This window comes from Lissotriton vulgaris, chromosome 8, assembly GCF_964263255.1.
Source record: "Lissotriton vulgaris chromosome 8, aLisVul1.2, whole genome shotgun sequence".
Lineage (NCBI taxonomy): Eukaryota > Metazoa > Chordata > Amphibia > Caudata > Salamandridae > Lissotriton > Lissotriton vulgaris.
The window spans coordinates 1,554,458,791-1,554,602,969 of record NC_141696.1 but is presented as its reverse complement, the minus strand read 5'-3'; the positions used below and the strand labels follow the sequence as shown (position 1 = coordinate 1,554,602,969).

The following is a 144,179-nucleotide window of genomic DNA, read 5'->3' as shown; positions in this document are numbered from 1 at the left end:
GAGTGTGGAGGGCTGAGCTTTGGTGCAAATGTTGCTCGGGTATGGGGCTTCTCGTACACCGATGCACAACTTCGAGTTACCTCAGGAGTCGATGCAGTTAGCAAAATGCAGGATGTCCGGGAGTCCGGTCCCACGTATCTCGTGTCCGCCACGGGTCTCAGCTTCGCTGGAGGTGTGGGTTGGGGTCTGAGAAGTCTGGAAGTCCAGTCCTGAGTAGCTGAGTCAGTGGGTTCCGGCAGGAGCGTCGACAAAGCAAACCGGCAAGTTACTGGTGGTGCCTGTTTGCACAGGGTGGTCACTCCTTGACCACAAGGGAGATGTCATCAGTCTTCTAGTTGAAATAGAACGTCGAAGGTCCAAGAGTTCTGTATCAGAGTATCGTTCCAGGGGATTGGTGTCAGTACAACGCGATGTATTACACACGTTCCGTTACAACGCAGATTTTACAACGCGGGATACATTACAACGGATGTCATTACAATGCATGGCATTACATCGCAAATGCTATTACAACGCATGGCATTACATCGTAAGTATAGGTAAGTATAGCTTTTTTAAAAAATGTTATTTAGTTTATTGTAATTAATTTATTTAAAATAATTTAAGTAAAAGACATTTTAAAATTTTCATTAAATTAATTTAATTAAATAATATCTATTTAATAAACAATATCTATTTAATAAATGTAATTTTATTAAAAATAGTAATTAATTTAATTTAATAAAAAAAGGTAATTAGTTTAAAGTACATATTTATGATAATGAAATTAAATTAAATTAATAATAATTATTTATTTAATTTAATTAATTTAATTAAAAAATGTAATTAGTGTAAAATAATTAATTTAATTTATTAAATATATTTTAATCAATTTTAAAATAGTAAATATAATTTAATTATCCCTAAACCCAAACCCTGCCCTAAAACCTAAAAACACCCCTGTACCCCAAAACCCAAACCCTGCCCTAAAACCTAAAAACACCCCTGTACCCCAAAACCCAAACCCTGCCCTAAAACCTAAAAACACCCCTGTACCCCAAAACCCAAACCCTGCCCTAAAACCTAAAAACACCCCTGTACCCCAAAACCCAAACACTGCCCTAAAACCTAAAAACACCCCTGTACCCCAAAACCCAAACCCTGCCCTAAAACCTAAAAAGGCCCCTGTACCCCAAAACCCAAACACTGCCCTAAAACCTAAAAACACCCCTGTACCCCAAAACCCAAACCCTGCCCTAAAACCTAAAAACACCCCTGTACCCCAAAACCCAAACCCTGCCCTAAAACCTAAAAACACCCCTGTACCCCAAAACCCAAACCCTGCCCTAAAACCTAAAAACACCCCTGTACCCCAAAACCCAAACCCTGCCCTAAAACCTAAAAACACCCCTGTACCCCAAAACCCAAACCCTGCCCTAAAACCTAAAAATACCCCTGTACCCCAAAACCCAAACCCTACCCTAAAACCTAAAAACACCCCTGTACCCCAAAACCCAAACCCTGCCCTAAAACCTAAAAACACCCCTGTACCCCAAAACCCAAACCCTGCCCTAAAACCTAAAAACACCCCTGTACCCCAAAACCCAAACACTGCCCTAAAACCTGAAAACACCCCTGTACCCCAAAACCCAAACCCTGCCCTAAAACCTAAAAACACCCCTGTACCCCAAAACCCAAACACTGCCCTAAAACCTAAAAACACCCCTGTACCCCAAAACCCAAACCCTGCCCTAAAACCTAAAAACACCCCTGTACCCCAAAACCCAAACCCTGCCCTAAAACCTAAAAACACCCCTGTACCCCAAAACCCAAACCCTACCCTAAAACCTAAAAACACCCCTGTACCCCAAAACCCAAACCCTGCCCTAAAACCTAAAAACACCCCTGTACCCCAAAACCCAAACCCTGCCCTAAAACCTAAAAACACCCCTGTACCCCAAAACCCAAACACTGCCCTAAAACCTAAAAATACCCAAACACCCCAAAACATATACATCAGTACCCCAAAACATATACTCCTAAACTCATACTTATTTTAAAAAATACTTAAATTAATATATTTAATTTATAATATTTAAAAACGAAATAAATATTTTTTATAATTAATAATAATTAAATCAATTATAAAATATTAAATAAAATAAAAAAAAAATTAAATACTTACCAATACTTACGATGTAATGGTATGCGTTGTAATAGCATCTGCTATGTAATGCCATACGTTGTAATGGCATGCATTGTAATGGTATTTGCGATGTAATAGCTGCGTTGTAACAGCATTACGTTGTAAAAGATGCGTTGTAGCAGTAACACACCGTTCCAGGATAATCTAAAGTCCTGGGGACACAGCTCCTATACTTATACTAAGAAAAGGGGCTGGATTACCTGCTAGGTCCCTCTTATGGGTGGACCTGGGAAGGGGGTGGTTACACCCCTTTCCCTTTGTCCAGTTTCACGCCAGAGCAGGGCTGGAGTGCCCCAGCAACTGGTTTGAACCGGGCTATGCATGGAGCCCCTTGTGTGCCCCAGGCAGTGTCTGGAAAAGCATCTTTCTATTCAACCCACCCTGCCCCAATACACTACAGGCTGTCTGGGGAGATGCTGGCACCTTCCTCGACAGGAAACCTATTGTCCAGGCCTCCCTTGCTGGAGTTTTCCCTAGCAACAGGAGGTCAGACTCGTGTCTGTGGCAGCAGCATCCATTTTGTGATGCTGGGGCTCTGTTTAACTTTAACCGGGTAAAGCAGTAATTACATGTCTTCTCCCTCTAGAAGGGTGGAATGCTACCCCCGCTGAACTTGCGGGCGGGGGGGGTAGTATTCCAAAGTGTTTGACACCTTACACAACATGTTTTAATAAAGCCAAACCAAAGTTTGCATTAACCGTGAGGATTATAATGCACCTAAGAGTATATGGTATGGCTACATCATAGAACAGCTATAAGGAGACGGTTCCGAAAGCTGCAGAGGGGCTCAGCTCATGCTAGGGCACCCTCTTACATAAAACCAAGCACTCTGCCTTTAGGATTGTCAAGGCCTACCATAGGAGTGACTTATAGGTTACTATGTGTCTATATATAAGGTAGATATAGATATACTATATCTAGGTAAGGGTTGATTACACCACCTTACCCAAGCTGAGTGATCAGCCTGTGGTGTCAGTTTAGATGTGCAGCCAGGGGTGGCATAATATATGCTTCAGCCCCTGGTAGGCCTTGGATGGACCTATGCCCTCGATACCTATGGTACACTATACAGGGGCTCACAAAGGTGACCCAATATCCAATTTGGTATGTACCTAAAGTACATGTAGTCCATTTTATAGAGAGAGCAGATAGCCTGGGGCCCTATATAGCAGGATCCCAGGCCAACTAAGTAAAAAAACAGCAAAAAACTAGGCAAAAAGTTGGGGGTAACCATATAGTCAGATATCCACCTTCCTGCAGGCTCGGGGTGCCAGAATGTTTCTTGGCGGTGGTTAAGCTGTTGTATACACTGCCCATGGCCCGCATCCGACTTAATGGGACACTGACTGAGGAGATTAGGCTTACACGAGGTACGCGGCAGGGGTGTCCACTGTCCCCATTGTTGTTCGTTATTGTCCTTGACCCGTTAGTGCAGCACTTACAGGACAAGCATAATCAGCGTGAGCTGCAATTTAATAGAGGACCCCTGCTCTTAACACTTTACGCTGACAATCTCATCCTATACGTTAGACACCTGGAGGATAACGTTTCACCGGCGGACGCGCTATCTGGTGAGGCGCTAGCTGCTTTATTTCCACGCTCCTTGTCTGCTAATTTGCACAAGTCACTGAATCAAACTTTTAAAATTCAATCAAAGCACGAACTGGCATCCGCACAATTGCTATTTGTTTTAATCTATCTGAGCTCTCATTTTAAAATCACTCCGAGCCTTCGTTTTTAAAATCGTTTCTGTGTAGTGTGCTGTTCATTTAAACTTACCTTTCACTCCCCTCTTTTGGTCATTAGCCCCGGTTCACCACGGCTTGTGCTGCTTGAGTGGAGGGCTCTCTGACCAATAGCCTGGTCTCCCCTCGGAGTAACGCACTTCCGGGGACGGAGCAGGCGGGCCTTCCTGTGTCACTCCTACATGAGGGAATGCCGAATGCCGGTGCTGACGCGCAGCGGACGCGCGCAGCGGGCTCGCCACGGGCGCGCCAAAGGCGAGCCCGTCTGCGCCAGGCCGGGCCAAGGGCCAGTACCCCTGGTCTTCCCTGGGTCTATGATGAGCAGGACCTGTTGGATTTGAAGTCTGTAGCCTGTCCACTATCCAACAGAGTGGTATCTAAACTTAAGCGGGAGGGGTTGTTGAGCTTCCCGGTAACCTCGAGGACTGTACCCAGGGCCCTCTCACCGGCCAGTTCTTTACAGCAGAGGGATGGCCAAGGGTGCAGATTCACATTACCTAATAACAGCTCGCTGCAGAGACACTGCCTCGAGGTCTTCTCGCTGTTACAAGAGGACAAGACGGACCTGTTGTGTGTCACGGAATCCTGGTTTAATGACTCGTCTATGCCGGATTTGGTGGCAGCTCTGCCCCCTAAATATTCTGCTATCTATGCTAATCGGCCTGATAACATGAGGGTTGGTGGTGTTGCCTTCCTTTTCAAAGACTCTTTGAAGACTGAGACACTCTGCTCTGAATGTATAGAAGGTGCGGATGTACTGGGAGTTAAGTTCTGTTCCCCTACAAACTGTGTGGTCTTCCTCTTAGTCTACCGCCCACCTAATACCACAATTGGGTTCATAGAGCCTTTTTTAAAACTGGTTCATGACCTTCGCTCCCGTTATGAAGTGTTGGTGGGAAATCTCCCCGAAGGATGGGCAGACAAAACATCTTGAAGATGTCGTAACATCTCTGGGACTTAGTCAGATGGTGGGGGGGGGCACACATGAGTAGGGCCATACCCAGGATCTGGTTTGGTCTACCTGCCAACTCATCGCTCCACTGATGGTCTCCCCTTGTTCTTGGTCAGACCACCACCTAATTGAAGGCCAATATCCACTCTTTACAAGAAGAGCTAAAGTTGAACCAGGTTGGAAAATGCTGCGTAGTTGGACACAGGTTAAGGGGACTGTCTTAACAGCTATCCTGCTACACTCTGATCACTTCCTAACCGGGAAGGATGATCTGGAGACCGAAAGTGGTTCCTTACTATCCACAATTAAGGATGCCATCGAAGTAGTAGCACCGGCTCCTAGAGTTAGACTGATAGACAAGGGCAAGGGGGCACCCTGGTTCGATAATACTCTCAGGGAACAAAAACAAGTCCTTCGCCAATGCGATAGGGCCTGGCGTAAGTCCCGCAAGCCCAGTGCTTTGGCTGCTTATACGCGAAAGTTTACGGCGTATAAAAAAGCCATCCGTCTGAGGAAGGCTGAATTCTATGAGGCAATAATCTCTGAGGCTGCGAACCCGCAGAAAGAAGTGTTTAAGGTTTTAAACAACTTGTGGACGGTTAGGACGCCCAGCCCGACATTTAGTCAAAATGACTGCAAAGATTTCCAAACTTTCTTCGCGGATAAGATAAGGGACTTGATGTTAGACATCAGTCGTACCACAATTTTACATTGTTCAATTGAACCTCCATCTACTCTCCCTAGACGGACAATGGACGTTTTGACTAGGCTGCCGGCTCTCACTAAGGAGTCCCTGTCCACTTTAATGGGCCGGGTGAAGTCAGGATCTCCAGCGGACCACTGCCCGCCCAAAATTTTTAAGCTGGGATGGTCTGGGATGGAGGATAAAGTACTTGCCCTCCTGAACCGCTCCCTGGAGATGGAATTGTCCCTTCTAATTTTAAGGAGGCACGGGTGGTCCCTCTTTTAAAGAAACCAGGTGCAGATCCAAAGAATCTTAAGAATTTCAGGCCAATCTCTCAGTTGCCTTTCCTGGCTAAAATTTTAGAGCAGCATGTCTTACAATCCCTCACCCAGTTTCTGGAAAGTAACCATCTCCTCGAACCTAATCAGGCGGGCTTCAGAGCTCATCACAGCACGGAATTGGTGATGCTCTCCGTGCTGGATGATCTGAGACTCAGGGCGGATAGGAAAGCTCTGTGTGCCCTGATCTTATTGGACTTATCCGCGGCGTTTGACACCGTGAATCATGACCGATTAGTGGCACGGATAAAGGACCAAGGGATACAGGGCACGGTTCGGGCCTGGCTGACCTCCTTTTTGACCGAACGCTCGCAGCGAGTGCAACTAGCAGATCTGGTGTCTGAGCCAACCAAGTTGATCTGTGGTTTGCCCCAGGGTTCGGCTCTATCACCTCTGCTCTTTAACATCTACCTGCAGCCTTTGATAGCAGCACTAAACCGGATGGACTGTAGGGTTTATAATTACGCAGACGACACTCAAATTCTGATCCAGATCGACCGTTCATCGACGGCTTACCTGAGAATGCAAGACATTCTCAAGTTTACCACAACTGGATGTCGGCTAACTCATTAAAAATAAACCCGGATAAAACTGAAGTTCTGGCAGTCACCACAGCCTCAAATCCATGGAGTGACCTGTTCTGGCCGGCCGAATTAGGGCCGTTTCCAGAACCTGCAGTGGCAGTAAAAAGCTTAGGCATCAAAATTGATGCTCGGCTATCTATGACACAGCAGGTGTCGGCCGTGGTGGGCACATGTGTTGGCCTACTGCGCCAGCTTCGGAAACTATCTTCCTTGCTGTCCTTCTCCACCCTGAGACTGGCGGTACCCGCCTTGATCCTGGCACGTCTTGACTACGGTAATTCCTTGTATTTTGGGCTACCGAAAAATCTTCTGGGAAGGCTCCAGGTTGTGATGAACGATGCGGCCAGATTAATTTTTAAAAAACCTAGGCAGACCCGAGCAACGCCTCTGCTGCAGGACTTGCATTGGCTTCCAATTGCTCAGAGAATCAAATTAAAAAGCCTTTGTATAGCACATAAAGCCATATATGGCTCTGCCCCTAGTTACATCAAAGACCGCCTGGTCAATTACATGCCAAGCAGGGCCCTTCGGTCAGCTGGGGCTTGTAATTTAGTCTGTCCTAAGTTCAACCTTGTGTCTTTGGGCGGTAGAGCCTTTTCTAGTACCATTCCCCGATCGTGGAACCGCCTACCCGCTGAGCTTCGGAAGGAAGCTAATCTCCTTCCTTTTAGGAAGTAACTAAAGACGGTGCTTTTCTTAGAGGCATGGGGGCCTCTGTGAGTCGGTGGCTCCGTGCTCTGCTGATGGTGTATGTCCGCTGATAGCGCTTAGATACCCCTGGGTGATAACGCGCTCTACAAGTGCATAATAACATAACATAACCTGACACCGTTGTTATATGAAGTGACTAGATTTGGTGCCCTGTCAGGGTTACATAATAATTGGGAAAAATAAGAGGCCTTTCCCCTAACAGTGGCACCTTGTGACAGATCAACAGAATATCCGCTAACCTGGTGTGAGGAGCCGGTGAAGTTCCTTGGGGTTCACATTCATAGGGAAAAGGATCGTAACTTGCAACTCAACTATGGCCCGTTTATGGAACAATCGGGGCGTAACATAGAACGTTGCTTATCCTTACCTTTATCGATAGCTGGAAGAATAGCCATAATAAAGATGGTGGTTCTTCCATGATTCCTTTACCTTTTTCATAATATCCCTATACCATTGTATAATTGTTTCTTTATAGAGATTCGTACTTTGTTGATACGACTGGTGTGGGGGGGGGGCATCCTCGCTTTTGCCGGGACATGCTAATGCTCCCTTATGAGAAAGGTGGGTTTGGTGTCCCGAACTTCAGGGTTTATTATTTAGTTGTGCAACCTAGCTTTGCCTGTCACTGGCATCATATGGACATCAGGATCCCATATTATAGGCAGGAGGCATACCTGGCGCTGCCAGCGCCCCTTAACACTCTATTGCCAGTTGGTTTTCCACGAGACGCACACAGCATTGAAATATTATCCACGACTAGTTGGGCATGGATTCAGCTGAAAACATTGACTGGATTTCGTTTTTTGTACTACCCTGCATTGCCATTAGCTGGATACCTATACTACGAGAAGGCTTGGTCAAGCGTACACTGGCCAAGTTCCACTTGGTGACATTTGGCGGAATTTTTCCCAAGGGTCACGGTTTTTCAAGCACAGAAGATCCCCGTTTCCGTGACGCCGCGGTAATGGATCATTTCATGCTACTAAGATTGCAGAAGGCACTACGAGCAAACCTTCTCTGCTATACCTTCGAACCGACAGATTTCATATTATTGACAGGGGTTATAAAAGATGGATATGGTAGCCATCTCACGGCACGAATGTACAAGGCAGTGATCTCTATGCATCCTAGTCGGGACGCCAGTGTGAGCGCGGCTTGAGAACGAGACCTTGAGCACCCGATCATGGGTACGCCGGTGCTGTATTCAGATTTCGCCTTGTATCCCCCAACCATCGGCACAAGTTGCTGCATTTTCAATTTTTGTGGAGGGCATATATGACAACCAGTAAAATGCATCGCATAGATCCCTCTCGTCCTAACACATGTTTGAGATGTGGTTGCCCGGATGCCGATTTCGCACATATTATGTGGACTTCTACCAAGATAGTGGCAGACAGTTTTTGTGGAACTTTCACATATGGTCATGGCTCTACTGGGGTACATATATAACCTTCCGAAATGTAAACAACGCTTTGTCACAATAGCGCTCCTGATTGCGAAGCATGAAATCGCCCTTGGATTGGGTAGTAAGCAGGCCCCCACACTTCAGGATTGGTTACGTAGTATGACATACTGTAACACCACCAGCGATATGTATGCACAGCTGCAGCCACCCGCTGCACGTCTTGTTGATATATGGCAGCTGTTCCAAAATTACATATTGACGGCGAGGGAGGGGACAGAGACCGCAACACAATCCCAACATAACAGTGCGGGGGCGTGACGATATGGGGGCACTGGGCACTGCCATATCCCCACACAGTCCATAGATCCTGCAGCTACTTTTAGCATAATTAAGACTAGACGTTTGTATAAATAGACCTGGAAATGTGCCTTATTTTCATGCTGTAAATTGTGACATGCAATGTTCTTTTGTACTAAATTGCCATGTAAAGTGTAATTTTTTTATATCTTTCTCATCCTTCACAATAAAAACTTTACAAAATCATTTTTTTTAAACAGTGCCCCTCAAGTCTCCATAACCACACTCTCTCTCAGATTAATTTAATTTGATTTACAGCCCACTCATACCAGTGTAGTGTGTCTGAGCACTTTACATCACACACATTACACAGAGACAATCAATTATACAGGTGTAAATCACTGGATAGGAAATGTTACATAAGACAAAGGACTACAAGGTGTAGGATGCACATGACAACCATACTAGTAAGCAGTACAGTTTCATAGTGTCTGGAGAAACACAAACTCAGAATGTAAAATGTAATACCATGTTTGGGGATTCTCTTTAAAAATCAGAATTGATTTCTATCCAAATGAACACTTTTTGCAATAATAGGATAATCAAAGACTGGGGGGGCATAATGCTCTAATTTATACCTTACAGTTTGCATGCAGCTCTTAGATGACAGTTAATAGCTCACTGTTCTATGTTAGGATTTTAACTTATAAACTGCAAGTAACAAAAGGATCTCTCTGACCAAGGCAGTAACCCACTGACCTATCTACATTTTGTGATCTGCATGGTATATGTTCTTTGCAGCAGGCACATTAACTCTCTTTGATACCTTTCCATGAGTCAAAAATTTCCCTAGACAAAACTTAGATCTCTCTCCAGGGAGAACATTAATCACAGGAGTGATCATAAAATTTTTATTGTTGCCAGAAAATTGCTGGAGACCAGGAAGTAGGCAAGCACTTTTGAAACCATAATATTCTTGCAAACAGAACGCCCCCACCCAAAGTCAGGGTCCGGTGCGGTCACATTGGTCGCACTGCCCCAAAGCAGGACCTCGTCAAAGGTCTTGTGACCTCAGTGAGAGACTCTGTTGCGGTAGGGTGTGCTGCTTCATAGGCCTGCCAGCAAGACTGGAGGTGTACTTAATAGATTGTGGCGGACAAGCCTTCAAGGTTAACCCCCACTTGCCACTGCTACGGTCCACCTCCTGGTGTTAAGACACCAGGGATTCTAAGGACTTGCCGGGCCTTCTAAGGCCTAGAAGAGTGGTCTGGTGGACTGGTCATAAAGGCTGAACTTGGTTACCCAGTTCCAAATTTGGCTACTCTGACCATCGTTCCACATCCTCTCCACAACTGAACACCATACTGTCCCACTGAAAGAAACTTGCACTGCCTTCAACTACAACTCAAATGTGCCCCGCTATAAACACCTGGATGCGCCTCATTTCAAATTATGCACTAGACAAGAGCAATATGCTGCCTAAAAAGCAAAAAAAACAAAAAGTGCCATGGAAAAAGCAAATGCTCATAGAGAATGCAATATAAGTAAAGCATGTGAAATGTAAGCAGATACAACATGGCTACCTTAACACTTTTACCCTCACTTTTCAGAAATCAGTGAGTGCTATTGCCTGAAAAGTTAAGGACATTACTACAGGGCCCAGAAGGGACCCATTTCAATGTCCATTGCTTTTTTCCTTACAAAAAGTAAGCAGTATAGTTTATTGACGACATCCGTGAACACAGAGCAGAGAAACACATTTTGTTTTCCAATTCAACCATCAATTAGGCATGGCAGTACCTCCCGGATTGGTGCACTTCCATACCCGGGGAAAACAATGCTGTTCAAAGAAAGTCAAGAACATAAAAAGTAGCAATTCACTGGCAAACTCTGTAAAGTGACACAAATGTGTTTGGGTGTGAATAAAATCAATCTGGCCACTCTGCGACCACCCTGCCTTGCGTTATTTATTTTTAACCTTTTATTCCAAAGACTGCACTTTGGAATAGAAAAAAGTCAGAAAAAGACAAGAGTTCCAGCAAAAGAGTTAGACTTTTTTGGATCCATTTCACTGGGGAACAATCAACGAATGGAGGAAAGAGAGGACCGTTTCTTGAAGTCTTAGTTTTCAGTAAGTGAGGAGTAGCTAAACAGAGAAGAAGAAAGAGAGAAGGGGGGCAGCTGCTAGCGGTAGACCAGAAGCAGACACTGCCCTTGTCTTCTCCAGACAGGAAGGAAAAAACAGAGTCCTTATCTTTCTATGCTCACCTGCCCGTCCCCGAACTGCCACGAACACCAACCCTTATATGTAGGCCTTGGCTATTTCTGTTATCCTGGGAAGCATGTCAAAATAAAAAACGTAGGGGGACGGAATCTATTGAATTAAAGAAGTAGGGGCACGCCGTGCCCTGCCGATCCCACCCACTTCGAACTCCGGTTGCCATGTCTGATCAATGGCCTAGATCATGCCCGTGGGCCTGCAGGGCCACCATAATTATACCCAGATGTTGTGTTTTTTCACTGTTCAGGTCTGTCCCCAGATAGGGGTTGAATTTGGAAAGTGTCCCCGGTGTGATCTTGCATGGGCTTAGCGTATACTGGACCAATCCAACAAAAGGCGGCCAATTTACCCAAACAAATTGCTCCCCTGTGACACCTGGCAACGCAGACACTCCCTCAATCGATGATGAGGCACACACAGCAGCGTGACAGCCATTAACAAACCCATCCACGTTCATTGTAAATATGCACCGCAAAACTAGATGCAATCTGCCTCTTATTCTTGAAGCCTCCATTGCCTAAAATAAACACTGCGCTTCCAACCAAGCGCAGAAAAACTCAAGGAGTGGCAGCCAGCATTCATTAACCCGCTGACGCCGCCCCCCTTCCCTTACCCTGCCAGGAGCGAACCCCGACTCAACCAGTGCACACATGATGCCCCAAAAAGGCCACAAAAGCCATTCCAGCGACAGCAGCAGCAAGCTGGACCCCATTAATACCCATTAACACCGCCTACTCCACAACCTGTGCACCCACGAGCCTCTACCCACTCCTCCCCGGAATGCCAAAGCCTCTATATACATTGTTACTGCATGTGCCTTTTCCCAGGTGAGGCATCTTTATTTTAGTAGGAGGCACACCCTAGGCACAAAGCCGGTAAGAGAAGCAGTAAGTGCACCCCTGGGCCAGGCCTGGCCAACCATTGCTGCCGCTGCATTTGTAATCCTGGCGCTTACATTATGAAACTTTGGTTTCCAATGTTGGGGCCCTGATTAATCCCCCCCTATGGCCCCAAATCCCAGCTTATGCCACTGTAGAGTGCTTCAGGTATAGGTATTGCTGTGTCGGGCGTATAGAACAGAAAGAGAAATGCTCCTTCAAATCTTTGATGGTCATCTTGGATTGGTGCTTCCTCTTCTTCTTTTAGAAACAGAAGCGGTATGCACACATGATTCAATGCTGATTCTCCCCTGTACCTTTCTAGCCTTGTCGGGTATCTACCCACTCCTATTGATTTTATTCTCACTGACTTCCAGAATTTGCGCAACCCCTCTTATTTTACCTCTTTGCGCCATCACTACCCTAGTGGCCCCCCTTTTTCTGTCCACCACACCACGTCTTCACCTCATCTCCGTATCATGGCTTCCAGTCGAATTAAGTCTGGAATCAACTGCTTCAAAGTAATCTTTCCCCCTCATATGTCCAAAGCAGGAGCTAAACGGTTCAAACATAACATCATTGAACAAATTCCAGATTCCCTCTTTGTTGACCAATTCCATAATGGGCGCCTAGGGAAGATTAAAAATTACTTCCTTTTCTTCACTAATAACATCCCTTTCTGGTCCTCCAGCTTCTCCAATTCCCTCAACGTATCCTCCTCCTCTTCTTTGCCGCATGGGAAGCGGTTAATAATGTCTCCCTCCGCTCGCTTTAATTGTTTTCTCACCATTGCACTTTATAACAATGGCACTGTCATGATCCAAGCTTCTGACTCCTGTCTCTCTCTCTTTGACCACATCTTCCACTCATTTTGTCCCACCCCTGCGACTACTGTCTCTCTAGATTCTTCCTCTTCTTCTTCCTCTAGCTTGTCTTCTTTCTCCCTTTCTCCCCCCTTGACCCCCACACATTCCTTCAGACCACTCTCCCGGGAGTCACAGGTCGATCCCTTTATCCCCCCTTTTCTCATTCCCTCCCCTCCCATTCTGCCACCTTCCCAACTGGACCTCCCCCTTACCTCATCTGCTTTACACCTGACTTCACCTCTACATCCTGCATCTCCCCACTATTTCACTGCCTTCTCCCACCCCCTAACTACCCTATTCCTTCCCATGTCCCCCTTTTTAATCCACCTTTCTTACAATCTGAACTACCGATCAACTAGCCTTACCCTCCCCCCTCCCTCCACTCTGCTTCTCACCCCTCTCCGCTCTTCCCCTTTCCTCGTACCCTCAATTCTGTTCTTACATCTCCCATCTCTCTACAACCTTCACTCCCCCCTCCCATGCCTCACATCTCTGTCTCCCCTATTGGTGATCCCATCATCTTCCCTCCCACTGATCTCACACCCACCATCTCTCCTCATCTTACATTCCCCCCTATGCTTCACAACCCTGTTTCCCCTCTTGTTAATTCCTCCCTCTTCCCTTCCTTTGACTGCTCAGCCCCTCACTCCTCCCACAACTTGCATTTTGCTAGACCCCCCCCCCACTCAGCCTGGTGCCTTTACCCCTACATTCACCTTTCATTACCCATGGTACCTGGCCTGCACCCTCTCTCTTCTCCCCACTCGTGTGGCCTCCCTTTGACCTCCCTCCCTCCCCTACCTGTTCAGCCCCTTCTCCTCTCATCTCACCGTATCCATGGCCTTCCCATAACCCCACTCCCTCCCCCTCCTCCTCCAGCCATCCATTTCTACTACTCAACTTTCTCCTCCTAGGTATGATCTCTATTCTTCACCTCTGCTCAACACCAGTAAAAATATCACAGTAACTCCATCCACTCCTTTCTATCACCTTCTTTCCCGCCCTCAGACCCTTACATCACATCTCTATCCCCAATCCCCCACAGCCCACTGCCCTCCTTTGCCTACTTCACTTCCGCCCCCACCTTTGACCCTCACACCCGAACACTCTCCCCGGTCCCCTACTTCCTCCTGTCCTCCTTCGCCTAGGCCACTCTCTCCCTTAACCATCGAGCCGCCCTTCAGTCCGTGCTCAGCACACCTCTCTCTGGAAACTAAACTTGATTCTCTCATCTCTTCCATTTCCCAGCTTGAAGCGTCCATTTCACTCTTATGTGCTAAGATATCCCTCCCTCCTAATAACCTCCGGAGGAGTTCCTTGCTCCCGCGCCCCAATAAAGCCAACCACAATCTGTCCCCCACAGACATCACCAACTTACTGGCTACCGACAAGACCATCAATGTCAATTCCCCTCCACTCGCCTTTCCTAAAAACTCTACTCAATTTGCCATTCAGACCATCTCTTCCATCAGAACTTGCCAGCCTCCCTCTCAAGGGGCACCCTCATTCAAGAATCTAATCCCTATCCCCCTCATTAGTCCAGACACTCACATCACCAAAAAAGTTGCGTCAGAGCTACAATGTATGATCCATAACTGCAGATCTGCAAATACACACAAACTGGAAATCTCTAACACCATCACTCACCACAATATCGACATGCTCTTTCTCACTGAGACCTGGATTAATGACTCCTCTCACACTTCATTTGATCTTTTGTTACCTACTGACTAATCTATCCTCAGAAACGACAGAACAGGCAAGATCGGGGGAGGTGTTGCGATTATCTTAAGAAACACCCTCCAAATCAAAGCCTTTCCCACCATGCTCTTTCGCACCTTTGAATGCCTTTCCCTAGAACTCTAAGTTCATCATGGCTCACCCTTCAGGTTCCATACCATCTACCACCCGCCTGGTAATTGCTCTTCCATCATGGAGGAATTCATCGTCTTCATTAGTGACCAATAATCACATAGTGACAAGCAGATCTTCCTAGGTGATTTCAATCTCCACTGGGGTTCCGTAGAAGAATCCGCTGCCAACAAGCTTGCAACTTTTCTCTCAGCTAACGATCTTGCCTAACACTGCTTGGAAATTACACACACCAAGGGCTCAATTCTGGACCTTGTGATATGCAAATCAGACCAGCTTACCACTGCTCCACCCATCCGTGTTGACTGGTCTGACCATTTCCTCATTCCCTTCTGTTTTCACCTCTCTCACATTTTAACTCGTGGCCAACCTAAAAGAGTCTCTACGTGGTTCCGCAACACAAAAATCATTAATCTTGAGACTCTATGTGATTCTGCTATGCAGTAACTTCCTAGTCTAGACCCTAAAACTGATGTCAACAATCTCACTCCCCTTTGCCTCTCAATCCTCTCAGTTGAAATCGACAAGGTTGCTTCACTCCAAAGCAAAAGGAAAAGACCCACCCCATCAGCTCCTTGGTTCAACAAAGCTCTCTATGACGAAAGGAAAAAGCTTAGAATCTTGGAGAAGCACTGGCGACAATCTCTATCCACCTCCAACCTCTCCCTTTTACGCTCAGCAAGATCTAAATACCACAAGCACATCTTCCAGCAAAAATATCACATTTCAGATCCCTCCTCGATTCAGCTAATAACAGACCCAAAAAACTTTTCGACCTCATCAAAAACCCAAATTGTTCTCCCCAAACCATCATGCCTGAGGATGCTTCAAAGAAAGCAACTGAGTTTGCTGTATTCTTCGATCAAAAGGTAAAATCTCTTGTGGAACAGGTCACCAACCCCACCCCCATCAAGGAGAGAAAATCCTTAGTCACTTGGCAGAACTTTGCCGCCATCTCAGAGGTTGATCTCCTCAGATGCATCCGCGAAACCAAACCCTCCAACCATTCCTCTGACCCCATACCCAGTGGCATCGCCATTGATTTCTATACTAACACTCTCTCCTACTGGACCAGGCTAGTCAATCTCTTCCTCAACCCTCTGCAGATGCAAATTACCTAAATAACTTCCGCCCCATCACCAATCGCTCTTTTCTTACAAAGATCACAGAAAAATGTGTTGCAAAACAACTTTCCCAACAATAATCTCCTCGACATGTTCGAGTCGGGCTTTATTCAAAACTGCAGAACTGAAACAAACCTGCTGCAAGTCATTGATGATGCACTGCATATTCTCGATTCGGGGGAATCGTGCCTTCTTATTCTTCTTGACCTCTCTGCAGCTTTTGACACTGTTAATCACAACACCCTCCTTAACATTCTTCAACAGAGAATGGGCGTGGAAGGCACAATAGTCAAATGATTTGCCTCTTTCCTCTCAGACAGATCCCAAATGATCAAGATTGCGAACAGTCTCTTGTCTCCACTGGTGGTTGGTCAAGGCGTCCCTCAAGGTTCTATCCTTGCTCCCACTCTGTTTAATCTCTATCTGGAACCATTAGGGAACCTTCTAAGCAAATCTGGAATCCTCTACCATCTCTATGCGGATGACACCCAAATCTACCTCAAGGTGTCTTCCCCTCATGATCTCTCACTACTCAGCTCTAATCTCAACGCTATTCACAACTGGATGTTAGTTCACAAACTCATTCTCAATCCCTCCAAAATGGAATTCCTCCTCTTATCTAGCTCTCTCTCCCCGACTCCTATTCAATCCTGGATGGATCGATCGAATCTACTCAACAGTAAACCCATCATTGTGCAGTGTACTAAATCCTTAGGAGTCATACTTGACAAAAGACTCAACCTAATCTCACACATCAACATGGCCAAGAGCCCACGTTATCAGCTGCTCCTTTTATGGGGGATTCGTCGGTTCTTCCCTAGGAATGACCTAAAAACATTGGTCCAATCGCTAGTTCTTTCTTGACTGTATTATTGTAATTCTCTTCTGACTGGCCTTCCCAAATCTCACCTCTCCCCCCTCAAATCCCTCCTCCATTCAGCAGCTCGCTTCATTTCAGGGTCCACACAAAGTGACCACTTCACTCGTATCCTGTCTTCTCTCCGATGGCTTCCCATTGAGGCTAGAGCTATCTACAAAACAGAGTGCATCACCCACAAAGCTTTTCACTCTTCCTCCCCTTGCTATCTGGTGAATAAACTGAAATTGTCTGGAGGCTCAATACCTTCTCGGAATGCGGAAAAGTTAAATCTTGAACCCCCTTCCTTCAAAAGGGAAAAATTGTTGGCACAATCGTCCTCAGGTAATGCAGTGAGAATCCGGAACTCGCTTCCTCCTTCGCTCCGTGCCATCATGTCCATCCAGATCTTCAAAGCGTACCTCAAATCTCTTTTATTCCAAAGACACTTTCAGAACTAATTTCCTCCTTCTCAGACTCCGCCAGAAAGTTCTTTAGTCATTGTAAATTTGTCACATATATTTATGCTTGCTGTGTTTGATATTGTGTTCCTTTTGCCTGCGTTGTTTTGATTCTATGGCCTGCTATTTTTTGCCAGGAAGTTCTTTAGTCATTGTAAAATTTGTCATATATATTCATATTTTTGTTTGTACATTCTGTGCTTGCTGTGCTTGAGATTGTGTGCCTATTGCCAGCATCGCTTTGATTCTATGGCATGCTATTTTTGTTTGTTCCATTCCTGTAACAGTTCTCTCATGTAACTTAACTGGTTCTATTGTACAGTGCTCTGACACATTCGGGTAAAGTACACGCTTTATAAAAATGCATTAAATAAATAAACATAAGGTTTGCCGTAATCTTCACGATGTGGTGGCCGTTTTGGATTGGTCAGGCTGGTGTCCAGCGTCATCTTGATGCAACAGTCATTTTGGTTTGGTCACCCTGATGTCCAGCTTCATCTCGACGTGGCGGCCATTATGACTTGGTCAGGCTGAAATCCAGTGTTATTCCGACTCACCAGGCATTTTAGATTGGTCTTCTACGTCAGATTTTCTGCAGCCATTTTGCTTTGAACTCAAAATGTATTTGGTGGCAGACATCTTGGATTGGGGAAGATTTTCAAGTTTACCTGGAAACCACATTTTCTTTTTAATCTTGATCTAACTTGCATTTAAAAATAAAACATTTATACTTACGTTAAGGGGAAACCCCTGCTTTGTGAAACATGTTTAATTTTCAACAATTCATGCAGGTTCATCCTTTCCTTCAGAATTCTGGCAAACCTACTCAACATTGGGACAAATGGCACAACTCTTTTGAAAAAGTTATCGTTGCAATTGATGCTGATAAATTCAATGCAAAAAGAAAAAAAGGTTATTTTGTATAGTAATCTGGGCATTAAGGGACAACAGGTTTTCAATAGTATTCCTCTAATTACTTCAGCAGGATAAGGTGAATGAATACTTACAAGCTATAATTAGACTAAAGTACAAATTCACAGAAAAACCAAGTGTATTATTAGAAAGATTTAATTTCAACGAAAGAAAGCAATTAACGGATGAGTCAGTGGAAGAATACATTTAGGATTTCAGCAACAAAATGCAATTTATCTGTTGAAATTTTGATCAGACATCAGTTCGTATTTGGGTGAAACTCAAAAAAGATACAAGAAGGTTATCTTTCTTTCAGGTATCCAAATCTTACGGAAGTGATTGACATGGCAAACGTAACTGAATGTTCCATTCTCTCCACTAAATGTATTTCTTATGATATTGTGTGTCAACCTGTTAGCACCGTTCAATGTCCTGACTCTATTAACGCTTTATCTTTCAGGTCTAAAGGTAACATGTTATGGGCAAAAAGAGTACTTTTTGTTACAGGTGTGGGTCTACGACTCACCTGAGCAATAACCCTCTTTGTCCTGCCACTGGTAAGAAATGCACCAAAGGTCATAAGATGGGTCATTTTTCTGGGGTATGCAGGAGTGCTGGGAATGTTACCAGGGTTGGCTCTATTGATATTTCCGCCATCACTGAGGATTGTTCACAGGGTTTGTCCAGACTGGTACTCACCCTTGAAGTTGACACAATTGAGTCGACCACAATTAAGGGTCCCATATGTGATGCTTACATTGGTGACATAAAACTTGATATGATGGCAGACTCAGGTGCTCCCATCACTATAATTTCAGATACCCTGTAAGATCAAGTTTGGTTGGCTTCTAAACCTTTGAATATACCAGATGTTGTAGTGTAGATCCTATATTCCCAATAGGCTCTGCGCATTGGAATAATATATTCTATAGTTTAGACGTAGGACATGGGACTGAGGTTGACTAGGTCTCTATTGAATATATTAAACTTAATTGTGAGTGCCAGCTAGCTCAGAGGTCACTAGAAACTTTCTCGAATTCACAAGAATGGATTAGTATCTGACAACCGCATAAACATGACAGCTTTGTTTCCCCAGGATAGGAAAAGTATCTCTAGAGTCGTGGAAACAATAGAAAACTATTTTACTCAGTCAATCATGCATGCTTTTTTTCACCAGAGGTGCAGAGAAATAGAGAGACGGGCGTTTTCAATAAAAGTATTTATTGAACAGTCTTCTTTCTCATGCAGAGGAAATTAAGTGCTACAATCGTAATACTGGTTGCAAAGTACAATGCGTACAGTATGAAGAGTATTATAAAATAATACTGTAAAAGCATGGTATGGTTTCTTAGCCATATAAAATAACATAAAATACAAACATTAATAAATAATGACTAAAAGTACTCAACTGGTGCTACTTAAAATACGCCTACCCAGGTATACCTAACCTAAGTCTAGTACAAGGGAAGAAGTAAGTGAGGTGTAGCTTTAAGTTTAGTATTCTTTGCCAAGAATCTCTCCAAGAATTCTCTAAGGGTCTAATCAGCTCTGTACCTTGGTTTAGAATGAAGGAGGTCTTGTATCTCTCTCTCAGGACTCGATTTCCGCACAACCCGCAAGGGTAGCCTGGAAACACTGGAGCTGGATTTCTCTGCAAGAACGAAGACAGCGTCTCTCTCAGTGCGTCAGATGGAGGGTCGGCTTCCTTCAGCACTTGCAAATGTGAGCATATTTATACCTTGAAGAGGCAGAGTTTGACGTACGGTTGGACATAATAACGTCATCAAAGACTCAGTTCTTTGAAAACTCCATAATTTCTTGGATAAATTAATATTCAAGTGAGGAGAAGTCCCTGACTGCTAAAGGCGGGTTTTCCCAAGAAATCGTTGTGGATTTTCGGAACTACTGGAAGTAGCCCTGCTGTATTTGGACTGCATAGGCTAAGCCTAAATATGGTTATGATTTCTATGCCTATATATGGACAGGATGATTTATGCCTATATATGGGCATTAATCAGGAAAATTATGCTAGGGTCCTAAATTCATATACAACAATGTCTTTCCAAAAGCTTATGGTGATAAAGACATTCATACAGTTGGCTTCTTTATGGAGAAAGTAAACAGTTTAGGCAGAGGAGCCTATACTAAGATCTATGTGGCTAAGAAAGGCAAATTAATTTTAGGGTGGTGAGATTCAGCAAAGTTAGGTTTGATGTTAGTTCCTCGATCACCTAATTATGTTAGGTTGTGTGATATCAACCTAACAACTACACAAGATTCTGGGGCCGTACCGTTCTAAAACTATAGAGGTGTGTGCCGCAGGGCTCATGCCGAAGTCCCACCTTATTTAATATTTATGTCGCCCCTTTGGCCGGCCTTCGGAGGTCGTCAGGATTTACTCCTATGTCATACGCTGACGACACTCAGCTCACCTTCTCATTCACCAAATCATCCCTCTCTGCTCAAGCCATTTTTGCCGTAGGCATGACAGCAATCTCCAACTGGATGCGGAGCAACTTTCTCCAACTTAATGTCTGTAAGACAGAAATTATGCTCTTTGGAGAAGCTACACTATTGTGGTCTCCGGATTGGTGGCCTGAGAATCCCGGGTCCCCCCCAGCACCTAAGATTGTAGTCAAGAATCAGGCATTGACTATTAAGGAACATGTGACCTACACTGCTAGCTCCTGTTTTTACGTGCTCAGTCTACTTAGAAGTGTTTTTCCTTTCCTTCCGGATTTTGCTCAGAAAACTTTAATCCTGGCTCTGGTTCTAAGCAGACTGGATTATTGCAACGCTCTGCTGCTATCTGCAAATGAATCTTTTCTGAATCGCTTGCAGGTTGTTCAAAACACTGCAGCCCGGCTGACGTTAAACACCCCTTGTAGAACGGCATCTCTTCCACTTTTAAATCAGCTACATTGGCTTCCGGTGCACAAGCGCATTAGGTTTAAAATCTGCTGCACCATTTATATGGCTGTCTTCGGGAACGGTCCCGCTTACCTTGCAAAAGAATTTACCTTGTATACTCCAACCAGAGTTCTGCGCTCAGGGACTCATTCCTTGCTTACGGTCCCTCTGGTGAGGAAAGCCAGGATGGGCCGGCCGGCCTTATCTCATCTCGCCCCTCGCTACTGGAATCAGCTCCCTCTACCATTAAGGCAGTGCTCAGACCACCGTCAGTTTAGAAAACTCCTCAAAACTACTCTATTCTAGGTCACATTGTGTCAGCTCATGTCGCAGCTCCGCAGTATAGTACCATTAAAATAGAGGCTTTTGACTGTTCATGGGCCAGTGAGAAATTCAAGACATACCTCTGGGGAATGAATGTTACTCTGTTTACTGACCAAAAACCACTTATTCATCTCCTCAATGGAGATGGATCAGGTAAAGTTTCCTTTGGACTGGTTAGGTTATTGTCTTGTTTGCACGTGTACAACTTTAAGATTGAGTTTATTCCAGGAAGAATTCCAGAGCTGACTTCTTGCCAAGAATGCCTGTCCAAGATGATTGCACAGGTGAAGAACACATAGTTGGGTGTCTCGTGCTTAATGGATGTTGTAGATTATAATACTTTGTCTCAAGTCATGAAATTTGTTACTCAATGTTACCTTAAAGAAAGGGGTACTCCTGCCCTAATTAGAACTTTTTCACAAGTCTCCAGTGAACTGACTATCGTGAATGGTTTACTTTTTCGCAATGACTTAGTTGTTCCCCCGTTGTCAGTCAGGTCTAAATTATTACTAGCAGCTCACTATGGTCATTTGGGAGTGGGAGCTACTTCCAAGAATTTTAAACAATATTTTTGGTGACCCTCAATGGATTCCCAAGTCGCTTCTTAGATATCATCTTGCAGTGCATGTTTGTTGCCTGACTAACATTGGCTCACTCCCAATACCCCATTACATGTAGTACCCTTACCAGAAGAAACCTGGTCCTAAGCTGTTCTTGACTTTTCTGGCCCGTTCCATTTATTATCATCCGACAAAAGTTTGTAGTTGTTTTGATCGATTATTTTTCCAAATGTATTTTTTTATTTTGTTCTTAATACAAACACTGCGCCAGTAATGAAATTTTTTAGCAGCATATTTGATTGTTAAGGTCTTGCAAGGGAGCACATAACAGACAACGGCACACACTTTGCTTCAACACAAATGAAGGATCTTGTTGCAAAACATCACATTAAGCATCTCAAGGTAGCATTATATTCCCCCAACATCAAATGGTCTCTTTTACAGGGTGAATACATTTTTGAAAGAGGGAGTGCAAACGGCTTTGGCGAATGGGGCCCCAGTGGGTGTTTTCCTGAAAGAAAAGGTTTGGAATTATCACCTTACTCCACACTCCACTACAGTTGTGTCTCCATTTTTTATTATTGAGGAAGAGGAATCCCATGTCGGATCTTAAAGGACACTGTACCTAAAGACAATCATTGCTATTGTGCCATTTCTCAGTTAGTCAGAGAAAGAGGCTCAAACAAAACAGAAGTGACAGTATGACGCCTCCCATGCCACAAAATTTGTTGATTTACAAAAGAATGATTGGGTTCTGGATAGACAACCACACAAAGTTAAGAAGGGAGAACCCATGTCCTCATATCCAATTTGAATACAAAAGGTTTCCAAAGGTGCTGTGTATTTAGAAGGCAAGGGGTGGTGGGGTAAAAGAGACCTGGTTAATCTGCCTCATGTGCAAGCTCGTGACATTTGTAAGCACAAAAAAATGGAATCTGAAAGCTGGTTTGTTATGGAAGGAGATGTTTCATACACATGCGTCAGCCTCTGTTTCCAGCAAACGTATCCAACAGTGATCTTGCAAGAAAAGATGTTATGGATGCTGTTCACGATGAGGTTTCTTTTCATGGTCGTGGCTCGGTGTCTGACATCAGAGGACACATTGAACCCAGCTCTGTGCACACTGCCAGGCGCTGAGGTCAAACCTCATCCTAAGGGCACGTTTACGGCGAGTCCGTTCTCTATTTCAGTCATTCTCTGGCCGGAAGTCAGGTGATTTGCTTTTCCGGTCGTCGAGGGCAGAGACAGCACCAGCAGTGAAAGCAGTCACTTCCGGCCTCTTCCTCGGCTCCAGCAGCTGTAAGGGTGGAAGGATCCTCGGTCTGTGCGGTGACCTTCACCCTCTGACCCCGGACGTCACCCCCGGCCTCGGATTGTCATCTTCACCGTCCCAGGCCGAGGGGGAGAGGCCTCTGAGCAGGTGTCTGCGCAGGTAGAGTCTACAGACCCCCCCCCCCCCCCGCTTCAGACAACCTGAACTCTGCAGTCCACCCTCCCCCTTTCAAGCCATGCCCCCCCCCCCCCTCCAGGCTGCGGCCCCTTCACCCCCTCCCTTCAAGACTTGCCCCTCCCCCCCCCCCCAGGCTGCGGCCCCTTCACCTGTCCTGTGCAGCCTCTCCCTTGTGCAGCCTCTACTCTCCCACCTCTCCTGTGCAGCCTCTCCCCTCCCCCACCTCTCTTGTCCAGCCTTTCCCCTCCCTCCTCTCCTGTGCAGCCTCTCCCCCTCCCACCTCTCCTGTGAAGCCTCTCCCCCTACCCAAGCTTTGGCTCTCACCGCCTGATGATGTTTACTCATGTTGTCAATATGTGCTAGTAGCTCAGGAGCACTTTCCTTGCGCAGAAGTAGCTCGCACTCCAGAAAAGGTTGGAGACTCCTGCTTTAGAGCACACAGAGAGTCTGTGGCAGACACGTTTTCCTTAATTTATATTCTAGAATGAGACGCAAAAAAATCCCAGGATTTAACTTATTTCACACAGAAAATGAATGGTAATTATGTCTTATTTACCTTGATTGATGTTTGGCAATTTCCAGCTCCATGCAGGTAAAAGCCCAGCTGCAGTTCCCCATGGAATATACTGCTCAAATGCCCTGCACTAACCCTAGCCTTGACTATCTAGTGAAATTTGAAACTGCAGCAGTCATTAGGCATAAATGGACTTTAGCGCTGACTGCTTGAGCAGCCAATGCAGTCTAGGTGTTACAACCAGACAGAAACAAGGTCAAAATATTATATAATTATTTTGTTGGTCTAATGCAAAATACCACACAACTAAATGAAAGATGATAAATCATACATGTTAAAGAAATTAATGGAAAATTCATTCTTTAAAGTTACTGTTTATAAACCATCAGTTGGTTAATAGAATCACTGCAGAGATTTTGTGTGTAACCAGAATTGAGTACTGGTTGGCGCAGTGGGGTATAGTGAATTCTGTATTATAGTGCTGCATGGTCGTAGCCTGTGCACGATAAGTATGTTCATTGTTTTAAAATTGTATTAAAATATAAGCTACCACAATGCGTCCATAAATTTAGTGTTCTAAAGCAAGCTCTAAGCTTCTATTTCCAGGGTTTTGCAGCAGTTTCAATATAGTTTTAGAGCTTTTTCATTCTTCCAAAGGGTGTAATTTTTGATATGTATCTGTTTCCATGAACTTCATTACTTGGTTTAACTCACAAGAAAGTGTCACTCTCACACATTGGCAGTTGAGTGTCACTCAAAAGTGCCCTGAAACCATGGAAATGTCACACATAAGCAATCTGAAAACTTGGCAGCTATGCTACGGTGTCCTGTGAAAGTGTACTTTGAGACTCACTTCTGTGGTACATTGTTTATACTGCCAGGCCGCATGCAAGCACATGTTGGACACAAGCATGACTTCTACGGGAGACACACTGTGACGTGTGGCACTGGATCAATTCGGTAGTACGCTGCTTGGAGGAGACTTAAATACACATACAGCAAGTGCTGGATCCAACCTCTCATGGATCCTGGCACCTTTTGTATTTTTTTGGCTCCCTGAAACGAGTGTTGTAGGCGCTTAAACACTGTGCTGCCATTAGACATACCCCCCACACTCCTGTGTCCCATGAGACTGGATCCAGAAGGTGCATTATACATGTGCAGCACAGGTAAGGTCATCCGCAGGGCTGAATTCAAGTGAGAAGATGCGCTCATGCCTGCAGGTGGATACCTACCAGCTTTGGCTTGGTCTCTGTTGGATGTGAGCACAGGGAGGGTGCAGACATGAGATGATACCACTCTTGGGGCCGGAACAAGCTTTTGTTATCTACAGCATGGGTGCTCATAAACAGTTTTACATGAGTGGCAGCTTCTGCATTTGGGTGCTGGGACACCGCCCTTCTGATTTTGAGGTCTGAATTTTTTTCCATTTGTTCTTACAGGTTATACACCCATCCATCAGAGCATCTTCGGGCAGCCAGGTAATTATGGGACGGCCATTGTGCTTGTATGGGATTCTTTCTGATAGTTCTTGCCTGTTTCCTTTCCTGATTGTCAAGGGAGAGGTGTTGCAGGAGTGGTCCCATCATGCTGATACAATTCAGTGATTTCTTTAGCATGAGGCAGTCTGACCCTGTGTAACTCGGGCAGTGAGCAGCATCCGTTTTGCAGCAGTCCCTCTTCAATGTTTAACAGAAGATAGACTGCCCGCTATGACTTTGTTGTGGCGCAACATTCAGGGATATCAGAAACCTCCACTAAATGCTTCAGGCGTCTTAAGAAAACACATCAGTGAGCATTTTTGACATTAAATGATGCCAGTAGAACTTTCAGTGACTGGATTGATATAATGCAGGTGTTCTGAAGTAGTGTAATGAAACAGCGCCACCTTCTGGAAAGCTGCAACTGGTTTAATGTTATAATGAAATTAGTGCAACTCATTGTGAAACTGTTGTTATGGCATAAGATGAAATGTACTGTTTCCATTGTATTACAGGCCTAGTTTGAGAATACACTAAGAAGACCTTTGCAGTGCATGTATTGCTTGCTTAATTCTTATCCTGGATGGATATAGACTCCTTTTTGCATACATGGTCTCACAATGGAATTTTCGTGGCAGAATTCGCCCCCCAGCTAACCCTTCTTCCAGGAGTTGGAGGTTGCATGTTTTGTTTGCTTACTCACTGCATTTCACCTTGGTTTTTTCTGACCCCCGCCATTGTCAGATTTCTCCCGCTACCACTTGTCTGCAGTATGATTCAGAGCTACAGTGACATGTGGGTGTAACATTGCTTTTTAGGTCGCACATTCGAGACCTCTTGTACATACTTTAGTATATACTCATTATATTCTTATATGTGTATGTACTTTGTGGGCTCTGGTGAACAGCCCTAGAACTTGTCTGCTTCCGCTTATGGACCTTTTTTCTGTTCAAATGCCTCTATTTAACTGTCTTGATAGAAAACGACCAGCAGAGGTCAATAACATACCAGAATCACTTTAGCATTTTCTAGATTTGAATCCATAGAAAGTGTCTTCCACAAGCACTCGTAGACAATAATAGTTTTTTCAAATCTTGTATTTTCAGTGATATGATCACTGAAGGCCCTGATTTTATATTAAAAACAGAGCTTTGGGCTATACCATTTCCCACTGAAAGGCTATATTTCTCTTCATGTGTTCCCATACCTGGCGTGTCATGCAGTTTGGTGTTACTTTCCCTCCATGTTAAGGAACAGTCAATGTTTCAGCACCTAGGCTAATGTGCTGTATAGTTAAATACATATAACGTCCCAAAGGCGAGACCAGTTGCATTGCAAATGCTTGTTCTTTTCTGCCTTTGCTCGTGTCTGTCTCCTGTATGTATAGGAGGTCACATGCCTTTCTGCTTGCAGAGAGAAAGAAAATAATACACAATACCCTTATAGCTGAGCACTTGCTTTTCACTCCAACCAAGATTCTAGGTTTGCCTAGTTTGTTCACACTTCAGAGATTAAATAAAATTGCACCAAAATGTAACAAGCAATGATGATTGGAGACCGCAGGTGGGAAAACAAAACAGTAGGAGGCTGCTGGTGCAAGCAGCAACCACAACAAAGAAGCAACAACGGTTGTGAGCAAGGATTTAAAAAAATACCTGAATCCGAGCCTGAGCAATTATTCTGTTGTTTGTCCATGGTCCATCGAAGGGAGACACAAGAGATGTGGTATTGCACTCTTGTATTTAATAGTTTTTGTGTGTGTTATATTGTCTTAATTACTGTCGTTGGTGCAAAAGGTCGGTACCCTACTGAGCAGTTTAGGGTATGCGTAAACAATATTGACATGTGTGTTCTGCGTTCACAGGACCCACTCCTTCCTTGTACTCCTTTTGATTTTCGTACAAATTTTACTCCATGCGTGTAAATATCAGTTTGTAAATTTTATTCATTTCAAACTTAATTTTGTAGCGAGTCTTTCATTCATATAGCTTATATTTCATTCATTGACTTTAACATGCTTGTAATTATTCCCAATGCATTTCAAGCATTACGCTCTTCATCAGGGGATTATACATCTGAAATCATAATACATATAATTAAGTACTGAGGTCTATTCTTACCCAACAATCTGAAACTGAATTTAGTACATGTATGCATTGTCGCAATATACACGTTGTTTGTGGCTCGTGTACTCATGTGCTTTTTACACCTTATAACCCGTGGTTACCTATTAATTTAAATCACATTATTTTGAAATATCTCACTTGGTGTTTTGACCTTGTAAACCCGCTTGTTCTTATTGACCGGAACGAACGTGCATTAGTTGCACTTTATAACCCATAACCACATTGTTTCATAAATCTCACTGACCTTAGAGCTTTCTCCTAGCGTTTCAACACTGAAAATCAAAAAACGATAGAGCGTAAGTTTCTCAATATTTTTAAATGTGTGCGTTACGCGCTGGCTTGTTCTATATTCTGAACCCGTGCTCTTACCCGGTGTGTGGTTCTGCTCGTCTCCCCTCGCTACTCTGGCGTGCGTCGCTCTAGCGTTACCTCGGCTTACAACTCTATGTTCTTGTTCCGATCACGTGACCAAGTCTACGTCCATGTTTACAATGCAATTTAAAGTGGCATCCTCACGAAAAAGAATTATACACAACGTGTAAGGCGATGGTACTATACCTCGATTACTGTGTGATCATTTCTTAATTGACAGATGGATCCTGCATATCAAAATAAATATATACCTATCAAAAAAAATTTTTTTTATTTTTTTTTATTATACATATCAAAGAATGCGGATCTCAAAGTCTTAATGTCGATTATAGGAAGCAATTAAGGTCCATCCTTTCATTGAGGCCCTTTGGCTGTGTGGTGCATAGAAAGTTTATCCAGAAGACTTCTCTCCTTAGTAACTGGTTATTGTTGTCTCTTCCTGGGATACTTTTCACAATCTCCAAAATGCAAAATTTGAGCTGACTTACGTTGTGGTTGGCTTGGTTAAAGTGAGCAGCTACCGTCGATTTCAAGTTCTTCAATCGTATATTGCTCTTGTGCTCTATTACACGCGTTTTATTTTTCTTTGCGTTTTTCCTACAATCCACATGGGCAACGTAGCAAGTATATTACATTTTCTGAGTCACATGTTCCAGATACCTTCAAATTGATAGGGGTGCCTTTAGTTGGATGGTTAATGACATTACCCTTGATAGTGGCTGAACAATTTCCACAATTGTGACATGGTAGTGTACCACTATATTTAGTAGATTTTTGCATTTTTGATTGTTTTAGCAGTTCTTTCAGATTTCGAGTTCTTTCATACGCAAAGATTGGAGGTTTGGAAAAGATTCCTTTGAAGTCTTCCTCTAGTGCAAGTAGAGGGCAGTGATTGCGGATAATCTTTTTTATCTTACCACTTCTTGTGGAATTTTTTTACACGAATACACTTCTCTTTTCATCCTGTTTTGTGGTAGATCTTAGTAGATGTTGACGTTGTAGTTTATCTGCTCTGTTAGCTGCTGATTCCAAAATGGGATCTGGATAACCCCTCATTTTAAACTTCTGTAGTGTCTCCTGTTTGTGTTTTATGTATAGTTCATCCGTCGATGCTATCCTTTTTATGCGCAGAATTTGCGAAAATGGTAGATGGTGTTTCAGTGAAGTTTGGTGAAAACTATTATAGTGTAACAAGTTATTTCTGTCCGTGTTTTTGGTGTATACACTTGTTATGATTTTACCTTCAGTGTTAGTTAACAATACGTCCAAGAATGACAATTCTTTGTTACTCATGGTACTTGTAAACTGTATTCTCTCATTTTTTACGTTTAGTTCCTGTATGGCTGCTTTCAACGTGGTTTAATTTCCTTTCCAAAGAACAAAAAGGTCGTCAATGTATCTTTTGTATACAATTAGATTCTTCTTCCATGTTTCATTCTCTAGTATATGCTCCACCTCAAATTTATGCATAAAGATGTTCGCATAAGTCGGTGCGGCACAATTGCCCATGGAAGTTCCAGAGGCTTGTATGTAGAATTTTTCTTCCCATTTGAAATAGCTGTGAAACAGCGTAAAGTGTAACAACTCCATTATAAATATTTTTAAGTCTTCTGTTTTGTCTTCCTGTATTAGCAAGCTTTCCACTGCTGATATACCTTGGTCATGCGGAATTGATATATATAGAGACTTTACGTCTATGCTTGCCATAATCATCTCTTTAGTAAACTTATCTTTTTCTTCTTCCAAAGTATTTAAAAAGTGTGTTGTGTCCTTCAAATAGGTGCTTGTGTTCTGAACAATGTTCTGTAGATGTTTCTCAATATACTTTCCAATGGGTTCGTGTATCGATCCGATTGTGGATACAATTGGTCTTAGGGGAGGATGATACAGATCTTTATGAATTTTCGGAGTCATGTATATGTAAGGGACCGTAGGATTCTCTTTGATAAGATATTCTTTTTGACCAATGGTTCCTTTGCTGATTGCATTCTCAATTATGTTCTTCAAGACTTTCATAAATTCTTTGGTTGGGTCCGTAGTCATGATGGTATAGGTGTTTGGATCTTGGACGTGTTCTTCCACCTTAGAAAGATAATAACTGGTATCCATAATAACTAGCGCTCCACCCTTATCTGCTTGCCTGATTGTGATTGATGAGTTATTCGCTAGTTTTTGCAAGATATTCTTCTCTTGAGTAGTCCTATTTGAGTGTTTAGTCTTGGGTGATTTAAATGTTTCTTCAATTTCTGTGACTACCACATTTTCAAATGCGTCTAATACTTTATGGCTCACTGGAGCCATGTATTTGCTTTTGCTTCTCAAACCTAACAATGTATTCTCTTTAGTGGGAGTGGTCATAGGTTCAATTACATTGTCAAAAAAATGCCTTAGTCTCAAAGATCTTAAAAACTTGTATAGGCTAACTTTAGTTTCCAGAAAGTTCGAATGGTACGTTGGAACATACGAAGATCCTTTTTGTAATCTTTTGACTTCTTGTTCTGTTAATGGTTGACTGGATATGTTTATAACTAGATTTTCAGAACTTGGCTCCTGGTGTTTTGAGCCACTGTATCTCGATTTATTTGTTTTTTTGCTCCTCCTGGTTCTGGTTGTGGTTCTTGGCCCACCTCTAAAAAATCTTTTTGTTGTGCTTGGCCTGATGTACTTGCACTTGATTGTTTTTCTACGTTTTGAATGTTTGATTCCGTCGATGGACCTGGTCTAGGTCTTCTTTCATATGTAGATCGTTTGTGTTGAGAATCATCAGATGATGTGTCATCTGTTGACGCATTTGGTTTTTGTTGTCGCCTTTTTGCATATATATTTACAACAAGGGGTGGTGAGGGACAGAGTCTCTGAATTAAGCAGAAAGCTCTCACCCAGTCAAGAGATCAGGGCTAGATCCAACACCGTTTTTTAGCTCACTGCACCATCCCAGTTTCAGAACCTGGCTGTATGCAAATTAGTCTGTTCCTGTCCCAGTGCATGATGGGAACAGGGCAAACCAAACTACAAAAGCCAATTCTTACACTGGGAAGGAAACAAGCTCCCGGGGACCGGTTTCTGGCATTACAGCCGTCTTCGGCCCGGTTTGCTTGAATCCTGATGGTGCAATGAGCAAGGGTCTCACATCTGAGAATACCCTTCCACGCTTAGGATGGACAAAAATATTTACAACAAGGGGTGGTGAGGGACAGAGTCTCTGAATTAAGCAGAAAGCTCTCACCCAGTCAAGAGATCAGGGCTAGATCCAACACCGTTTTTTAGCTCACTGCACCATCCCAGTTTCAGAACCTGGCTGTATGCAAATTAGTCTGTTCCTGTCCCAGTGCATGATGGGAACAGGGCAAACCAAACTACAAAAGCCAATTCTTACACTGGGAAGGAAACAAGCTCCCGGGGACCGGTTTCTGGCATTACAGCCGTCTTCGGCCCGGTTTGCTTGAATCCTGATGGTGCAATGAGCAAGGGTCTCACATCTGAGAATACCCTTCCACGCTTAGGGTGGACAAAAATATTTACAACAAGGGGTGGTGAGGGACAGAGTCTCTGAATTAAGCAGAAAGCTCTCACCCAGTCAAGAGATCAGGGCTAGATCCAACACCGTTTTTTAGCTCACTGCACCATCCCAGTTTCAGAACCTGGCTGTATGCAAATTAGTCTGTTCCTGTCCCAGTGCATGATGGGAACAGGGCAAACCAAACTACAAAAGCCAATTCTTACACTGGGAAGGAAACAAGCTCCCGGGGACCGGTTTCTGGCATTACAGCCGTCTTCGGCCCGGTTTGCTTGAATCCTGATGGTGCAATGAGCAAGGGTCTCACATCTGAGAATACCCTTCCACGCTTAGGGTGGACAAAAATATTTACAACAAGGGGTGGTGAGGGACAGAGTCTCTGAATTAAGCAGAAAGCTCTCACCCAGTCAAGAGATCAGTGCTAGATCCAACACCGTTTTTTAGCTCACTGCACCATCCCAGTTTCAGAACCTGGCTGTATGCAAATTAGTCTGTTCCTGTCCCAGTGCATGATGGGAACAGGGCAAACCAAACTACAAAAGCCAATTCTTACACTGGGAAGGAAACAAGCTCCTGGGGACCGGTTTCTGGCATTACAGCCGTCTTCGGCCCGGTTTGCTTGAATCCTGATGGTGCAATGAGCAAGGGTCTCACATCTGAGAATACCCTTCCACGCTTAGGGTGGACAAAAATATTTACAACAAGGGGTGGTGAGGGACAGAGTCTCTGAATTAAGCAGAAAGCTCTCACCCAGTCAAGAGATCAGGGCTAGATCCAACACCGTTTTTTAGCTCACTGCACCATCCCAGTTTCAGAACCTGGCTGTATGCAAATTAGTCTGTTCCTGTCCCAGTGCATGATGGGACAGGAACAGACAGGATTCAAGCAAGCCGGGCCGAAGACGGCTGAAATGCCAGAAACCGGTCCCCGGTAGCTTGTCTCCTTTCTGGTGAAGAATTGGCTTGGTAGTTTAGTCTGCCCTGTTCCCATGATGCACTGGGTCAGGGACAGACTGATTTGCATATAGCCAGGTTCTGAGCTGGGATGGTGCAGTGAGATAAATAACGGTGATGGATCAAGCCCTGATCTTTGGACTGGGTAAGAGTGGTCTGCTTAATTCAGACACTCTGTTCATCACCACCCCCTTTTCTGAATCATTTTTGGCCACTATAGGTGTGGCAGGGTATACTCAGACATGAGTCCCTTTCTCACTGCTCCATCAGGATTCAAGAAAGCCGGGCCGAAGAAGGCTGAAATGCCAGAAACCGGTCCCCGGTAGCTTGTCTCCTTTCTGGTGAAGAATTGGCTTGGTAGTTTAGTCTGCCCTGTTCCCATGATGCACTGGGCCAGGGACAGACTGATTTGCATATAGCCAGGTTCTGAGCTGGGATGGGGCAGTGAGATAAATAACGGTGATGGATCAAGCCCTGATCTTTGGACTGGGTAAGAGTGGTCTGTTTAACTCAGAAACTCTGTTCATCACCACCCCCTTTTCTAAATCGTTTTTGCATATATGTCAGCCCAAGAGTAAACTTCTCCCAGTCGATAATCTGTTGTGTCCCTCTTGAACTTCCTTAATTTTCTATCATTGATTTCCTTTGTATATTCTTCCAATTTTTTGTTAGTTTCATCTAGGATTTTATCCCATTCATCTTTTGTTGTTATTTTGACTAATTCATCTTTGACTTGATTGATTTCCTTTGTTAGATCTTCTATTAACTTTGCCAATTCCTCAACAATGAGTAGTATCAGGTCTAATGAGCATTTATTAAGAATTGCTTGCCAACGTTCGGTGAATCTTGCATTATTTTTACATAATGTTGATTTGAGGGCAATCCTTAGACCACGTGGAATACGTTGCGCTTTGTGATATTTAATCAGAGTGCTTGCGTGCAATTTTTGATTGATGATCCGTTTTGATATGTATAATAGTTGTTTTAGGGTAGCTTCTTTTGATACAGTACTTGGAATTGGTTCTTCAGATTCCTCTGTGAGAGAGTAGATGCGGCTCGTATCATCCTCTGTGAACACTAATGTCTCTGCTCTGTGTTCCGTTGTGTGTGCAATCTCTGCAAATTGCATGTTAGTTGAAGTTGAGTTAATTTCCTTGTTGGTGCAAATACCGTGTTGCTCAGTTTACAATAATGACACAAGAGATGTGGTATTGCACTCTTGTATTTAATAGTTTTTGTGTGTGTTATATTGTCTTAATTACTGTCGTTGGTGCAAAAGGTCGGTACCCTACTGAGCAGTTTAGGGTATGCGTAAACAATATTGACATGTGTGTTCTGCATTCACAGGACCCACTCCTTCCTTGTACTCCTTTTGATTTTCGTACAAATTTTACTCCATGCGTGTAAATATCCGTTTGTAAATGTTATTAATTTCAAACTTAATTTTGTAGCGAGTCTTTCATTCATATAGCTTATATTTCATTCATTGACTTTAACATGCTTGTAATTATTCCCAATGCATTTCAAGCATTACGCTCTTCATCAGGGGATTATACATCTGAAATCATAATACATATAATTAAGTACTGAGGTCTATTCTTACCCAACAATCTGAAACTGAAGGTAACGCTAGAGCGACGCACGCCAGAGTAGCGAGGGGAGACGAGCAGAACCACACACCGGGTAAGAGCACGGGTTCAGAATATAGAACAAGCCAGCGCGTAACGCACACGTTTAAAAATATTGAGAAACTTACGCTCTATCGTTTTTTGATTTTCAGTGTTGAAACGCTATGAGAAAGCTCTAAGGTCAGTGAGATTTATGAAACAATGTGGTTATGGGTTATAAAGTGCAACTAATGCACGTTCGTTCCGGTCAATAAGAACAAGCAGGTTTACAAGGTCAAAACACCAAGTGAGATATTTCAAAATAATGTGATTTAAATTAATAGATAACCACGGGTTATAAGGTGTAAAAAGCACATGAGTACACGAGCCACAAACAACGTGTATATTGCGACAATGCATACATGTACTAAATTCAGTTTCAGATTGTTGGGTAAGAATAGACCTCAGTACTTAATTATATGTATTATGATTTCAGATGTATAATCCCCTGATGAAGAGCGTAATGCTTGAAATGCATTGGGAGTAATTACAAGCATGTTAAAGTCAATCATTGAAATATAAGCTATATGAATGAAAGACTCGCTACAAAATTAAGTTTGAAATGAATAAAATTTACAAACTGATATTTACAAGCATGGAGTAAAATTTGTACGAAAATCAAAAGGAGTGCAAGGAAGGAGTGGGTCCTGTGAACGCAGAACACACATGTCAATATTTATTACCATCGAAGGGAGAAACACATGAGGAAGAAAGTGAAACTTACAGGCATTGACCCATGAGATGCAAGAAAAGAAACAAACCAAAGACCTCTCAAGGAAATCTTGGGTGAAACCTAAAAATGACATATGGGAGCAGATTGAGACGTGATGCAGATGCACACTGATAGATGTAGGCTGCAAACACCCCTTCATCAAAAAGGTCAAACACTAATACTTGCCTCAAGTGCAAAGCCTAGAGTGCTCTTTTCATAACAGCCCCAGGGGTCTGAGATAGGTACAGAGACAGACAAAGCCAGATGCACAGACACAGAGAAACAAAGGCACTCCTAAACACATTCACACTTACTGTAAAAACACTCTGACTGTTCACAGAACAGAGGATATTTGGACAAAAGAGTCAAGTCAAGTCAAGTCAGAGGATTTATACAGCGCACTACATACCCAGGGGGTCTCAAGGCGCTTAAGAATGGGTGGGGAGTTACTTGTCAAATATCCACGTTTTAAGTTGCTTTCTGAATGCTAGGTGGTTCTAGGTAAGGCAAAGGTAAGGGGGAAGAGAGTTCCAGGTTTTAGCTGCCAGGTAGGAGAAGGATCTACCTCCCATGGTGGTCTTGTTGATGCGAGGTACAGTGGCAAGGGCTTGGTTGGAAGATCGAAGCTGGCGGGAGGGGGTGTAGAAGGACAGTCGTGTGTTGAGGCATTCTGGTCCGATTTCGTAGAGTGCTTTGTGTGCGTGGGTTAGGAGCCGGAAAGTGATCCTCTTATTGACGGGAAGCCAGTGGAGGTTTTTCTGGTGACCAGAGATATGTTCTTTACGCGGGATGTCTAATATGAGCCTGGCAGAGGCGTTTTGGATTCGTTGGAGTTTTTTCTGGAGTTTAGCGGTGGTCCCGGCGTATAGGGTGTTTCCGTAGTCCAGGCGGCTCGTGACCAGTGCGTGGGTGACCGTTTTCCTAGTTTCGGTGGGGATCCAACGAAATTTTTTTTGAGCATGCGAAGAATGTTGAAGCAGGATGAGGAGACGGCGTTGACTTGTCTGTTCATTGAAAGTGAGGAATCCAGGATGACGCCCAGGTTCCGTGCGTGGTCTGTCGGGATGGGTGCTTTTCCAAGGGCTTCTGGCCACCAAGAGTCGTCCCATGCGGAGGGGGAGGAACCTAAGATGAGGACTTCTGTTTTATCAGAGTTCAGTTTCAGACGGCTGTGTTTCATCCATTCGGCTACTTCTTTCATTCCTTCATGTAGGTTGGTTTTGGCGGTGCTAGGGTCATTGGTGAGTGATAGGATCAGTTGAGTGTCATCCGCGTAGGAGATGATGTTTAGGTTGTGTTGGCGGGCGATGGCCGCGAGGGGGCTCATGTATACGTTGAAAAGGGTGGGGCTGAGTGAAGATCCTTGTGGTACGCCGCAGATGACTTCAGTGGCCACTGACTTGAATGGTGGGAGGCGGACTTTCTGGGTTCTTCCAGTGAGGAACGAGGTGATCCATTCCAGTGCTTTTCCTTGGATTCCGATGTTTCTGAGTCGCTGTAGAAGGGTGCTATGGCAGACTGTGTCAAAGGCTGCGGAGAGGTCGAGGAGGATGAGGGCGACTGTGTCTCCATTGTCCAGTAGGGTTCGAATGTCGTCTGTTGCTGCGATGAGGGCGGTCTCAGTGCTGTGTTTTGCTCGGAAGCCGGACTGTGAGGAGTCGAGGGATTTGTTGGCTTCGAGGAAGGCGGCGAGCTGGTTGTTGACAGCTTTCTCGATGACTTTGGCCGGGAATGGAAGGAGCGAGATAGGGTGGTAGTTTTTGAGTTCGGTGGGGTCAGCTGTGGGTTTCTTCAGGAGGGCGCAGAGTTCAGCGTGTTTCCAGCTTTCCGGGAAGGTGGCAGATTTGAAGGAGCAGTTGATGACGTCTCGGAGGTGCGGTGCTATGATGGAGTCTGCTTTGTTGAAGATGTGGTGAGGGCATGGGTCTGTGGGGGAACCTGAGTGGATGGAGTTCATCAGGCGGATGGTATCCTCAGTGGAGATTGTGTTCCAGTCATTAAGGATGTTTGAGGGGGGTGAAGGTCCAGCAGAAGGTTGGGTGGGTTGGTCTCCGGGTTGGTTGTCGAAGCTGTTGTGGATGTCTGCAATTTTGTTGTGGAAGAATGAGGCTAGGGAGTCGCAGAGGGCTTGAGAGGGGGTGATGTCGTTAGAGTTGGCCGAGGGATTGGTAAATTCCTTAACGATGTTGAAGAGTTCCTTGCTGTTGTGGGCGTTGTTATCTAGTCGTTCCTTGAAGGCGGTTTTCTTGGCCTTTCGGATCAGTTGATGGTGTATGCGGGTGGCGTTTTTGAAGGCGTCCTTGGTGCTGGTGGTTGGGTCTTTTTTCCAGGCCTTCTCAAGGGAGCAGCAGAGTTTCTTGGATTTCTTAAGATCATCGTTGAACCATGAGGCCTTCTTGCTGCCAAGTTTGCTTTGTCGTTTTTTCAGTGGTGCTAGGATGTCGGCGCTGTTGGATAGCCAAAGGGTGAGGTTGGTGGCGGCTTGGTCGGGGTTTGATGAATGGGCTGGGGGGTTTAGCAGAAGCGATGAGGAGATCTGGTCGATGGTGATTTTGTTCCAGTTTCTTTGTAGAGTTGGTTGGGGGTGTTTGTTGGGTTTGGGCTTGTTGTAGGTGAAGTGGACGCAGCTGTGGTCAGTCCAAAGGAGCTTTGTGGTGTGGCTGAAGGAGACATGATTGCTGGAGGTGAAGATAGGGTCGAGGGTGTGACCTGCGATGTGGGTGGGGGAAGTGGCCAGTTGTTTAAGTCCGAGGTTGGCGAGGTTGTCAAGCAGGGTGGTGGAGTTGCGGTCGTTGTTCTTTTCAAGGTGAAAGTTGAGGTCTCCTAGAAGGATGTAATCTTTGGAGGGGAGCGCGTGTGGAGTGATGAAGTCCGTGATGTCCTCACTAAATTGTGCGCGGGGTCCTGGAGGCCTGTAAAGGAGGGTGCCTCTGAGTGTGGTCTTGGGGTCGATGTGGATCTGGAAGTGAAGGTGTTCAGAGTTGGCGAGGTTGACGTCAGAGCTGGTTGAGATATGGATGGATTTCTTATGGACGATAGCGATTCCTCCTCCTGTGTGGCCGGTACGGTCCTTGCGTATGATCTTATAATCTTCTGGGACGGCAATGGTGATGTCTGGGGCGGAGGAGGCGTTCATCCATGTTTCAGTAAGGAAGGCGACGTCCGGAGAGATGGTGTCTAGTAGATTCCATAGGTCAATGGCGTGCCTATGGACCGATCAGGTGTTGAGCAAGATGCATTGTAGGTGGTTGGTGTCGGGAATCTGAGGTGTGATCGTAGCGGAGTGGTTGATGTTGCAGAGGAATTTGCAGGAGTAGCATGAGAAAGGTCCATGGGTGTGTCCAGGAGCGGCTTGGTCGCAGTTTGGGGAACGGCCGGGGTTAAGGGCTAGGAGGGTGGTGGCATCGTAGGTAATGCGGGAGGGCTGGGAAATGCGAGGGCCAGGGGGTCTGGCGCTGGGCGCGGTCCAGGCGCGGACGGGCGTAGACGGGCTTATCTTTGGCGCACCTTCGGCGCGAATTGGGCGCGGTCGCTGCGCGTGAAGGCTGCGCGCGGGAGTAACTGTCATATATGGATGGTGGAGGGGGAGGGGCGAGGGCGGCTCAGCTGGGAGGCGGGGCGGGCTACAGATGACCACAACAACAACAAAATGGAGGCGGAGGGGGGAGCACAGCGGAGCGCTAGGGCAAACGCGCAAATACAGTGAAAGCGGCAAATTTAAATTCAAAAGTGCAAATAAATCAGAGCGGCAACCAGGTACACAGCAGGCAGCAATAATTAGGCAGATTAAGCAAAGCAATGCAGCACAACGATACCGAGTGTCACAGAGGGACACTGGGGAGCGACCACTCAGCTCGAGGGAGAGGAGCGAGTCACGGCGCTTTCCGGTAGGGGAGCGCTGTTCTGGTCAGTGGGAGGGCGGCTCAGCTGGGAGGCGGGGCGGGCTACAGATGACCACAACAACAACAAAATGGAGGCGGAGGGGGGAGCACAGCGGAGCGCTAGGGCAAACGCGCAAATACAGTGAAAGCGGCAAATTTAAATTCAAAAGTGCAAATAAATCAGAGCGGCAACCAGGCACACAGCAGGCAGCAATAATTAGGCAGATTAAGCAAAGCAATGCAGCACAACGATACCGAGTGTCACAGAGGGACACTGGGGAGCGACCACTCAGCTCGAGGGAGAGGAGCGAGTCACGGCGCTTTCCAGTAGGGGAGCGCTGTTCTGGTCAGTGGGAGGGCGGCTCAGCTGGGAGGCGGGCGGGCTACAGATGACCACAACAACAACAAAATGGAGGCGGAGGGGGGAGCACAGCGGAGCGCTAGGGCAAACGCGCAAATACAGTGAAAGCGGCAAATTTAAATTCAAAAGTGCAAATAAATCAGAGCGGCAACCAGGCACACAGCAGGCAGCAATAATTAGGCAGATTAAGCAAAGCAATGCAGCACAACGATACCGAGTGTCACAGTGGGACACTGGGGAGCGACCACTCAGCTCGAGGGAGAGGAGCGAGTCACGAGTCGAGGGTGTGGAATGTGGTTTATGTTATAATGATTTGTATAGCGCACTAATCACCTGAGATGGTATGCAGGCGATTGGGGAGGTGTGCAGATTTGTGATCTCCAAGGTACTTTGACAAAGAGCCAGGTTTTCTGCTTCTTGTAGAACTCAATAAGTGAAGAGGAAGTTCTGATGTGTCGAGACAGGTCGTTCCAAGTTTTGCATACGATGTAGGTGAATGAGCGATCTCCATTTTTACTTTTGCAGGATCGGCAAATATGTGCAGTGGAGCTAGGGGAGCGTAGGTGTCTAGGTGGTTGCTGAAAGTGTATGCAGCTGTTCAGGTATTCTGGTCCTGTGTTGTGTAGGGCTTTGTTTGTGTGCGTGAGAAGTTTGAATTGGCTACGGTTGTGAATGGGGAGCCAAGGAAGTTTTCTGTGGTGTGATGTGATGTGGGTGTGGCGAGGGAGGTCAAATATGAGTCTTGCAGCAGTGTTTTGGATGGTCTGGAGTCTTTGTAGGAGTTGCTTGGAGATTCTGGCATAGAGAGTGTTGATGAAGTCCAGCCTGCTGGTGATGAATGCTTGTGTGATGGTTTGTCTGGTTTTGAGAGGCAACCATTTGAAGATTTTTTTGCAGCAAGTGTAGGATGTGGAAGCAGGAGGTGCACACTGCATTGACTTGAGCCGTGGTGTTGAGCTTGCCATCTAAGGTAATCCCTAAGTTACTTGCATGGTCTGTGGGTTGAGTGTTTGTCCTATCTCCGACAGCCACCTGGTGGAATCCATTGGGGAGGCCTTGTGGCCGAAGACCAGTGCTTCCGTCTTGTCAGAGTGGAGCTGCATGCTGTTGGTTTGCATCCAGTCTGCTACCATGGTCATGCAGTTGGAGAAGTTGGTTCTGCAGGTGGTTGTTTTGTCATTCTTTGAGTGGATGAGCGGGTAGTGATCGGAATAGAGGAGGACGTTGATGATGTTGGTGAGTGGTGTAATGTGTATGTTGACAAGGGTGGAGCTGAGGGTTGAACCCTGTGGGACTCTGCATTTTAATTTCTCAGTCTCTGTTATGTTTGTTGTTGTTTAGTAGCACAGGCCAACTACAAGGCTCTCTGAGTAATTAAATGTTTTTTTTGTTTTCCATTTACCGTATATGCTCAAATTCTTTAGTAGGTCTGTAAAGATCTCAAAGGATTGTTTCTAATTATTTCATTAGGCTTAAACCCTGCAGACTCCTTCTTAGCGCAGGAGACTGACTGGGGCTCCACGTCCAGGGTCCTCGGATTAAAGGGAGAGAATGTGGCCTGATGGCTATGTTCGTCGACTTCGGAGCTGGGGAACCGGGTTCGAGTCTCGGCAGGGACGCTCAGCATTCTGTAATTCTGGGCAAATCACTTAATCTTCCTGCCTAACAAAAATGAATGTGTACCCCTGTAACATAACTGGTGCTCATGTAAAGCGCTCTGATATCTTCGGGTCTAGTTTGCGCTATATAAAACTCCACACACAAAAAAGGAAAAGGTAACACACAGGTAAAATGTAAAATATAAAAATCTCAAATTATTGTATAGCCGATTCCTCTCAACTTCTCATCTTTTGCTGTTCTTCCCAACTATATATTTTCCAGCTATGTTCTGCTTTCTATAGTACACTTCTATTTCTTTCTCATGTCTGTTTTATCATTTCCTTTGTTTTGTTTCTTATTCCTTCCCACTTTCTTTTCCTCGCCCCTCCATCACAAGGGCAAGGCCCTTAGTTTGGCCATCATGACTTTCTTGTCAAAGAAAAGAACCCCAGGTGATTTCAGGATTATATGCATGATTGCCATCTTTTCATCCCGGTTGCCCTCCAAGGGCTCCATGCCAGCCTCAATGTCTGTACTTCTTCCGACCTGTTCCTTTGCAAACTACCCCTGTCACGCACCTGGTTAGCCCCGGTCCTCCAATGAACCATTGCGGGTCCACCGCGTTACCAGTTGGAGTACAGGTTTCCATCTCTGTCATTTGTCTGTATCTTGAGTTCTGCTTCCTGGCTATGTGTCCGTCCTTCCTCCAACATCAGCTCCTTGGTCTTGATTCCTCCTGGCTGTCATCCGTGCTGCAGCTGCTCATCATGTTCCCTATGCTGCAGGGTATCCTCCTCCATGATTCAACTCCTCATTGGTGGTCTCCTGCTTCCCAAGTCTTGGAGTAAAAGATTGTCAGCATTAAAAAATCTTTTATAGTCATTTGTTGGTTTTCCCTCTCCAAGTCTGTATTGCTCTTCCTGTTGCCAGTCTTTCTTCTATTTCTACATTTTCCTCTCTTCTTCCTTTGCAGGTCTTCGTCCACTCTCAGTATCCTGAGGGTGCCGTTGGTACTCCTCCACCTTAGGTAAGTACTACCATCCACAGCTGGTAAGGCAATAACTTATATTTTCCTAATATCCACAACTGCTAAATCATACATTGTTCTGGTATCTCTCTGTAACCAAAAATGCAAAACTTTATTTCACTTTCCACCCTACTAGCAAGATGTAATTAAACCCACATGTTGAAACCTAATACACCTTCAACCCACCAGCTGGAGGTTAGTTTTGCGCTTGTTTTACTCTCGACACGCAAAAAACATGAAACCAAATATAGGCATTTTCATGAACATCGAGACTGATGGCTGCATATTCTACACTTACAACACATACAGTTATGGGGGACCCTAGGGCTAATTTAGTGACCAGCTCTGAGTACATGCCCTATCAAATATTCACCACAAAAAGGGTATCAGAGGGTCAAAATTTCTACAAGTGATTATTGGGGATAACGGTTGTGAGTTGTTACCACTAGCCATACAACAGATCTTCTTTGTGAAAATAACAAGAGCCGGGTCAGTGTCTGGTCTCTAACACCCATCAGTCACCACTCGGTACCGCCCTTCATCATTTGGGGTTCCGAGGACCAACACAGCACCTGGTCTTATCTCTATCAGGAAGGGGCTGACCTTCCTGTAGGCAGGGCGGGGTTGCTTTCAGTTGGATAGAGTCTAATTATGTCTGAGTGATGTAACTGACGGGGTGAAAAGTGCAGTGCAGAAAACAATGTGATACCAAAGGGTAAAGATAAAGTGAGTAAAATTGGTTTAGGAAGCAAAAAAAAATTTAATTGGATATAGCTCCCAACGCCAATATTAAAAATAGCCAAGACAGGGAAAAATTTATAAACTGTCTAGTGGTGGAACGTGGTCAACATGTTTCAGCAAATAATGGCCAAGTGGCCTTGCTTTCTTCAGGACCTTGTAATGACGCTACTGCAAACTAAAAAACCCCAAAGTGTAAAGAAGTGTTTTTTAAAAAATTGGAACAACTTAGATACTGATATATATGTCACCTGGACCTCCTAGGTGTACTGTTCCGTATCTTCTCACAATTTCAGTTGTTCACTGAAAGAAGTCAAAGAAATATATTTATAGCATGAGTACATCACGCACAACTTATCACCAAATAACATTGTTTGTCTCACCATGGGTAAATCTCAACATTAGTGAAGCCTATACATAAAACTGAGGCCAAATGCACTGTATATACTAATGCCTTCCAGTCTTCTTAGAACTTGAAAACTTTTCAAATTTCACGTGCTACATCTTACCTGATTTGTAAGAAGTAGAGACCTCACCCCACCTGGCTGCGGCTCAGGACATAGGTGAAGCACCGCTCTGTTGAGGTGAATAAATTCAAAAAATTGAGTCGTCCACCATAGGCGTGTTAACACACAACAAAGGTATAGTTATTGCTGAGAATTTCTGTTAAAGATGTTAAAAAAGTACTTCATTTAGTATCATGATATAATGATAGTAGGTATGAGGATATCGTGATCTCCCCACTTCTAATGTGCTAGCATGGTAAGTAGAGCGATATTGGTGTCATTATATCAGCTCTTCACAGCATGTTGCCTAAACCCGTTAAGCTGATGTGCCCAGAAGGATCTATAGGAATATGGCGTGATAGGGATCCCGCCTCTCGAACCCGGCAGCGGAGAGTATGTGCCCAAGAAAGTTTCGCGCTATTGCCAGATAAAATAAAATAAAATAAAACGTCACCGGGGACCCTACCTCTCCGTCGGTACTCCAACGCGGCATCTGTGCCGTCTGGGGAGGTACCGGCGGTCTGTTCACTTGGAGTTTATGACATGTTGCTCAGGATAGGCTGAGGCCGTCATGTGATGCGCGAGCAAGCCTCGTCATGCGGTGATAGTGTAACTAGTGCTCTGATTGGTCGAGCCCTGAGGGGATTTGACCAATCGCGCTCACACCGCTCGTAGTCATGGCAATAATTGTAAACACACGGCGGCATTAAAAACCTTTGTGGAAATGGCGCTGCAGTGTAAAGCTCTATATTCAATAGATCAAATGTAGCCATAAGTGAATTAAATACTCAGCAAGAGGCCAACTCGGTCATAGGGCGATAGAGGCCTGAAAGATGATGGTAAACCAACCTCAATGAGACTGATAATAACAACCTCAATGCGACTGATCATAACATACTCGTGGGTTGTATTGCATACTGAAGTGACACCACATTCACAAGAGAGCAGAGCAGAATGTCATTCCAATGGGTTTGTATTGAACTGGAATGGTCCCATTGGTCATGTTATGTTATGTTATCTGTTTTGTAAAGCGCAAACAGCTGCCCCAGCAACGGGGCGTCCCGGCGCTAGAACCATAACACAACCAACTGAAACGACAGACGGGACCTACAGGGAGGGAAAGAGATGGGTTTTGGTCGCTCTGCGGAAAGCTAGAATATTGTCGATGCATCGGTTGTGGAGAGGAAGGGAATTCCATAACTTGGCCCCCAGTAGTTCGAAGGAACGCCCTCCGATGCGGCATAACTTTGTGTGGGGTACCATGGCTAGGTGTTGTCCCATGGACCGGAGATTCCGTTTGGGATTATAGGGGGTCAACAACGAACGGAGGAGCTCTGGACCTTCGTTCTTCAGGATTTTAAAGGCAAATATGAGGGCCTTGAACTGGATGCGGGCTTCCATGGGTAGCCAATGTAGTCTGTGAATGGTCGCTCTCGCCGAGCACCTTCTTGGAAGACCTACTATAGCCCTTGCAGCCGAATTCTGGATCCGTTGGAATCTCTTTATTTCAGTTTTGTTTGCTCCTAACAGCAGGACACTCGCGTAGTCCAACCTGGACAGGATGGTAGATTGTACGATAAGTTGTCGTGTTTTGGAGTCAAAGTAGCCTAAGATGGGGTTGAGACTTCTCAGTAAGCCAATGCAAGTTGCGGCAACTTTTTTGGTGTGCGACTGGAAGCTAAGAGTAGAGTCCAGCCACACTCCTAGATTTTTTGCTAAAGTCTTTGGGGGGGGGGTGCTGGGCCCAGTGATTGGGGCCACCAGAGGTCATTCCAGTTGTTACTATTTTTCCCCATTATCAGTACCCCGGTTTTGCCACCGTTGAGTTGGAGGCAGTTTGCTGTCATCCATTTAGCGACGGCAGTCAGTCCATCCCTGAATCTAGTGGCATCGGGAGAGGGGGCCTCATTGAGGCTGATGACCAACTGAGTGTCGTCGGCGTACGACACCATTGTGAGGCCCCATTTCTTGGCAACCTCCGCCAAGGGTTGCATATATAGGTTAAACAAGGAGGGACTGAGGGCAGAGCCCTGTGGAACTCCTTGTCCTATATCTTGGGGTTGGGAGATGAACGGAGGGGCAGATACCCTGAATGATCTGTTGGTTAGAAATGATCGGAACCATTGAAGCGCCGAATCTACTATCCCTATGTTTTCAAGGCGTTTTAGTAGGATGGCATGGGAGACCGTATCAAAGGCCGCGCTGAGATCGAGCAGTATCAGCGCGGCACTTTTGCCGGTGTCCATAATTTCCCGTAGGCTTTCCGTGGAGGTGAGGAGCGCGGATTCCGTGCTATGGCCCGGCCTGAACCCGTGCTGAGAGGGGTCCAGGATGTTGTTTTTCGCCATGTGATCACTGAGAATTTTGTTCGCGTGAGCTTCCGCTAGTTTCGCGACCCATGGGAGCAGTGAAATGGGCCGGTAGTTCTCCGGTTTAGAGGGGTCTAGGGAGGGTTTTTTTATAATCGGTGTTACCCAGGCCTGTTTCCAGGCTGTGGCAAATGAGATATTAAGGAGTGAGGTCAAAGATGAGAGGAAGAATTCCAAGGCTCCCAGAAAGTGAATTGGCCTCATCGGATCTGTGGGTGCACCAGATTTCACCTTCCTACAAAGTTTGGTAAGTTCTTCACCGGAGATAGCGGGTAGGCATGTGAGCTTGGAGTCTCCGAAGGTGGCGTTGGGAGGGCTGATGTCCTCTGGACTATCCTGGGTGAAGGCGTTGTAAATTTTCTTCACTTTTTCCGTGAAGAAGGTGGCTAGGTCTTCACATTGCTGCGTGGAGGTGATGTGAGAAGCCGGCTTGTCTCCGTTTTGCAATTTTTGCACGATTTGGAAGATAGTTTTCGTGGGGTTTGGGCTAGCTTTTATCTCAGTAGCGTAAAAGGCAGCGCGGGCTACCCGGATTGCCTTGTGGTATGTTCTGAGAGTGGCCAAGTATGCGTTTTTGTCCTCTTGCTTGTATTCCTTCCTCCATTGACGTTCCGTTTTTTTACAGGCTTTCCTCATCGTTTTGAGGTTCTCATCGTACCAGGGGTTGGAAGGGGTGATTCGCCCTTTTGTCCACTTGGCTGGTATAATGGCGTCCAGTCCACTGGTGATCCAGTCCTGGAAGGACGCATATGATTTTTCAATGTCGTTTATATCCTCCAGGTTAGGTCCCCCTAGGCTGGCCGCTAGGTCACATTGTTGGAGTTTGTGCCAAGGTCGTTTTAGGCAAGATGTGGGTGATTTTTTTACGGGAGGGGAGTTGTTCGGGATTGAGAAGGTAACTAGCGAGTGGTCCGTCCAGGCCATGGGTTTAGGGTCGTCAGCTCTGGCCTCGGGAATGTTAGTAAATACCTGGGCCAAGCAAATGGCCCGCGACATGTGTGGGGGTTTGGACGAGCTGGATTAGCTGCAGAGCAGCTAGGTCTGCTGCAAAGTTGCTGATTTTAGCATCCGACGAATTGTCTAGGTGGAGATTGAGATCTCCTAAGATCGTGAAGTTGGCCGAGCCAGTGATCATAGCGTGTGTTACCTCAATGAGCTCTTCAATGAATTTCGTAGAAGGCCCCGGGGGTCTGTAGATAAAAAGGCCAGAGAAAGTGCAATGGGGACTTGTGGAGATTTTGAAGCGAGCGCATTCACAGTCCGCAATACTCTCCTTTTGAAAGGAGCAGGTAAAGGAGGATCTATGGATGGCGGCGATGCCACCTCCTCTTGAGTCTCTATTGATGCAAGTCATAGAGAACCCGTCCGGTATTGCTAGATTGGGGATGCTGGTTAGGTCGTCTTTAAGCCAGGTTTCACTCAGAAACATTATGTCTGGGTTTTCATCCATTAGAAGCGTTCTTACCTCCGCATGGTGTTTGACCAGGGATCTGACGTTCAGCTGCATGATGGTAAGTGACGTTTCCTTCCTTTTGTTCTCTTTATGGCTGATAAGGCGTGGTTCAGGTATGACCAGATTACAGCTTTTACAGTGAAGGGCGGTTCGACCAATGCAACCCTCTATATTGTTGCATCTAGGGCCAGGGTTGAGTGACCACAGTATATTACTGTCATATACGTATGAATTTTGGGCAGAGGATCTGGCAAGAGGCGAGGACTTGGCGAGGACGGGCGAAGACGGCCTTGCCTTAGGCGCGCCTTCGGCGCGCTGACGGCGCGCCCGCTGCGCCCGTCCGCTGCGCGTCCGGTGATTGCACATCCTTAAAGGTGGGAGAGGGGGTGGGTGGGCGTGGCCTGAAGGTAGGCGTGGCCTCTATTCCTCGCCGTGAATGGCGGCAAAACAGTTTGTTTTTGTTAGGATCGGTGCAGCGAAGGGGTCGCTGTTTAGGCGTATCTCGAGCCCGCTAAGGAGGTGCCAGACGGGTGAGGCGCTTTTAAAATACAAATTTTATCAAAAGGTGACACAAAGAAATACAATTTTAAAAATTTCCGTCGTCTCCCGGCTTCCGCCTCAGGAGATTGCAGAGTTCTGACTTGGTAGCGCTGTCGGCAGCGTTTTATACTGTGGCGGGTGGGCGTGGCCTGAAGGTAGGCGTGGCCTCTATTCCTCGCCGTGAATGGCGGCAAAACAGTTTGTTTTTGTTAGGATCGGTGCAGCGAAGGGGTCGCTGTTTAGGCGTATCTCGAGCCCGCTAAGGAGGTGCCAGACGGGTGAGGCGCTTTTAAAATACAAATTTTATCAAAAGGTGACACAAAGAAATACAATTTTTAAAATTTCCGTCGTCTCCCGGCTTCCGCCTCAGGAGATTGCAGAGTTCATCAGTGTGTTGTTGGTCATCAAGATAGACATTGGTCAGGTGGTGATTTTAAAGCGAGGACCAGGGTATGTCATCATTTAGCCCTCTCTGGTCAGTACCAAGTTTCAAAACCCAGTTCTGTTCTTTCACTAGCAAAAAATGTCCCACATTCGTGACGTGTGATGGAATGAACGGTTTCTCTAGGACCGTCCATTTAAATGAAGTGGGTGAGTGATTTAAGGTAATGAAGTGGGTAGTGAGTCTAGTAGCCTGCCGTTTACAGTTGATGGTACTTCTGTGTTCAGACAGCCTCACCTTGATCTTTCGAGTAGTCATTCCCACGTATCTGAGTCCGCAGGGGCAGGTGATCAAATAAATCAGTTTGTCGCTGTTGCAGTTGGTGAATCTCACTTGTCTCCAGGGCCTGGACGTGCCAATATCGATTTCTGTGGTTTTTGACGTCTGTGCACATGATTGGTATGTGCCACATGGATGGTGGCCGGATACTGGAGGCAAGTCCCATAGGGTGCCCACTGCTCTAGGTGTTTCCTCTTGTGGTCTGGTGTGGACCATTCTATCTCTCAGGTTGGGTCCTCTCTTGAAGGAGAACAGCGGCTGTTGGATAGAATGGGGTCCTGAATTCAAAATGGACCAACGTTTTTTCACAGCTTTCTTGATGCTGTTGGATAATGTACCAAAAGTATGTACAAAAGTAAGCCTTTCCAGAGGTTCTTTCGGTGTTGGTGGTTCCAATAATGCTGCTCGATTGTTGTTACTTGCCCGCTTCATAGCACGATGTACCAGATGGGGAGGATATTTCCTTTTGACAAGCTGAGTCTTAAGAGCGGCTGAGTGTATTTCAAAAGCTGGGCCAGTAGAGCAATTTCTTTGTACCCGTAAAAATTGCCAGAAAGGCAGATTATCCCGTAACGATTTGGGATGATGGCTGTCGTACATCAGGAGGGAATTTCTGGACATAGGCTTCCTATACAGTTCTGACTGTAATCCAGTAGTTGTAGCCTTGATCATAAGGTCGAGGAAAGCCAAACTGTTGCTGCCAATTTCTATGGTGAAGCGCAAAAAAGCATTTCTGCACTACAAACTCTGGTATGGTGGCGTTCCAACCAGGGCAAAAGGTGTGGGTATCGGAGCCTGTGGCACCTAGGACCCTCCAGGCCAAGCAGGATGTGGCGTCCAGAGTGGGAAGCTTGAAGGCTCTGCCGCCTTTGTTATGCAACCTCAGGCCTATCCAGATAGTGGAGATGGCCACCCCCCCTGTCCTGCTCCCATTTTTGTCAGCTAGACTGGTGAGAAAATTAGTAAGATAAGGAGGTTTACGCACTTCAAGCCAGCACCACCCCTCAGGTGTTCTCTGGATGTATGTTTGGGTTAAGTATTTCCTCCTCGGGGTCCCTTTTATCATATATTTTGCTTCTAACACGGCCAACATTTAGCAAGATGCGGTTTGTTTTCCGCAGGTCGAGATGGGTATCCTCAGTTTTGAGGGAAGGTGAATTTGAGCCGTGGCTGGAATGTTTAGGCCTGATATTCCCTTCTTTGAAAGATTTGCCTCCACTTGGGTGGGTGGAGGGGGGGGTCGGGCACTTTTAGGGCATAAGTGCCATGGGGTGCTGTGTCATTCCACCCTGGCTAATGTGGAGATACAAGGTAAGTAATGCAGGCAATTCCCCCTTCGGGTGGTAGCACAGGGTGTGTGGCAAGGGGAGGGGCCTATTGGATCACTGCAGGAGGGGTTCACACTTGGATATGTGCAGTTGTTTAATGGCTCATGGGATCAGAAATGGAAATGTAGCAAACATTGTAAATCCAGTAAGATCCGTGCAGAAGTGGATAGGTGATGAACGAGTAGCATTGCTTAATGATGCAAAATGCACGTTGGCACTTTAGAACCAGAATGCTGCTATGTAGAAGGCAATGGGGAGGTGCAATAGTGAGGCAAAGTGCTTTGCACTGTTTATAGAAACATGCCTGTTTTTGTTATGCATCGCACTTGAAGACTTGGCACTCTACATATAAGGCTTGTATTTTTTTATTTTAAGCACAGTGCAATTTCATACGTGTGGGCTTTATCCAGGTGCAGTGAAGTAGATTAGGCACTATATACAGAATAATGCAATAGGGATGTGAAATGAATCGAAATTATGTAATGTATCTGAACTGTTTGAGAATAAGCATATATATATATATACTTGCACTGCGCTTTCGGTTACGGCAGAGATGTGAGCACCTTGCCATTCTTAGCATGCTTTTTTCATTTTAAGCACCGCACACCTACTTATTTGTGGATTTCTCTGTGGTACACTGAAATGCACCCTGGGCACTTTGCATTCAGTAGAGTGCAATTGGGAAGTGAAATATATTGATATTTCTGTTTGGAATGTACTTGGATATTTTATGCAGTGCATTTTAGTTTATGGCATAGTATATCTTCAGTTATACTTCCTTCAGCACTGCATTTTAGGTTGAAATGCCTTAATATGTTGAAACCCATGACTTAGATGAGGGTATTTAAATATCTCCTGAGAATTGTCTCATTTAATGCCAATGGGCTTAATAATAAGCGTATGGCACGGGCAATTGAAGATTGGATGAAAGGACAGTCCCCAGATGTAGGGCTTATTCAAGAGAGACACTTTCGCGATAAAAGGGAGTCAAAGTACAAGTTGTAGCAGTGGGCAGGGCATCAGTGTATCTCCGGGAGTATTAGCCAGGTCCAGTGGCTTAGTGGACTAGTGCGTCCAGTCTGGGGGCTGTGTTTGACCTCATTCTCACAGATTCAAATCCTGGTAAGTCCACTCAGCCTTTCATTCTTCTGAAGTCGATAAAATGAATACCATTGAGTTGGGTAACAATAAACATCTGTTAATCAGCGCCAAGATACACTTAGTTGATCGTGCTTGTTACAAATATTTATGTTCTGTTATCTTGAGCGCAAGTGCTGGCCATAGGGGGTTTGCAATTTATATAAATAAATATTTCTCGTTCTATGTTAGCTTCTTCCCAACAGATAAAGATGGGAGGTGTGCTCTCGTAAGCGGATTACTTACTAATATTAGCGTAACAATAGCCACAGTCTACGCTCTGATCTTAGACGATCCAGCCCCCTGGTAGAGCACTGTCAGATATTGTTGACCATCCAGGGAAATTGATTAGAGTGAGATTTCAATAATTTTCTTATGAATTTGGAGCTAGACGCTACATCTCATACTCCTAAGCAGAATAAGCCGCGAATGTCCAGAGTAATGTCAAGCTATATTAAGAGTCTGAAGTTGTTGGATCTATGGCAAGAAAGGTACCCGGATAAGTATGAATTATTTTATATTTCAAAAAGGCATCAATCTGCAGAAAAGCGAGACTATTTTCTTTCATCACACGAGTGGGCTCTAATTAGCTATACACATGTTGTAAATTCTTTTTCAGATCACCCTTTGACAGATACTTTTCACTCTTTCTATAGAACTGTTAGCTCTACCTGTTCGGACCGATTCAAGTATAAAACTGCCAATAAGTGGTAAGTGGGATAACTAACATCAGGCAATACACCAACGATAGAGCTCTATTTTTAAACCCAGATTTAGAGAGTCAAAAGTGGGCTTTTTAATTTTTCCAAGACTATCAAGCACTTGCTGAATATAAGATTAACATGCTGAAAACAGAGATTTTATTATGTAACTGTGCACGTGACACTTTACTTAAAGAATTCCATTCTCTTGTTAATTCCAGGCTTAAGTGTTATTTAGGAATATATGTAACGGAGAACATAAAGGATCTATATGCACTGAATTACTCCCTTCCGACTAGTCAAATAAAGGTCATATTCACAAGATTGGCCAACCTACCCTTATCGACAATGGGCTGTGTTGCTTTAATTTGGATGTCGGTTTTACCCATGTGCAATTTCCTGTTTGCTGCAATACCCTGCACTCTTCAGATGAAGTTTTTTTTTAAGAGGTAATGTTCTCAGCCTTCATATGGCCAATAAAAAGCCCAGATTGACCCCTGGGGAGACCCCAGATTTTGGCTGTGTGTCAGCAGCAAGGCGCTCAGGGAGAAGCCTATCTGTTCATGCCGGGTGACTTCCCTCCTTGCTTGTGGATTCCTGGCCGATCATTGGTGTTACTTGTTTTTCCTGGAAGATCTCTTACTCTCATTTGCTTTTCACGCACTTGACTACGTTTTAAAATTTGTAGGATCAGAGAAAGAAAGGGAGGATTCCCTTCTGTGGAGTGGGCTGGAGAAACAAAGATAGGACTTTCCTGTGCTACTCATGGTGCGGCCATCTTAGAATAGCCTGGCTGCAACAAGATACTATGTTCTCCAATTGGCAGGATTAAAGAAAGAAGGTAGGACTTCCACTCTGCTCTACCTGGGGAGCGGCCATCTTTAAAGTCCTTAACGTTTCTGCTACAGCAAGTAACTATGCTAAGCTTTACCTAGGTGTCCTGTAATTCACAAGACACAGATGTTCTTCTGTTCAATGAATAGTTTATCCTTTAGCTTCACCCTGTCTCATTTGGATTATTAAATGGAATATTACACACTTAAAATGTGGTTATCTTCAAATCGATTTTGATGAACTCAAACATTTAGCCCCCACCCCCATTTCTCGCTTTCTTGTTCATTGCTCTACCTTCTATGAGCGCATCGGACCATTTGACCTTGGTAGGCCTAAATGCGTTTAAGATTGTCTATCCCCTCAACCTCTCGAAGCTAAGTTCTTTTAACACAATTTACTCAAACATTTCCCTGAAACGCTTATCTCTGATATCTATTACTGCTCGTCAAAGGGTTTAGTGGTTACAGACCTTAAGTTCTACACATCCAGAAGAGCCCTAACTGCTACGCTTCGTTCCAAACCCTTGGGCAAAACCCAGCATGGCTTCCGAATAGTCTTATTACCCTCTCCAGTACTCCATGCTGATCTGACCATATCTCTCTATAATAATGGCAACGTCCTTTATTCAAGCCTCCGACCTAAATCTTAATCGCTTTGACATTATCTTTATGAAGATTAAAATCTCACTTAATAACTCTATCTAATTTACATCCTATGAATTTGCCCTCTACTGCGGAAGCCTTTGTTCCCTCCCGCCCTGCTTCCTCCCTGCCACCCCCCCTTCATTCTCTATGGCCCGGTCTGATTCTTTCCCAGACATGATGGATGAGGGTAATACTTTCAAACCCCACCCTGTCAGCCTGGAATATCAAATTCAAAGCACCTGTAACAACAACCTTCGTGCTCCCACTACTCGGCACCCCATTCCCTCCCTCCTCCCCAATGACATACCCAGGTGCGGTTGACGAATATATTACTCACAAACCCGACCCTTATTATGCTTCTTTAAGCGTCCATAACACCAATCTTAGTGCTTCGCCTTCTCTATACTCAATGTCTTACCCCAATACATCTCATACCAACCCTTACCTTCCTATATCCTCTCATATTTCTCCCCCTTCTCTCAGTCGAAATTTTCCTTACCAGTCACTTATACGTCTCCAGGATGCTCCCTTCAACCTCCCGCACCAAGCCCGGAAGACATCTATGCTATTCCTCCCCACCCCCCTTGAGGTTAATATGACGGAACTCTTTCGGACTACAGTATCCATCTGCAATCTGTGTGATGAGTGTTTATCTTACAACTCCACTCTACCTAAAGGATTCCATAATTGTTATTGCTCCAGGCCAGTCACTGATTATGTTAGTCTCCCTTACTTTGAGGAGAAAATGGCTGACCTCATGCACAATCTCCTTACTGTCAGAAATAACCTGCAGTCCCTCCTACACTTCTCCTTGAAGATTGAGAATTTTTGCAAACTCTATCCCTCCTGCGGGTTTGATCGACCTACTCTTCCAACCAATGTTAAACACTTAAGGGAGGTTAGGTCCTCTCTCACTATCCCACATTGGATCACTAGCACTCTTCCTAACCACTCCTCCAGGCCCCTAGGGTCTTACCTCAGCTGTCGTTTGATGACACGCACGGTCTTCTTCTTTCGTACAGTGGCTCCAGGCGAGGCTCTTTCTGACTCCCCAGTCAACATACCAACTATCTGTGCAGATCATGGTAGATAATCTAGTGTTAACCTTAGAGACGTGAATAGTGATAACCTGCTTCAGATCACCACGTCTCGCACAGAAGCGGTCCCTACCACTTCTCATATCAAATCAATGCTGCTCAACTGCAGATCAGCTTTGAAGCACACTACTAATATCTCTGAACTCATCATCTCTCAACAGTTGGACCACATGAGCCTTACCAAAATTTGGCTCAATGACTCTCCCCACCCCCCAATACTCAACATCTTAATCCCTCCTCCTTATCAGAAGCGATAGACTGGATAAAACATGAGGGGGGATTGTCTGCATCCATCGCTCCAGTCTCACATTGAAACGGGCCCCAAAGGTGCTGATGTCCTCGTGTGAGCACCTAGTCACAGAAATCTGGAACAATGGCAAGATTGTTTCTGTGCTCCACACGATATATTATCCACCTGGTGACAATCTGCTCTTCATAGAGCAAAGTATGGAGTCCATTTCCTCTTGCGCTGACCTTTACACTAGACATACCTTCCTCAGGGATTTCAACGTTCACTGGAACGGCACAAATGATCCCCATGTATGTTCTTTTAAGGCTTTCCTCTTCAAACTCAACCAAGCCTGCTATGGTCCCACCCACAATAAAGGCACCACCCTGGACCTTATCATAGCTAGAGACATTATTCGTCTTGATGACATTATCTTGTGATTGTTCGGATCATCACCAAATCTCCTCTCACATTTTGGAAACGGTCCTGCTCAGACAAGGTCAACTGCTTACAACCAAACAGCTGGTTCGCAATCTGAGAGACATCAACATCAATAATCTAACTACCATTAGCAAGAATTTGCTTCAGCCACCCCCTTACATGTCTAACTTGGACGACCTAACCGATCCCTTAATCAATTGTATGTCAAGTATTGTTGACTCTGTCGCTCCCTGGCAACTCAAAAGGATTCCGAGCAAACAATCAAAACCCTGGTTTAATGAATCCCTAAATGAGGAACGTCGCAAACTTAGGCTTTCTGAGAGACTGTGGAGAAACTCTCCCTCCACTGCAAGCCTCAATCAGTTAAGGAGGATGAGAAGCGCATACAACAAACACATTTGTAGTGCGAAATCAGATCACTTCAGGGCCCTGCTGGACAGCGCTAAATGCAGACCCAAGAAACTGTTTGAAATCATCAAACAACAAGCCACTCATACCACAAACCATATATATCGGCCCTCGTGACCTCCTACCCCAGTGAGGAGGATTTCTCAGCTTAGTTCTCGGAGAAGGCAAGGAAAATTGAACTTGAACTGCAATGTGCCGCACCTAACCAGCGATCCTTGAGTTCTCTTGCGTTGGCTGTGCCTAAGGCAGAGATTGCTTATTCGCATCCTATAGTTGGCTGTCCTAAGAACAATGCGTCTTGGAATTCTTTCCAGCTCCTGGATGACATTGAGCTGGCTAGCTCCCTGGCGTCTCTAAAACCCTCAAACCACTTCAACAATCCTCTTCCCGCTAAGCTTCTCAAAGAACTCAATTCAGCCATTCTTCCACTCTGGTCCAGGATCATTCCAGAATCTCTTGTACAGGGGAGGATTCCTGACTCAACTCCTCCCAATCAGGCTTCAGGAAGAACTACGGCAATGAAACCACTCTCCTCGCGGCAACAGACGACATCAACTCCATACTCGACAGAGGAGAGACGGTAGCCCTCATCCTCCTGGACGTCTGTGCTGCCTTCGACACTATCTCCCACTGCACCCTAGCCTGCAGACTCCGCGAAGCAGGTACCCGGAACAAGGCGCTCAACTGGATCATCTCTTTTCTATTCAGGCAGGACCCAACGTGTCAGACTCCCTCCTTTTCACTCAGAAACCACTCCAACCACCTGCAGAGTCCCTTAAGGTTCCCCCATCAGCCAGATCCTGTTCAACATCTGCATGGCCGCGCTCGCATCAATCGTCAGAACAAACAGACTTAATATCACATCATACGCAGACGACACCCAAATCATCCCTTCCCTCTCCAACCAACCCAACCTCACCAGACGCAACTTTCAAGTGGGTAGGAAAGCTGTTGTCAGATGGAGGATGAACTCAACGTGGACAAACCCGAAGTGCTCATCATGGGTCCACACCCTGATGCCTGGAACGACACCTGGTGGCCCCCTCGTCCTCTGGGGCCCCCTCTCTCAGACCATGCATCCTGGACTCCAAACTCAAAATAAACGGCCAGGTCAACGCCAGCACCTCCTCCTGCTACCACACCCTCCGCCTACTAAGAAAGACCTTCAACTGGATCCCCCGCGAACACAGGAAAACCGTCACACATGCCCTCATCAGTAGCACTACGGCAATGCACTCCGGGATCAAGAAGAACCTCACCCTCAAACTCCAGAATGTTCAGAACGCCACCGCCAGACTAATCCTCAACCTACTGTGCCACTGCCACATCAGCCAACACCTAAGGACCCTACACTGGCTCCACGTAGAGAAGAGAATCACCTTCAAGCTTCTCACCCACTCACACAAGGCCCGCCACAACACCGGACCTGCCAACTTACACCACCGCCTCAAGTTCCACGCCTCCAATGTTCTCTCCACTCGGCTCTGCTCGCCCATGCGACGATACCTCGGACCAAGAAGACCAGAGCAGGAGGACGCTCCTTCTCTCTCCTCACGGCCAAGGCAGGGAACTCCATTCCTCTCCACCTCCGACAGACCACATCTCTCCCTTAGTTCCTAAAAGACCTCAAGACCTGACTCTTCAATGGGACTCAGTGACCACCCTCTAAACGGGCTTGCCCCCCGCGCCTTGAGACCCGTTCCGGGAGAGAAGTATGCGCTCTACAAGCCCATGATTGATTGACTGCCTCAAGATGGGGCAAGTCACTCCCAACCTGAAGGAGCCTAATGCTGACTTAGCGGATCCCACTAAATTGCGTATGATCTCTAGCATCATGACTTCAGCAAAATTACTCGAAATGCGTCCACACACAGGTCTGCAATCACATCGATAAATCTCAGCTCCTTAACCTTTACCAGTCTGGTTTCAGAGCAGGGCACAGTACTGAAACAGCACAAACCCACATCGTTAATGATGCCTTGAGATCCCTTGATCAAAATGTCCCTTGTCTTCTGATCCTTCTTGAGTTGTCCTCCGCTTTTGACACTATTAAACATGAAAAGTTGATTGCCATTCTTCAACATAGGATGGGGTTATCGGGCCCTGTCTTAAATTGGTTTGCTTCTTTCTCGCACAACCGTACCCAAAGAATCAAAGTCAACCAATCACTTGCTGCAAGTACCCCGGTCACTATTGGAGTACCTCAAGGTTCTGCACTGTTTCCCACTCTCTTCACCCTTTTCATGGAACCTCTTTCCAATATTCTGAACGGCTCTAACATTCAATACCATATGTATGTTGACGACACGCAACTATATTTGAAGAGCTCCTCTCCTGAGGACATAAAAATGCTAAATGATGCACTTTGGAAAACGCAATAGTGGCTAACACAGAACATAGATCCATTAACTGCTGGGTCACTATCTTGAGACAAAAACAGGATAATGAGGTATTCTTGAAGGCTCGGGATAAGAGGCAGTCCCAGGACGGCCTACAGATGTCAGTAGAAACCTGGAATAATATCAATTTGTTAATTTGTTTTTCTTTAATGAATGGGACGAATTTCCATTGAATGCAATTTTATGCAAAATGGTTGCTCTTTAGAACTCCAGTTTTTTTGCACAAAATTAACCCCCAGATATCAGAATGTTTTATGCACCCAATAGCGGGGGGAATCGGAAGGGGGGGTACTGCGCACATGTTATCTGGAGCTATCCAAATATAAATCAGTTTTGGGTTGAGATTCAGGAGTATTACCACCATACATTAGAGACTGAACATCCAATGTATGCCCAGACATCGGTTATGGGGTATTCCCACGACGTAAAAATAGAACCGCTGCAGAAGAAACAAATATGTATAATTGCCTTAATAGCAAGGTGAATCATTCTTCAATATTGACGGGCAGAAGTGATTCCTACTCTTCAACCCCCTGTGCATCCCCACTGTCTCATCAGGGGCTCCGCTGCACAGATTGTCCTCAGAAGGAACGGAGGGCCTAATGGGACGCTCCCACCCGCCATATTGTCTCCGGGCATGGTGGAGGCCTTACATCCAGAGAAGTCCCGGGCCTTGTGGCGGGGCCTGCTGCCGGGGAGTGGGGAATTCGTAGGGGTACGCCTAGACGCCCCCGTACCTGACTGCGTGCCTCCCAGGAGGCCCCTCCTTTGACGGGCAAGGCCGGCAGAAGCCCACGCGGTGGGCAGCGTCAAGCCTTGGGTCGAGCGCAAACTCCAAGCTAAGGCGGCTCTCGCCGGTAGATCGTCATCGGAGGCCCGGAAGTGAGGTAGATGAAGGGGTGGAGGAGCGACATGGGCCCTGCTGGCCGGTGTTGATGTGGAGACCGACTATGGAGGTGCGGTCTCCAGGGGAGGAGTGAAGTCGACTCTGCACCCCGCAGGACATTGACGCCAGTGCTTAATTTGTAAAAAAAGAAGTGCCGGGGCACTCATCAGGAGGCAGCTTGCACCAACCCATTTCTCTTGTTAGTGCGGCCTAAAACAAAACCATCTACTAACCATGAAGGTGGGGGGAGGACATGGTGTAAAGGACAGAGCTGGCGACTTTGGAGCACGGGAACCAGGTTCGAGTCTTGGCTGCGGCTCAACATCCTGTGATTCTGGGGAAATCACTCAATCTCCCCCTGTATGTGAATGTCTCCTGAAAAGTGCTGGTGCTGAGCACTGGAAAACACCGGCTCAAATTAGTCACTGTTTATAAGGTGCAGATTAGAGTGAGATGCAGTTTTCACTTATTTGTATGCCATTGTAACTGAGAATAAATATAGCCAATAACACGTTTAGTGCCACCGCTGCGCTAACAGACATGTATCACTACAGGGCAAAGGTCAAATTCGAGTTTTTACCACAGAAAGTTGACAGGATGAAAACATTTGTTTAATTCGTCACACCCTGGCTGTAACAATTACTTTACACAGGTAAACAACTGTCCTAATACTCATGTATCTCTTCAGTGCAATCTTACACCATTACATCTGGTTTTTAGTTAAATACCACCTTCCATATTCGTCTGTCACTTCCAGCTTCAATAAATCCGACAAACTGGCTTCACTTTTTTTCAGACATCATAAACTAGGGCCCCACTGAATCTGTAGAATTATCAAAGGAGAATTTCCTAAACGTGAGGGCCTGGGGCACCACTACATCCTGTCACCTTTTGCCCACTCTGTAACCCAACCCAAGCTCGAAGAGACCCTGGGCTAATCATAAAAATGGACTTCTTGTGAGCAGCCCCCGTGAGGAACTGGTGGCGCTGAGTGCCTTGCGAGCCAAGGTGCTTGTGCATGTGTGCCAGAGGGGTCGAAGGCTGCTGAACAGATTCCGGGAATTCAGTTGCTGGCAGAGTGATAATCTCTCTGTTATGTATGCACGATGGTGCTAACAGAGAAAGTGCGGTGTCAAAACGGTGCGGTGAAAACTATGAAACCTCAACGTAGTCTGCCCAGGAGAAGGCTGAATGAAGATCAGCAGGAGCGGATTCAGGGCCTTTAAAGTTTAAACCCATTACCCCAGACTTAATCACCGAGCTGGAGATAGCCTACCACGCAGGTGACCTTCGCAGATAGTGTCACGCCACCCAACACATTCCCCACCAAAAAAAGCAGTATTGCTACTCACAGTTACTGCTGCTGGTGGTGGTGGGCAGCTGGGAACTGGCTGGCACGCCGGCCTACCAGCCTGTATTCAATTGGCAGTCTAGGCCTGCTGCTGCCTGCACTCAACGTCAGGGAAGTTGATGACTCTTGGCAGGACGGTGCGTGCGGGTGCGCTGGGGCTTTGAAAAAAAATCTACGCACGCTGCCTGCCTCATAGCACAGCCCTTCCCTCACAGACCCAAATCCAGCCCCCTGCCCAATCAGTGTCTCCCGGACGGGCCTGCCCATCGCAGCAACACGGAAGGGCTGCAGCCCCCCACCAACCGCCTCTACCGCAACTTTGAAATGCGCATCCATCGTCATTAGAATAAATAAATAAAACGAGTTGGAGAGTCTGCGCGCGCCTAGTTTGAGCCTGCCTGAGGTAATTTAATTTTATATACTGACTACTGTAGTAATCTCCTGTCTACCCACATTCACATTGCCTGACAGATGACATGCACAGATAGAGTTGCAGTGGCGTGGTGTTATCTGGACCCGGCCCTGATAAATAAGTGCCGGTGCTAAGCACCGGCACAAATTAAGCACTGATTGGCACGCACCCGGGCCCTGAGACGTTCCTGGGTGCCGGTGCCGGTGCCAGGACCCTTCTGCCGCTCATCCAGCTTCCCCCCTGGACTGCGGTGCCTTAGTAGAGGAAGCTCAGGTGCCTGTCCGAGCGGGACTTCGCCGAGCCAGGGGACTTGGTGGGTTCCTACACCCCTTCCTGAGCCCGAAGGATTGAAAGGCTCAGGACTTCAATTAGGCTGTTTTCCCGCACTGGGACCAGGGTCGGGGGATATCGCCCCCAGCATTGTCGGTGCTGAGGCTCCGCACCCCCCCATTACCCCCCCCCCCCCCCCCGAGGACTGCCTCGTTGGAGTGAATATTGTTGGTGGCAGTGTAGTCCCCGGGGGTAGAGCACGGCGGCCATCGTGTCCCATGGGGCAGAGGCGCGCCCCTGTGGCCTGGAAATTCCTGCAGGCTCCCTCACTGGGTCCACTCTGTTGCCTTTCCCACTCCCTCCTGGACTGATGGAGTTTGGTGGGGGGTGGTGCCTCTGCAGCATTCAGTACGGAGCTTCACCACACCTGAGCACAGCAGGACACAGTACACCCGCCTGAGCCTGAAGCTCCCACTTGCCAGGACCTTCATTAGAACCGCCTCCGCCGGTACGCCTGGCCCAGAAAATTATTTATTTTATTTATTTATTTATTTATTTAGGAGTTTTATATAGCGCTAGCTGGACCCGAGGGTATCAGAGCACTTTACATGTACATTTTAGAGTAAAAAGCAGTACAGATAATTGAAATAACATGAGGGTTGTGGCTGGGTAACGAACGCACATAGAAGGGAAGGGGGGAGGGGGTAGAACAAATCGAACGAGTCTCTGAGCGGATTCACTGTTCAGAAGGGTTTCTTGGTTCGGGACGTAGTCATCTGACCGTTCGAGGAAGAAGGCTTTGAGTAAGATCTTGAATTTTGGAAACGAGGGGGTCGGCCTGATGTGGGGGGGAATGGAGTTCCAGATTTTAGGGGCGTTTCCAGCAAATGTTTTGGCTGCATATTTTTTCCTACGTGTTTTCAGCTTGATGAGTAGCATAGTGTTGGAGCTCCTGAGGCTTCTGGAGCTTCTGGACTGGCCGGCGCTTTTGAGTTTGGCAGCTAAGTATTCAGGTTTGCCTGTGTGCAGGGCTTTGTGTGTGAGGCAGGCTGTTCTGAAGCTGGCTCGCAGCTCAATTGGGAACCATTTAAGTTCTCTGATGGCGGGAGTGATGTGTTTGAATTTCCTGGTTCCAGTGACCATCCTCACTGCTGCGTTGAAGGTTGTCTCCAGGGGGGCGAGGTGTGATACTGCTGTCCCGGTTAGGGTTGCAATCCCATAGTCAATTCTAGAGAGTATCAGAGCTTGGGTGGCTTGTTGAAGGTCCTTGGGGGGGGAAGGAAGGGTTTGATTTTGTAAAATAGTTTCAGGTTGAGAAAGGCACTTTTGGCCGATCTTGAAATATGATGTTTCATGTCCCGTTTCGGGTCTAGGGTGATGCCAAACGATTTTACTGAATCCGCCAGGGCGAGCTTGCCATTGAGGGCGTCAATGGTTTTGAGCCATTCTTCAATTTGGGGGTTGTCGTTTTTGTTGGAGATGAGGAGCACTTCCGTTTTCTCTTGGTTGAGTTTCAGGTGATTGTGAGCCAAAGTTGCACCTCCTTGAGCGTATTGTTAAGTCTTTGGATGTCATCAATGGAAGTGGTTTCCAGATAAAGTTGCGTATCATCAGCATATGAGTGAAAAGGGACGTTGGTTTTCCTGAGTAGAGAGGTGAGGGGCTCCATTTAAATGTTGAAAAGCTGCTGGGAAAGTACAGATCCTTGGGGACACCTCTGATGACGGGGGGGGGGAGGTCGGACTCAAAGTTTTTTATTTTGATTTTTTTGTGAATGGTTATGGAGAAAGGAAGAGAACCAGTGTAGGACCATCTCCTGAAGGCCAGCTCTTTCTTGCAGAGCCTTGATGAGCAATTTGTGGTCAACTGTATCGAACGCGGACAATAGGTCTAAAAGGATGAGAAGGCAGCAGTGATCCGAGTCCAGTGATTTGAGGATGTCATCTATGACCTTGAGGATTGCGGCTTCGGTGCTATAGCCTTTTCTGAAGCCGGATTGATGAGGGTCAAGGAGATTGATATTGTCAAGGTGTTGGGTCAGCTGAGGGAGTACACATCTTTCCAGGATTTTGGAAAGGAGGGGTAGATTCGAGACCGGTCTGAAGTTGTTCAGGTCCTCAGTGTCAAGCCCCTGCTTTTTCAACAGAGGAGTGACTTGGCCTACTTTGAGGCAGTCTGTAACGCTTCCAGAGCTCAGAGAGCTGTTAATGATCTTGCACCATACTGGGGCTAGGACAAGCTTCAGGTCTTTGACCAGGTGCGTGGGAAGCTGATCGAGGACATGTGATGAGGATTTAGCATTGGAGATTAATTTAACTATCTCTTCCTCCTGGTTGGGGATGAAGGAGCACCAGTATTTTGTGGGCATCAAGGCTTCACTCTCATGATTATTGGACGCTAAGTTCACGGTGGAGGGGGAGAGCTTTAAGCCAAATGAGAGATCTATCCTGCCAATTTTTTCATTGAAAAAGTTGGCGAAGTTGTCGCAGCGTTCTTTGGATGCTAGTATTGAGTATGTCATAGGTTTTGAGGTTTGATTACTGATGATATTGAAGAGCAGTTTGAGTCGATTTTTCGCATTGTCTAGAGCCGAGCGGAAGGAAGCTGTCTTTTTATTTTTAATGTGTATTTTGTTAGACCTGCGGTTCTGGGAGTTGATCCCGGTGGAGGGATTGTACCTCCAGGTTCTTTATGCAGTTCTTAGAAGTCTTCTTTCTTCATTGATGTCGGAAGTGAACCAGGATCTGGAAGGAGTAACCCTAGTTTTTAGGTCTCGCCTGTCGATGCGCATGCGCATCGAGCAAGGCGAGAGTATTGCGAGTTATCCACACTTTATCTGCACTGCAAGGAATCGTGGCGATTCCTTGCAGTGCCCGTGACTTTTAAGGTCAATGCGCATGCGCATTAAGCTTATGCGCATGCGCATTGACCTTAAAAGTCACGGGCGCGTGCATGTCCCCTCTCCGCCCCCTCACCCGTTCCGCCCCCTCCCCTGTTCCGCCCCCTCCCCTTCCCGCCGTGTCGCATTTCTCCTCCCCCCTCCCCTCTCTTCCCTCCGGCTTGTTTGTTGATTTGACCCGCTCCGCCCCCTCCCCTTCCCGCCGTGTCGCATTTCTCCTCCCCCCTCCCCTCTCTTCCCTCCGGCTTGTTGGAGCTGTGTACACACTCATTTTACCCTTTTCCCATCTCTACCCGGTCGGAATCTCTTCCTCCTCTTCTCTCCTTCTGGAAGGGCCTCTCTCCGATGCCTTTCTCTTCTCTCTGTCTCGCCTCTTACCTACCCCGCTCGTCTCTACCGTTCTCGCCTGTGTCTCACACTCTCTCTCTCACACACACACACACGCACACACACACAGACTCTCCCTCTCTCTCGCTGCCTGTTTGCATGAACAATCCTTATTCCCCGAGCATGCTCCGTCTATTTATAGCGGGCTCCTCCCCCGGTTCTATTTCAGTCTTGCTGGGCCTTGCAGGCTGGTTGTTTGGCAGTAGCAGGGAGAGCCCTGGATGCCGGCCTCTACGTGCTTGTCTGGCGGTGAAGCCCCTGTTCGGTGGGGGCCCTCGCAGTGCCGCCTAAGGATGGCTCTTTGATATCCCCCCCCCCTCCCGCCCCGCCATCATGCCACACACACATCCCAGGCCTTCGCCAGTGGGAGGGACGATGCCCATCTAGATCCACCCACGGTGTCGCAGGATCTTGCCGTGGCAGTGACTTAGTGTCTGTCTGCACACAGCTGGACTACGCACCAGGGCAGCGCAGTCATGTCCCACCTTGTCTCTATCTCTTACTCGTGCTTCATGTGTCTTCCCCTCTTTTCTGTGTCTCCTACCTTTTCCTTTCCATTGTCTTTCTCTGTTTGCCGCCTTCTTAGCCTCTTTCTCGTCATTGTTCTCTTTGTCCTTTATTCCTGTTCTCTGTGTCGTGGTGCGTGCAGACGTGATCCCCGAGTGGATAGGAAGGTAAGACGAAACACACCCCCTGACTGATACAACGTGCAGGCATTGCGTGAAATACACTGACATCCTGATGTTTCGTTCTAACTTTGTATTGTGGCCTGCAAGACGCGCTCGTGTGGGATCCTTTGCTGTGACTACACTGAAGCGCGTGTCCTTTTCATCTCTCATCCTCCTATGCTCACCTCACATGCCCCCCTCTGCTGCCCTCTGTGGTTCACTCTTGTGTCCTTCTCCCCATGCTTACTGTTCTGTCATGAGCTTTTCTCCCCTACACCGTGCTGCTATCACTCCTCACACTCTGCCTTCTTCCTTTCATCATGTGCTTCTCTTGCCGCCCCTGTGTTGCCCCCCACCCCTGTGTTAGTCTACCTTGTGCACTGATTTCATCACCAGCTCTCCCCTCTCGGCCCCCTCCCCTGCCCGCCGAGTCGCAATTCTCCTCCCCCTCCCCGCTGCTTGGGCCTCCACCTCGGTTGGGAGCTTGACATCCCCCACTCCCAGCACGTCGTGCTTGTACTTGCTCACAAACTGCTCCATTTGCTTCACCTCGCCGGGGGACAACTCGTGGCATTTCGAGGGGTCCTAGTCGTGAGCTGGCAGCTGCTTCGCCAACTGTTTCTTCCTGTACTGCACGCCACCCGAGCAGGCCACCGGCAAGAGGGTGAAGGTGGAAAGTGCTCACAAGCCAGCGATGTTAAATGAATTACGTCAATTGTATTACATTACTGCAGTATAGTGCTTTCCAATCCTTTGAACGGCCAAAGTGTGTAATAAGCCAGCAGACTGCAACAAAGTGTGTTCTAGTACAAAATAACAAACAGCCACTGAAATTCAAGAGGTCTACGACTTGAGCGTGTTTCTATTAACGGAAATACAGAAATGTCATTCCCACACTCCAAATGCAGAAAGAGTACAGCAGAGTGACCTAACCGCACCTCAACATTAAAAACACAAATTCATTCATTCTCGCTCTCTCTCTCTCTCATATATTCACTCTCATTCTCTCTCTCCCTCCCTCTCTCCTTAAAGCTCTAGCCCGACCTAATACTTCGGGGACAACACTGTTATCCTGGGCTATCAGTTTAACTCCAGAAGGTTAAATTTGCTCGGTAGACCTGCAAAAAAACTGTGTGCTTACAAACAGGACACATCTCAGTATTTAGAAGGCTGCTGATTTTATTTTAAGCCAGCATTTAAGGTGTATTCAGAGCATGGGGAAAAATTCAAAGCCAAATCCACGCAACGCCACTCACTCACCCATGCAACGCCACTCACTCACCCACGCAACGCCACTCACTCACCCACGCAACGCCACTCACTCACCCACGCAACGCCACTCACCCACGCAACGCCACTCACCCACGCAACGCCACTCACCCACGCAACGCCACTCACCCACGCAACGCCACTCACCCACGCAACGCCACTCACCCACGCAACGCCACTCACCCACGCAACCCCACTCACCCACGCAACCCCACTCACCCACGCAACCCCACTCACCCACGCAACCCCACTCACCCACGCAACCCCACTCACCCACGCAACCCCACTCATCCACGCAACCCCACTCATCCACGCAACCCCACTCATCCACGCAACCCCACTCATCCACGCAACGCCACTCATCCACGCAACGCCACTCATCCACGCAACGCCACTCATCCACGCAACGCCACTCATCCACGCAACGCCACTCATCCACGCAACGCCACTCATCCACGCAAGCCGCCACTCACCCACGCAAGCCGCCACTCACCCACGCAAGCCGCCACTCACCCACGCAAGCCGCCACTCACCCACGCAAGCCGCCACTCACCCACACTGTGCAGTGCACAATAGGTCTCAACACCTCACCATCACTAACACTCAACACCTCACCCTCACTAACTCTCAATACCACAATCACCCTTCCCCTCACTCACCCTCAATACCTCGCCCACACTAACACTAAAACACTCAATCGCCCTCACTCTTACTCTCACTCACACTCTACACCTCAGCCTCACGCTCAATAACGCACCCTCAACACCTCACCCTAACACCCTCAACACATCACCCCCTCAACATCACTCGCCATCACCCTTAAACACTCACCCTCAACACCTCACACCCTCACCCTCAAATCCTCACCCTCAACACCTCAACTTCACTCACTCTCAACACCTCACCCTCACTCACTCACCCTCAACACCTCACCCTCACTCACTCACACTCAATCACCCTCAACACCTCACCCTCAACACCTCACCCTCAACACCTCACCCTCAACACCTCACCCTCAACACCTCACCCTCAACGCCTCACCCTCAACACCTCATCCACCCTCACCCTCAGTTACCCTAAACATCAATCACCCTCAACTCCTCACTCACCCTCAGCACCTCACTCACCCTCAACACCTGACTCACCATCACTCACACTCAGTCACCCTCACTCACCCTCACTCACCCTCACTCACCCTCACTCACCCTCACTCACCCTCACTCACCCTCACTCACCCTCACTCACCCTCACTCACACTCACTCACCCTCACTCATCCTCACTCATCCTCAACACCTCACCCTCACCCTCATCCACCCTCAACACCTCACCCTAACTCACAATAACACTCTCTCACCCTCACCCTCACTCACTCTCACTCAAACTCACCCTCAACACCTCACTCACCCTCAACACCTCACTCACACTCAACTTCTCACTCACCCCCACCCTCACTCACCCTCAACACCTCACCCTCACACAGTGCAATAGGTCTCGCAGGATTTTTAGTTAAAGCTTTTACATTTGCTTTTTGCTTTTTTGATTTGTAAATCTTTTGCATTGCCTACAAAAAAATAAAATGCTAAAGATTTACAACAAAAAATATATAAACAATTCTAAAAGCACTAACTCTAATGCTGCGAGACCTATTGCATTTCTAATGCTTGTTTTTAGTTTCAATGGTGCAAGCTGGTCCGGGGTGAGTGACAGATTGGAGTGATAAAGAGAGGTGAGTTCAGTGGTTGATAGGTGATCGGTGAAATAGGGAGGAGTGAGCTGATTTGTTCTTCAAGGTCAGCTCGGGGAATCGGCTGTGTTTCTGATCCATTTGGGGGGGGGTCACGCTTGAGGTGTTGCATTTGACCCACTTGGTTGATATGAAATAGAACTAGGTGGTGATCGGACCAATCTATGGGGAGGATGTGTTCAACGAAGATAGCATTGGTTTCGGCGATAATTGCGTTGAGGATTGCTCCCCTCTGGTGAGTTTCTTCTAGGCAATGTTGGGTCAGATTGTTTTGAATGAATTAATGAAATTAGTTTTGTATAGCGCAGAGGCATCAAGGCGCATAGGATGGAAAGGCTGGGGGCAGTGCACAGATTAGAAGGGGGAAAACTACTGGTAAGCTTTGGTCAAAAGCCAGGTCTTTAAGTCTTTGCGAAATTGATCAGGTGGTGCAAGGCCCTTGAGCTTATCAGGGAGAAGGTTCCAGAGCTTTGGGGCAAGAGCAGAGAAAACCTTCCCTCCCCATCTGGTCTTCTTTGTCCGGGGAGTGGACAGAAGGTTCTTGTTGGCAGAGCGCAAGACCCTGCCAGGGGTATAGAAGGATACCAGGGACCTGATGTCCTCTGCGCCGGATTCATGAAGGGCACCGTGTGTTAGACATAAAACCTTAAAATCTATCCTGGACAGCATCGGAAGCCAGTGAAGATGTTTTCTTATGGCCGAGCCAGAGAACCGTCTAGGGGCGGTGACAACAAACCTGGCTGCAGCGTTCTGCACAACCTGCAGGCGTTGAACCAGACTCTTGTTTATGCCCAGATAAAGTGCAGTGCAATAATCTAGGCGTGAGGAGATCAGGGCCACAGCCAGTTGTTTTCTGGAATCCAAGAAAAGATAGTTGGAGCGTTTGCGGAGGATCCTTAGAACCCCACAGTAGGTAGAGACGGTTCTATTCACTTGTCTATCGAGGGAAAGTGTGGTGTCAAGAATAACTCCTAAATTACAAGCTGCAAGGGTGGGTGTGGGGCATACTCCGAGGGCCGATGGCCACCAGTCAGCCGACCAGATCTCATGTTTGCCTCCGAAGACCAAGACCTCTGTCTGTTCCCCATTAAGTTTTAGGAAATTTTTGGTCATCCATCCTGCTACTGCTTCCATACAGTTCCTGAAGTTGGATGCCTCGGTCTCCACAGATTGATTGAGGGAGACCATAATCTGGGTGTCGTCGGCATATGATAATACTTCCAAACCAAATGATCTTACAAGCCTGGCAATCTGTTAGTAGATTGTTTAGGGACTGTATGAGCGGGTTTTGAGTTTTGTTCCATCTAAGATTGAGGTCACCCTGGATTATGTTGTTCGAGTTACCTAGAGCGCAGTGGGCAATTAAGTCGGAAAGGTGCATCCCAAATTTCAAGGAGTTGCCTGGGGGGTGGTACAGAAGATGGGCCATGGTGGGCCTGGCATCGAGGGTTTTAATGATGACTGAGAGACATTCAAAGGAGCTGGAAGAGCATGACGTTGTTTCCGAGATAGTGATGTTGCTCTTGTGGATGATTGCTATACCCCACCCCTGTTCCCTATTCTGTCTTTATTAATCAATGAGAATCCAGGAGGCACCAGCAGGTCGAAGCTGGGGTAAGAGAGATTGTTGAGCCAGGTCCCTGTGATGAAGGCAATGTCAATATCATGGGAGAGGAAGGTTTCTGCCAGTTCAGTTGCAGTTTTATGGCAGATCTGCAGTTGATGGGGGGGCCCTTCTTTGATCCTATTCTCCATGAGATGTGCTCTTGAAAAGCTGGCTAGGTGCGCTGGGGGTCTGGGTATTCTCAGTGGAGGGTGATTATTTCTAAATCCCGTGATTACTTCTATCTTGGATTTGGGGGAGGAATTCGCATGGGGGTTGTAGGATGTGACTAGGTGTGTCAATTCTTGAGCGGAAAGTGGGGATGTTCCTCTGGGTCTTTCGGAGTGCTTGTTGATCACCTTCGTGGTGGACCGAGGTTCTGGGAACTGGGATCTGGGAGGGATGAGAGGTTCGAAGGTGGATGGTGCCTTTTCGTGAATGGAATGTGAGGGGGGAAATTGGGCATCGGGGGTCAGGGAGGGCTTTTGCGTCCTGGCCAGGATTGATAAGGTTTTGTGTTGTCCAGGGAGGGGTGGGCTAGTATCTGGGGCAGCATTACCCTTGGGGGAGGGGCGCGAGTCCCAGAGGGGAGGGAGGAAGTTAGGGGCAGCATTGCTCTTGGGGGATGAGGAAGGGGCTGGGGCAGCGTTGCCCATTGGGTCAGGGGGGTTCCCCGTCGTGACCGTTGTTGGGGGAGGGGAGGGGGACCCGGTCCTGATGTTTAATGTGGGAGGAGCTGTCTGTAATGAGAGAGGGAGGGCTCGTGGGCCGGCGCGGTGACTGCTCCAGTCGGGCAATGTCTCTCATGTGGTGGGGGAGTGGCGCCTGGTTGGGTTGAGGCTGTGCTTGCGGAAAGTGTTCTGACCCGGATTTCAGGGAGGGAGTGGGGTGGGGTGGGCGGGGTGCGTTGATCCCCTGAGTGAGTATGAACGTTGTTCAATGTTGGAGAAGTGCAATGGGTGTCGCTGGATGGTGAAGAGAGGGGAATTGAAGCGGAGAAGAGTGGGGACCCGAGCCTCCTCTGTCTAGGAATGCTCATAGGAGGGAGGGGTGGAGTCTCTCCAGTTGGTGTGGAGCTCATGGGGGCATTTTGTAGGTAGAGGAAGAGGAGTCGAAGATCTCAAGGTTGACACTCTTGGCTTGAATCAGGACAGTGCCATTGGCGTAGGTGGTTATGGCTATGTTACTGCTCCTCATCACTAGGTTCGAGAGAGAGGTCGTCAATTTGCAACTATGGGGGGTGAGATGGAGAGATGTGTGTTTAGGATGCTGAACCAGTTGTCAGGTCTATCGTGTGGAAGATGAGGTCCATTTCTATCTGTTCTTTAGAAGAGCATTGGTAAGTGTCTGCGTAGAGTGTCTCCTGGTGTTGTCTAATCAGTCTGTGTTTGAATTTTATAGGCCCCTACCTTCCCGCTCCGCCCCCTGTGTGGGGTGAGTTGTGTTGTGACCAGCAGCTCTCTACAGCGATTGTCTCCTTGTTTACCCTAAGGAAGGCTAAAGAGCTGAAGTGAGAGACTATAGAGGGTCCTCCTTGGTGAATGTGCCGGGGTTGGATCTGGGGCCTGACAGGCGAGGGAGCACGAACTGACTCATTACGGAGGCAAGGAGACTGGCTGTGCAGTTGGCCGGCACCTGGGCACTGCCTCGCTTCCCCATAGCCTGATGCCTGATGGTGGCGCATTCCCCTGACTGGAGGAGGATTCATGCCATCACGTCTCAGGCCACCTAAGCTGGTGAGCCCGTACTCCAGAGGGCTCCTTTTACGCCATGAGCGCCCCCTCCCCGAGGGTCACCTCCACTCTCTCTCCGCCTTATCTACTATTCGTCCTGAATGCGGTTGGCCCTGGCTGGCAGCCTCCCTTCCTCGTGTATGGTTACAGTCCAGAGGGGGACTTAAGTGCTGGACATTAGCGGAATCCTCCACGGGCTGGCTGTACCCTCTGACTAAGTCATGCCCCTCAACAAACCGGGGAAAGCCACTGTACATCCAGCCTCCAAGGGCGCATCAGTGGCAGGCTTGTGGGCTAAAACTACCTCGGCGGCTACCCAAAAGGGCTACAAAATGGCAATCCCTCTGGAAGCCGCTGAATCCAGCCCTATCACCCAAGCCTTTATGTCCAACTTCCTTCAAGAAGAAATAAAGACTGAAATTAACTCTCTTAAAACAGGGGTCAAAACCTGTCTAAAAGACATCCGGCGAGATGTAGCCAAAATTGGTACAAGAGTGAACGATCTCGAAAGAACCGAGAACGGAGGATCAGGAGGAACTCTGGCGTGGCGTAACAGCGGTTGAAGAGCAACATGTGTAACTCCAAATCAAACAGGAAGATTTGGAAAATAGAAGCCGCCGGAACAATCTCCGGATCCAGGGAGATCCACGGGAGTGGAGGGTAAGGACATCACGACCTATGTCGCAGATCTCCTACAAATGATCCAGGGTGGTGATGATGATGCCGTGATGATGATGCCGATGCCGCCTCGCCCACTAGGTTGGGCAGAGCGCACCTGGTTGCTCCTCCGAGCTGGTCCCTGACATCCTGACCCGGGTGCACTTCTTCACGGAAAAGAAGGCAATCCTTCGAGCGTCTCGGAGCAATGACGATCTGACATATGAGGGTCATCCAAATCTTTCAAGATCTCTCCCTCAATCACTTTTGATGCCGCAGGGACTTCAAGCAAGTCACCGACAAACTCAAAGAATTGAACATCAAGTACCAGTGGTGCCATCCTTTTGCCCTGATCTTCCAGTGGGAGGGCAAGCTCATATGATTGAGATGACTCAGGAAGGCTTCTTAGTTGATTCATCTCTCTCCTGTCCCTCAGCCTTACCCTCCTTCTTCTGCGGACACTGAATCCAGGACCCCCCTACGCCCAGAATGGTCAAGGGTCGCTCCCCCTAGCACCAGAGCCTCTAGGGCCAGCGAGAGGTCACACTGAGCTAAACAGGACATCATCACTCATCTCAAATCCTTGGAGGCCTCTCAATCTTCAGAAGGAAGGGACTCCCTGTCGGGGGCCCCCTCCCCCTCTGGCTCCGGAAACAGGGTGGTGGCCCCCTGACATGGTTTAGACCTTTCGTGGCTGGAGGGGGGCCACTCTTCATCCTGCAGAGGGGTATGGTGGCTTGCACAATTGCCCATGCTCTATTCTGTCTGTAGTCGATAATGACACAACTTAAATGTATATCCCTCAATGTAAAAGGCCTCAAAGTCCCCAATAAGAGAAGGCAGGTATGGCGCTACCTCTTTATTCATGACCCAGCTGTCATTGTCCTCCAGGAAACTCATCTCTTACGTATGGACACGCATCGCATGGCCTACCCTAGGTTTCCCAAGCAGGTCTGGGAGTCAGCGCAGACTAAAACAGTAGGGATGGCTATTCTTTTTAAGGCAGGAAGCCCTGTACATGTTTCTCAGGTGCTGCACGGCAAGGAGGGGTGTTATTTAAAATTTACACTACTCATTCATGGTAAGGCACACACGATGATCAATGTTTATGCACGTAATCATGCAAAAGGCACTCCTCTCCCGACCTTGCTTAAGGACTTGCTGTCTCGGGTGTCTGACCCCATCCTCCTTGGGGGTGACATTAACCTAGTGTGGGACCCCAGCTTGGATTGCACCACTTCTTTCCTCTAGGGAACTGCAGCAATGTCTGCGGCACTCAAGCAAGACTTTGAAGCCTTGGGCCTCATCGACGTGTGGCGATATAAAAAACCTGGGACTAAGGATTACACCTTTTACTCCCATGTTCACCACTCTTACTCTCCAATTGACTACTTCTTTCTGTCCCAGTCTCTCATTCACTCCTTGGAATCAGCAGCGATCTCGGATATATTGATTTTGGACCATGCCTACCTGGAGGTTACCTTGACTGGTATTGCCAGGCACCCCTGCACTGCTCCTCTGTGGCGACTTCCCCCACACACCTTACGGGACCAGGTCGATGTGGTCAAAATACGTCAGGCGATACAGGCATATTTTGTAAATAATGACATCCCGGACATTAATGGGCATGTCTTATCGGATGCATTCAAGGCCACTATGCGAGGCGTCATTATCTCCATCGCCCACATGTGGGAATCCCACCTGGTTGCAACCAATCTAGCTTGCGACATCAAACTGCTGGAAAAACAGGGACATTGTGCTCCCTCAGACCCAGAAGCAGCTGGCCTCGCTTCGGGGCCAACTTAAGGCCCTAAGGGTCAACAAAGCGGAGCACTCCCTCCTAGCTCTGACGCAGAAATCGGGACCACTGGAGAGTGTGTGGGGGCCAGAGTGACAGCGAGCTTCATTGACGGTGCTGGGTTGGGCGCTGTACCGGGAGGAGAGCCCCGCACCCGTCCTGGTGCTGATACACTGGGGTGGCTCCCTGCCCTGCCAACATCCCTGCACACAGTGTCCTGAAGATCACCAGGTGGGGGTTCGGATGTCATGGTCGGGCGTAAACCCCCACCAACAGACCAGCGTGGGAGGCAGTGGGGCGGGTGGCTCTGCACTGGGAGGAGGAAGCCCACGTCCACCAGTATCCTCCGAGCCTCATCACGTCGACAAGCCCCCTGGCCCGCCAACACCCGCACCTGAAGGGCAGGGGGATCCCCGAGAAAGAGTTTGGCTGTCGTGATTGGACAGCAGGGGGTACCGTATTGCCAGACCCCCGCATCACCCATGTTGCCCACGTGACCCTCCTTCGACAGGACCTCCATAACCCGACGAGCCGCATCACAGAAACTCAGTTGTGCATTTCCACAGTCAAGGACGAAGTCGCCCAGTGGGGCCTCTGCCCCAACGAGGAATCCTCCAACCGCCTAGGGCAGCGGCATCTGTGATCGGGGCCAGGGGAGGCACACGCCACGCATGAGAGGTAGGCCCGACTGGCTCCCGGCTTAATGTAGTGTCACCACACGGGAGTGGTTGAGGGTGGTGGTTCGACCATGAGATTGCGTGGCGGGCAGTGCTCCCTCACCCTGTTGCACTTCCAGAGTACTGGTCCGTGCCGCAGAGCAGTCATTTGGGGTGAGATGCCGCTCAGCACCACCCACAGTTGGACCTGCCGTCCCGGGCCTGGCGGGTTCCTGTCACCAGTACCCTCAGACGAGAAGCCCAGCGGTGGGACCTTCGGCCGCCCTCCACCTCCCACCACTGCTCAGCACCTACGGCATCAAGTGACCTTGGCTTGCAGCTTGCACTAGCTGCTAACCCCCCTCCCCCCTGCTGAACAGAACCAGGTCTCCACCACAGGCGGCATCCTTCTCTGACTCCTATGGCACCCTGCTTTCCCGTACTTGCTGGGACTTGCCACTCGTGGCGGCGTCACACCACAGCTGACCCGTGCCCTGCATGATAAGACCTGTGCCGCACCTAGAAATGCCCGCGTTCGAGGTCACCCACATCATCGGCTCCATCAACGCTGACCAAAATGGACCTGTACACAACTAACGATCCCGGGTCCGCGATCGGACCTGTCGAGAAGTCCGCCACGCCTGTCACTGACCTCAGCACCATACTCCAGGCGATCAGTGCCTCGCAGGCCTCAGTTGAGGGCAAGATTGGCGAGGTCCAGGTGGACGTGACCCTCCTTTGACAGGACCTCCATAGCGCGACGAGCCGCATCACAGAAACTCAGTTGTGCATTTCCACAGTCAAGGACGAAGTCGCCCAGTTGAAAGAACAAGTGGCTCGCCTGCAGACACACACAAAAGACCTGCGCAGGCGGGCAGAAGATGCCGAAAACAGGTCGCGGCGCAACAACCTCTGCCTGGTGGGGTTCCTAGAGGGTGCAGAGAATGAATGAATGAATGAATATAAAATGTGTAAAGCACAAACTTAGCCCAGGGGCATCAAAGCGTTGCGGAACGAGATCAAAGTCAGAGATGTCCATAGTTTTCAGGGCTTAGAGGTTAGGATAGGTGAAGAGCCAGGTCTTCAAGTCCTTACGAAATAAGGAGTGAGTTTCCAGCGAGGAAATTGGGGAAGGAAGGGAGTTGCATAAATTAGCTCCGATAAGCGAAAAGGCCCCCTCCTGGCTTTTCTAACCCTAGGCACTCTTACCCGGTTCTTGCTCGCAGTCTCAAATCCTTGCCGGGGAGGTACCTTTGAAACATTTTATTGACGCCTTCTGACCCCATGTTGTGGACTGCTTTGTGAGCCAGGCATAGGGCTTTGAACACAATTCTCCTCCCCAACGGGAGCCAGTGCAGGCTTCTGATGGTGGCTGAAACTGAGTGGAATTTGGGGAGGCCCATCATCCGCCTAGCAGCGGCATTCTGCACCAGTTGAAGTCGGTGTAGGAGTCCCTTGTTTATCCCTACATAAAGGGCATTGCAGTAGTCTAATCTAGACACCACAAGGGCCACCACAGAGCAGGGGCAAATGGGGGACTTTATTGAACGATGAATCAGATCCTGGATACCCAAAGTCTCCCTGTCCTCCTGGTTCGCCGTAGAGCATACCCACTGCTCATTAGCTCCCAGGCCTCCACCTGGCGCACCACACAGACCTGTCATTGTTAAAATCCTTAATTTCAAGGACAGGACTGAGTGAGGACAGTAGCCACAAGACTCTAACCTTCCAAGGGCATCCCATACTGATCTTCCCGGATTACACACGGGAGGTACAATCCCAGAGGTGCTCATTCACCGAAGTGAAGCAAAAACTGCAGGCTCTGAATCTCCAATATAGGCTACTTTTCCCGGCTTGTCTCCGCATGATGTTTCAGAACAAAACCCACTTCTTCGTTTCCCCTGAGACGGATGGGACTTGGCTGACTGAGGAGCGGCCCCTCAAGTTGCTCAATTCAGATCCCCGTCCAGAGGCTAAGGAGGCAACACCCACAAGGAAACATCCAACCCACACGGAAGGTGCACACAGTCTTGCAGGAGGTGCGGAGCTCGCCGGACCAGGTCTGGCTCACCCCAAAAATCCGAGCCACGCACTAAAGTTCGTGAACCCTTGTCCACCTCTTGCTCCCCACCGCGGTCCAGCTCCACGAGCCGTATCGATCTGCGTAACACTTCACCAGAAAGCCTCTGCATGCCTCTGTGGACTCCGAACTGCCCTGCTGCCCGGTCCTCCTGAAGTGACGGCTCGGACCAGCGCCGCGTCTTTGACTGTCCATCTTCAGCAGCCTCACGGCTAGGTTTCACTTATGACCATCTGATCACTCTGCTGAGACAATATGTATCCTTATTTAAGGAGGGGTCCTCCATGCAACCCAATCCATAAGTTTTACATTAGTTACTAACTTTGCCTATTCGGGACGACAGATGCTTCTGTTTCTGAAGCGTAGGTTGGGGGGATGGTGGAGGGAGGGGGTTGGGACTGTTGTCCCGATGTTCATGTTTTTGTTTTTATTGCACTAGCATTCCTCTCCAGCAGCGAGGCGAGCGCGCACATGACCAGCACTATAGGGATGTACCCACTACATCATGAAGGTGCCACGATTCTCCCACACCCGACACCCACACTGGGTGTCTTATCCTACACTCACACCCCCCAGGTCTGATAACCGCACCGGGAGGGCATTGCTCCATATAATGTCCTGGAATGTTAATGGCCTGTTTGACGGCGTAAAGTGCACATCAGTCCTGCGATATGCACAACATCACACTGTAGACATATTGCTGCTCCAAGAAACCCACTTGGTAGGCAATAACTGCCCCTTACTGGCGAGATACGGCTATGGCGGAGTTTGGCACTCCGGTTTTAATCGGGGATCGAGATGGGTGGCTGTCCTCGTGCTCCACGCCCTCCCATTCATTTTGCGAAAGGTTACTCATGACCCTCAGCGTTGCTTTGTTGCCTTGGAAGGGAACATAGGAGACCGGACCCTGAGCCTGTTATCCGTATGCTCCCCACCTTCCCTGATGACCCCCACACTTAGGTGAGTTTCGACACTGGTTGCTGCCCTAACCCCGTGGATGACCATCATTGGGGGAGATTTCAACGCAGTTATGAACCCTGACCTTGACACCGCCAGGGCCCCCTCAGCCTCTAGGATCACCCATTCTAATCTTTAATCGAATTGGGCCAACACCCTGGGGCTAGGGTACGCTTGGAGACTTTGGCACCCAACGGCCTGACATACCCAAACATCGGTATCCCATCACACACATGCACGACTTGACTGTTTTCATGCCGACCCTGGATTGTCGGGCAATTCAGGATATCACCATTCTCCCCAGAGGAATATCTGACCACTCCCCTGTGGCGATGCAGATGGGTGACCTCCCCGAATCTTTGCGCCCGATATGGTGGTTAAACGCCTGGTTTCTCAAGAATAAAGATTTTAGGGACTCAGTGGACGAAGAGCTCCACCACTACTTTATCACTAACCAGGGCTCGGTCCCCTCCCTTGGCACCCTGTGGGAAGCTGGGCCAACTCAAACTCAACCGAATGGCGCAGGACTCCCAGCTTATGCTCCTAGAAGCTCAAGCTATCCTAATTGAAGGTCAATCCCCAGGAAGAGAGGACTAAAGCCCAGAATAGATGACTAGCATTTCTGAGGGACGAAATTAAGCAGACCTCCCTGGAGGCCGCCAAGCTGCTGTGGAGGTCCTCTGTGGCATGAGTTTATGGATGGGGAGACAACAAATGGGAAGCTCCTTCACCGACTAGCCACTTGCCCAATGGCCAACCGCATCATTCCTGAGGTGATAGCCCCTGCTTGAGCGTTCCAATGATCCCCGGCGGCAGTGGCCCAATGCTTCGCCGCATACTGCGCTAACCTTTACTCTACCCAGCCTCCCAATCTCTCACTCTCTGAGCTACTTCAGCGAGAACAGTTCCCTCTTCTGCGATTCAGCGAACCTGAGGTGGAGGCACTGGACCTCCAGATCACCCCAGAGGAGGTCAACACAGCCATATCTCGTATGGCTTCTGTATAGACACCGGGGCCAGACAGACTCCCACAGTAGTTTTATGCGACCTACAGTGGCACGCTGGTTCCCCACCTATGAAAGATGTATCAAGAGGCAACTGATAAAGGGCTCGTTCCACTCCGAAACTGATAAGGCCACCATCGTGTTGATCCCCAAGTCTCAGCCTCCCTCAAAGCATTGTTCCAACTATCGCCCCATCTCTCTCATCAATTCCGAGCTCAAAGTATTTTGGTCCGTCTTAGCCAACGGCGTGTGACCGTACCTGGCCAAACTGGTCCACCCTGACCAGTGCACTTTCATGCCCTCTCGGTGCACCAGACACTGCCTTAGATGTCCCCACCTTGCTCTACCGAACCACCAATAACTGACCCCATATTTGTCCCTTGTTCTCGTGGATTTCGAGCATTTGATCCAGTGGACTTGCGGAACCTGGAAGCAGTGTTGACGGAAATGGGATTTGGAGCCTCCTTCTGTAAACTGGTCAAGACGCTATATTGTGAGCCGTGGACCCGAGTACTGGTTAATGGAGCCCTGTTGCAGCCCTTTCCCATCCGTAAGGGCACGAGGCAGGGATGCCCCCTCTCACCCTCCTCTTCGTTTTGGCGATGGAACCCTTCGCCTGCCTTATCCGGTCCAACGAGCAAATCATGGAATGGAACTGGCTTGGACTGGAGGAGGACAAAATCGATCTTTACGCAGATGACGTTCTGCTATTTTTAACGGACCCAGCACATTCAAGACCCCGGTGTCTCCAGGCGTTGAGTCTCTTCGAGCAAAACTCCAGCCTCCAATTGAACTCTGCCAAGGCCGTCGTGGACCCCTCCATCTCTCTCTCTCGAGTGCTTTGATTGGCAGTCATCGATACCTCTTCGACGGGAGTCCTTCAAATATCTTGGGATCTGGGTTGCCCTCCTCCCAGACCTTGCCTGGTCGCTCAATGTAACCCCGCTAGTGAAAAAGGCCTCAAATGGCAGACCCTGCCGCTGAATCCTATGGGCAAAATAGCTTTATTTAAAATGATGATTTTGCCCAGGTTCCTCTACATGCTTCATAATACGCCCTTTGCATTCGCGCGGTCACGGGAAATGAACAGCTTGACCACCGGGGTCCTGTGGGGGGGTCAGAGGTCCCGGTTGGCCCTCGCCCAGTGCCGGATCCCGCCCTTCGATGGCAGCCTGGGGATGACAAATCTATAATTTTACTATTTAGCTACTCGGCTCCTTTCATTGCACAACTTGTTCAATGGTGGCTGGTCAGATCCAGCATATGGACTAGAACTGCACACCCTAGGCTTGCATAACATCCAGGGGGTGCTGTACGGGAACATCATTCCCAGAACCCTGCCCGAGGTCACATGTGGGATGCTTTTGCCCTGGCGGGCTTCCCTACTCCACACCCGGAGTAACTGGCTCAATATACCCCACTTTGGCAGGGCACTTGGCTCCGGGAGGTCGCCAATCTATCAGGCTTTAGAGCATGGGACCTCATTGGGATTTCACAATTGGGGGACGTCTGGTGTGGGGACTATTGATGCACCTTTCAGGACTTGCAAAACCGGTATTCCCTCCACAATTCCCAGTTTTATCGCTATCTGCAGCTGCGCCATGCCCTTCGCTCTCATATCCCGGGCACCTCCTTACCCGAATACAACCTGCTCAAAGCCCAGGGGGGCGTTAGAGGGCGCGCTTGCGGAATGGCTGCCTAGACCTGCAGCTCCCGCTCCTTGGACACTGATCCTACCTTAATCCTTCGCCACGGGGTGCCGCGTTGCCCCCAGGAGACCGGATCCCGCATCCGGGGGGTGCTCTCTACACTCGTCCCAAGTCTGGAGTGGCTGCGATCCCCAGAGCCGAAGATACGGGCTCCTGAACACTGCCCGGCACTTGCTCTGGAGCTGCATGAGGCGGGCGCTCGGCCGCTGCAACCACGCGACCCCGGGGCCTGCCACGAGGCGCCCAGGCCGCACTGAGACCTCGCCTTCCTGCTCCTACTGGGACGGCGTGCGGAGAAGACTGTGCAGGTAGGCGACTGCTGCATACTCGCCTTGGGTCTCCCCCCAGCCGTCACCTCGCTGGCACAGAGGGAGGGCTGCTCCTGCCGCGACGCCTGCTACCACGGCCTTACTAGGTCGCCATACCTGTCGTCCATTGCGCCGCAGGCCCGAACTTGCGCGGCGCTATCCGCCGGACTCATCGACCGGGGGCCGGGGCTGCCCCATTGTGCGGAATCCCCCTGTCGCTTCCCGCACTGCTGGCCTGAGGACTGCTGCACGACTTTGAGCGCCGGGTGCGCTAGGGGCTACACTCGAAGAACTCGGCTGCCATACTAAGAGGCGCCGTCCGGCGAGTCGCGTTACACCTGACAGTGACTGGTGTGGCCTGCTTCCCTGGATTTGACCCTGCAGCCCATCGGGGTGGCCGATGCCTTGGCCTTTACATTACCTGGCTTCCGCGCAGCAAGTGCCTGATATTGCGGCCTGAGTGCCCAAGACTGGACGAGCAATCACTACCATTGGGCGGTCGGTGACCACATAGCGCTACTGGTGGCTCCGACCATACTGCGGTATATTGCAACGCCCCGAGCCCGAGACCCTTCTGCCTGCTACTGGCTGTTTTTCACCCGCAGTGCTCTTCCATCCTGCCTTATTCTTTTTGACATCACACTTACCTCCGGTCACTACCATGGGACGACCTGAGACTCGCCAGCCTAAACTGAGCTTCGACAACTCTCGCAAAGGCACTACATCGACACAGATGAATCCGGGACCCAGCGTGCCGCCTCCGCAGCCTGCCCCACCTATCGCTCCTGCTGCAGACATTGCCAACCTGATACAGGAGATGCGGCAAGGGTTCGCCACCGTGGTGGAGAAAGTAGACGGCGTCACGGCCCGACTGGACGCCCTGGTCCATAAGGTGGATCGCCATGAGGAACGCCTCACAACTGTGGAACAAAGAATCTCCGACAACACTGACGCCGCCACGTCCCACACGACACAGCTGGCAAGAATGGATAACCTCCTCCGCATCATAGCGGCAAAGAACGAGGACTTGGAAGCACGAAGCCGCCGGAACAACATTCGCATTACGAACGTGCCGGAGTCCACTGCCACGGGCAGAATGGAGCTCTATGTGGATAAATTGCTCAAGGGCTCAATCGGAGAGGAAGCTTTCTCGTCCCAGTTCATCGTGGAGAGGGCCCACCGCTCCCTGGCGCCCATGCCCCAACCTGGCCTGCCACCGAGACCTATAATTGCTCGTCTTTTGAATTATCGTGATCGCGACACGGCTCTCCGGGCTGCCCGGACACAAAGATCACTGAGGTTCGAGGGCATCACATTCTCCATCTATCCTGACTTCACGCCGATGGTTCAGGATGAGCGGCGCAAATTCCTTTCAGTGAAGAAAAAACTGCGGGAGGCTCAAATAGACTATGCCCTCTTGTACCCTGCGAAGCTTAGAGTTACCCTCCAGGGCAAGCAACGCTTTTTCACCAACCCGCAGAAAGCTGAAGACTTCCTTAAGACGATCCGGAGGGCGCGCAGGGACGACCATGTACCTGCGGACGAACAAGAGAATGGTGACCTAACTCCAGAGCACCATGAAGACTAATGGCCCTTACATACTTCGACCTATGTCTGCATTGTACCTAATCACTGGCTAGCGTCGCTTCATCATTTGAGAGCTGGGGAGATACATGAGCGGCGACCTTTCTGGACATTGCACCCCAGTGGTAACGTATACCAAGGACCACTCTCTCGGCCCTAGACTCCACCGAGGGCGGTATAGACTGGAGCGATGGGCCGGATAGTGGCAGCGCGTACTTTCTGATGTACCCCTGTCGGGTGTTCCCCACTGACTTATTGTTTGTTTGGCTGTTTGCCTCTCTGAAGTTGGGGGGGAGGGTAAAGGGGGGGGGTCGCGTTGGGGGGATTCATGGCTGCTGGCATGTTTGGGATGCTGGGGTGGGTGGGGGGAGGTTGGATTTCGTGAGGTTACCATTGCATAGACTGTGTATATATTTACTGGCCTGGTGTATGACTTGGTTCTTCGGGGGCGGATGTGGGTTCATGGTTTGGCCCTCTTGGGCACTTTCGCCTTTACTGTCGCTATGTCCATGGCTGCTGTGAACACGACTGCGCGAATGACATGTCTATCATGGAATGTCCGGGGGTTGAATGATGCTAGAAAATGCAGGAATGTTATTGCCTACTTGAATAGACATCATGTACAAGTTGCCATGCTGCAAGAGACACATATGCCCATACGTAGGGACACCCCCTTTGGACTGAAGTGGGCGGGTACCCGCGCCTTTTCCTCCTATTCGTCTTATGCAAGGGGTGTGGCGATCCTTATTGCCCGTGGTGTGCCTTTCCACCGCTTTGGAGAGGAGGTGGACAGGGAGGGGCGGTATGTTTTATTGTGTGGTAGGGTGGGACATGACACCTATTTATTTGTCTCAATGTATGCACCGAATATTGACTCACCTGTCTTTTTTTCCACACTGTGGGGTAAAATTGTTTCCATTGGGGCACGACATGTCATCTGGGGTGGTGATTTTAATCTGGCGCTGGCGCCCCCCCTGGACAGGGCGGATGGTGTTAGTTCCTACAAGCCCCGAGCCAGAGAGGTTTTGGAGGGAGTGGTGGAGGAGGGTGGTTTGTTCGATGCCTGGAGACACCTGCATCCCCTCGGACGGGAGGGCACACACTTCACGCCTCACACCGGGACATGGGCGCGCTTGGATTACTTTTTGGTAACCCGAGACATCACTAAGGAGCTGTTGGGAGTTGACCACTTGCCCAGAACCTATTCAGATCACAGCCCTGTGAGACTGCAGTTCCGGACTCCTGGATGGGACAGTCCGAGACCACAGTGGAGGCTAAGCCCCGATACGCTTCTTGACGAACTCTTTCGCACAGAGCTGGGTGAAGAGATTAGGGATTTCTTCCCTAGGAACAGGGGCTCAGTGGAATCAGTGGAGCACATATGGGAGGCTTTCAAGGTCACTATAAGGGGGTTCTGCATTTCAAAAAGCCACGGGGTCCTAAGAGATATTCTGCGTACCATCACCACACTAGAGGGAGAGCTGCGGACTCTAGAGATCCAAATGGCGGCGGATGATGACCCATGCCTACAGATAACCTTTAGGGACACACTATCCAAATATGAGGAGGAGGCTGCCACGGAAGCGAAATATCGGGGCAAACACTGGGTGGCCCGGAGATACTGCGAAGGGGATAGGCCTGGGAAAGTGTTGGCTTCACTCACGCGTACACCACGAGAACACAACACCAAATTAGAGCTCACTGATGAGGCTGGCGCCACCATTAGAGAATCAGATGCGATACTCACTGCCTTCACGACACACTACTCGACATTATACACATCCAAGGCAGAGGAGGACGCTCCATACGCTGACTATTTGAACGAAGTAGCGCTCTGCTGGCTTAGCGATGGAGATAGGGAGTTTCTTGCGGCGCCTTTCGAGCTTGACGAGGTACGCGAGGCCATTATGTCCCTCAAAAACGGAAAGGCCCCGGGGCTCGACGGCATCCCAGCTGAATTCTACAAAGCCTATATTGATATCATGGCGCCCGTGCTTAGTGAAGTCTTTACCGAATCATTAGCTGATGGGATACTACCCCGCTCTATACGCGAGGTGGTTATCACCTCCCTCCTGAAACCAGGTAAGGAACCCACCTCCTGTGACTCTTACCGTCCACTCTCCCTTCTGAACTGTGATGTAAAGATCCTTGCCAAGATCCTGGCCACACAACTTTCACTGCTCATGACCAGAATTGTCCTACCTGACCAATCTGGCTTCGTGGCGGGCAGGTCTACATCCCATAATCTCCGCACCCTTTTCTCCCTGCTTCGCACGGTCCATCCTGATGTCCCTGTGGCGGCTGTGTTCCTGGACGCTACCAAGGCGTTCGACTCTGTCGAATGGCCCTACCTCTTCTCGGTCCTTGCCAGCATGGGTTTCCCTAAACTGTTCTTAGCCTGGGTGCGCCTCTTATACACAGATCCCACGGCAAAGGTAATGATTAATGGGAAACTGTCACCACCCATCAACCTTACGAGAGGCACCCGCCAAGGATGCCCGCTCTCGCCTCTATTATTCGCTATTGCGGTCGAACCTCTAGCATGCCGCCTGCGCCAATTGCATCGGGCGGGAGCGGTACAATGTCTGCAGCGGCAAATCGATGTGTCCCTCTATGCGGATGACATCACACTGTACGTCAAATACCCGGACCTACACCTTAATCCCCTGCTCCGTGAGTTCGTCCTCTTTGGAGGAATGTCAGGTGTTCACATCAATTGGTCTAAATCGCAATTTTTTCCCCTTACGGATGCGGTACGCGACTTCCCACTAGATTACCCGTTGGTGTGGTGCCGTGATGATCTTCGCTACCTGGGGATCTGTGTCGCTCGAGATAAGGACGAGACACTCCGCTCCAATTATGGAGTAGCCATAACCAAACTGACTGCCTCCATCGATAGGTGGATCACGTTGCCACTCTCCATGGCTGGAAGGGCCTCCCTCATAAAAATGGTAATATTGCCCCGTTTCCTATACCTTTTCCTCAATATGCCCTACTACCCTGGTGCCTTTTTTTTCAAGACACTCCGCTCGGAGCTGCGCAGACTTTTTTGGGGTGGCAAATCTCCCCGATTAAAATGGTCAACACTGACCCTTCCCTATGACCAGGGTGGGTTCGATGTCCCTGATTTTGAAACATACTATCTGTGCGCACAGGCGCATTTTGCCTACCATTGGATGGCTCCTACTCCCTTCATGCCACACATAGCAGTGGAGGACTGGATAGTACACCCACTCCCGTTGAACGGCCTAATACACTGTCCCAAGACTTCCATCACCACTTCGAGTACCTCGGTCTCCTGCACACTGGATGCGTGGCGACGCATCGCTCGGCGGCTGCTCTGCGCACTGCCCTACTCCCCCAGACTACCTCTTACCTATCACCAGCGGCTTGCCTTGTTATCGGAACTGGGGTTCCGACAGCTTTGTGACAAGCTCCATATCACCTGCTGGGGAGATCTGTTTCACGACAGACTTTTCAAATCGGCTGATCTATTTTTTAAAACGCATGAACACACGCCCCTTGAACTCTTTTACTATATCCGACTGCGCGCTGGGATGCGAGACATCCTTCCCGACTATCCTGATGAGCCTGCGATCCTGCCACCGCTACACTACCTTTTAGGGTCACAAGATGGGACCCATTTGGTCTCTGGGCTCTACCGCCAGTACCGCGGAGCTGCTCCTTCACCAGTCTCTGCTGCCCGATTGCACTGGACAGCGGAACTCGGAACAGATATCTCGGACGACCAATGGAAGCACTGCTGCGAATTGACTTCCCGCATCTCTGCCAGCTGCAGATTGAAAATTGTACATTATAAATTCCTGCAGAGGATATATTACACACCGGTCCGGAAATACAGATTCGGGCTGGCCGATAATGATCGCTGTGAACGATGTTGTGCTGAACATGCTGATTTTCTCCACCTGGCATGGTCCTGCCCCCAGATTGCTGACTACTGGCGTCAGGTCATCGAGGCCGTTGCGGAGATGGTGGATGAGGAGGTTCCTGCGGACCCTCTGGTAGCCATCCTTGGATATAGCAAGCACTTATCTAGGGGATGCAGAAAATTCACCGACATAGCATTACTTTTGGCCAAGCGACGTGTTGCTTGCCGCTGGAGCAGGGGCAGAGCGCCCAAATTCAAAGACTGGCTAACTGACTTAACATACTGCCAAGATCAACACACCACCTTTGCTGAACTATTGCCTCTCTCATGCCGACCTGGGAACATTTGGGATCCACTGGTACACTACTTGCTTAAACGCTCAAACGACGATGTGCAGTCGGGCGATGAGCCTGCCACTTCCCAACCAAAATGACACTCTACCAGACCTCGATCCGTGGCCTTGGAAGGAGGGCGCTGCCTTCCTCCACTGGACATGCCTCTCTGCCCCTGCTGACTCCTCGTAGAGTGAATAGCCCTGCCTAAGCAGTACTGCCCTCTTACCCCTTTCTGTGCCTATACTTCCTCCCTGCCATGGAGATGCAAGGTCCCCCCCTCTGGGGAGGTGTATCCTTCATATTCCGCAGATTCTGGCACTGACACCCCACGAACTCCAATCATACTAGAGATTAAGCCCGGGACAGTCACCTCCCCACACGACGCCACCTGCTCCACACAGTCATGCACTACCTCTTAGTTGTAACCTTGTTGGGATGTTCCTTGGTTCTTGTTTCACGTACTACAAAAAAGCAGTGAGACTCTTCTCTCGCTCACAAAAAACCTGTTCGACTGCTGCTCATCCTTACTTGGCCTGCTTCACCGGACACTGCTGTGACGCTATATACCTCTGTAATGTGCCGCCGGGCCCCCGGGATGCCGGCTACCAGGCTGTGTATTGTTACTCTTCTATTGCTGCCGGCCTCCGGGTTGTGGGCGACCCAAGCTGTGTATCCTATTGTATTTTTCTCAATAAAGCAGATTTGAACACCCAAAAAAAAAAAAACCTGCTCAAAGCCCAGATCATGACAGGCAACCTGGGGAGGGGGGATCTCCCGTATCTATCGCTCCTTATAAACAATACCCCCAACATGCTACCCAGGCTCAGGGACAATTACGAAGGATAGCTTGGGTCCTTGGAGGATGACGATTGGAGGGATGCGCTAATGACCTCCAAAACAATCACAGCCTCGCAAGGATTCGCTTAGTCCAAGTATACTACCTCCACACCACCTACCTCACACCGCTGCGCCTCCACCGCGCTGGGCTCCGACTTGATGCATCCTGTCCCCGCTGCAACCACCCACAAGCTGATTTTTTACCACATGGTATGGCTTTGCTCCATAGTCACACGCTACTGGGAATCATTAATAGGGGAGCGTACCGAGGTCCTGGGCTGGGAAGTTCCTCTCAATCCAATTAATGTGTACCCCGGAATCACCGAGGGGATGGATGGCTCCAAAGCTGACAAACTCTTTCTAAATACGGACATGATGGTGGCCAAGAGGGACATTGCAGCAAACTGGCTGAACTCGACTGCTCCCACCATGACACTTTGGCTCAGGTGGGTGGATTGACAAGCAGAGAAGTAGTACCTACAGCCCCGCTGCACAAGAACTGCCCCTGTACAAGGCCAGAGGATGCCCGAAGGAGTTTTGCAAAATGTGGGGCAAATGGGTTCGGGTGATAGCAGATTGACACTGTCATTGAACAACCGAGGGCTGGGTTGGGTGTTGCTCTGCCTTTCCCTTGCATATCAAGGTCATGTACGTTGTTGTAAAAACACCATATTTCTGCTTTGCACTGATATCTGTACAAGCTGCTGGTCTACTGTTTTCTCTTGTTTGTCTCTCATAAAATCAATAAAATTGGTTATCAAAAAAAAAAAGCCTGACCGTTTCTGTAGTAACTTTTTTTTTATCAATCTCATCAACTATTTCTCAACGCGTGCTATAGCACAGAGAGGTCAGCTGAAATACTGGCTTTGGTTCTGGCACATTTGATCTGACCAGAAAGTAGGTTACCATTGGAGCTGCCTTGCAACCTCTTAGAAGTGTCACTTCTAATTGGGAAGAGATAGATACTTGGAGTTTTGAGTCCTTGAACTTGCAATTAAAAAATACGTCTTATAGTGAAGTTGACTTTTAAATTGCGTGTTTGAAAATGCCACTTTCTTGCTTTACTGTTCTGTGCCTCTGCCTGCCTGTGGAATCCGTGTCTGAGGAGGGGTGACAGTTGGGCTGCTTGTGCATTCACTTTAGACAGTCACACAAAGGAGCTGAGCTGAGGTGTGCCCTGCATATCCTGATAACCCTTCTCTATGCTGATGAGTCTTCCTGAGCTAGAGTGGTGGGAGGAGTGCTCACTGACACCTGAATAGGGCTGTGCCTGTCCTCACACAGAGCTGTCTCCTACCCCTGTAGTGCGTCTGGAGCCAGGTCAGGGAAAGGCAGGATCATGTGCAATACAAAGACTTTCCTTTGAAGTTTGCCTACTTCAAAGGCAGACACTAGTAGAAGTACTGGAACTTTGACAGTATAACTTCAGAACACTTTTATACTAAGAGGAGATTTTGCCATAAAGAGCTGGATGCTGTAGAAGGGTAGCTTCCACTCTGCTTGTTGCTTTGTTGTGCGGACCTACTGCTTGCTGCTTTTGTCTTGGGCAGGGAAAGGACTAGACTTTATCTTTCTAAATCTTGCTTGACAGGGTTCTCCAAGGGCTTGTGTCAGCTTGCATTCTGTTAAGAAGTCTCATGGCCATCAAAGACTTCATCTGCAACCCCTGGACTCCTCTTATGGTAGTTCTAACCTGCCAAATGGTGCCAATTACAGTTATTGGCCCTTAGAGGTGGTTTTGCTGCAAAGGGCTGAAGAAAATTCAAGCATCAACCTTCGGCGGCTCTTTTTCCTACCACTGCATGCTATTCTATTCCTGAGGTCTTATATAGCGCATGGCTACGCGAAGGCCTCCCAACGCTGCCATAAACACTGCAGGGAGCGAGATAAAACTGTTGCAGAAGATCAACTGCTCCTTTGAAACCGACACCTTCGCCCACCACTGGAAACACGCCAAGATCAACCCTCTGCTGAAGAAACCGTCCGCCAACCCGACATACCTCAAGAACTTCAGACCCATCTCCCTCCTCCCCTTCCCAGCCAAGATCGTCGAGAAGGCCATCAACGTCCACCTATCAGAGTTCATTAAAGATGCCCAACTCCTGGATACCTCCCAATCCAGCTTCTGAAGCAACCACAGCACAAAGACCGCACTCCTCGCTCCCACCAACGACATCCGCTTCCTCCTCCTACAGGGTGAAACTGCCGCCCTCATCCAACTGGACCTCTTGACCGCTTTCGACACCATCTCCCATCGCACCCTAATCACGAGGCTCCTCAATGCCGGCATCCACGACAAGGTACTGGACAGGATCTACTCCTTCCTGACCGGCCTAACACAGCTAGTCCGATTACTCCCGTTCCTCACAGAACCTACAGAGATCAGCTGCAGAGTTCAACTTTCGCAACGGAATGAAGGCAGTTGCTACCTAGATGCAAGACCGCTGCCTCAAACTCAGACAAGACTGAAGTACTCATCCTGGGACCCACCCCCTCAGCCTGGGATGACTCCTGGTGGCCCGCCGCACTAGGAACCTCTCCCACCCCTACGGACTACGCAACCTTGGCATCATACTGGACTACTCACTCTCAATGAACAGCCAAATCAATGCAGTATCTTTGTCCTGTTTCCACACGCTTAGCCAGCTTTGAAAGACCTTTAGATGGCTCCCCACAGAATCCAGAAATATGGTCACCCACGCACTCATCACAAACAGGCTTGACTATGGCAACACACTGTATGCTTGATTCCGGTCCAGGAAAGACATGGCTTGGCAGTTCTGGCTGGACTGTTCCGATGAGGCACAGGGTCAAGGCTGATTTGTACATGGCCATGTCTGAACTGGGGTGGCGTGGAGTGCAAAAAACGATGGATTTAGGCCCAGATCTCTGTACTGGGGTGAATGTATGACATTGTTCTGCATTCTGTCCATCAACTGTTTTTTTTGCCTCTACTACGCAGGACCAGAATATCTCAACCACCGCCTTGCTTTACACACACCCGCCAGACAACTTCGCTCCGCCCATCTCATCCTAGCCTCGGTCTCACGGATCCACAAGACCAGAACCAGAGGAAGATCCTTTGCCTATCTCGCCGCCAAGACCTGGAACATCCTACCCCTCCACCTTAGGTAATCTGCATCGTTGACCCAGTTCAGGAAGGACCTCAAGACCTGGCTGACTAAAACTTCACTCCCATATGAATCAGCAACCCCCCCACACACACCCCTCAGCGCTTCGAGACCCTCAGGGGTGAGTAGCAGCGCTTTACAAACCCTTGATTGATTGATTGAAGATCAGTTGCAGAAAAGCTAGGTCTTTAAGGCCAGTTTAAGTGGTAGAGTGTTCCAAAGTCTGAGGGCCAGAAAGGAAGTGGATCTTCAGTAGGTGGGCTGATGAAGATCTGAGGGCTGCCAGAGAGATCAAGAGAGGCTAATGATCTCAACAAGGAAGGACCCTTTCTATGAATTGCCCTGAGAATACTGTAGAGAGTCTCTTGGTGTTCCACTGGAAGCCACTGTAGATCTCTCAGAGCCTTGGTGGCCCATTGGTGTTTCGAAATGATTATCAGGAGGCGTGCAGCAGCATTCTGCAGTCTCCTGGTGACATAGAGGGGTGAGCCCAAAGACAGGGCATTCCTGTAGTCAAGTCAGGAAAGCACTATGGCCTAAATTGTCGCTCTTCTGGTGGTGGAAGACAGTAGGTTAAAGACCTTCCACCATAGTCTCAGGATGCCGTAGCACTGGCAGCAAGTTTTTTGGCTGGGGGGGGGGGGAGGAGATGGGGAGGATAAGAGGGGGATAAGAAATTGGTCTGACCAAGATAGAGGAAGAGGGGTGTGGTCCTGAAGATTCCAGGGATTGCCAAACACCAGGTCAATAGTATGACCTTACTATTGGACAGTCCCTACATTTAATGAAGCAGCTGTAGGGAGGTCGTATCATGCAATATCATTTTAGAGAAGGCAGTGCCATGTATGGTAAGACCAAAGTCAAGTCAAAACCCAAGGTTCTTTATTGAGTTTTTTTTAGTGGACAGTTTTCTCAGACAGTGTGGGAAGGGGCTCAGAGCAAAGTTGCAGAGATTGTTACCCAGAGTGCACAATGTCAGCAAGGGAACGTAGATAGAGATTGAACGGAGTTGGTCTCACGGAGGAGCCCTGATCATCTCCATAGCAGGATGGGAGACTGGTTGAAAGGCCGGACTGATCCGGAACCTGAATGGTGCGATTCTCCAAGAAGGAGGAAAGCCAATCGAATGCTCTGTCCACGAATCCTCTGCAAGAGAGTGAGCTGGTCCATGGTATCAAATGCAGCACTGAGGTCTAGCAGAACGATGGCTGTGGATCCTCCTTGATCCAGGAGCTGCCTGACTTTCTCGACCCCCGCCAACAGCGCTGATACCGTGTTTTGTGAAGGGCGGAAGCCCATCTGGATGTAATGAAGGAGTTCCTTATGTTCGAAGAAGGCGGAAAGGTTTTTATTAACGTGTTTTCCTAGTAGCTTTGCGACTGCGGGTAACAGGGAGATAGACCTGTAATTACTACAGTTGGAGGGGTCAAGGTAGGAGTGATCTGACAATTGGATACTTCCACTGGAGAGGGACCCGTCCACAAGGCAGAGAAAGATGTAATAGTTCTGTCAGTACAGGGACAACACCATCAGTCCCTTGACGAAGGATGTGGGGACACGTAAGGATCCAAAGGTGAACAGTAATTAACAGTTTTTAGGAGCACCTTTAGCAAACACATGGTGAGGTCAAGAAAACCTGAAAGGGGGCGTTCTTAAGCATCCTGAGGAAAATTACAGGAGCAAAGGTCCATTGGATCAGAAATGTTCAGAAACACAGAGTAGACGTCCATGATTATTTTCAGGGAGAAGCATGCCAATTCATCAAAGTGCTCAATGGATGCGACCAAAGTAGGGCTGACTGCCAAGGGTTCTGTGAAGTCTTTGAAAATAATAAAAATCTCTCTAGGGGCATTGGAAGAGTTAGTGATTTTTGTGAAGAAGGCGGCTTGCGAACATTTAATCTGCATGATGAGGCCTGATGGAGTTCCTATATTCAGCTTTACTGATCACATCATAGGTCTTCATCCATCTTCTTTCTAGACGCCTGCATTCTTCATTCCGAGACATTAGCTAAGCCATGAACCAGGGGAACTTGTGAGATCACTGAACGTCTTTTTGCCAACTCATGGGAAGAGCTCGTCCAATGAGTTGACCAGCCACTCATTAAACTTGTGAGTGGCTAGATTGATGTTATCCAGGGGATCAGGTTTAGAGGTCCAAGGCCTCCAGGCAATTCTCCAAATTGAGTTTGGCCCAAGGACGGTCCAGCCGTTTAGCCAAGGGGGATGGGGCGGGCGGGGAGGACATGAGGAGGATAAGTGGGGGGGATGATAAGAAATTGGTCTTACCAAGATAGAGGAAGAGGGGTGTGGTCCTGAAGATTCCAGGGATTGCAAAACACCAGGTCAATAGTATGACCTTACTATTAGAGAGTCCCTACGTTTAATGAAGCAGATGTAAGGAGACCATATCACGCAATATCATTTTAGAGAAGGCACTACCATGCAGGTCATCCATGTGGATATTAAAATCTCTGGGTGAGGAGAAATTAGGCCTATCCACAGCTAACCCAGCAACTGCCTCCGGGAGAGTTTGAAGGAATTTGGTATAGGAGTCTATATATGAGGATTCCGCAAAAGTGAAGGTAGGACCTAAGGTTCGAGAAAGAGCTAAACTCTTACAATTAGAGATGGTGGACAGAGATGAAGTGCAATTAAGTGACTCCCCATACACAATAGCGATTCCACCCCTACTTTTCCCTGTCTATGCAGCCTTGTAATGCGGTAGCCTGGAGGAAGAGCTTGAGTGACATTGGGCCCAGAATCCTCTGACTGCCAAGTCTCCATGAGAAACATTGCGTTCGGACTAGACTCCGATAGAAGATCGAATATGTCTAGCTTGTGGGCAGCAAATGAGCGACAATTGGCTAGATAGAAACGCCAAACTACTGCGGAGGATATGCGAGATCCCTGGGCATGACTCAATCCAGGCTGCGATAACCAACTGCAGGAGTTTCAAGACTGGGATGGAAGATTAAAGTCAAAGACATGCATACAGGAAGCGGATAGTTGAGTATGAAGTGCTTGTAATTGGCCACATGTTTAAGTTTCCTTATATGATGGGGGTAAGGGCAGCATTCCTGGTCCCGTAAGGGCACAACCCGGCTTGCCTTAGGCATGCTTTTGCTGCACCAGTGGCTCTTCTGTGCCACGTCCCTTATTTAAGGCTTGTCGAGCAACCAGCTACAGTATACAAAACCGGCTGCTCTAATGGCGCAATGCCAAGGGAGAAAATCCTGACTTCCCTTGGCCCCACCCTCTGACAACTCCCAGTAATTCCCTGCAGCAAAATTCAAGCAGACACATTTTTAAAAAGATCGACAATAAAATTCACAGCCCTCCTACCCCGTATCCCCCACAGCAAATTTCAAAATAAGCAGGTATTTTTTTTTTATTATGTCCCTTCAAGATGCGCGCCGGTAGTATTTGAGAATTCACCCAGTTAATCCCACGGCTGGAGAAGTGCCCATAAATATTAAAGATCTCACTTTTCCACAAAAAATAAATTTCGTCTGTGCGGGCTAGGTACAATAGAATATCATCCGCATAGAGGGATAACATTTCCTCCCATGTATGATCTCATCTCCAGCCCCAGATTTAGGCGTCGACTCGAATCAATGCCACCAGCGCCTCTATCTCTTGGACTAATAGCATTGCCTCATGCCCCTCTCTAATGGGGAATTCCTAAGAGAGGACACCATTGACTTTGAGCTGCTCCCTAGGGTTAGTATATAGGGCAAGGGTACTCACAAACTTTCTCAGTGTGGTTTGTGGTCGAGGGCCGCACCGGTGGGGGCAGGGTCAGTGGGGGAGGGGGTGGAGCTAGAGGTAAAAAAAAACTGGGACCATGAGTTTGAATACAGGCCCCTGCAGCGGAAGTATTCGTCCACTGAGCCACCAGACCAGGCATACACACATCTCTATCCCTCTGTCTCCCTCCCTCTATCTGTCTCCCTCTGTCTGTCTCACTCTGTCTCCCTCCCACTCTGTCTACCTCCCGCTCTCCCTCTGTCTCCCTCCCTCTGCCTCCCTCTTCCGTTTGTCTGTCTCCCTCTGTCTCTCTCTCCCTCTCTGTCTCCCTCTGTCTGTCTCCCTCTGTCTGTCTCCCTCTGTCTGTCTCCCTCTGTCTGTCTCCCTCTGTCTGTCTCCCTCTGTCTGTCTCCTTCCTCCCTCTGTCTGTCTCCCTCTCTCCGTCTGCCTCCCTCCATCTCCCTCTCTGTCTCTCTCTCCCTCTACCCGTCTGTCTCTGTGTCTGTCTGTCTCTCTGTCTGTCTCTCTGTCTTTCTCTCTGTCTCCATCTGTCTGTCGCTGTCTCTATCTCGGTCTGTCTCTGCCTCTATCTGTCCCTGCCTCTATCTGCCACGGCCTCTATCTCTGTCTGTCTCAGTCTATCTCTGCCTCTATCTGTCTGTCTGCCCCGCTCGCTACCTGTCTCTGCCTCTCTCTACCTGTCTCCACCCCTCTCTATCTGTCTCTGCCTCTCTCTATCTGTCTCTGCCTCTCTATCTGTCTCTTCCTCTCTCTATCTGGCTCTTCTCTCTATCTGTCTCTGCCTCTATCTATCTCTATCGCTGCCTCTATCTGTCTCGGTCTGTCTCTGTCTCTATCTGTCCCTGTCTCTCTGTCCCTGTTCTGTCTCTATCTGTCTATGCCTCTATCTGTCTCTGCATCTACCTGTCTCTATCTGTCCCTGTCTCTATCTGTCCCTGTCTCTATCTGTCCCTGTCTCTGTCTGTCACTGTCGCTATCTCTGTCTGTCACTGTCGCTATCTCTGTCTGCCTCTGTCTGCTTCTTTCTGTCTCTGTTTCTCTATCTGTCGCCTCTATCTGTCTCTCAATCAATCAATCAATCAATTAATCAATCATAGCATTTGTATAGCGCGCTACTCACCCGGAGGGGTCTCAAGGCGCTGGGGGTGGGGGGGCTCTGCTACTGCTCGAAGAGCCAGGTCTTGAGTTGCTTCCTGAAGGAAAGGTGGTCCTGGGTCAGTCAGAGGTCGATGGGGAGGGAGTTCCATGTCTTGGCTGCCAGGTAGGTGAAGGATCTTCCTCCGATGGTGGCTCTGCGGATGCGTGGAACGGCGGCGAGGGCGAGGCTGGTGGAACGTAGCTGGTGGGTGGGAGTGTAGAAGGTCAGGCGGTTGTTGAGGTACTTGGGTCCCAGGTCGTGGAGGGCCTTGTGTGCGTGGGTGAGGAGTCTGAACGTGATCCTCTTGCTGACGGGGAGCCAGAGCTGGTCTCTCAGGTGTCCGGAGATGTGGCTGTGTCGGGGGATGTCCAGGATGAGTCGTGCGGAGGCGTTCTGGATGCCTCCGCACCAGGGTGTTTCCGTAGTCCAGTCGGCTGGTGACGAGTGCCTGGGTGACCGTCTTCCTGGTTTCGGTGGGGATCCACCGGAAGATCTTTCGGAGCATACGCAGGGTGATGGAGCATGATGACGAGATGACGTTGACTTGTCTGGTCATTGAGAGGGAGGAGTCCAGGATGAAGCCCAGGTTGCGTGCGTGGTCCGTTGGCTTGGGAGCGGTGCCCAGGGCAGGGGGCCACCAGGAGTCGTCCCAGGCGGAGGGCGATGATCCCAGGATGAGGACTTCCGTCTTGTCTGAGTTCAGTTTCAGGCGGCTGTTCTTCATCCACTCGGCGACGTCTTTCATCCCTTCGTGTAGGCTGGTTCTGGCGGTGGCGGGTCGTTTGTGAGGGATAGGATCAGCTGGGTGTTGTCGGCGCAGGAGATGATGTTGAGGTTGTGTTGGCGTGCGATGGCTGCAAGGGGGCTCTTGTAGACGTTGAAGAGGGTGGGGCTGAGTGATGATCCCTGTGGTACGCCGCAGATGTCTTCGGAGGCCTTGGATCTGAACGGGGGGAGGCGGACTCTCTGCGTTCTTCCGGAGAGGTACAAGATGATCCATTCTAGTGCCTTCTATTGGATTCCGATGTTGCTGAGGCGCTGTACTAGGGTGCGGTGGTAGACAGTGTCGAACGCTGCGGAGAGGTCCAGGAGGATGAGGGCCGCAGTTTCTCCGTTGTCGAGCAGGGATCTGATGTCGTCTGTGGCTGCGATGAAGGTGGTCTCGGTGCTGTGGTTGGCTCGGAAGCCGGACTGCGAGTGGTCGAGGGATCCGTTCGTCTCGAGGAAGGCGGCAAGCTGTCTGTTGACGGTCTTCTCGATGACCTTGGCAGGAAAAGGGAGGAGCGAGATGGGACGGTAGTTCTTGAGGTCGGTGGGGTCCGCCGTTGGTTTCTTCAGGAGGGCGCTGAGTTTGGCGTGCTTCCAGCTCTCCGGGAAGGTGGCAGTGTTGAAGGAGGTGTTGATGATGTCCCGGAGTTGGGGTGCGATGATGGAGTCGGCTTTGTTGAAGACGTGGTGGGGGCAGGGGTCGGTTGGTGATCCGGAGTGGATGGTGTTCATCACGCGGGTGGTGTCTTCGTTGCTGACCGGTGTCCAGCTGCGGAGGGTGGTGGTGGGGAGCATTGGTTCAGCGGTTGGGTGCGTGGTCTGTGCACCGAAGCTGTTGTGTATGTCGGCGATCTTGCTGTGAAAGAACGAGGCGAGAGAATCGCAGAGGTCCTGCGAGGGGGTGATGTCGTTGTTTCCGGCGCTGGGGTTGGAGAGCTCTTTGATGATGCTGAAGAGTTCCTTGCTGTTGTGGGTGTTGTTGTCCAGTCGTTCCTTGAATGCTGTCTTCTTGGTGGTGCGGATCAGCTGGTGGTGTTTGCGAGTGGCGTGCTTGAGGGCAGTCATGTTGTCTGTGGTCTGGTTGTTGCTCCAGGCTTTCTCGAGGGTACAGCAGTTCTTCTTGGAATTCTTGAGTTCGTCGGTGAACCAGGAGGCTTTCTTGCTGCCGGGTCTGCTGGGAGGGGTCATCAGTGGTGCGAGGTTGTCTGCGCAGATGGTGATCCACTGTGTGAGGTTTCTGGCTGCTTCGTTGGGGTCCGTTGTGCTGGCGGGAGGGTTCTGGCTGAGGGAGGTGGTGAGCTGGTTGGCGGTGATATTGCTCCAGTTCCTGCAGGGCACCTGTTCCGGGTGGTGGTGGGTCGTGGTTCTTTTGAAGCTGAAGTGGACGCAGCTGTGGTCCGTCCAATGAAGTCCGGTGGAGTGGCTGAAGGAGATGTGCTTGCTGGAGGTGAAGACGGGGTCAAGCGTGTGGCCGGCGTAGTGGGTGGGGGTGTTCACCAGTTGCTTGAGTCAGAGGTTGGCGAGGTTGTCCAGCAGGGTGGTGGTGATGGTGTTGTTGTTGTTCTCCAGGTGGAAGTTGAAGTCCCCTAGGAGGATGTAGTCAGCGGAGGGGAGGGCGTGCGGGCTGATGAAGTCTGTGATGTCTTCGCTGAATCGTGTGCATGGTCCCGGGGGTCTGTAGATGAGGGTGCCTCAGAGGGTCGTCTAGGGGTCAGTGTGTATCTAAAAGTGGAGGTGTTCGGCGGCGGTGAGGGTGTCGTCGGAGTTGGTCGTGATGCGGAAGGTGTTCTTGTGTACGATGGCGATGCCTCCTCCGGTCTGGTTGACGCGGTCCCTCCTGGTGGTCTTGTACCCGTCCGGGATGGCGATGGCGATGTCGGGGGCTGAGGAGGCGTTCATCCAGGTTTCCGTGAGGAAGGTGACGTCTGGTGAAGTAGTGTCGAGGAGGTTCCAGAGTTCCACGGCGTGTCTGTGGACGGAGCGGGTGTTGAGCAGGATGCACTTGAGGTGGTTGTTGTTGTTGCTCGGCTTGGCAGGTGCGGTGCTGGTTGGGAGGCAGGTGAACTTGCAGGCTTTGCAGGTGAAGGGTCCGTGGGTGCGTTTCGGGGTGGCTCGGTAGCAGGCGGGGTTCCGGCCGGCGTTGAGTGCGTGGAGGGTGGCGGCGTCGTAGGTCCGGCGGGTGGTCTTGCATCGCCGGGGGCCAGGGGTCATGGCGCTGGGCACGGTCCAGGCGCGGACGGGCGCAGACGGGCTTGTTTTTGGCGCACAATCGGCACGCCTGCTGCGCGTAAGAGTGGACTCCGTCATAAGTGGTGCGGTGGGAGGGAGTAGCAGCTGGGAGGCGGGAGCGGGGTGGCGCGGGGATCGGGATACAGAGGAAAAAGGGGGCGGGCCGCAGGGGAGCAGTGGCAGGGAGCGGGGAGGGGGTACTGGCGGGAAGCAGTCAAGGCAAGGAGCGAGGAGCACAGAACAGAGGCACAGGAAGCGAAAACGGCACAACAATCACAGGGAACAACAAAATAACCAAGAACACAGATCAGGGCACAGGGCAGAGAAGACAAACCTATGCCACAGGGGCAGCGGCGATCGAACGGGGCAGGCAGGGAGACCGGGCGCACTCAGGGGGAGCCGCGCGGCAGGTTTAGCGACCTTCACAGACCAGGGTCAGGTCAGGTCACGCTCACCGTCGCGCGGGCTAGCCCTAAATAGCCGGTGGGAGGGAGGAGCAGCTGGAAGGCGGGAGCGGGGTGGCGCAGGGATCGGGGTACAGAGGAAGAAGGGGGCGGGCCGCAGGGGAGCAGCGGCAGGGAGCGGGGAGGGGGTACTGGCAGGCAGTGGTCAAGGCAAGGAGCGAGGAGCACAGAACAGGGGCACAGGAAGCGAAAACGGCACAACAATCACAGGGAACAACAAATTAACCAAGAACACAGATCAGGGCACATGGCAGAGAAGACAAACCTATGCCACAGGGGCAGCGGCGATCGAGCAGGGAAGGCAGGGAGACCGGGCGCACTCAGGGGGAGCCGCGCGGCGGGTGGAGCGACCTTCACAGACCAGGGTCAGGTCAGGTCTCTGTGTCTCTATCTGTCTCTGTCCAAACAGGAAGCATCCCAAAACGCCCTCTTAAAAGTCAGCTGGGAAAGCGCTTACATCAGACTTTTAAAGGGCCTTTTGGGAAGCTTTCTGAAGGTGCCCTGATATCACAGAGACCAGCAGTAAACACAGAAGGTGGCCGCATGAGCATACATAGTGAATACCTAATTAATAGGTATTCACTACGTATGCTCCTGCAGTCTTCTTCTGTGTTTACTGCCGGCAGTGGAAACTGCAAGGCAAGGTCCGCAGACCGCCAGTGAAGGCGTCACGGGCCGTACTATGAGTACCAGTGGTATAGGGCAACCTGACCCATTTCAAGAAGCTGGAACCAAATCCCATCTTGCTCATATTGCCGAATAAGAAGGGCCATTTCACTGAATCGAACACCTTATTGGTGTCCAGTGAGGCTACTGCCAACGGAGCCCTAATTCCTTCTGCTGTGGCAATGTTCAATGTGATAGATCTATGTGGCATGAACTCAATCTGGTCTGGGTGTTTCAAATCAAAGATTACCCCTCTCAATCAGTTTGCCAGTAATTTGTTGTCCGAATTAAGCAGAGATATCAGCCTGTAGGAGTCCCACCTGTCTGCAGGCTTCCAAACCTTGAGTATAAGGACAATGGTTGCTGTGCATATACGGTCAAGGAGTGCCCCTCTCTGTTGATACAGGAGCTGTTAATTACATAATTTTCAGAGCAGATTGTCCGATAAAAGGGCCACATCTTGCTTTGTGTACTGTGAATACCAAGCTACCTGAAATTACCTATAATAAAGCATTTATGTTATGGGTTAGTATGTTTTGTGCAAACAAGAATAATACCACTTTCTATTACCAAATATTTGAGTTGAGCAATGTTTCAAAGCATTTAATTTGTGCTAGTTTTATTAAAACAAAATAGAAATCTATTAATGCTTTTTTCCTCAAACATATAATTAATTTAGGAAGTAGATTTGAAAAGTTAAATTCTTCATTGGCCAGGTAGATTTCACTAGCATTTTGCTCTTTGGTTGGTTTTTTTGTGTAAATAACTCCACACTCCAGCAATTTGATGCAGTGTTTGGACACATCTTGATAATGACTGCCGTATGACCAGGATCAGTGCATTCTGGCCATATCATAACAAAGGCTAGCACATGATGGGTATGATACGCTTTTTGAAGTGTTTGTATAGTGTGACATAAAACAATTAAAAAGCATTGTAATGCAGAGTATAATGAATGTGCCGTTGCATTGTTTCCGAGTTGAGCGATCTTGCATTCTAACCTTAAAACAGCGTCTGCCACTCGATGCTGATTGCAATACTGCTATTTTTGTTTTTCCTGTTTGTGTTTCTGGCCCAAAGTTATTGTGACCCTAAAGCACTGTCTCTTACCATCTGAACTGTTGCAATTTATCACGCACATTTATTTTTATTTTTTAAAAATATTTATATATAGTGCGAACTAGACCAGACACATCCGGTCAGGAGCACCAGTTTACATGAGCACCAGTTTCGTTACAGATGGACACATTCATTTCTTTGTTAGGTTCAGGGAGATTAAGTGATCTGCCCAGAATCACAGCATGTTGAGCATCATTGCCGAGACTCAAACCCGGTTCCCCAGCTTTGAGGTCCACCGCTCTAGCCGTAAGGCTACATCCTCTCCACATGTCTTGGAGGGTTGCATCTTGAACCTCACATGAGGCCATACATTTTAGGACATGCTTTGTTTGTGGTCGAGGTTGGTTGTGTCTCTGCTGCTGGGTCTGCATGTTGCCATTCCACTGTAGTATGCTGCCCTTTGGTCTTGTATGGCGCTCAGTGTCTGTGGTGTCATTGTTGTTAGTTGTTTTGTAGAGTCATACCTTCTCTCACTATCTGCTGCTGTTTTTGTGAGTAGTTGTAGGTTGGGTTGGGAGAAGTCTGTAGTTAGCAATACATTTTCTAGTTGATAGTTTTAGTTGCACTGAATGCACCAGTTAGAAGGTGCTCGGTTCTCTTAAAGTACTAGACATTTCTGTAAGTATTTTAAGTATTGTTTGATGATTTCCGAGCTCCCCTTTTCTGGTGCATTGACAGATATTTTTGTATTGTGTTTTAATAATCTTTAAATACAAGCAACAAATATAAGTGGGTGATCTACCAAACCAACAAGTCATCAATTACAGCCTAAAAAAAGTCTAATAGTTCTAAATCAGTTACACTAATTGTTTTAAAAGGGTACTATAAAGAAAGACTGTCAGGTATAAAACTAGGCTGCGTTGTGTTTCTGGAAGGCAACATTTCTTAAACATACATCACCTAATACAGTATTTTGTATCATCTTCCCAGGTGCTCATTAAGTTTAGGGTAATTTCCTGTGTGCTGCATGTGAAGTTTCTCAGCAACACTCTATTGACCAGCAGCTTTAAGCCACTTGCTGAGCCTGATCAGTCTAATCAGTACATGGTTATTCTTCTCCTACCTGATAGCAGGGTAAATACAGAAATTGTTGTCTCTTTAAACACCTTTCAATGATTATACTATTATTTCACAGTAGAGTGCTAGCAATGAGCTGGACTACAATATGTGAATAAAAATCTGCTCTGCAATTTCCATGCCTGGTACAAACCTATCTCATGTAGCTACTTGGGAGCCGAATATACTCTGTGTCATTTTAAATCTGCCACTTCCAGAATTTGTTTTAATTTGTGCATAAGTCTTGTTCGAGTCAGCTTCAGTTAGTCTTGTACATCTTATTTGGAACTGATTAGCAGATTTGGTTGCTTCCTGATTGATCTGTGCATAATATGTATCACATCCAAATCTTATGGCACCCCATATGGTTGGCAGCAGTTTGTTTGAGATTGTGGACAGTGTTAAAAGAACCTAATTACTTATGGTAAGATTGCAAACACTAAGAACTGCCCTCTCTCTAAACTGTTTGTGTTGAACCTAATAAACCCACAATTATTGAACACATGGCCAATCTCTGTGCATGCAGCAGGAAGCATTATTACACTGAAATGTGGCAGCCCCTCTAATCGCTCTTTGGGATCGTATAGACATTGCCTGGCCGCTCTTTTTGTCATTGAACGTACGGCCATCATATACTTTGACATGCCACCCAATTCTCATTTTCCTCCTAGGATTAGTTTTTAGGTCTCAGTCTGCGAAAGACTGCGCACATGCGCAGTCGAGCTGGCGAGATTGAATGATGTAGGGAGAGTTTCACTAGCAAGGTTAAGCCCCACCCCTCTTCTCCATTGGCTGGTCTCCTAAACGGTGTCCAGCCATCGGAGAAGAGGTCCTAGTGAGGTTCTCCTTTCTCGCTAAGCCCTGTCCTTTTCAGACTGGGCTCCTTGACTTATGTTTGTGGTAAAAGCTTTATATCTTCTTTATCGGGCCATCTGTTTCGCCCCACAATGAAGATAAGAAAGCTTTTACCACAAACGTAAGTCAGGCCAAGCCAGTCTCAAAGGGACGGCAGAAAGACAGGAGGGCATGCAGGTATGACGACGGATGTGCTGGTGGATCTCTCCGCCGGCCGCCACCTACTTTCCGGGCTCATCCTTTGTTTCTTGGCATCCTGGTAGATAAGGCTCAGCGGATTGAAGGTCAGAGCCCCTGTCACCAGCGTAACACCAGCCAGAGAAGGTGAGTGACAAATGGCAATTTCTGTGGCGGAGAGCACCTTCGGGCCTTAAGAGCAGCGTGTTGGGTCTTCTAGCTTCCACCCCGGGACAGCGCCATGGTGTCTCTCTGTCAGACTCTGCTCGCCCGTCCCTCTCTCTCGGAGCTCTGTCTGCACGAGGCTGCTTACTTACATCATAACAGATCGCGCTCTCTTGGTTGAATTTTGGAGTTTTACCGCACGCCTTGCGCATCGGACCCATTGCCTAGTCAGCGGGGCTCTTGCTGACGTGACCATGGAGGCTAGGGTTCTTGGTCCATTTGTGTACTTTGACCACCGCGCCACTCGTGCATCGGACTTACTGGACGCACTGATGCTTTGCCTTCCTAAATCGGTTGTGATTCGGGTGGATTTGGGCCAATGTGATTGTCGAACATATTTTGTGAAGAGACAGAAGTCTAGTCTGTGGGGATACACGGGCAGCAGGAACAGAGGGTAACTGCATAGAGCAACCCTGCTACTCCCCCCCCCCCCATGTCAATTCCCTCGCAGCGTTTGGGGTAGCAGGGATGCGTCCGCTTTGCTGGGCCTCCCACCCCCTTTCCAGGCTAGCGGTGTCGCTCCGGAGCAGCCCGCGTTTCCTTTTCGGAGGGACCGGCACAGCGACCTGAGCTCCATACTTTGGGACGAGTTTTCGCTGCCGACTCTTGTGTGGGAACCAGGGTTCGAGCCTCGGGGGTCATGTTCACGTCCGGTGTTTCTGGGCAAAGCTCCTCTCTTCCGTGCCTTTTGATGCTTTGTAAAAGCTGGGCTCATGTAAGTGCTCCTTACATTCGGGTCGTGTTAGCGCTATATAATCTTGTGGGAAAAAAATATATATATATATAAAAATAAATCTATATTTAAAATTAAAGGGAAACACAAGGCATTGGTGTCACGCTCACTGGGCAATTCGGGACTGAGGCAGACTTCTCTGGAGCGAAGGGTGGTACCTGGTCAGGCGCTCTCGAAAACGTCTCTCCCGGCGTGCCCTGACTTCGCCTGTATGTAAGCATGTTGTTTGTGGTGCCCCCCCCCCCCCCGCCCCAGCCAGTTTCCTCGCCTTTTTTGGTTGACAACCGCTTCATTTAGACGTTCCAATAAAGTAAGACAGACGTATAATGCGTTGATTTAATAAATAATTTATCAGGTGTTCTTACTATTTTCTTTAAATGATTGCCTGACCTCACTGTGCGTTTTGTCCCGAGTGAGCCTGCCAGAGAAAAGGAGGCTGTGACTGCGCTGGGCTGAAGGGGCCGAGAGAGCAGAGCTCAAGCAATGAGGGGGTGTCGCGGCCTGTAGCAGTCTCGCTCGCCTGGCTCTGCCCATGAGTGTGTGGGGAAGAAAGACTGCTCTGTGGGTGAGAGTCCACGCCCACTCCCTCCCGAGAGGCCCGGCTTCCCACTCTCTGCATGTGACAGCCTCTGCCCGCCCAGTGACTGGTGCGCTCCAGGTGACACGCCCGGCTCCCCTCCTCCCCCAGAGCTGACCCTGTGTAGAGCCAAGATCCCCGCATGCCCCAGCCCGGTTAGAGGCTTGCTTAACCCCCCCCCCCCCTGTCGGTGACAGGTCTCCTGCCCCCCCTGTCCGGTGACAGGCCTTCGTCCCCAGCCACCTCCTCATGGCGAAGAAGATGTATGACCTGCTGGTCAAGCTGCTGGTCATCAGCGACTCGGGGGTGGGCAAGACCTGCGTGCTCTTCTGCTTCTTCGACGATGCCTTCAACACCACCTTCATCTCCACCATAGGCGAGTGTTTGTGGTACCTGCGCATGGTGGGGGGGGGGGTAACTCTGAAGTATTGGTCCTCCTTCAGTACCAGCTGCTTGTGTTGTGTCATGGGTGGGAGTGGAGGTTTGATGGTGGTGATTGCATTAATAATAATCAGAGGGCCATCATCATAGTTTTGGGGCTTGAAGGGTGAATTGAAAAAGTATGCCATGGCTTTAGAATCACATCTGCTTCATTACGTGTATGCACCAAAAAAATAAAATATCTAATTTTCAGTATTTGCTGTTGACCCAGATCACATCATTCTCGCGCCCATCCTCTTGCAACTTACAAAATATCGCACGCGTTTGCCACCACTTTACACCATAGTATAAATCCTACAAGCAGATTGCGTCAGAGCCTCAGCTGTGCCGCGTCCCGGGGAGCCCCTGTGTGTGTGTGTTTGTGGCTCTGTGTATGTTTGTGTGTGGCTCTGTGAGTGTGTGTGGCTGTGTGTGTGGCTGTGTGTGTGGCTCTGTGTGTGTGTGTGTGTATGTGGCTCTGTGTGTGTGTGTGTGGCTGTGTGTGGGTGCAAATGCAATAGGTCTCGCATTTGCGAGGGATTAACCTTTTGGCATTGTAGAAGACAATGCCATTTATTTGTTTTTAAAACCAACACATAAATAAAAATGTTGTCATTTACAATGCCACTATCTCTAACTTTTGCAATGGCGAGACCGTTGCCTTGTAAATGCTTGTTTGTCTTGAAAATGATTCTATTGTGTTTTTATTTTCATTGTTACATTATTATTTCCTAAGCTACAAACATGATAAAGTGAAATGTATTAATTAATTGTCTTGCTGTGGCATAGGATTTAAGCCACAACTCACTGACCAAGGACAGGGTCAACACCATAATGTGGTGTTGCATATGTTACTATTCAAATGAATGTGGACTCTGGTACATATTTTTTTTTTTTAAGTTTTGATGAGTGTTATATAGTGCAAACTAGACCGGAAGATATCAGGTATCCGAGCGCTTTACATGAGCACCAGTTTCGTTACAGATGGACATATTCATTTTTGTTAGGCACGGGGAGATTAAGTGTTTCGCGCTGAATCGCAGGATGTTGAGCGTTGTTGCCGAGACTCGACCCAGTTCCCAAGCTTCGAGGTTGACCGCTCTAGTCGTAAGGCTACATCCTCTTCCCAAGTTGGGCTGTTCTTATTTTCTTGCAGCATAATCAATGAATGTCGATTTCCATAAGAATGATTATTGTGGATAGTGGCACAGTGAGCTAAAAAGATGTACTGCATTACAACCTAGAGTAATTACCGGTGACTAAAATGTATTCAAGTGTTACATTTTTTTTAAACATTTCTTCAGACACTTTGCTGCTTATAGTTTACGACATTACAGGTATTTTTGTATCCACAGAGAGGAGATTCCTGAACTTGTAATAAGATGAAGAGTATTGAAGAAAACATGACAATACTGGAAAGCTATCTGATACTTGGGAAGAACCAGAAATGATGCCAAACAGTAATTCGAAATAGAACAACTCAGTAGGAGACAGAGAATCTCGTACATGAACAGACGTATCCTGCAGGAACATCAAGTGCAATCCGGCGGCTTCAAGAGGCTGAGGGCATCTATGCTGCTGGTCCCAAAACATCCAAATAAAGTACAATCACAAAAATGACACTGTCAGAACACATCCAAAATATAAACATGCTAGATACCACCCTTTATCTTAGATAATGATCAGGTAGTTCTAAAAAGTGCTCCTCTCTCTAATATGACAATATCAATACTATGGTGTTAGTCGAACATAAACGCTTTTTTGGCTGGACCTTACAATCCCCAGAAAGAGGTATACAAAACATAGGTAAACAAAACATGAATCATGAAGCAGACATCTGAAAGTTAAACAAAGAAGTGTTTGGCTACTTGCAATGCAGAACATTATTCTAGAGCATAACGACTTGGTATTGAGTTTTGTTCTTTGTGTGTATTTCATAAATATTGTCCAAGAAACAGACTATTTAGATAAGCTGTGAGGTTTATTCTTTGCACACATCTTAGAAAGTTCTTAACGCAGGTTGAAAACACAGATCCTGATAGAAATATCATACATATGTTATCAGTCCTGCAAGAACATACCTGCTGCAAATACCTAGTGAAGATTAAAATATAGTTAGTGATTTAGGAACCACAATGATCAGTCAGCAAACACATTAACATGATTTATGCCAAAATATAACCAACGCTTAGACTCTAAACCTCAAAGAAAAAACCATACTCACAACGTAAGACGAGCTTGGCTTCTCCTCATTACTGAAGTAGCATCACCAACCATGCACAGGGGAAAACGCATGAGGATATATTGAATGTAGCAATAGGGTTCCTCAGCCATCTCAACTAAGAGTTCATTATCAAACAAAACCAAAAGAAATAACATAAAGGTTCTGTGTTTGTGAGAAGAGTTTTAATAACTTCTAATCCCTACACTGCCACCACTAACAGCCAAACAGAAAGTCTATTTAGGTGTAATGAATGTGAGATGACTTTTAATGAATCACCAGCTCTGTGGGGCAAATATCAAACACATACAGACACAGGCAGTGAAAATGGAAAGAGCTTTACTCTCTCTGCAAACCTTAAGATCCATCAACAAATGCACACAGAAAAACCTTACACCTGCAGTGAATGTGGAAATAGCTTTACTCTCTCAGGAAAACTAAAGATCCATCAGCAATCACACCCCGGGGAAAAAGCATATCCTTGCAGGGAATGTAGCAAACACTTTACTGATTTATTAAAACTAAATGTCCATCAGGGAAAACAAATAGAGGTAAAACCATACACATGCAGTGAATGTGAAAAGAGCTTTACTAAAGCATTGGATCTAACCATTCATCTGCAACAGCATACAGGAGAAAAGCCATACACATGCCAAGAATGTGGAAAGAGTTTTAGTACATCTGCAAATTTAAAGAGCCACCACCTAACACATATTGGAGAAAAACCTTATACTTGCAGCGAATGTGGAAAGAGCTTTACTCATTTATCAACTTTAAAGAGTCACCAGCGTATGCATACAGGGGAAACACCTTACACTTGTAGTGAATGTGGAAAGAGCTTTAGGGAAAATAAGCAACTAAAGAGACACCATCTGACACACACACGGGAAAAACCATACACGTGCAGTGAATGTGGAAAGAGCTTTAGTAGACCTGCAACTCTAAAGAGACACCATCTGACACACACGGGGGAAAAACTATACACATGCAGGGAATGTGGAAAGAGCTTTAGTAGATCTACATATCTAAAGAGACACCATCTGATACACACAGGGGAAAAGGCATACACATGCCAAGAATGTGGAAAGAGCTTTAGTACATCCTCAAATCTAAAGAGCCACCACCTAACACATACAGGAGAAAAACCATTCACTTGCAGCGAATGTGGAACGAGCTTCGCTTTTTTATCAAATTTAAAGAAACACCAGCGTATGCACACAGGGGAAAAACCTTACACTTGCAGCGAATGTGGAAAGAGCTTTACTCGTTTATCAACTGTAAAGAAACACCAGCTTATGCATACAGGGGAAACACCTTACACTTGTAGTGAATGTGGAAAGAGCTTTAGGGAAGCTTCGCAACTAAAGAGACACCATCTGACACACACAGGGGAAAAACCATACACGTGCAATGAATGTGGAAAGAGTTTTGGTAGATCTGCAACTCTAAAGAGACACCATCTGACACACACAGGGGAAAAACCATACACGTGCAGTGAATGTGGAAAGAGCTTTATTCGTGCATCAGCACTAACCATCCATCTGCGAATGCATACAGGAGAAAAACCACTGCGCAGGCATACAGGAGAAAAACCATACATGTGCATTGAATGTGGAAAGCGTTTTAGTACATCTACGTATCTAAAGAGCCACCATCTGACACACACAGGGGAAAAACCACACACATGCGATGAATGTGGGAAGAGCTTTACTCAAGCATCACACCTAGCAACCCATCTAAAATGGCATACAGGAGAAAAAGCATACACATGCAGTGAATGTGGAAAGGGCTTTATTCGCGCATCAGCACTAACCATCCATCTGCGCAGGCATACAGGAGAAAAACCATACACATGTAGTGAATGTGGAAAGAGCTTTTCTGAAGCATCAGACCTAACTATCCATCTGCGACGGCATACAGGAGAAAAACCATATACTTGCACTGAATGTGGAAAGAGCTTTACTCAAACTGGACACCTAACCACCCATGTGCGAAAGCATACAGGAGAAAAGCCATACACATGCAGTGAATGTGGAAAGAGCTTTAGTAGCTCTACACTTCTAAAGAGCCACCAGCGAACACACACAGGGGAAAAACCATACACATGCAGTGAATGTGGAATGAGCTTTTCTCATTTATCAACTTTAAAGATCCACCAGCGCATGCATACAGGAAAAACCATGCACTTGGAAGAATGTGGACATTTCTTCACTTAAGCACCAATCCTAAGCATCCATCTACAAATGCATATAGCAGAAAAACCATACACTTGCAGTGAATGTGGAAAAAGCTTTAGTAAATCCACGCATCCAAGGAGCCACCACACAGGTAGAAAACTTTAATCAGAGCATCAGGTCTAAACATCCTTTTGCAATGGCATTCAGAAGAAAAAACATGCACATGCAATGAATGTTGAAAGACGTTTGGTTAATCCATTCAACTAAAGGGTCAGCAGCTAACACACAATTGAGAAATATACACACACATGCAGTGTATGTGGAAAGAGATTTGCTCAACAATGTGGAGAAGTGGAGAAGTGTGGCTCACTGGTTAGAGCAGGCAGACCCTGAAGCAGAGGTCAGACCCGGGACCAGGGTTCAATTCCCGACGCGGCAGGGTCTTGAGCTCAAATGTCCATGGACTCGATAATTCTCGCTTCGGTGCCTGACCTAATCATGGGTTCACACTCTGCAACTCTGGGCATTAAGCTTGCTTAATCTCCACAACGGCCCCCCACGGCGGGATGCCTGGCTTTCACCTTGGGGATGCCCTGTAGGGGCTATCTCACAGGGAAAAAGCCAGGACGGGTTCCCAAGGCAAGCGCGGAGATACCCCTTCGGGGGTCGATTCAGGCGCTATATAAGAAACATAATAATAATAATAATAATCAGTCCTAACTATCCATCTGTAAGGGGAAACAGAAGACAAATCAAACAAATGCAGTGAAGGTGGAATGGGCTTTGCTAGCTCAACATACCTAAAATGCCACCAGCAATCACACATAGGAAAAACAACATAAAATATTTAGGCTGTTTCAGTCGTTCATAAACCGTAAGACACCTCCTGCAGATGTAAATAAGGGAATGGCTTTTATGATTTATTATGCATAGTGGTTAATTAGTGAACACAGAAAGAGAAAGTAACATCTGGAGGGATGTGAAAAGGGCTTCCATGCTTTTTTGCAACTATGTGTGATTGGGTAAATATACACACAGGAAAACTCATACATAAGCATCAAATATGATGTGTTTTTTTTCCCAAAGTTTTATATAGCGTGAACTTGACCTGAAGTTATCAGAGCACTTAACATGAGCACCAGTTGAGTTACTTGAGGACACATTTATTTTTGTTAGGCACTAGGGGATTAAGTGATTTGCCCAGAATCACAGGATGTTGAGCGTTGTTGCAGAGACTCAACCCCAGTTCCCCAGATTTGAGTCGACTGCCCTAGCCGTTAGGCCACATCCTCTCCCCAAAGAGGGAGGCTGTTATGAAATTATAAGTCTTTCAGCAACACATCTACAAAAATAATTTTGGCTACAGTAAACATGGGAGGGCTTCTTTCACCTTTCAGCATGCAGAGCTAAAAGGTTTATGAAGAAACCATGTCTAGACAGTGCAAAATGTCAGGTAAGTTTCAATTATTGTGCTTTCTAGCTTTGGAAAAACACAATAATATGTTGAAACTACCCTACCACTGTGGAAGTTGCTTGTGCGTGCTGTAAGAAGAGATGGCTCTTCAATCTGATTACTCCGTATGTTGGGACCCTTAAACTTTGTTGACCATAGGGCACATTTTTCTATTCTATTCTATTCATGTACATGGGGATGATGGAGGCCTTAATGAATTATGTAAACATTACGGTCCAGGTATATTTCAATGTACATTTTCATCATGGGGTACTGATGATGTTATAAACAACAATGCCAATGGCCATGTTGTTTGTATATATCCCTTAGATTGGAATGTAGGGTCATGTCATAAATGTTATTCAGTTTGTATTTTTTATATTCTATCTTTTATATTTATATTACATGATTATTTTATGGCAGTTGGGTTGAATAGTTTTATTGTTTTTAAAACGTGATTGTTTATTAAAAACTGCAAGTGAAGTCTGTATAAAGGTGAATTTTTATCATTGGAATATTGAATTAACAGAACGCAATAGTAAAGCGCTGCAGACTGGTTTGAGGCTATTCACTTGCTGATGAAATCCATGTTTCATAGAGACCCATGAAATGCCTCCAGAACCCCATTCATATTACTGGATGAACCACTATGTGATTTTCCTCTATTAAAGTATGATCTTATGTCATTGCTCAGATCTGGCAAATTTGCATGCTTGTGAATGGAAGAGTATATTTTTATGTCGTTTTTTCTTTGTTTTATAGTCATTATGATGTGTAGAGTGGTCAGATGACACAATTTTACAGAAACCTTTCAAGTCTTGAATTTTCTTTTAACAGTTATGATAATGAGGTCTGTCAGTTTCTATTGAAAAAGAACCCTGATTTCAATACCTGCAATGTGCTAATGTATATTCAATGAAATCCTGCCACGCAGCATCCATGTGATATTGATTCATCTGGCCATCCTTATGGTGTCCTACTATTTATATTTAATAGAAAAAAAAGAATTCAGAATGTAGTTTTAATCTTTTTTTAAATGTTTGATTTCACTTACTGTTGGTAATCTTGTCATATCTATAAATAACAATCCAGTTTCAAACATGTTTCTCTATTTTGTGTCCAAATTACACTTTAGCATAGATGTTGTCATTCTGCTTTGTTGGGATTATTGCTTAAAGTATTACATGTTAATACATTTCTCCCTTATTAAACAGCAATTTTTACTTTCACGGCACTCGGTCTATAGTGCACACTTGGGCACAGGAATGGTCTCAGGGACATGCATGCGTTTCTTCTATTTCTGATAAATATCAGGAGAAGCAGTGTGTGCATCCCAGGTTCAAAATATTAGACTGTAGCATACCCACATGAAGCTTATTTTTAGAAAAGCAGAACATACTACGGAAAGGTGACGATAAATTATACCACTTCCTAAGCATTCTCCTTTGTTTAAATAACGCTAAACTAAATATGAAGCATCCATCATTCGCACCATGAACTTCCATGCTAACTTGATACAGTCTACTCGCAGTTGACATTGATTTGTATGCCCTAAATGATGGTCCAGTATGGAGATCTTGCTAACTGTCTGCGCCAATGGTGAGCTTTACTCTCTCTGGAAGGTGGCTCTGTGGAAGGCCCAAAATAATGTACAAATACTTTCTTTTTGTTTCATTGAATTTGTTTGACTATAAAGCTACGTTATATGGCTAAAATTTCATGGTGAGGAGGCTTTTTATTTACTGAATTATGGCTTTTGACTAATGCTAAACGTTAAATAGTCCTAGTCTTGTAAATAATAAAACAGAATGTATGTTGATGCACAGACTGTACCTTTTGTATGTTGGAACGGGGTGTGAAATTCGAGTTGGGAAATCTTCAGTTAGTCATCCATTAGTAAGCAGCAATTTACACTCAGCAGCTTTGCATTGTATGATTTGTCATGCTGTTTTCTTGTGGATTAGTTATTGGCAAAACTATTTAGCCATAACAAAAGCACAAGGGGTTGCAGTGGGGGTTGCAGGGAGCTGCTGGCCACTCTGCACTAAGCTTCTAAGGCCAGAGTCTAAAATCCACCTCGATCCTACAGCTGATAAGCTGAAAATGCCAAACAATGGCATAGGTTGAGGCCAGGGAGTGTACTTGCCGTGACCGTGGAGCTGAGCAGAATATGTGATGCTTGTAGCCAGTCCTGCTGCGGTCGCTCATTCCTCCTGTGAGGTCTAAAGGTGTGAAGAGGACCTTTCACTAACTCCATTCGGCAGCAATACACCTCCATGTGGGTTTCAGCAGAAGAGAACTGCACTGGTGACAGCCTAATTGGCACTGTAAGAGCTCATGGATTTACTGCACTGGCCTCCTGGGCAGTGGCAAGGCCACCACCATCATCTGGCCTGCATTAATGTGCCCAGTTGATGATGGAAGGCAAAACATACGAGCCTACTGTGTCTAAGTAAGGTGTGGCGTAACAATTCCAACATGCTCATTGAAAGCCCCAATTCATGCTGCATATCACAAAACCAGATTCTGAACTCAGCAGATTTGCATCTGTCCTCCCCCTGCACGTGCTAATGAGTATATCTACCTGCTTTACCTGACGGCGTAAAAGCGCATTGTTGAGCCTGTGCTCACGGCGCTGGGGCTCGAATAGAAGGACCAGCTGTAGGCTGCAGGGATTATATCGAGCCTAGGCGAAAGCCAAATCGAACTGCTGAACTTGATGTTGCCACACTCTTGGGTGTTGGGTTTAGCGCCAATATCAACTAGGAGACTCAAAGCCTGGTTATGGGTGGGTTGGTTAAGTTCAACCAATTTATAAAGCCTTGATTACGCATTAGTTGGAATCACGAGTGAAAAACTATTTAACATATCCGATAATAATCAGATGTGTTGAATACCTCAAACTTCATTACATTTTAGCAGGTTAAACCTGCTGAAATGTAACCGTGTAAATATACATGTTATTTACCGCACTATGTGGAATTTGGTGTTTTAAACACCAAAAGCTGCATGTTATTCTCCACAAACTCTTAATAAGTGTATTTATTGCGCTCAATAGATAACGTACCCTGTGGTATCTTTATTTATCAGGAGTGCTAAATAGCTCCTACACTCGTAACCAGGGCCTAAGAATATTAACACAAACTAACACATTCACCATCATAATGGCGTGGGTCTCCATGATCACGAATAGGCACCAGCTTACTTGAACAATACAACCAGAATCTGAGGACCTGGGAGCCCTTCCACTTACAAACCTGCTAATCACACGAAAATGTCTATTACACCCCTCGAAGATGAGAAGTTTCCTCTGATCTGACGCTGAAGCCAGTGGATACTCTTGAGACTAAACATGGGTCGTTGGCAATCCAAACTGTCCTACAAGCAAAAGGGTGTGATGAAACAAGAAAACACAGATGTGGGGGTTACAGCCTTCAATGGCAAGCTGGACACAGCCGGTAACGAATCTCGTCTACTAGACCTGAAAACTAGCCTGTCCATAATAGATGGAAAAAAATGACTCATTGAATGTGCACTTAGACCCACTAAAGGAGAGAATGACCAAACAGGCATTGATAATTGATATGGTGGAATGAGGGATAACTGACTGGGAGGGCGAAGTGGCTGTACAGGACATCCAACAAACCAACCGTACTACAGAACTGGCTGAAATCAAAATTAAAAACGAAGATTTGGAAGTCTGCACAAGAAGAAGCAACCTACTGGCACTGTTCATCCCCAAAACCATGACTACGGACAAAATTGAAAATTTGGTGGAGATGATACTTGCAGAATTATTAATCAAATCTCCTTTTTTTAAGAGGTCTTATTGTGGAACATACGCATCGAGCGCTTATGCAGCACCCGCCCACTGGCGCTACATGTGTCATTATTGTCGGCTTAAACTATAGAGGCAGGGACACTGCACATCATATGGCCCAAGTTGGAAGGCTCTCCTATGCCAGAACTACCTAGAATTGTTGTTTACTGACTTCATACTTTCCTCAGGTCCTAATATGTAAGATTGCAACTGTGTGTATGATCACATGTGGCCGAGACAATGGGATAGGTTTGATATAATGTTGAGGTGCAATCATTTGTAGGCTGTTGTTGGAAGCCGGAGTCCCCGTCCCGCACCACTGTCACCAAATGCGAGACCCAGGACTCCTCACTCAACGTTAGGCCAAGAAAGGACACCGTTTAAGATAGCCCTGCTCACTCTAGTAGCTTGGCACGAGCAGCCGGGCCTATCTCCAAGGCACGAGAGTGTCTGTGCAACTTCGCTCACAGCAACGCACTTGTGACACCACAAATGGACTCCACACGAGTTTGATAAAACGAGTATAAACTTTATATAAAAAGATATATGATCAGACCACACGATACAAAAGCCAACATATAATAATGGGTAATATTTGTTCCGGCTGGCTGGTAGGTTCAAACCCCAACCACCGCTTTCCAACCGCTATGCTGGTCGGAACACTAGAATCACACACTTTGCAATGGACAAACAATAGTGCTCTGCATAACGATACAATCCTGTGCTGAGCAAAGGAGAAATAATACAATGCTTAACGATATAGCCTGGTACCTTGCAATGGGAGAAATAATGCAATGCGTACCGCTACAACCATGTACTGTGCAATGAAGAAATAAGGCAATGCGTCCCACCCCAATCACGTACTTTGCAATGAAGAAATAATGCAATGCGCACCGCTACAATCATGTATTTTGCAATTAAGGAATAATGCAATGCAAAGCTACAATCATGTACTTTGCAATGAAGGAATAATGTAATGCGGGCCGCTACCATCCTGTACTTGGCAATGGAGATATAATGCATTGTGTAGCGCTACAATTGTGTACTTCATTATGCAGAAATAATGTCAGGCATCATAAGACAGTCTGGGAGTTTGTTAGCAGCAATATTGGCAATGTGTATTACGGAAATCAGCCTCTTCGATAACAGTTGCCCCCCCACACGCATCAACTATGACAGAAAGTACAGCTTCTCGATACAGGCCCCAGTACTGCCACTCCTTCGGTCATTACGGGCCCAATCTGAGCCGAAGCAAAGGCTCACGTCGCCAGCAAGAATGAGAAGCCGGGATAGTGTCCCTCTGAGCCCGCCCAGGTAGTGATCCACGTTACCTGGGGGCGCGACCCCACTCTCCTCTCCTCCGTCAGCGAACTAGGCCTTCCATGTAGAACTTTCTCAATGGGCCTCAGCGACTCGGCCTGGCAGCTCAGCTCCTCCGGGGCTGCTGGTCCGGGCCGCGACTGTTCGAAAGGTCTCAAACGGCCACAGGGCACACATACCCCACCCCTCTGAGATCACGTTACTCCAGGTGCACATTCACCACAGCACCCTTTGGGTCTCCTCTGGCACGAAGCCACACACACAACGCTGATGGGACTTCACGTCGACTCCGAGTGCATGTTCACCAGGCACTCCTTCCTGCGGTCTCAGTTGGCACCAAGACACGCACACCTCGCTGCAGAGACTCACTTTCTTCCGGTGCACACGATGATCAGCCGATCACCTCCACAGTCCAAGGATGCACCAAAGCACGCACACTGCTTCACTGAGATTTACTCCAACTCTGGAGCCCCGATATCCAGGCGCTCTTCACCAACAACACTTTCGGCTGCACCCCGACATGCTCAGTGTCCGAGCCTCATTTTTCTTCCGGTGTACTCGATGACCAGGCGCTCTCTACCATTGCCTCCGGTGCACCCCGACAAACACCCTGCTCGTCTGAGACTCTCTCCACTCCTGATGCACAAGCTGACCAGGCGATCTTCAACAGCGCGTGCAGTGCACCACAGCACACACCCTGCGAGTCTGAGTCTCACTTCACCTCCGATGCACACTCTGACCAGGCGCTCTTCTCCAACGCATCCTGTGCACCACGACACGCACCCAGCGCATCCGAGACTTGCTTCACCTCCGATGCACACGTTGACCAAGTGCTCTTCACCAACGCCTCCTGTGCACCATGACATGCATCCAGCGCAACCAAGTCTCACTCCTCTTGGGTGTTTCCAAGATCACATGGCAACCCTACCGTGGGTCTCAAGCTGCCACAACACGCGCCCACAGCGTCGCTTGAAACGTCTCAGGAAACTATTATGTTCCTGTGTTTCCAAACGGGGAGCCACCTCACCCTGGGGTAACAAGACACAGCACAAAGCACAGTCTTCTTCAAGCAGGGGGACCCAGCGCACACAGCACAGTCCCAACATCCTCTTCCTTGGTTAAAACAGCAAACTGCAGACCAGCCCCAGATCACGAAGCAAGGGTTGATCCTTCCCAGTAGTCTGTTCAGTTGTTCCTTCCTTAGAAGAGGTTCCTCTTGACCACAGAATGCGTCTAAGTCTCTTCAGTCGCAATCCATTTCGATTCCAACGTTCAGGGGCCTCAGCTCTCATAGTTATACCCCTAAATGTCTATGAAGTTTGTTGTGCTCAGGGGTCCCTAACTCTTGCCTAAATCAGTTCTGGGTGTCTCCCACCCAGTGTCACCTTTCTCCCTTTGATACTGTGGGTCTGGATCCTTAATCACTCAGCAGGAGACGGGTCAGTTGTTTCATAGCAGCAACCCAGGCCTCTTCACCTCCCGGGGCTTCTCCAGCACCTACTCTCCAGATGCTGGTCTGCCTAGTGCCATCTCTACCCCTCACTGGGTCAAGACCTCCCCCAGCTCCTCTCACCTCTCACAACCAGACAGTCAATCCACATTCAGCAGAGACACACAGAAATGCTTAAAGCACAAAACTCAGCCACTTTCTAATATAGTGGTTTCTGAACGCACAGTGACAAAACCACTTTCATACAAAGATGTGTTATGACACTGGGAGTTCATACATACGAAACTTCACCTCTCCATTTTAAACATATTGGAAGCTAGGCTACCAAACACAATACCCAGCTTCCCCATTCTGTCCTATGGGTAGGATGGCCTTTCACCAGTGAAAAGGAAATGGAGTGCTTTTCACTGTCAGGACGTAGCATACACCTCAGTATATGTCCTGCCTTTTACTTACACTGCACCCTGCCCTGGGGTTACCTGGCACCTACCACAGGGGTGCCCACTGTGTACGCAAAAGGGAAAGTAAGGCCTGACAAGTGGTTGCACTTGTCAGGACAACATGCTAACTTAGCAAACTGCGCGCAGGCCCTACACTGCAGGCCTGAGTACCCTTCTACGCGCACCTTTGAATTACTTACCCTGGCACACAGAGTGCATATCACTAGGGACTTTACTAGTAAGGCAAACAGACCAATCATGGCCAACCAATTACCATTAACATTTATACAAGGAACACTTGTACTTTGACACTGATCAGCAGTGGCAAAGTACCCAAAGCATCTAAATTGGCAACTCTATATTAGGAACACGGTTTAGACAGAAAGCAAAAAGTTTAGGGAACTTTAGCCCAAAAGGCCAAGTCCTACAGTTGTTTGCTGTCCACCTAGATGGACTACTGGTCTGCAGAAAAGGGCATAGGATGCAGTAACAGGAGCCCCCCGAAGGCCTAAACACCTTTTAGTTGTTTCATATGGGTTTCTTGGGTGATTGAGATAGTTCACCAACCAATTGGAGGTGGTGTGGGTGGGTGGGTGGGTGGAGGGATGATTTGGGCATTTTAAAGCTTTATTCACTAAACTGAACATGCCATAGCAGAATGCAAAGTATGCACTCGACCGATATGTGCTTACAACACTCTTACATGGTATCCATACTCATCCACCAATGATAGTGCAGTGTATAAAACAGTCCCTTACAACCTGTATAAAGTTCCTATCATGAAATGTAAAGGTGCTTATCTGATAGAGACTTCTAGCTGCAGATTCCTTACATTAGAAAAGTCCCTAGGCGTCAGACTGATCCCGGATCCTTTTCAAGCAATACCTCTGAACATCGTTAGTGGTGTTGATTTACTCCGCATCCGCTGGACTGTGCAGTGCCTGTATAGTTGCCACCCTAGCACGATGGTCTCCCTTCTTTTCTTTCCGTAAACTCACTCCGTAGCTCAGATCTGGAGTGAGTTATGACAGTCCACTTTTAGACATTTTTCAGCATTATTTTGACACATTTTTGGTTTGAGTCTTTGGCTCCTATTGTGTGTATTGATGTCCCACAAAAACTGGTGTTTAAGTCCTGTGGTCTGTCTGTGACCCCCTCCTCCCCACCACCACCCTCCCACTGGTTTACCTTTGGTGCTTTGATCGGACCACGACCTGTAAGGACTGCCACCCATGAACCGTAAGGTGATGAGGGAGTCTTCCTTGAAGCGTAAAACTCCTAGTCACTTGACACAAGTCCCCACTATGACGTTCCCAATCTTGAGGAAGGTCCCAGGACCGTTTACGGAGCCATTACAGGCACTCATAATTGCTCTCCAAGTCCTGAAATTGCCCTTTGACTTCACCGAGCTGGTCCAAATCTTCAGACGAGGTGCGGGAAAGATATCACTCTAGACCCGACTCCTACACAGAGCCTGCATCAGGGTCCTGTCCACATCTCACTAAGTTTCCTGGAGTCGGAGCGCCTCCTCCCAGCTACTAGATTTTTGAGGCCATGCACCTTTTGTGGGGGAAGGACACCCCTCTGGAGCAGTTTAAGGCCCCTAGATCCGGAACGACTCCTACCATTAGACCACGACTTTCTCTGGTGCCCGTTCCAGTGTCGTTCCCGGCTGCACTGACCAGATAATCATACCAGATACAGAGCTGGATGTAGACTCTGGCACCGGCCAGAGATTAACCTTCCGAGTCTGAACCAGGCCCTGCATTGTTTGACAGGCATGAGAAGGAGTAATATTGGGGAGCATCTGAGGATCCTTATGGTTACACCAACCCCCTTGATGAGGCCGGAGATAACTGGTATGAGGAACTGGCGGATGCCAGTGGTCTGGACGCCCCTGCAGAAACAGGCCTAGTCTCTCCTCCTAGTGTGGGTATGGAGAAAGGGGCTTCCTTTGCAATTGTGGTGAGAAGGGTGGCTGGGATCCTGGACCTGTGCTGCCCTCTGATAGAGGTGATTTAACTGGGAATTAACCGCTCAGACCCACTCCTCCCAGGTCAACTAGCTTTTCGGGGGATGCTCAAGTATCCCTTATAGACATGCCCTTTGATGATATCTGGCTCTTCGACATAAAAAGGAAAATTCAGCACTGGAGCACTTTAAGGACAGCTAGGCCACTGCCAGGTCCATGGGCCTCTCCATGCCCCACGCCAATCCTATTCTGTGCCTTTCGCCACTTTTGTGGCTACGGTAGGGGTTACAAACTACGTCATTCCCGCCTAGCTACCAAGGCCAAGAGGCTCCCCTGTTCTTTTGTGGTCTCCATAGAAACACCGCCAAGGGTCTATCCAGTCAATCACCAACCGCCCTAAGCAGCCGCAGCCTCCAAACTACTTTAGTTTGCCCTCGTACTATTATGGGCACACAGTTGGTGGCAGGATCCGACCTCACCTGCTTGACTGGAAGTCTATAACATCAGACAAGTGGGTACTTCGGATTGTTCAGCGGGGTTACTCTATTGCCTTTTAACAAACCAGCCAACAATGCCGCCATCTTTGGACCAACTGGCAGAGGACCAGATCTACCTGCTCCTTCAAGAAGGTCAGGATCTTTTGGACAAAAGAGCCATCATGAGGGTGCCGGCATCAGACGTACGTCATTGTTTCTATTCCCACTACTTTCTGGTGCCCAAGAAGGATGGAAGCCTCCACCCTAATTTAGAGTTGTACCCATTTTGGAATGCACACATTAGGTCAGGTTTGGTCTAACCTAGACCCTGAAGACTAGATGGTAGTTCAGGTCTTGCAGGACACCTACTTCCACATTCCTGTCCTGCCTGCTCAGGCACTCCCTGCTGTTCACGGTGGGCCACGAGCATTATCATTTCTCTGGGCTCCATTTTGGCATTGTGGGCGCTCCTCTGGTTCTCACCAAGGTGATGTTGGGACTTCAAAACACAGGCAGAAGTCAAGGGTTCCAGTCTTTCTCTATTTTAATGACTTGCGATTGAAGGTGGGCTCACCCCATGCAGTTGCCTCCAACCTCCAGACTACGGCAAACCTCCTGCATTTGCAGGGGTTCACTCTAAATGTGCCGATGTTGCACCAGACTCCCTCTCAGATGCCCCTTTTAATCAGAGTTGTTCTGAATACAATGCAGTTTTAGTCCTTGTTAGAAATCGAGGCTTCAGATTGGCATATACACCCTGTCCAAGCAGGAGCCAGAATCCTAGTCTGGGTATGTCCGATACACAGCAAAAATTAATCTGTGCTCACACTCTATGAACTTGGCACAGAGCAGGCATGCCTAACTTAGGAGGCATTGTGTAAAGTGTTTGTGCAGTAATTCAGTGAAAACACCACAAAAATACTTAAGCAGTTTAGGAAAATAGAGAATATTTTTCTGAGTAAAACAAAACCAAAACGACAAAAATCCAATAAGTAGAACTTGAGATATGAATTGTTAAAGATCAAACTGCAATATATTGCTTAAAAACATAAAGGGCCAACAGGGGGCATCTGGTCGCGATTGACTGGGGTAAATCTTAAAGTTCAAGCTAACCACGATGAAGCGTTGTTCGGATACAGAAGCCATGCTGGTCCCACTGAAAATAGTACCTTTCTGGAGGATTTCGCCGTCTGCAAAACCACGATGCATCTATTCCGCGTCACGCAGTCGGATTCTGCATTGTCGTCCTGCCCCTTAGTGATGAATGATGCGTCATTGTCAAGTTTCACAGTTGAATCTCATGTTGTCTCCGAACCCATTACAATGAAGGCAATGTGTCATCAAACCTCACAGCCGGGTCCTGCGTCAATGTCGAGTTGCGTAGGGATGTCCATGTAGCGGTGCTGTGTTGACGTTGAAGGAAATGTGTCGATGCAAGTTGACAATGGCACCTCTTGGCAAATCAGGACTCTCGGTTGGCAGAGTTCATCAGTTGAAGAAAGTCTTTGATGGTCATGAGACTTCAAACCAGGAGTCAAACCCTTGGAGTCACTTAAGTTATTGGAGGATGTAGGGCATCTGGTCCAGTCCTTATCACGCCCAGGAAAGTAGCAGCAGGCCAACAGAGCAAAGCAGTTACAGCAAGTGGCAGTCCCTTGTGGCAGCACAGCAGTCCTTCTTCTTTGTAGAATGTCCTCCGTTCCAGAAGTGGTCTGAAGTCATAATGCCATACGTCCATCACTTATATTCATTCTGTCCTTTGAAGTAGGGAGACATCAAAGAGATGCTCTGAAGTGCACAAGACCCTGCCTTTCCTGCCCTTGCCTCAGACTCACTACAGGGGGGTCTGCAACCCTTTGTGTGGGGCCAGACCTACGTCTTCCAGGTGCAGCGTGTCAGTTTCTCCCCCTGCCTCAGGATGACCCATCAACCTGCAGATGGCTGCACAGTCACACCTACTCTTCCTTTGTGTGCGGATGTCTAGAGGGAATGCAGGAAGCCAGCCGTCTCCCACCCCTGTGTATTCCAGATACAGGCAGAAGGCACCAAATAGTTAAAGTAAGAAAAGGCTAATTTACTGAAAGTGGCATTTTCAGAATTGCAATACAAAAATAAACTTCACCATAAGTTGTGTTTTTAAATTGTGAGCCCAGAGGCCCCAATTTTCTTTTTCCTATCTTGTTCCACTTGTAAACTGCACTCCTAAAATGTTATAGGCCAGTCCCAATGCTAGCCTGTGGGAGAGATAGGCCTTGCAGTACTGAAAAATGAATTTAGGAGTACTTCACCCAGGAAATGTCAAACTTAAAACTACATGTCCTTCTCTTTCAGTACACTGCACCCTTCTCTTAGGGCAGTCTGGGGCCTACCTTAAGGGTGACTGATATGTAATATTAAGGAAGGTTTGGGCCTGGTAAGTAAGTTATCGTTCCAGGTCATAATGGCAGTTCAAAACTGAACACACAGGCTTTGCAGTGGCCGGCCTGAGCCGTGGATAAAGTGCTAATTGATTGAGTGGCTCAATCAGTGCTGCAGGCCCACTAGTAGCATTTGATTTCTATGCCTTGGGCACATGTAGTGCACTTTATTAGGGACTTAGAAGTAAATTAAATATGCCAATAGAGGATAAGCCAATGTTACCATATTTAGAGTAAAGAGCACATGCACTTTGGCACTGGTAAAGTGCCCAGACTCCTAAAACCATCAACAAATAAATCCGCAAAACGGGAGGTCAGAAGGCAAAAAGTTATAAGAAACCACAGCAATGATGCAAGGTCTAACAGGCCTATTCTACAGAACACAGAGTCCACAATATTCAGGCTATGATTCTGATGTTTCAGCCTCTATCCTGGATTTCGGTGAGACTGAGGCTGCTAGGCCTCATGGCCTCCTGCTGGTTACACAAGCCCATTGGCAAATGTGGGCTCTGCAGTGCGACCTGAAGTCCCAGTGTGCACAGCATCAGGGGAATCTCTCTGGCCTGGTCCAGATATCGGAGGCAAGTTCAAAAGATCAGCGGTGGTGGGTGAAAAAGTGCAACTCGGTCAGTGGTAGATCCCGCTCCCTTCCCCACTCGGAGCTACTAACCTTAGTGACAGATGCTTCACTCCTGGGCTGCTAAGACTGTACGGGGGAGGTCAAGGTCTGAGGACTCTGGTCTCCGGTAGAGTCTCAGCTCCACATTAACCTACTGGAGCTGAGAGCTATCCTGCTGGCATTTCAACCCTGTATTTGTTCCTTCAAGGGAAGGCTTGTTCATCAACAACACCTCAACCATGTGGATCCTGTGCCAAGATGACCTCCTTCTCTGGACATGCCTGGAACTCTAGGGCTTTGACATGGCACATATTCTCATATGCTCCTATTCTGAATGCCAACAAGTAACGGCCGGGAGATGGTGACAGACATCCCCCTCCTCATTTGGAATATTCACAGAATTAACAATCCGCTTAAGGGTAAACAGGTCCTCTTGTACTTTTCCCGACATGGAGCTAACATAGCCTTCCTTCTGGAAACTCATCTACTACCTAGAGACTCCCAGAAATTTGCTTTCACCTGGGGCACACATCAATAGTTTTAGTTATAGTTCCTATTCGAGAGGCGTTTGTATCCTCCTACATAAGTGTACCTTTTTCTCTTAAAGAAGGCCATGTAGACCCAGAGGGTCATTACATTAAACTGACTTGCATCTTGGCAGACAAATGTGCATTATTGATTAATATCTATGCTCCTAATACTGATTTTGTTTCATGACATCATGCACACATGGGTCGGACAGAGGTGGATCTGATTGTAAGGGTTGAGACTTCAACTCGGTTCAGAATCTCTCAGTCGACTCCACCAATACACAACCGAGTGGTACCCCACGCCTGGGGGATCCTTTGCTATGTTGTAGACACATATGCTCTCAATGAGATATAGCGCTCACATCACCCTTCCTCATTGGACTACACCTTCTATTCCACTCCCCAAGTTGTGTGGACATGGCTAGACTATAGGCTCCTATCTGCCAATGCCTCGCTCTGGAGCATAGATGTGAGACATTTGCTGCATACTCTGACCATTATCTGGTCCTTCTCGGACTGCATGTACCCTATGGCGGAGATTCCCCGGCGAGGCCCTACATGATCAGGTTTTCTGCACTGAGCTACATGAAGCCATTGTTGAATACTTTGCTTTAAATACCGGGAATGGTATCGACTCAGGCCACTCTCTGGGAGCCTTTAAGGCCTACATCTATGGTATCTGCATATCTAAACATGCGGGTATTCTCCAAGATATACACCTGGATCTAATCTGAGCTTCGAGACATTGACCGAGCCGACTCCCGAGTCCCGACTGGGCTGCCACCCTCAGTTACATAGACACTCGATCTTAATGACCGAATATTGTGATCTGGCAGACCGAGAGATAGAATGAATACTCTGTCCTAATCATCTTAGTGGGTATGTCCCCGAACTCCATGCCACCACTGGGACTAGTGTTCCTAACAATGAGGACATATTGACTGGCACTATTTTGAGCCCTTGTATACCTCCTGCTCTTTGGACATGGAGTTTGGTCACAGCCTATCTTGCTGAGGTTGCGATGGTGTGGGTGACTGATGGCCAGCACTGCTTTCTAGCTGAACCCATAACGTGTGAGGAAATGATACAGGCAATAGATGCCTTGGACAGTTCCAAAGCCCCGGGGCTTGATGGCCTTACTGGAGCATTTTTGAAAGCTTGCAAACTTCAAATAGCCTCACATCTCTTTGCTATGTACATGGGGTCCCTGGACACAGGCTCTCGACCACTCACACTGCACGAGGCGGTGCTCACGTTTCTCCTGAATCCTGGCAGGAATCCCCAATTATGCTCCACCTACTGCCCACTTTCCCTCCTCAACCTAGCCAACAAAATGTTAGCCAAAGTCATCACCATGAGAATGTCATTCCTGATGAAGCAGATTAACCCTCCTGTCTAGGCCGGCTTTGTCCCCTATTGCCCCAACTCCTTCAATTTGAGGACTATCCCCCAGATTCATCATGGTCATGTTTTGCGAGTCTTTAATAGCGAATTTTAAGGATTCGCTATTAAAGACTCGCAAAACGGGATGCATGTAGAAATCGCAATATTTTTTGCGATTTCTACTGCTTCCTTATTTGCGATTCGTTAATTGTTAATCGCAAATAAGGAATGGCTTTCCCATTTATTCCTATGGGCCTAAAGGCCCATAGGAATGAATGGGGAGTCATCCCTTATTTGCGATTAGCAATTAGTGGAACGCAAATAAGGAAGCAATTTTAAGGGTGCCAGGGTGTCCAAAGGACACCATGTTGCACCCCTGAAATGGTAATGTACACTGGTGTTGCGCACACAAATGTCTAAGGGACATGTGTGTGTGTAACATACAACTTAGAAAAATGCACTAAAGTGCATTTTTCTAAGTTTTTGCTATTTACGACGTAGTTAGACTTCGCGGTAAATAGCAGCCCCAGATTGCGAATTTGCTATTTTTTAAATGGTTCATGAATTGCATTTAAGGAATCTCAAATTGAGATTCCTTAAATGCAATTAATCGCAATTTAGTGATTTCTATAATTGCGATTTTTGCATTTGGGATGATGAATCCCAAATGCAAAAATAGCGCTCGCAAAGGGCCAGATTCTCAGAATCTGGCCCTTTGCGAGCCGATTTTGCTTTGATGAATCTGGCTGTATGTCCGCTGTATTGAACAGGCTCTCCCCAACTATTCCTGCAGCGGTGACAATGTTAGATGCTGACAGGGCGTTTGCCTCATTGGAGTAGAATTTCCTGAGAGCCACGCTGACAAAGCTAGGTCTCCCCTGCAGTTTCGTTTCCCTAGTTATGCTCCTTTATTCTAACCCAGTGGCATGCCTCAGGGTGAGTGGTTCCCACACTGGCACCTTCCCTATCACTAGATGGACAAGGCAGGATTGCCTCCTCTGCTATTCATCATTGCACAGGACCCATTAGTTCTGCACCTCCAGGAATGGCATAAGCACAGTGGCATTCAACTCAAACATGGCCCCCTTTTACATTCACTGTATGTAGATGACAGTGCTGCTTGTCCGTTGTCCATCTGATAACCTCCCCCCTCTATGTGTGAAATCTCATCTTTGGGATCTTTTCGGCCTCCACATTGACAAAGCTAAATATGAGCTTCAATGTTGACTCACAACATTTACATTGTTACACCAAAACATGAACCTAAACATCTGAAACAAAAAATCACAATCATATTTTGGGTTACACCAACTTTCGTCAAACCAACAGTTAAATAGGAACTTGTGAACGCAACCTATTTAATCATTTTTGTGGGTTCAGATGAGTTATTGGTAATAGTTCCTGGAGGATTGTCCTTGCAATTACTGCGGCATTATCGTGTCAGGCATGGCGATGTACCAACTCGTAACCCTCTTAGCCGTGTGGCAACATTTTTTCAAACAGTGGGCATAGGGTCCAACTTAATGTGGGCAAAGGAACCAAAGGAGGGATGGGATAGTCGCCTGAAACCCGCTGCCGTATGTACTATAAACAAAGGGGGAGGGAGGAGAACGGCCAGGCTAGAGCCAACCGACAGAAACTCCGTGAAGTGAAATCATGTTAGTATGTGAGGCCAGTTCTGTGCGTGTACTTCCAATTGCTAAGAGCTGGGCTCCTCATCTTGCTCCCTGCTTTGGGGCCCCTCCTCCACGACATTATCCATGTCCTGCAAACTCGACACCATAGCATCCCAGTGGTGTTCCAACGGGATCTTACGGTTCCCAAGGATGTCATCCTGGTGTAATGCAACCCCCTCCGCCCTGGCCCAATTAAGTAAGGAGCGTCGCCAGGCTATGGCGTGAGCAGCCGTTGGTTACCTCCACCTATTGGTGATTAGGCGTTTAGCCACTACAAACCCCAAATCAAGGAACCGGGTGGCTGCTCTGTACTTCTTACTACTAAACAAATGCAGTATGTGTGCCTCCCAGAGAAGTGGGATGGCTCGGGAGGTGCAGGTAGCTACTGTAGACGTCACATTGGCCCAGTATTCACGCAAGTCAGGGCAATGCCACAACATATGTAGTATTTCTGAATTCACTAAGCGGCACCTAGGGCAAGCCACATCTGATCTGGCAAAATACTTATTAATTTGGGCAGGGGCAAGGAATGCCCGGTGCAATATAAAAATTTTTATTTGTTTAAAGCGCGGAATCCATGTCGGTCCTTCCTGAATGGCAGACCATTCCCTGTCTGTAAATACTTTACTCAGAGCCTCCTCCTAATGTTACTGCAGGGGGTCAAGTCCATTTCTGTGGCTGGCGGAGTGAGGACGCGAACCAACTAGTCAAGTGACTCCCATTTCCCATCACATGTACGTTCCTGGTATGGAATGAGGTAGCCATCCCGGTAAAGGTCTCCCAGTTCCTGAATACCTTCTGTGTCCTGGTGATGCAATTCAGTTGCTGTGGTGTATATGTCATCTTCTGGTGTACCCAATAATGGGATGGCGGGGGCATCTGGTCTGAGACCCCTGGTGAGGAAGAGGCTCCTACGGAAACACTTGAAAGCTATAGTGGGTAGAAGCGCATCTATGGGCCTAGGCTTTGTGCATGGGTGAAAGATTTGTAGTAATGTTTGGTGCAGGATTGGAGGTTGCAGTGAGGCCGTGCCTGCCAGAAACCGAGATGATAGCCATCGGGCAATCAACTGGAGCTGAGAGGCCAAGCAATAGTGTTCAAAGTTGGGCACCGCTACCCTGCCCTGCTCTGTGGATAAATAAAAATTCCCAATAGAGACTCTGTTTCTGGACATTCCCCATATAAAGACCCTTATTATCATTTGCAAAAGAAGGACGGGGAAATTATAATAGGTAGGGTAGTGAAATGGTAGAGGAGACGAGGGAGAGCTACCAATTTTACAAGGGCAACCCTGCCAGAGATTGCCAGTGGGAGGGTCTTCCAAAAGTTCATTTGTGATTGGATAGCTGTAGTAGCTCCGACTACATTCCCCTCAATATATCGCTAGAGCCCATGGTGCCTCCCGATGTCTTAAAAAACAAGATCTCACGCCTTATAACGAAAGCCACAGCTGAAGGAGCCCCATGCCCGAACGGCCTTCCCCAGGCCATGTTCAAATCCGACATTACCCTATGGTCAGAATACCTGACCCCTTTATTTCTTTATTGTAGTCTACACATCACGGTACCAGAATCTTGGTGAGGTGCAATCATTCACCCAATTCACAAAAGTGGGAAGAGAAATGAGCCAAAAAATTACAGAAAGGTAGCACTCCTCGACGTGAAATCTAAGTGCTATGCAAACATCCTATTGGAGGAGCTATAGGCCTGGGTCGAAATAACAGCGCGCCTCCCTTTTAATCAGACCGGTTTTGTGGCTAACACCGGTACTACAACCAACCTGTTAACTCTAACACTTCTGATGGAGAAAGCGCTCGCTCAACAAATCCAGCTGCATTGCTGTTTTCATCGACTTCAAAGTGGCCTTCGACCGTGTGCCCAGGGACCTGCTACGGCAGAAACTAAAATCATGGGGCATACCCCCGCTTCTTCTTCAAGCAATAAGTCAACTTCATACAAAAACATGAATAAGAATTTAGCTGGGTGACGGCTCCCATGTCTCTAGGAAGATTCGTACTGAAACTGGCGTCAAACAAGGTTGTGTATTAGCTCCACTTCTTTTTAATTTGTTCATATCCTTCCTTTCCCCAGTACTCAACAGCTTAAACTGCCATCCCCCTCAACTAGATGGGACCCGCATTACCAACCTGTTGTATGCCAATGACCTGGTGCTGTAAAGCCACACAAAAGTGGGTCTCCAGTGGCTATTGGATGAACTGCTACCATACACAACAAGAAATTGCCTTGAACTGAACCTGTCGAAAACCAAAACAATATCGTTTGGGAAGCAAAAAAAGTCAACAGAAAGGTGGCACTTCAACGACACAAAGCTCGCATCAACCCCCAGTTACAAATACTTGGGCATCTTTTTTGAACCAAGAGACACTTTTACCAAGCACAAAGATACATTGAAAACCAAAGCCTTGTCGTTAGAATCGGCCGCTGCAAAATTGGCAAAACAGTTACTAGATCCCAGCCTAACAACCATGCTGCAAGTGATGAAGGCTAAGGTAATTCATTTCTTGACATATGGGCATAAAGTTACTAAGGGCACAACCAACGTGTTAATTAAAAACTAATAATCAAAATTTTGAAAAGAGCTTTTTGGTTGTCAATATCTGCCTCGCCAGCCCAAGTGAGACTTGAATTGGGATTACAAGCCCACCACAGAGTGAAGGCATGTGCATTTATTCAACTATGTCATAGACTGCACCATGCCCGGGAGGGTTCCTTGGAGGCCCGACTATGGCAGGAAATACAGCAAAAACCAGACCAGCCATAAGCATCTGCAATGCTTGGAACACAGTTTTCAGATACTAGGAGCAAAAGACCTCTGGGAAGCATAGCAAACCCCTTCCATCTGGTGCTAAAGACCGCCATTAAAAAAAACTGTTAGATTGTGGTCCTTTCACTCGGACAGGGCAACACTGTCAAAGAGGAAACATGCCTGGCAGTGATCTCCAATTTCAAAGTGGGTGCTCAGCCACTCTATCTTTCAAACACATACGCACTTTAATGGAAAAATAAGTTTTTAGCACTGCGGATGGGCGACTGGCCCTTTTTAAAGAACCTCCTCAAATGACACCGGACAAGTTGCTGTACTGAATGCAGGCTGTGTGGTTACCATTCAGAAACAATGGAACACATCGTCTGTGCATGCCCTGCACTGATCATGGCCCGACAGTCACAGCTGGTAGGACAATGTATCATGTTGGGAGTTCGATCTTGCCGCCAAGCAATAATGGCAGCACTTAACCCTGACAACACTAAGCTAAATATTGGTGTGATATTTAACACTGTTTCTTTAATAGAATATTAAATATGCCATTAGCTATGTCAGGCATTAGGTTGACATAGAAAGGTTCTAATGTTAGTCAGTTGATGCCTGTCAGCTTTGTATGTGGATGGGATCTTATATTCATGGAATAAACTTCATTTAAAGAACTTCAATGTATCCTGGATTTATTAAAGAAGATATTTCACTGGCGTAGTCGGCAGGATGATTCAAACCTGCGCGGGGAAACTGTGTGCTGAGCTGAGCGTTTGAAAGTAAACCAGTGCTTAACGTGGAGCGCGAGGAGAACGCATGCAGCCAGCCAAATTCAACAATGCCTTCATCGCGTGGAGTTTATTTGGAAAATAAACAAGCTTTCAAGTGATGAGAGCATGAGCAGTTTCATCGCGTGGATGCTAATTGGAATATAAACAAAACTTCCGTGTGAGGAGAGCATGAGCAGTCAGGACTTGAAACAGCTGACTAATGTAAACATTATCGGAACTGGTAATAAAAGGAGCGCGAGCTACCAGTAGTACAAGAACTGTCATTATACACGTGCTGCCAAGCGTGAAGGGAATAATTGAAAATAAACACATTATCGGCTGAAAGGAGCGCGAACAGCCAAGCATGAAGGCAGCTGTCATCGCGTGATTTATGTAACACATCTTCACGATCTCTTAACTTCAAAGAATTCTACTTTTGTGCAAACATACTTAGCAATCCTCTCATTTAAACATCTTTGGATCAAATAATCAATCTATTTAGCATCTCACCTTTCTCTGTATTACAGATTTCAGTGTTTCAGTCAAGAATTTTCAGGAGTGATATAAGAGAGGTTCTGATTGGTTTTCATTGACTTACAAAAGTGGGTTCTGATTGGTTATTTCATTTCCAGCATATTTCTGAACACAAGGACAATTGTTTGTAAAAACAAATCAAACAACTTTTGTGTTATTATTTTAACTTCTCTTTTATTCCATTTTAGGGTGCATTAATTGTGTTATTTTGAGAAAAAACTGAAATGCAAAATATTACAGCAGCCCCATTTTTCCTATCCAGTCCAGGTGAACCTCCAATCAAATGGAAAAAATGGAAGGTGGTTTTTGAACGATATGCTAAAGTATGTGGGGCTTCTCTCAGTGTTGAAAGAAAGTGTTCAGCAAATGGCTTAAACGAGTATGAAATTAGCATAAAAAAATTAGATTTGCATTTTTTACCCAAGGTTAGTACTATTCTTGAAAGATACCAGTTCACAAAATGTATGCAAAATGATGAAGAGACCATTGAAACTTATGTAACTCGTTTAAGGAAGCTTGCATCTTCATGCAAGTTTGGAGCTCTCATTGATGAACGCATTCCCGATCAATTAATGTTTGGTTGTGGAATAGAAAAAGTTAGAGATGAGTTATGGTTAAAAGATGAGCCTCCACTTGAAGAGGTATTAGCTGTTGCTAAGCGTATTGAGCATTCTCTTAAATGTGTGGCTATAATCAAGAAAAGTACTGAAAAAGAAAACAAGGTTCAAGTAGTAAAGAGTAAAAGTGATAAATATGTTAAGGGTGCTACCAAGTCAGATTTTAAATGGGCTGGATCCGAACTTAAATGTTTCAGATGTGGCAAGCCAGGTCATCTTGCTAATGACAAAAAGTGTCCAGCTCTCAAACAAACCTGTTCTAAATGCACTGCATTGTGTAAAACAAAAAATTAGATTTAAGGTAAAAGAAGTAGAAGTAGACATTTTTGAGAAAGCTTCTTCAGGATCTGATTGTGATATTGAAGCTGTTCAAACTATTGGGGAAGATGGGGAAAACCCGCATAAAAGACCTAATCCTGTTGATGAAATATTAGTTGATGGCGAAAAAACCAAAGTATTATTTGACTCTGGTGCCAGAATCACAATCATTTCCAATGAGTTTTTCACTAGCAAATTAAAAGGTAAAGTATCTCTTCTAAAACCTGACATCATTCCATTGGCGTATGGAGAAAAACCAATAAAACTACATGGTTATTTCATAGGTCTTATAGAGTGCAAATCTAGATTTGTGTCTGGTAAAGTGTACGTCTCGAAGAAGGGAGACAGCATACATCAAGGTGATTTGGGTGTATATTTGGACCCTAATGCTAATCCCTGCATACAGTTGAAAGATAAAATTCTTAGTGTTGTAAATGAGAAGGGAAATTTAATTGAAGGGAAATTATTTGACGACAAATAAAAAAAAATTCCTAATGTGTTTAAGGAAACTTTATGTTGTCTTAAAGGATACCAACATAAAATACGGTTAAAGAATGATTCTATTCCTGTGAGTTGTAAAGTCCGTGGTGTACCTTTAGCAGTAAAAGAAGATATGAAAAAGAAATTGAAAAGCAATCAATCAATCAATCAATCACAACATTTGTATAGCGCGCTACTCACCCGGAAGGGTCTCAAGGCGCTTGGGGGAAGGGGTCCGCTACTGCTCGAACAGCCAGGTCTTGAGTTGTCTCCTGAAGGCGAGGTGGTCCTGGGTCAGCCGAAGGTGGATGGGGAGGGAGTTCCATGTCTTGGCCGCCAGGTAGGGTAAGGATCTGCCTCCGGCGGTGGCTCTTCGGATGCGTGGTACGGTGGCAAGGGCGAGGCTGGTAGACCGTAGCTGGCGGGTGGGCGTGTAGAAGGTCAGGCGGTCGTTGAGGTACTTGGGGCCCAGGTCGTGGAGAGACTTGTGTGCGTGGGTGAGGAGCCTGAACGTGATCCTCTTGTCGACGGGGAGCCAGTGCAGGTCCCTCAGGTGGCTGGAGATGTGACTGCGTCGGGGGATGTCCAGAATGAGTCGGGCGGAGGCTTCTGGATGCGTTGGAGTCTTTCTGTCGCTTGGCTGTGGTTCCAGCGTAGAGGGTGTTTCCGTAGTCCAGTCGGCTGGTGACGAGGGCCTGGGTGACCGACTTCCTGGTTTCGGCCGGGATCCATCGGAAGATCTTGCGAAGCATGCGAAGGGTGTGAAAGCATGATGAGGATACGGCGTTGACTTGTCTGGTCATCAAGAGGGAGGAGTCCAGGATGAAGCCCAGGTTGCGTGCGTGGTCTGTTGGCTTGGGGGCGGTGCCCAGGGCTGGGGGCCACCAGGAGTCATCCCAGGCGGAGGGTGATGGTCCCAGGATGAGGACTTCCGTCTTGTCTGAGTTCAGTTTCAGGAGGCTGTTCTTCATCCACTCGGCGACGTCTTTCATCCCTTCGTGTAGGCTGGTTCTGGTGGTGTCAGGGTCTCTGGTGAGGGAGGGGATCAGCTGGGTGTCGTCGGCGTAGGAGATGATGTTGAGGTTGTGTTGGCGTGCGTGCCATGGCAGCAAGAGGTCTCATGTAGACGTTGAAGAGGGTGGGGCTGAGTGATGATCCTTGCGGGACGCCGCAGAGGACTTCGGTGGCCTCGGATCGAAACGGGGGGAGGCGGACTCTCTGTGTTCTTCCGGCGAGGAATGAGATGATCCACTTAAGTGCCTTCTCTTGGATGCCGGTGTTGCCGAGGCGTTGGACTAGGGTGCAGTGGCAGACAGTGTTGAATGCTGCGGAGAGGTCCAGGAGGATGAGTGCCGCTGTTTCCCCGTTGTCGAGCAGGGCTCGGATGTCGTCGGTGGCTGGGATGAGGGCGGTCTCGGTGCTGTGGTTGGCTCTGAAACCGGACTGAGAGGGGTCGAGGGATGCGTTCAGCTAGAGGAAGGCGGCAAGCTGTTTGTTGACGATCTTCTCGATGACTTTGGCAGGAAAAGGGAGGAGCGAGACGGGGCGGAAGTTTTTGAGGTTGGTGGGGTCCGCTGTTGGTTTCTTCAGTAGGGCGCTGAGCTCGGCATGCTTCCAGCTCTCCGGGAAGGTGGCAGTGTTGAAGGAGGTGTTGATGACGTCCCGGAGTTGGGGTGCGATGGTGGAGTCGGCCTTGTTGAAGACGTGGTGGGGGCAGGGGGCGGTTGGAGAGCCGGAGTGGATGGTGTTCATCGTGCGCTCTATAAATGTCTGTGATTGATTGATTGATTGATGTCGTTGTTGCCGGGCTTGGGTTGGAGAACTCCTTGACGATGCTGAAGAGTTCCTTGCTGTCGTGGGTGTTGTTGTCCAGTCGCTCCTTCAGTGATTTCTTCTTGGTGGTGCGGATGAGCTGGTGGTGCTTGCGGGTGGCGTCTTTTGAGGGCGGCCATGTTGTCAGCGGTCTGGTCGAGGAGCCAGGCTTTCTCGAGGGTGTGGCAGGTCTTCTTGGAGTCCTTGAGTTCGTTGGTGAACCAGGGGGCTTTCTTGCTTCTGGGTCTGCTGGTGCGAGGTCATCGGCGCAGGCGGTCAGCCACTGCGTGAAGTTGTGGGCTGCTTCGTTGGCGTCCGATGTGCTGGCAGGTGGGTTCTGGCTGAGGGAGGTGGTGAGCTGGTCGTCGGTGATCTTGCTCCAGCTCCTGTGAGGAACCTGTTGCGGGTGGTGGTGGGTTGTGGTTTTTCTGAAGCTGAAGTGGACCCAGCTGTGGTCGGTCCAGTGGAGTCCGGTGGAGTGGCTGAAGCTTATGTGCTTGCTGGATGAGAAGACGGGATCAAGTGTGTGGCCGGCGTAGTGGGTGGGGGTGTTGACCAGTTGCTTGAGACCGAGGTTGGTGAGGTTGTCCGGCAGGGTGGCGGTGTTGCGGTCCTTGTTGTTCTCCAGGTGGATGTTGAGGTCCCCTAGGAGGATGTAGCCGGCGGAGGGGAGGGCGTGTGGGCTGATGAAGTCCGTGATGTCTACCCTGAATTGCGTGCGTGGTCCCGGGGGTCGGTAGATGAGGGTGCCTCTGATGGTCGTCTTTGGGTCGGTGTGAATCTGGAAGTGGAGGTGTTTGGCGGTGGCGAGGGTGTCGTCGGCGTCGGTCATGATGCGGATGGTGTTCTTGTGGATGATGGCGATGCCTCCTCCGGTCTGGTTGACGCGGTCCCTCCTGATGATCTTGTATCCATCCGGGATGGCGATGGCGATGTCGGGGGCTGAGGAGGCGTTCATCCATGTTTCAGTGAGGAAGGCGATGTCTGGTGATGTTGTGTCGAGGAGGTTCCAGAGTTCCACGGCGTGTCTGTGGACGGAGCGGGTGTTGAGCAGGATGCACTTGTTATGTTATGTTAAGTGTTGCTTATAAAGCGCACTGACACCGAAGCTTCCTGGCGCTGGTAGACAGAACAGAGTGAGGGGAAGGTGGAGATAACAGAATCTACGTGGGGGTAGGGAAAAGGTGAGTTTTTAGCATTTTCCTAAAGTTGAGAAAAGAGGAGCAAGATTTGATAGAGAGAGGGAGGAGGTTCCAGAGCCCAGGGGCCAGCTGGGAGAACCGGCGTCCGCCGAATCTCTTAGTCTTGCTCCTGGGGGTGATCAACAAGTGAAGGTGGGCGGATCGAAGATTACGTGTAGGACAGTAAGGGTGGATGGTGGATTTCAGGAAAGCCGGGGAAGGGCAATGAAGTGCCTTGAAGGTAAGACAAGCTACCTTGAAGGCAGCCCTTCGCTCAACCGGAAGCCAATGCAAATTCATAAGCAAAGGTTTAGCTGATTGCCATCTAGGTGTTCCATGGATCAGGCGAGCAGCCTGGTTCTGGACGATTTGAAGGCGTTGAGTCAGGTATTGTGGTAGACCGTGATAGATGGCGTTGGAAAAATCCAGACGGGAAAGTACCAACGAAATAACAGTTTGGGTGAGTGCTGCCGGGGGAAGAAAGTGGCGGATTTTGCGGATCCTCCGAAGTTGAAACATACAGGAGGAAACCACCGCTCCCACCTGAGCCCTGAGAGAAAGCTCGGTGTCGATAATGACACCTAAACTTTTTATTGTTTTGGAGCTGAGTCCAGGAAGTAGGAACTCAGTTTTACCGGGGTTCAACTTCAATTGATTCTGGTTCATCCAGAGTTGGATATGAGTCATGGCTCCATGAAAAGTTTTGATGGCATTTGGCGAATTAAGGGGAAAGATGATCTGGAGATCGTCAGCGTAGTTATAAGTGACGATGTCCCATTTCAGAAGTGATTGAATGAGTGGCCGGAGGTAAAGATTAAAGAGGAGCGGGGAAAGGGAAGAACCTTGGGGGACACCACAGGATGTGAGAGTTTTTTTAGCAGTGTAGGGGCCAAGGCGGACCGCCTGTGTTCTCCCCGTAAGGAAGGACCTGACCCACTCAAAAGCAACGCCCTGGATGCCCGCCTGCCCGACACGGTGGAGAAGGATGTCATGATCCACCGTGTCGAACGTGGCCGACAGATCCAGTAAGACGAGGGCTTGGGGTTTTCCCGCGTCCGCGTTGCCTCTGAGTGTGTCAAGGACTGCCAGGATAACGGCTTCTGTAGAATGGGCGGGTCTGAAGCCGGCCTGGGTTGGTACAAGGTAGCCAGAGGATTCTATGAACCTGGACAGGCAGCGAGTGACGTGGGCCTCCATAAGTTTAGAAAAATAAGGGAGAAGGGAAATGGGGCGGTAGTTCGATGGCTCCGTCATGTCGGCGCCAGGTTTTTTTAGTAAGGGTACCAAAATGGCTTCCTTAAAGGAAGTGGGGCAGATGCCGCTGCTGAGGGAGCTATTAAGTAGATGTAGGATACTGTCAGGTAAATTGAGACATATGCTCCGCAAAACGGACGGTGGACAGCAGTCATTTGGGGAGCCAGATTTTACACGAGTGGCTAGTTCCGCCAGAGAAGAGGAGTCTAGAGCCGGAAAAGAAGTGAAGGACAGGGGGTTATTGAGGGATGTGTCCGGTAGTGACAGTTGGGGGAGTGAAGGAATGGATTTTTTAATTGTGGAAATTTTTTCGAGGAAGAACGAGTTCAGGGTGTCACAGGCCTCCTGAGTAGGGGTCTGGGCTGGTAGGGTCCTGTCGTCTGTGGTTAACTCGTTCAAAACTCTGGACACCTCCTTAGATTTGTTAGTTGCCAGAGAAATCCTACTGGCGAAGTGTTCGGTTTTTGCTGAACGGATAGCTATCTTGAATTCTTTGCGGGCAGTCAGGTAAGATTGTTTGGCTAGGTCAGAATAATCGTGTCTCCAGATGCGTTCCAACTGGCGTGTTTTGAGTTTCCGGGCTTTGAGGTCGTCGGAAAACCACCTGTGAGAGTTCCTGTGTCTGGTACAGGGGAATTTAACCAAGGGGGCAAACAGATCGCTGGCCGACTCAAGCCAGGTGGCCACGTTATGTTCTAGCCTGTCCGTGTCAATAGGGTCAGAGATCGCCGGGCAGGAGTCAGCCAGGGCAGTAAGAAATCCCTGGGAGTCATATGAGCTCCATTTGCGGGTGAGGCCGCCGGCCATCAAGGGAGCAGGGGCCTGAACAGCAACTGTGATAATGGTGTCTACCAAATGATGGTCAGACCAGGCACACGGACGTATGTCTGGTGGGGACAACTCCAGGTTGCAGGTCCAGATCTGGTCCAGAACATGTCCCTTGATGTGAGTGGGTTCGGAGACATGTTGGACAAGGTTCAGACTTTTAAGCATCTCAAAAAGCTCAGTGGCATGAGGGCCGGCGTGGCTGTCGCCAAACCAGTAATTCAGTTCGCCAAAAATGGCGAGGTGGGAATGCGATATAAGAAGGGAAGACAGTTGTTCACTTAGAATGGTGGGAAAAGATGGCATGGGGTGTGGGGGCCGATAGAGTAAAAGGAAAGTGAGGGGGCCAACGTCCGTTTGCACGCTGATAGTTAAATTCTCCACCTCAGGTAAAGGAAGGGAGTAAGAGGATAAGGATTTCAGGCGCTTGGAAATAATGGCCGCTACTCCACCCCCAGGCCGGTCGCCGGGGCGGTCGGCGCGAAGGATGTAATAATTGGGGGGGAGGGCTGCCAGAATATCCGGCATGGACTCTGGGGTGAGCCATGTTTCTGTGAGTAAAAGCATATCGGGGTTCGAGCTGGTTAGCAGGATAAAAATATCCTCAGAATGCTTCACCAGTGAGCGGGTGTTAAGATAAGATACCCTGAGGGATGAGGAGTTCACTGGTGGCAATGCTAGGGGTATGCGGCCATTGGGGAGGAGTTGGTTAGGGCGCGTGAGGCCTGCTGACATAATACGATGCAAAGCCGTAGGGGATGGTGGAAAGACAGTGTGCTGAAAGTCCCTAAGTGCTTGGGGGGAATATCTAATAGGCTGGGCGGCGTGGCATGCCCTCAGGCCCGTCCTAGCGCGGACGGGCGCAGACGGGCTCGCCTTTGGCGCGCCTTCGGCGCGCTGCCGGCGCGCCCGCTGCGCCCGTCCGCTGCGCGGCCGTGGAAGGCACATGGTTAATGTAGGTGGAAAGCAGGAAGGGGCGTGGCCCGTGATGAAGAGGGCGTGGCCTCACCAGGCTTCCCCGGAATGACGTGGCAAGGTATGGCGGCCCGCGACAGCGTTCAGATCGGTTGTGCGGGGAAGGGGTAGTAGCGAGAATGTTGCCAGAAGTAAGTTTGACCCTGCTTTTTAAAAGTACACAAGTACACAAGATATACACAGTAAAAGTACATTTTTCAAAGGGCTCACTCGTTGCTCCCGGCTTCCGCCTCAGGAGTTCTGTCTATCTGCCGGCGCTTGCAATTTGGCGCGTTTTAAAGCGGGGGGCGTGGCCCGTGATGAAGGGGGCGTGGCCTCACCAGGCTTCCCCGGAATGACGTGGCAAGGTATGGCGGCCCGCGACAGCGTTCAGATCGGCTGTGCGGGGAAGGGGTAATAGCGAGAATGTTGCCAGAAGTAAGTTTTTTAAAAGTACACAAGTACACAAGATATACACAGTAAAAGTAAATTTTTCAAAGGGCTCGCTCGTTGCTCCCGGCTTCCGCCTCAGGAGTTCTGTCTATCTGCCGGCGCTTGCAATTTGGCGCGTTTTAAAGTGGGGGCGTGGCCCGTGATGAAGGGGGCTTGGCCTCACCAGGCTTCCCCGGAATGACGTGGCAAGGTATGGCGGCCCGCGACAGCGTTCAGATCGGCTGTGCGGGGAAGGGGTAATAGCGAGAATGTTGCCAGAAGTAAGTTTTTTAAAAGTACACAAGTACACAAGATATACACAGTAAAAGTAAATTTTTCAAAGGGCTCGCTCGTTGCTCCCGGCTTCCGCCTCAGGAGTTCTGTCTATCTGCCGGCGCTTGCAATTTGGCGCGTTTTAAAGCGGGGGGCGTGGCCCGTGATGAAGGGGGCGTGGCCTCACCAGGCTTCCCCGGAATGACGTGGCAAGGTATGGCGGCCCGCGACAGCGTTCAGATCGGCTGTGCGGGGAAGGGGTAGTAGCGAGAATGTTGCCAGAAGTAAGTTTTTTAAAAGTACACAAGTACACAAGATATACACAGTAAAAGTAAATTTTTCAAAGGGCTCGCTCGTTGCTCCCGGCTTCCGCCTCAGGAGTTCTGTTCTGTTCCTACTTGAGGTCGCTGCTGGAGTTTGGCTTGGCGGGCGCGGTGCAGGTTCGGAGGCAGGAGAACCTGCAGGTTGTGCAGGTGAAGGGTCCGTGAATGCTTCTCGGGGTGGCTCGGCAGCAGGTGGGGTTCCGGCCGGCATTGAGTGCATTGATGGCCGCGGCGTCGTAGGTCTGTCAGGTCGACTTGCATCGGTGGGAACCAGGGCTCCTGGCACTGGGCACGGTCCGCTGCGCGTCAACGCTGCGCGTTTGCCACTCTGCCATAAGTGGAGAGTGGGGGGGGCGGAGCGAGGGAGGAGCAGCTGGGAGGCAGGAGCGGGGCGGCGAATGGGAAGGGCGACAGAGGGAAGGGGCGGGGCCGCAGGGGGGCAGCGGCGGGGAGCAGGGAAGTGGCGGGAAACGCGGCAGGGGCTGGGCACAACAAGAGGGCAAACAGAGGAAGAAATACAAATGCAAAAACAAAATTAACAGAAAACAAAATTAACAGAGGGAAAATGCAACGCAGCGCAGACAGAGGCAAATACAGCAACAGCGGTCAAGGACCAGGAGCACAGCTGCGGGCAGCGGCGGCACTCGGCGGGAACGGGGGGCAGCCTGGGCTCACTCACGGGGAGTGTGGGCGGTGCATGGGGTGACCGGCCCAGAGGGTCGAGGTCACTGAAAATTCTCTGAAAAAGCTCATTGAAAATTGGATAATTGAAGAAATAGAAGGTTGTGAATGGATGGCTCCGGTCGTCGCAGCGCGAAAACCTAATGGCAATCTGCGCTTATGCATTGATCTGAGTCGACTTAATAAATGTGTAATTGTCGACTGATATTCTCTTCCAAATATTGCAGAGTTGTTAGTATTGCTGGAAAATGCTAAGGTTTTTAGTACAATAGATCTTACCTCTGCCTATCACCAGATTGAATTATAGGAGTCTTGCAGAGATTTTACGTCCTTTAACACACCTTTTGGCACATATAGATTCAAGAGGATGCCATTTGGTTTAGTATCTGCTTCCTCTGTGTTTCAGCGGGTAATGGAGAAAGTCTTAAAAGATGTTCCTGGTGTTTGTATATATCAGGATGATGTATTAAACTTTGCAAAGAATGTATCTGATCATGATGTAAGATTAAATATGGTTTTTGAAAAATTCAGCAAACACAATCTCACTGTAAAGGCGAGCAAGTGTAGATTCAGATCTGATTCTATAAATTACTTAGGACATAACATCTCAGGTGATGGGATGAGACCGAGAACTTAATTGATTGACACTATAAACAAAATGGTGAAGTTTTTAGGCATGATAGAGTATTATGCAAAATTTGTCAAGGGTATTGCCAATTTAACGGTCAACATGAGGTGTTTATTAAGGAAAGGTGTGGAATTTCATTGGTCAGACCTGTGTGAGAATGAGTTTAATGAAATTAAACAAAGATTAAATAGTGCTCCTTCGTTAAAAAGCTTCAACCCCAAGATCAAGTCCATCCTACTTACTGATGCAAGTGAGAAAGGGTTAGGTGCTGTATTAAAGCAAAATGGTCCAGATGGCATGCAAACCATAATGTTTCTGTATAGAAGTTTGAGAGATGCTGAAACTCGTTATTCTGTTGTAGAGAGGGAAGAATTGGCAGTGTTCTGGGCAGTGAGAAAGCTAAAAAAAGTATTTGCGGTCTAGACTTTGATGTCCATACGGATCATAAACCCTTAGTGGAAATTTTTAGTAAGAAAGGTTTGGATCTTGTATCTGGGAGAATATCAAAATGGGTTATTGGTCTACAAGAATATAGCTTTGGAGTTCAATATATTCTGGGTGTTGATAATGGTGTTTCTGAGTTAGATGATGAGTTGGTTTGTGCTGTTGATTATGATTTTCTATCTGAAAAAAAATGGTCAGAAGAATTGGAAAATGATGATACTTTACGTGAAGTTATGTCTTTGATGAAAAATGGTTGGATCAAAAGCAAAGAAGGTTCTGCTTTGACTAAGCCTTTTTGGACGATACGCAGTGAATTATCTGTTGATAATGATTTGTTGTTTCGTGGGACGAGGTTGATTCCTCCATCAAGTCTCAGGAAAGATTTGATAGATTTGGTTCATGTTGCTCATTCAGGTTTATCCAAAAGTAAGGAGAGGCTTTGCATGTCATATTGGTGGCCAGGCATGGATAAAAGGGTTGAACGGGTAATTAGATATTGTACTCACTGCAATGTTAGTGACAAGTCTTATAGTACACATATGCAACCTATGATTTTGAGAAGAAGACCTAATAGTCCTTGGCAAGACGTAGCTCTGGATTTAGTGGGTCCGATACAACATAGAGATTCTCAGGTGTTTGTACTAGTGATTATTGATATGTACTCAAGATGGCCAGAGGTGGTTTTTTTGTCAGGAATTGATTCTAGTAAAATTATTCAATGTTTGAATGAGTTATTTTCTAAAGAAGGTTTTCCTGTAACCATTTTGTCAGATAATAGAGTTCAATTTGTTTCCAAGGAAATTGAACATTATTTATCCACTAAGGGCATTACACATAAGACTTGTTCTCTGTACCACCCAGAAGCCAATAGTATGGTCGAGAGATTTAATAAAGTGATCAAAGACACCATTAGTTTAGCTAAGAAGATGTCATCTAATTGGAAAAAATGTGTATTGGCGAAAGTAGAAGAATACCAATATACTCCTCATTCTACAACTGGGAAGACTCCATTTTTCTTATTTCGTGGGAGAATTCCCAACACGCCTGTTGAACCTTTTTGGGTTAATAAGTATGAAGTGTTGAAGGGTAAAGAATGTGTGTGCAACAAAGAGGAAGTTATGAAGAAAGAGAAGGATAAAGCTGAGCGTAGAAAAGAATATTTCGATGTTAAAAAAAGTGTCAGGAAAACTGTTGTGTGTGTTGGGGATATGGTCATGATCAGACACCCCGGTATGGTGGGTAGTTCAGAAACAAAGTTCACGAAGCCAATCAAAGTAATTAAAATCTTTAACAATGCAGTGCAGACACAAGACCATTGCATATGGAATCTAAATAGAGTTGTGATTGTTAGAAAGAAATTGCAAGGAGAAGAAAAAATTGTTGTCAAGGATAAGTAAAATACAGATTTGAAAAAGGAATTGATTCTGGAAATGTTAGGTCTTCCACAAGAGTGTCAAAAAGGCCTAGTTATCTTACTGATTTTGTATAGTTGTATATCTTGCTGATATTCAATAATTAGTATACTGCATACATACATATATACATATATTTTTTTTGTGGTTTGTTTATTTTTGGAGGGAAGGAGATGTGTGATATTTAACACTGTTTCTTTAATAGAATATTAAATATGTCATTAGCTATGTCAGGCATTAGGTTGACATAGAAAGGCTCTAATGTTAGTCAGTTGATGCCTGTCAGCTTTGTATGTGGATGGGATCTTATAATCATGGAATAAACTTCATTTAAAGAACTTCAATATATCCTGGATTTATTAAAGAAGATATTTCACTTGGGCTTGCAAAATTTATCCATAAAGCGTCAAAACAACTGGAAGCCATATCCACATCTAAACCCTCCCCATCTTACTACGGCAGTCGAGTTAACAGACTCATTAATCAAATCGGAGTCTAGACCATCGGAAAGCTAGAGCGAAGTCTTCCAGCAGAACATAATTATCCAAAATGGTTCACCAAATTTTTAGTAATTTTAAATTCACAGTTTTTAACATTTACTACTGTCATTTTATTGTTCGATTTAGCCATGTTTTAAATTGTAAATGGTTTGCTAAACCAATCAATAAAGAGTTAATAACAGGTACATTCCCCTCAAACAGATCCTTCTTAGCACAGTATATGTGCACAGCTAGGTATCTAAAGGGGTTATCACACCACGTCACCAAGTCCTACGCACGCCTTCCATGAAATAACCCGGGAGAGCGGGATGTCGTGGAGGTCTTGTACATACAGCAGTAAGGTTTCTGCATATAGCGAAATAGCGTGCGACCCGTCCCCCAGTGTAAATCCCATGTTCACATGCGCGCGGATGTGTGGATCCACTGCCAGCACAAAAAGGAGGGTGACACGGGCATTCCTGTGTAGTTCCGCGCCGTATGTGGATAGGATTTGATAAGTAGGGGCCCGTCCGAACACCGACGGATGGATGCCTATACAGGTTCTGAACCATATTGAGGAAATAAGGCCCTATACCTTATCCGGCTAAGGAGGCGAAAAGGAAATTCCAGTCAAGCGAATTAAATGCCTTCTCAAGGTCTAACACCAGGCAGCCCGATCGAGGCCATTTGAGGGGAGCGTACTCGGCTACCCGAAAGTACCGCCAGATCTTTAGAGCCGTGTTTCATTGGGGGCACGAACCCATTCTAATCAGGGTGAACCAAGGCAGGAACAAGGGGCACTAGGCGATTGGCTAAAACTTAGGCCAAACTTTTATAGTCGACGTTTAGTATCGGTATCGGTCTATATGATCCGGGGGAGTATGGATCTTTACCCGGCTTCAAAAGGGAAACTGCAGGAAGGTGGATACCTGACTATGGTTACCCCAGATTTTTTTCCTAGTGTTTAGCTGGTTTTTGACTTAGTTGGCTGGGATCCTGCTAATCAGGGCCCCAGGCTATCTGCTCTCTCTTTAAAATGGACTCCATGTGCCCTAAGTACATCTCCAATTGGATACTGGGTCACCTTATGAGCCCCTGTACAGTGTACTATAGGTACCCAGGGTGCATCCAAGGCCTACCAGGGGCTGCAGCATGTATTATGCCACCCCTGTCTGGCCACCCAAATTGACACAACTGACTAATCACTCAGCTGGGGCAAGGTGGTGTAATAACCCCTTGCTTAGATATAGTATACCTATATCTAACCCTATGTCTAGACACATATACACCTATAAGTCACTTCTATGGCAGGCCTTAACAATCCTGGAGGCAGAGTGCTTGGCTTTATGTGAGATGGTGCTTTAGCATGAGCTGAGCCTGTCTGCAGCTTTAAGAACCATGTCCTTATAGCTGTTCTAGGATATTGCCATAATATATACTCTTAAGTGCATTATGAACGTCCCGGTTAAATGCTAACTCTGGTTTGGCTTTATCAAAACATGTCGAGTAAGGTGTCATACGATTTGGAATACTACCCCCTCGCCAGTTCGGGGGTAGCATTCCACCTTTCTAGACGGAGAAGAAATGTTGTTCCGACTATTCCCGGTTAAAGTTAACCAGAGCCTCAGCATCACAAAATGGATGCTGCTGCCACAGACACAAATCTGTTCTCCTGCTGCTGGGAGTCTTTCCAGCGAGGGAGGCTTGGACAATAGGTTTTCTGCCTTCGGAGGTACTAGCACCACCCCAAAAAGATGTTTGTGTATTGGGACAGGGAGTGCTGAAAGGAATGAGACACTGCCTGGGGCACACAAGGTGTCCCATGCATAGTCCAGTTCAAACCGGTGCTGGGGCACTCCAGCCCCAGCTCTGGCATGAAACTGGACAAAGGTAAAGGGGTGTAACCACCCCTTCCCTGGTCCCACCCATAGGAGGGACCTAGCAGGTAATCCAGCCCCTAAGTTTGGTATATAGGTAGCAGCTGAGTCCCAAGAATTTAGATTAACCCTGACTGGAACTCTGAAATGAAACTCTGGACCTTCGACGATCTACTTGAAAGAAGACGACTGAAGAATCTCCCTTGTGGTCAAGGAGTGACCACCCTGCACAAGCAGGCACAATCCAGCGATCAACGGCTTGCTTTGTTGCCGCCTCCCGCTGGAGCCCGAGCACAGAGCCTGACAAGAACCAGACTTCCAGACATCCAACAGCCCGATCCACAGTCCCAGCACAGCTGAGACCCATGGAGGTGACGAGAGACGTGGGACTGGCCATCTTGAAAAGTCTGCGACCTGCTAACTGTGCAGCACCCGAGGCCCCCTCGAAGCTGTGCATTGGGGATTGAGGAGCCCCAGCGCCGAGCAGCATCTGCACCAAAGATCAGCCCTGCACCCTCCACGAGCTCTGCATGGGGCCCTTTTGCATTTACCTGCTCGACGCGTCTGCCCAGTCACTTGCACATTGGCTAGTGGCCATCTTGGCAACGATCCTTTGATTTTACAGTGCTGATCTGGTTGCTCTAGA

At 47.7% G+C, this 144,179-nt stretch overlaps 1 protein-coding gene across 1 annotated transcript; it reads left to right on the top strand.

Annotated features, from left to right (window-relative positions):
* The first annotated feature begins 23,182 nt into the window (after positions 1 to 23,182).
* Positions 23,183 to 111,079, top strand: LOC147700379 (uncharacterized). The gene is made up of 3 exons (XM_086935727.1): positions 23,183 to 23,378; positions 41,553 to 41,606; positions 104,872 to 111,079. Exon 3 carries the CDS (start codon positions 105,998 to 106,000, stop codon positions 107,951 to 107,953), a length of 1,956 nt encoding a protein of 651 aa, XP_086791853.1. The 5' UTR covers positions 23,183 to 23,378; positions 41,553 to 41,606; positions 104,872 to 105,997; the 3' UTR covers positions 107,954 to 111,079.
* Positions 111,080 to 144,179: the final 33,100 nt, after the last annotated feature.

Bases quoted from the DNA above. Each gene is read 5' to 3' on its own strand.
- LOC147700379 (XM_086935727.1), top strand. From the start codon at position 105,998: ATGACTTTTAATGAATCACCAGCTCTGTGGGGCAAATATCAAACACAT.